At 42.1% G+C, this 144,179-nt stretch overlaps 4 protein-coding genes across 4 annotated transcripts in view; all 4 read right to left on the reverse strand.

The window, feature by feature from the left end:
- Nucleotides 1-15,988, reverse strand: part of LOC311495952 (F-actin-capping protein subunit alpha-2) — an 18,803-nt gene extending 2,815 nt beyond the window's left edge. The window contains exons 1-6 of the mRNA XM_084555635.1: nucleotides 15,899-15,988; nucleotides 5,319-5,382; nucleotides 3,777-3,828; nucleotides 2,806-2,869; nucleotides 1,636-1,842; nucleotides 887-966 (exon numbers count right to left, since the gene is read on the reverse strand). Of these exons, the coding sequence (XP_084411761.1) occupies nucleotides 887-966; nucleotides 1,636-1,842; nucleotides 2,806-2,869; nucleotides 3,777-3,828; nucleotides 5,319-5,382; nucleotides 15,899-15,937 (506 nt within the window). The 5' untranslated portion in view covers nucleotides 15,938-15,988. The remainder of the gene's footprint in view (nucleotides 1-886; nucleotides 967-1,635; nucleotides 1,843-2,805; nucleotides 2,870-3,776; nucleotides 3,829-5,318; nucleotides 5,383-15,898) is intronic.
- A 12,629-nt stretch (nucleotides 15,989-28,617) lies between these two features.
- On the reverse strand, nucleotides 28,618-92,814 carry met (MET proto-oncogene, receptor tyrosine kinase). The gene is made up of 21 exons (XM_084555830.1): nucleotides 92,316-92,814; nucleotides 89,642-90,842; nucleotides 70,268-70,471; nucleotides 64,542-64,670; nucleotides 63,815-63,991; nucleotides 63,080-63,237; nucleotides 62,413-62,530; nucleotides 62,031-62,167; nucleotides 61,521-61,685; nucleotides 61,060-61,159; nucleotides 49,254-49,463; nucleotides 46,503-46,652; nucleotides 40,905-41,058; nucleotides 39,976-40,110; nucleotides 38,560-38,820; nucleotides 36,617-36,697; nucleotides 35,030-35,211; nucleotides 34,815-34,924; nucleotides 33,688-33,853; nucleotides 33,419-33,555; nucleotides 28,618-31,618 (listed from the first exon to the last, which is right to left on the reverse strand). Exons 2-21 carry the CDS (start codon nucleotides 90,839-90,841, stop codon nucleotides 31,342-31,344), a joined length of 4,251 nt encoding a protein of 1,416 aa, XP_084411956.1. The 5' UTR covers nucleotide 90,842; nucleotides 92,316-92,814; the 3' UTR covers nucleotides 28,618-31,341.
- Nucleotides 92,815-107,338: 14,524 nt separating this feature from the next.
- On the reverse strand, nucleotides 107,339-115,428 carry cav1 (caveolin 1). The gene is made up of 3 exons (XM_084555238.1): nucleotides 114,920-115,428; nucleotides 113,871-114,038; nucleotides 107,339-107,701 (listed from the first exon to the last, which is right to left on the reverse strand). The coding sequence occupies exons 1-3, from the start codon at nucleotides 114,953-114,955 to the stop codon at nucleotides 107,360-107,362; spliced, it is 546 nt and encodes a 181-aa protein (XP_084411364.1). The 5' UTR covers nucleotides 114,956-115,428; the 3' UTR covers nucleotides 107,339-107,359.
- Nucleotides 115,429-119,568: 4,140 nt separating this feature from the next.
- cav2 (caveolin 2) lies at nucleotides 119,569-124,545 on the reverse strand. Its single transcript, XM_084555239.1, has 3 exons — nucleotides 124,251-124,545; nucleotides 123,790-123,977; nucleotides 119,569-122,557 (listed from the first exon to the last, which is right to left on the reverse strand). The coding sequence occupies exons 1-3, from the start codon at nucleotides 124,398-124,400 to the stop codon at nucleotides 122,407-122,409; spliced, it is 489 nt and encodes a 162-aa protein (XP_084411365.1). The 5' UTR covers nucleotides 124,401-124,545; the 3' UTR covers nucleotides 119,569-122,406.
- Between the last annotated feature and the right edge of the window lie 19,634 nt (nucleotides 124,546-144,179).

The raw sequence follows: 144,179 nt of genomic DNA on the forward strand, positions 1-144,179 counted from the left end.
ATATTTGCATAAGCGTATTGAATGAAAACAGGTCTCACTCAATTTTCTTATGCAGATTTTATAGAACTCTGCTAGAAACATTTGGATGAAAACTCTGCTTATGAAAATTAGCAGTGAAGTTCCTCTGGGGCGGCATGGTGAGCCAGCCCTCAACATTTTATTAACTCCGACCTGGAGTACATTTTTTTTTCTCTTTTAAATGGTGGTCAAATCTATTTATTATTAATTGTATTACACTAATGTTATATGACACCACGTCTAGTCACATGGAAAGGCTGAATCTAAGTAATCCAGAGATTATTTTATTCTGTACTGCATGTTATAGAACGATACTAAAGAAAAAAATGAAGAGGAAAAGTATGTATGTGTATGGTTCCTGAGGCCAACTATCTATGATGGCCAATTAATATCTTCTTCATTACTGAAAATGGACAGTCAACAGTAGCAGTTGCAGACAGGAGCTGTGGGATCATTACACCAAACAACCTATAAGCCCAGTAAAACCCAGCAGCAAAGAGGATTGGTGCAGTTCTTATCCAATTAGATTAACCTAATCAGAAACAGCTCAGCAATGCCTCAGTGTAACCCTCCCCAGTTAAGTGTCAATTAAAGTAAAGCCTCTGGCAACATTTTTGGCCTTCTAAGCTCATTCGGTGTTTAAAATATAGTTTCATTTAGAAACCACCACTAGAAAAACTAAAAGCTGTCTTTCTAAAAGAAAAAATATTATTTTAAGCATAAATGACAACCAGCTGTAACCTAAAACCAAATACTGTACTGCTTTGTACGTGTGCATACCTATAAAAAACGTCAATGTAAGGTGTCACAAAACTCAAAATATAAAAAGGAAGAAAAAGACATAAATTATTAAGTTGCTCATACATACCAGAAGTTTTTTGGTTGAAACTGATGGCACTCAATGCACACGATGATGGTTTGATGACCGTCGATGGTTTTCCCATAAATCTGAGGGGAGGAGAAAAAACATACAAAGTTTTCTCACAGTTCGTGGCCACTTGTCTCGTTGCGACCTTTCTATTGCTGCATGTATTCAACATTGGTAGGAGACTGTAGTTTGTGGGTAACAGATAAAAATGTTTGCTGACCTGCTATTGAAAGATTGTATACAAGATATTTAATAACTAGGTCAGAAAAAAAAAAAGGCCTTCTATTCCTTCCTGTTTTGCACTCGGAGGGTTGTTTAGAGCAGACCGTAGTCTTTCCTTTCCATGTAAAACATACCACGTTAGAAAAACAAATGGAGGTAAATACTGGTGTGTTGAGGTATCAGTCGAAAGAAAGAAATTAAAGGTCACTAAACACAAAACTTTTCTTGATTTAACATCAGAGGTATTTAGCAAGATGCATTACACAAGAGACTCTGTTCCAAGATGCATAAATGTTTATAATGCATTAATAGTTTAGAGCAATGTGTACTAGTTATTTTACACGTTTTTATCTAACAATTTTTCTATCTAATAGCGAGACTCCTATTTATTTGCTCTTAGAAAGTAGTAACAAAATATTACCTTGTTTAATGTTTATATATTATTGACTAATTCAAAGATTAAAAAGCACAGAATGCTGAGCTGCTCTTTTAACATCATTGTGCTTATGACTCAGGCTGAAACGTACGGTGCAGACTCCGTTGGGATAGTGCTCCTTGACGTAGGCCCTGACGGCCGAGTCAACAGCGCCCCTCCAGCCTTCCAGGGAACCGTCAACATCATGGGGCCGTGGATCGCTGGCCTCCTTCCTCAGATGGTCAAATTTGAAGGAGATCTTATTCTTGGGATCCAACACCCGGCCGTTTCCAAGGTCACCATGCTCTGTGATTAAGACCTAGATTATAAAGAGAAGGCAAAGGAAAACAAATGAGCAAGGATAGAAGGAAGAAGATAAAGAGCAATGGAATAAAAATTGAATAATAATAATAAGAAGACAAGAGCACGAATTAAAACCACAAACAATTACACAAATAAGAAAAGAGGCAAAAAATACAAACAATAAGAGAAGGCATGAGACAGGAGTTGTGAAACAAAGACAAATGAAAAGGGTATGGTAAACAAAAGGATAAAAAAAACAAAGAAAACGCATAGATCACCCTGAACTTTCCATCTACTGTCTTCCACCTAACACTTAGCTCAGCCTGCTGGGTGTCAGACAGGGGAATTTCAGCCCGTGATAAGGGAACAGAGGGACATGATGACATCTTTACATAAGAATCTGCAATCATTACTGAAGCCAACGCAGCCTCATTCATCCACCATAATGATCAACCTTCACAGAAACGCACAGGTAGCGAGCACAGTGGCGTTAAAATAATTATACGTTTGTGATCTTGATTCCCACACTGGGACTTATCCACACCTATTTCTCTGCTTTCATGCCAATAAACCAATATTTCTAATACATTAACAATAAAAAGCCTTTTTTTGTCTATATTATACTGTAACACTATTTTAGATGTCGCTATCCATCTTATCTTCAATTTCTGATGAATTTTAGATCAAATGTAACAGCTTAATAAGCTTGAAAAATACTTCATCTTTGCTGAATGAGCACAAAAAAGTGAGTCCCCATAAAACTGTGTTTCTATACTATTGACATAACTAACACGTGTGACTGTTCAAGCCATATGGATAAAGTTACACTATAGTTACACTATGTGTCAACAATAGGAACATACAATCATGACTGATATGGAAATGATCAGAGTCAGCCAGCAGACCATGATACCATCTAGTTCCCGTTCTCTACATTGCTGCCGTTCCCTGTGGGTCAAAGGGTGAAGTGTGGACTCACCTGTTCTTCGTAGCCCTCGATTTTCACGGGGGTAAACTGGTCCAAGTTGTACTGTGCAAATGCACTGCAGAGAGAGAGAGACAACAAATTACTTCATACACTTCAAACTTCAAAATCTACTTTGCTCTGATTTTTAAGGCTGGATTTTTATTTTTTCTCCAGACACTACACAGTACACAAATGAGCCAAAACATTGAGACCACACAGTTGAAATAAATAATGTTGATTCTCTAAGAATTAGGGTGCATATCAAAGTCTGAAATATTTCAATTAGTAATGCTGCTTTTAAAGTGGAATTCATGACGGGGAAGATATGTTTGTGTTCAAGTGTTAACTCTCACTCGTGTTGGGAGAACAACTGTCAGTGTCTAGCAGGTAACATAGTGTAGCAAACACAAAACCGTCATGAAATGATGACGCTGTTGGGATTATCAACATTTTTCTAAGATACATTATAGAATATTTTCTATTAAATTACAATGCACATATCACAACAGTGACCACTTTCAAGACTGTGAATACTGTAAGAGGGTAGCTATTATATAGAGCCTCCCTGTGAACATGGTAAACATAAGCCTATTTTAAGTGAACATGTTGTAGGTGTAAAGACTTTAAGAAACATTGACAAGCGACGGATATTATGGCCAGACAACTGGGTCAGAGCAGCTCTGAAAGGCTAGTGATGAGCTCCTGGTCAGCAGTGGTCAGCCATGGACCAGTGAAAGGATGTTATGTAATTGCTGTACCAAGTCTGATCTGTAACAGCTCCAACTTGCAGCGTACAGGACTCTGTGCCTGGGGCTGAATGTCAGAGTTGTTTTGGTGGTCACAATGTTTTGGCTATTCGGTGTATGTGTTCAACTAAAAAATGCTATATAAAGAATGACAGCGTGTCCGTTTGCTGAACCTGTGTTTCCTCATATTTTTGTCATTTTTTTCAAGACCTGAAAATAGCATGAGGGGAAACTTACTGTGCTGCACCTTCCCTGAGAAGATTGTCATTGTTGAGCAGCAATCGCACATCTGTGGAGAAAAGAGGTACAATTACTAGAGCGGAGAGGATGGAGTAGAGGGTAGATGGAATACATTAGCACCACGACATGCACACAGACGCAAAAGACAAAGCTGCCTGCAGTCAGTCTTTGCAGCATTGATGCCAGGGGAGTGGAGTAGACACGGTAAATTAGCTCAGTGGAAATGGCTATAAAATCAAACAGAGATGAAAGGGCGCAAGGTGGCAAGAGGGGACTGTGTTTTAGAGTGTATTCTAGTGTGGGTGGCTGTCAGGCTGTGATAAGCAGCAGACACACAGCCCCCCTGGCGTTCCTCTTAGGTGACAACATTTATCGGGGCAGGACAAGGCATTAACGATGCCAAAACACTTTTACAGGCACTTTTTCTCTCAAGGGGCACTACTCTGACAGCCTGGTGTCAACACTTGTGCTGCAGGGTGAGCTACAATTTGGCCAAAACATCACAGTCTCATATTGCTTTCTTAGTTGCCAGATTGCTATGATACGTGCAAAGAGAAGGTTTCCAGTTTAGCACACTGTTTTTTCGCAACTGCAAAAACTATTTTAGAGCGAGAACTGTGAAAAAGTCGCTTTGAGGTTCAGCAGTGTCACCATGCCTGGGTAGTATCAAATAAGACAAAGCATGCTGTAATGTTGGAGTAAAGGGAAGGATTTCACTTTTCCATACATTTCTCTGAAATCAGAACCTTCTTGACCAATTCGTTTTCATTCATATTTGTTTATTTTTCTGTTGCTCAGTCTACAACTTGATCCATTACATTCCTGTGTGTTAGGAAACGGCAGCAACCACTAAGACTATTTTTAAACACCCACAAGGACAAAAATAACCTGTTTAGGATATTAGGATAAGTGATAATTCCATAAGCCCACCTAGAACTGAAATGGAATGCAGCCACTGTTTACATCCATATTAACACCTGTGTTTGACAGATACGCTGTCTGTTCCCCTGAGTAACTTGCTATTGTCTGTCTGTTAACTATTCTATATGGACTGTCTCTGAAAACCGTACATTACAATACAACAGTATATCTGGGTAGATTAAGAATATGGAAACAGATCTAACAGGAGGAAAAACTCTTATCACAAATGATTAAAATCTGCCCCATGACTGCAGACATTATTAGTATTGCCAATAATATCATTTTAGCTTAAACATGATTGTCTTCTGCCGTTTCAACATAGATTGAGCCTTCCTGCAAAAAAGTTTCACCCTCAGAGCACATCATTGATGGAATAAATGTGGTGTAGACACAACAGTTAAATATGAACCACTAAAAATAAATAATAACAATATATTTTTAAAAAGCTAATTTGGTCCTGGGAAAAGGCTCTGTGTGCGTGACTGCAGGGAGATTCAAGGAGCTTTTAACGAGCTGTAACGAATATGTGCGTCTTGCATTTCTCAGCGCTGTGTTTTGAACAGTGTTAAAAACATTTATCACACACAATATGCAGAAGAAAAGGATCAGAGCGCTCACCATTGAAAACTTCATTGAATTCTCCTGGCGGAGCATGGATGACAAAGTTAGCCGCTATGCGTACCTGAAAACAAAGACAAAGGATACCTGTTGAGACCACTAGTCAATGGTCAGACACAAAAGCAGAATGAAATCTCATTAAAACACAATCTCAAAAACACTCTCAATCTGAGGCTAAAGCTCAACATTTTTTTTCTTTGAGAAATCTGTACACAGGAAGTAGTTTTTATACAATACTACATCAGGATAATGCCACTATGTAAACAGTGACTATGCACTGCAGCCAACAGAGGGTGTAATGTGACTGTGTCACTGGCTTGGAGGGCGGAGCGATGCTCTTCAATGTGTCTCTCTGTCTACAGCACATCTGATCAGTCATTTTGCCCGCTTCTTCACTTCTCTTCTGCTGCTGCACCACAACACTTCCTGTTTTCAGGTCACATGTCAAACTGACACCGAGACGACAGCCCCTCCCTTCCCCACTTGGTTTACAACCATATAAGGACATAAAAATGTGCTGAGGACTCCAGTCCACACTCTCTCTCTCACCCTACCTCTAGATCTCTCTACCTCTCTCTATCACTGGCAGGACACCGTGGCTCACCCAGGTTCCCTCTGGTCTCACAAGCTGGTACATCCGAGAAAGTGTGTGGTGTGTGTGTGTGTGTGCGTGTCCCATGGGCCCCTATTAGCAGTGTGTGTATACAAGTGCTCTGGCACTCATGCAGAGCTGCAGATTGATTCTTACTAATGAGCGTTGCTGAGAGAAAGGAAGGCACTCGGGAAGGAACATGTGCATCTGTTAGTGTGTGTGTGTGATTTCGAGATCAAAGTTTATCTGCATCAGTCTAATCCTCTGTCATGAGATTGCCATGACCTATTTATGTTGAACAATCTTAAATTCAGAACACAATAGAGGTGTGTATGTGTGTATGTGTGTATGTGTCTTTTCTAAACAGTTGACAGACAACTGTGTTTGTGACTTGAATCCCTCTGGGATGAGTAATTTGCACTGGGTCTTCCTCGTTACACAGGATAGCAGAGTTAACAGGCTTTCCATATGCAGAAAACATCTTACAGACACAACAGGTTACTATTCCAAAAACCCCATGATATTTTTAAGTCGTTAAAGGTTTGTCTTCATTGAGGTCGGAATGCTGACTTCTCATGATCTGAAACCACTCCAGCAAGATAAATTGTGATCTTGAGCAACCTGTCTGTATGTCAATAATACACCGAGGCACATGAGAACAAAATGTAGTTTTTCGTCACTTTTGGTCTTGTATTATCGCAGGCTAGGTGATCTTTTATGTCTGAAATGATCATTTGATTAATAAGCTGCTTGGCGGAAATTAATACATTTTAAACCAATTATGTAAAATCTGCTCGTTTCAGCTTTTGAAATGTCATATTTCCCTGAGGTGAAAATTGAGCATATTTTTTTAAACTGTTGACCAGACAAGGCAACAGCTTATGCTACAGAAAACTGCAATAGATACATCACAAATAAAAAGATGACTTGGAGAATTGAGTAGTTAGCAGATGCAAGATTTATCAAATGGGTGTCAAAATGCTAGTCACATAGTTTCTTTTATCTGGTATTAAAAGTGTATTACTTTCAACCCTTTTATAAGGGTGTGTAAAGACAAAACAAAGTGTCAGCACCTCAACTGGTTCAAATATCTGACACCATAATGAACTCTCTATAAGGCCTGATCTGGTTTCAGTTAAGTCTATTAATAGAGTTTAAGTTCAGCAGGAGCTCTGTAATTACAGCTGGACATTGGGTGCAAGGGGGAATATTCAGAAATAACATTACATGTTGTTTTTTAAAAACATTTTCAGTGTCTCTTAGCGTGATGCAATACTGTAATTGTATTCATAAATCCATTTTCTGAACCTGGTATCCTATTCAGGGTTGCAGGGGGTGGAGGCTTATCAGTATGCCAGTGATAACAAGCAGATCACACCCTTAATAGGTTGCCAGTCTATTACAGGATGACCTCTGAAGACAAATGCCGTCATGCCTGCAGGGAATTTAGGTTTAACTGCCTTGAGACAAGCACATCATGGAGGAAATCAGAAAAAAACTAGTCTGGGTAAAATACTGAATGTTCAATAACAGTTTGGGACAAATTTTAAGACAGTGAACACCTAGAGAATTGTCTTAAATACTGCTGGTGGCAGATATTTGTCTTAAATACGGTGTCAGATATTTGAGTCGGACTGTGTGATCTTGCACAATTAATTGTGTAGCGCCTAGAGCTGGGAGAAACCAGTTAATACTGCAAAGGAATGGACAAAGATGGTTTTGCAAACACTAAAACCTTGCTGTTTTAGGGTGCATGGAGAGGAAAAGATCTGAAACCTAGTGTGATGTGGTTTAAAATGAATCATTGAAAGAAAGAAGAGGAGGAGGATCCATTAGTGTATTATGAGTGAGGCATTGACTTTTAAAGGCTTGTTAAAAACAGGGCAATGCTTCCTCTTCCTCCAAGTACTTCAAACCAGTTCTACTAAATCACTGAGAAACCAGCCTGCACCCCTCTATTAAGTTAGTGCATTAAGGAATTATCCCTCTGTCTTAACAGTGACAGCAGATACACCACGTTTAACCATCTTTCTGAAGCCTGTACAGTGAGGGATTGTGGAAATGTTTTCTCTAGTGCTATAGTGACTGTAAGATGCTGTAGACAGCAAGATGGCACAGCAACCAGGAAAACCGCAAATCTACTGTGCAGACACAGCTAAGTAATCTGCTCCATGAACTACTTTACCAGCTTTCTACAACAAATGAGTCTAAACAGAGCCTTCACATTGACAAAACAAATGAAAATTAATGTTCAAGGTATCTAAACAACACCTGCAGACCACGCCTAACATCAGGCTTGAGATATTATGTAGTTCACAAATGGTATCAAAAATGTAAGCCCTTTCTATGAAAGTGATTATAATTACACTGAAGTGTTCCCTCAGTCTGCTGTTACACTGGGACACAGACTGCTGGGACATCAGCTCTGAGAGCTAGTTTCAGCATTAAGCATTAACTGCCACCATGTTATGAATGCATGGCTTGAGTAAAACAGCTTCCACAGGGAATTATAAGGGATATCCCGGTACCAGTGCCAGTATGGTTCTCGGGTATGATGCTGCACTTATCTGAGCTTTACAGTACTGGTACAACTCCCACCAACTACCACTTTACAGCAACATACTCCAATGAGTACCTACAATATACAACCATTCTGGTTGGCCAACTGCAGATAAAACCAAAAGAAGAAGTAGTTGGCGATGGGCAGGTCAGGGTCTTTTGGCTCTGAGAAGTATAGACAACATGGTAACATTTGTCTGTCAAAGAAAGCTTTGGCGATCCAGATAATGAAGACAACAACTGTAGCTGCTGTACGCAGATGTACTTGTATTTGGTCTAACACATAGTGGTACTGGGACATCCCTAGTTATCATTAAACAGCTCACAGTATTTGGTCCTTGAACCCAGTTAGACTAACTTTGCTTAGTGGCCTATTTAACTTAATGTCAATTAAATGCATTGAGAGTTATTATCTCAAATGTTTAAGCTAGAAGGTTATTCATATTTGATTGATCACTGTATAAACACTATGGGGGACTGACTGCCGTTTGGTCATTTCACAAAAGTAGAGAGACAGCAAGTGAGGTTAATTGTTACCTAAATATGACTCAGTCACAGTCCCTGTCCCAATCCTGATCTTGGACAAAGTCTTTCTTTTGTGTGAAATAAGTCGTTTTTTTATCTCCTACTGCTGAGTGTCTTATCTTTCTTAAGATCCTTAGAGGGTGGAGTTGGAGGAGCTGGTGTCCAGGCGTGAGGTTACCGAAGAGCTGGAACAATAATACTGACACACTCACAAAGAACTTGGGACATAGGCCCCCCCTGTAGTGTGGGATTCTCGTGTCTTTGTGCTCTCTTGGCCTAGACACCAGCTGGTCTCTTTTCTTTCAGCTTGCTCACTGTATGTTCATCCTCAACAACCCCTCCTTTCCTTGCAGCAGCCAATCCCGTTCTACACAAAAACCCTTTCTTTAATCTCAAATGACGCCCACTGAAACCACACTTATCCTAATCCTTATCACGCCAATCCAGATACATGAAAATCACGATAATCGTTTAAAAAAAAAAAGACAACACAGCACTGAATGTGCTCAGACAATATTGTGGCCCATGGGCATTTTAGGCTGCATCATCTCCCCGAGTGAATCCCGAACCCAGTATGCCTCCATGTCCTAGATGGGAGAAGAAAGCCCTGGCGCCTCCAATTTCACAGCTGAGACAGGCTTGAGTTTAGAGGAATACCAGTCTGATGTGGGTGAATACTGGGGGGTTGGGAGATGCAGGGGCGTGGGTGCAATAATTTATGAATAATAAGTCCACAGCAGGATGTCAGATAGAGGAGGACGACAATCAGGATGCCGTAGGCTAAAACAGAAATGTTTTACTGCTAATCGAAATGAGAAGGTAGCGGCTGGTCAACTCGAGATTAAATTTAAGAAATAAAGGCCGGCATTTGTGATGTTGGAGATAAATACCCTCAGAAGGGTTTCGGAGGGTATTCCAATCAGTGATATATTATCACATTCTAAAAATAATATTAGCAGTGTAGAGAGAGAGAAATAACTTCTTTCTCTATTTCATACCAACACTGCTGCAGGTTGCTAAGGGTACACATATCAAACAAGTTACGTTACAAACTTCAGCCCATTAACTACTAATCACAAGACTTCAAACTCATGACAGCATTAACAATGACAGCTTTTCAACTTTCACTTCCTTCCTTCCAGGAAGCCATCAATTTTGGTTAATCTCAGTTGAGCACTTATGTTAAATTGTAGAGACTATTTTAGGAGTAGTTTGGCAATCCAGTATTAACCAAAAGTATGTGCCATTGAGCGATTAAGTGATTCTTGCCTATTGCCTTTATTGCTGTTAACTGTTCGTCCTTTAAGTTCTTCTTAAAGTGCTTTGTCAATCACCGCACAAAGCCCCCCCAAGCAATTTGATGGGCTTGGCAGATCTTTGCCATAATCAGCTCTCAGCGGAGGGATCCTTGACTGACTTTCCATGACAAAACATTTTTAAGTTGGTCTGGTTTTCAGGCTATTAATCACCTGTCTGTTAAGAATTCAAACCCAGAGGGAAAAATAAAAGTAAAGATGAATGTATATTACTGACATGTATTGCTGTCTCTATCAAACAACGTATATAAAAGAGATGAAAGTACCGTAAACTTAGATTTCTTAAAATGGCACGCTTGACAAATGGCAGTTTCAACAATAAGTCATGAATCATCTAGCTGTTCAGTACAAAATAAAACACATTGGACAGACTCTGAATAACAATGAATAAAGTGTGAACCTGAATAGTACAGCTGTGTCACCACTGACTTCTCCTCACACTATACCAGTAAAAGTAGAGTCGTTTTACCCTAAGCAGCCAGCTATGCAACATATTTAATATCACTAGCTTGCATTACAACCTCCTGTATGTGTCCTAACCCCAACCCAAGTCATCTTATGATCTCTGTAAATATATATTACCTTGACAGTATTTAAGTTTCTATTGAACCCTACAAAGACAACTCTTAAAACTGTCTCCGTGTGGTGAGCTTTCTGCCCACCATAACAACCACAAAAGTTGAAGCTTCTGCTACTCGGGTAGAAACGCATGCATAGTTCCTTCTTCATCTCTTCATCTTTTGCTCTGCTGCAGGCACGGAAAAAGAGCGCTCCCCTTTCGCTGCACTCTTCAGTTAAAGGGCGAGTTGTCAACAAGTTTCAGCATTAGACTATGTTATTATATATGCTGTGGTTTAAGAGAGGTGCTCACAAACTCAGGGACATGTAAAGGGTTTCCTGTTAAATTCACTGTGGTACAGTGTAAAATATATTTAATATGAGGTGTCTTTATCAACCTATATACCTAGAGTGAAATAAAGATTTAGAAAAAATAATATTCAAATGAGGTGTAACAATCTATGCAATTCACCAGCTTAATCTTTACCAAAGCATTTATTTTTCAAATTCCTAGCACAAGCAGAAGCCTGCTATTTCTATCTCTTTGTCATTTTTTGTATTATGTAATCACTTTTTCTGTCCATTTCTTCCAATTAATCTTTGTACGGATACATGCAGATGGTCATGTGGCCTAAATGACATCTACACAAGTTTTATTTTACTTCATTTTTTTAAATACATGTAATTTAACCAAGGCTTTCAACTAAAGTGCCTTACTGCACAGTAACTACATGCATTATTTATAATTTACTTTAGGTGCCCAAAGTAGGAACCCAGCAACTATCCTTGACATTGTTAGCAACATAATGTGTTTGTCCATGTATCTTTCCTGACTGTACAACACTGTGAGTTATCACAGGACACATTCAAATGCTTCATTGAACTGATCATTGTTTTCCCTGAATGCCTACCACATCAGCCTGGATCACACAAGCATGCCGAGAACGGGAGAAGCCAGTTATCAGTTTCACACAGTGCTGGTGATCAACAAGAGAGAACGATGTACTGACAGTGGATTGGTTAATTAATCAATCTTTGACTACACACAAAAATGCAAGTTGTTTTTTTTTTTTTTTTACATATCAGTTGCTTCATGTCACATTATTGAATCTATTAAGAGCTAAGGGGAACTGCAAAATTTGCTTAGCTTCCTTATTTAACTATTATCACCAACAGAGGAGTGTGTGTCTTGTCTGCTCAATTTTTCCTGATATATTATCTGCCAGTTCTGCATCAAAACCACCATCTATAGTGGTATAGTAATATTTTTAGCCAAGCCGTGCCATATAGCTGTATGGCTGTAAAAAAGGAAGTAAAAAACAAACTAAATATTGCACCGTTGCCTTGGACATTTATACAGAGGAAAGGCTTCTAGATTTTTTATTTTTTTTGCCCTAGCTAGGCATGTTGTAATTATTCTTTCATGTCAGCTAGAATAGGTTCCTTTTCACGCTGACGGGAGACAAAAAAAAACAACTGATTATTCAAATGTACTTGCTAGGATCATACAGTACCAGCATACACACTAATGGGAGAGACTCTACTTCTTCTCCATGAAGCTGAAATAGCAAGTGCTGGTCATGTCAGAACTTATTTGGTAAAGGTGTTTCCACCTCCCATTTAATGTAAGAGCACTATTTTGACAGTAAGAAAATCCAAACCCATCTCAAGCTAGGATAAAAACCTTTTTTGCACCAGCAATGAAACACTTGGAATTTGCATACATGTTCAATTTATGTTTTGTTTTTGTCTCTCTGGACAAAATGCAACTGGATCCAACTCCTGAAATGAGAGAATGTCACAAAGAAAAAAATTCTCTTGTGGAGAACTTACGCTACAAATACATCATCTTACATTTAGGTCTTTTCACAAGATGCACTCCTAAATGACAGAATGATCTTCCTCTCTCTGAAACAGGAACCACAGCAAAGACTACCCAGCCTCCCTTACCAGAGTCAATTTCTTCTTTTTTTTTGTTGCAACTTCAAAAATAAATATTTACAATGCGATATCCCTACTAGACAAGGTGAGCAGCTGCCAATTGCTTATACATTTAGGCACTGGGTGGCGGATTTATCTACTTGGTGAATGAATTGTCCACTTACAAGATCACGTTTGTCTGCAACAAACAATCAAGTGGACAAATAAAATAATAATAGTGCTTGTTTTTTGGTTCTGGCACCTGCTCCGGCACGTAATCACAGACGAGGGGACAGAGAGAAAGCATATTGAGTAATGAGAGTTTCCTGTAATTCTCATGTGCGGTTTTCTTCTGTAACAAGGAAGTTGGCAGGCCGAGCCCGAATGACTCAAAAAGGCCCACAGCCGTATTTGGTGTTAGTGGCAGAGATGAGACTCTTCTCACAGTTTAATTATTTACAAATGGCATCGCCCAATTCTCAATCTAAAAGTCAGGCTGACAGCTACAGCAACAGAGAAGAAACTCCTCGATCCTTGGGGACACATTTATTTATCAAGTGCTTCCCAGAGACAAACTCTAAACTATTTACTGTGTCTGGCGCAGAGTCTCCTTGTCAAGATAAAATAGCCTAGTGTCTCCCAGCTTCTTGTTCCAAATAAAGATTAAACAGTCATCACAGTAATGTCAGATGATAGCGAGTCAGGATTCCCATAAAAGCAAGTTTCAGTGTGTGGAAAGTACCATCAGAGGAGTGCTGGGAGATTCTGGCTTGGACTGATTGTTTTGTTCAGTCTACCAGTCTCAGGAAGCCCATAATGTTGCCTGGACAGCGAAAGTTATTCAAATTAATTGTTCAGTATTAACAAGTGTAGGCAACTGTCACTGTGTCAGGCAGATTAAGACTTTCATTTCCTCCCTTTGCAGTTTTTCTCCGAGTTGCAAAAAAAAAAAAAAAAAAAAAACAGGCTAAGAGGCCAAAGCAGACGGTTGATTGCTCTGGGCTGACGCACCGCAGAGACAGCGACTGAAGTACAACATGCCATGGCGATGTTTGCAGATAATTCTATTGTTTTAACAGCACACACTGCGTGGACAGGTGCATAATGTAAGCCGCTTGGTCCCACACCAGTCATATTCAGGGAAGGAAATGAACAACTTTTCCCAGCAGTGCGTAATATTGGCTGTGTCTAGTTCTCTAACAGTCAGCCTGGCTGGACGCCAACCATCATTCTCTCAGCTCTACAAAATCAAACTGTCTGGTCAAACAGTGAAAGTGCCCTGACAATTGAGGAAACCACTGTGGTTAAGAGATGAAAAGAACTCCCATCCACTTCACAACACCAGCATCCAAAGTTGTTAACCTTTCAGCCACAGCGCCACAGGTTAATGAAAACGTTATTTATGGTGGAGTATGGCTGGTACGTCACAAAAAAAAGCGTCCACAGTCACCTAGACACCCTATAATGAAACGCTTAGTTAACAGCTGAGGCCTGTGTGTTGATGAGCATGACGCAGTCACACTCAGGAGTCGATGAGCTGCCTGATCTCTAAAAAAAAAAAAAACTCCTGACTCAGAGTGAAATAAAACAATGCCTTGTTCTAACTCCGCATGGTGTATTACATAATCAAGAGACTGGCAAATAAAGAGTTCATAACAGTTTATTCACAAGAAGGCTCATAAAGGCTTACTGTGATATTAACAAACTTGGTAGGAATTTTGACTCCGAGGATACGGACACAACACAGGCTATCGAGTACGCATGTATACATGAAGATCAACCCATTCAGAATGATAATATGCGAGTGGATAGTTTGGATTATCTTAAAATACTAAAATCAATATTGATTACGGATCATAAATGATCAGAGCTCACGAAGATGTCCAAAATCTATCTAAACAATTCTAACCAAGAGACAAATCTATATCTCTTCCTATCCTGAACAATGTCCTCCAATCAACATAAGTGCAAACAGCGGATTTTAGGAATATTTACATGATAACTGAGAGAACAGATCAATGACCAAATTGTCAATTAACTGATAAATGCCTAGATAAACAGCCAGCAGCTGTTATAACGTCAATAGGTCTCTCGCAACAGCTCCAATATGACTGACCAAACAACCAAACTTGATAAAGACGAATACATGTAATAAAATAAATGCTGCTATACAAAAAAAATGAGCAATGTATCAGGGCATATAGTGGAAGTGGAAGAGGGATTCGCGCAAACAGCTCAGTGACTGCAGCTGAACACTCCCGATGTCTGTGTGTGCGTGTTATTTAAAGGAAATGAGAAAATGAGCAGAGCTAGTCCTGCCAGACACTAGCAGGGGCGTCATGGGGTGGAAACCCTGCCTTCAGTATGAACTTTACAGTTTCTTGACTGTTTTAAAACGCGTCGGCGCCAGCTGTATACTTTTCAGTGACACTAGAATTGCGTAGGCAATGTTGCACACGAGGTAGTTTCCACATATCTTTGACCAAACGGCGCTGACACTTCCCTCATATTTCAGCTACTTATTAGATAAACAGGAGTTAGCAAGCTAGCTTGTAGGCTGCATATGATGGCTGTCATGCGGCTACGTACAAATTGTTTCACAAAGCACAATTTGACAGTCCACCACTGCCTACAGTATGTATAACGGCAGGAACATTGGTATGAAACAGCGAAAAGGGCGTGTTAGTAAGTCCAGCCATCTGTTAGCAGGCTGCGGCTATGCTAAACTAAGTAACCTAGCTAGCGATCTCTGGTGTATGAAAACTTCCGTAACACGAAAAACAGAGGCACGCGAGTAAAACGACAGGTCCACCGAGGGGAAACGGTGCGAGGGATGCGCTTAGGTGGATTTAAAACATGTACACGGTTCCTATTTTGAGTCAGGACCGTACAAGGAGCCTCCGTTTGAGATTCGCAAATGAGCGGAAGTTGAGCTAAAAATAATAAGAGCAGAAGCAGCAGCGGTTGTGCCGAGGCCTGGGTTTTCTACAAATTTCGTGACGCCGGTCGACGCCGGGGTGCACCGGGAGACGGAATCTGCACGCCGCCCAAAATTCGGTCGCTGGCGTTTCCCCGTTGGGGTTTAACCTGCAATTAAATCGGTATCTTACCTTCTCCTCGTCGGATAGCTGCTCCTCATGATCCGCCATCTTTTCTTCCGGCACCACCAGCTTGTCAGAGCCCCGTGACGTCACGACATGGGTGTATTCCCGGCTTGGCTCAGTTCAGCCCTTCAGCCCTTCAGCCCAGCGCCTCAGCCCTGCGCTTCAGGCCGCTGCTTCGGGCCAGCCTCATCGATTTCACTGATGCTCACCGAGTGTCTGCAATGCATGTGGTACCTCCGGTCACACGAGACGTTACATAATTTAATAACTTGCTCAAAATTTTTTTTTGCCAAATCACTGCAGCCCTGATTTTTCGCATCCATTTCATGTCACGCACACTGGCATAGAGCTTTGTAACGCGATTTGTTATTTGCCGTTTTGTTCCTCATTGTTTGTATCTTGCTCCGCTCTTGCCCTCTGGTGTTGTTCTCGTAGTGCTGAACGCAAAATGTTCTGGCATCAATAAATCACTTAATTCAGTCAGTGCATCGGTGCAGTGGGGCAAAGGAAGAGAAGGGTTTTAAGAATAAGCATAGTTAAGAGAGGTAGGGGAAAAAAAATAAATACACGTAAAAGTAAGTAAAATTAGGAAGCAGTAATACTGTCGGTAAAACAGAGGAAGCATTGGCAGAAATAAAGCAAGAAAAAGTAAGAGTGCATGGAAATTTCCAGTATTGACCCAACAACACGAAAGTTATTGCATGGATATGCAGCCCTTGCATAAAATGCAATTTTTTTGCAGTTTTTGCAGGTGTTTAATTAATAGCAGCTATTGTGAGATGTTCACGGTTTGAGGGGTCACAAGTCTGCATGCTAAGACTCTTGCTAGGGAACCTTTTAAACTACAGAATTAAGTCCAGAGCCACGATATTTACTTTAAGGAGGTATGCAGGAGGTATGCAGTCATTTATTTCATTGTATTGTTTGGCGTATTTGTCTTTATTGTAAAGGTCAGTGTAAAGCTTATACATGCAAAGAGCAAGGGGAGGTCAGCTGGAACTGAAATGTAGATTTGTCGTGCACCTTAACTATCAGGCTATCAGGATGCACCAGTAACATTTGACGTGTTAAGGAAAACCTTGTGTCATCTGTCGTTCCACAAGTTCGGGAAAGACCTGCGATTACCCGGAGACGCTGTCGCATGGTGTGCGGCGTGCTTCCCTCCACTAGATGGCGTGGTAAGGCTGCTTTCTGAAGCCTGCCGGTGTACCTTCGCTGCCTGGCTCGCTCTCTGTCCACGCTGCCAGCAAAGGAGATAACATGTAACTTAACACTTAATGCAAAAACATCAGAGAGATGGAGGGAGGGAGGGTGTGACAGAGAGAAAACAGAGAGAGAGAGGTTGGTCAAATATTATCACAGATGGTGAAATCATTATAGTCTTATGATGTTAGAAGTATTTGTTTGGGGAGTCTTTTTTCTTATTTTTTTATTACTGGGTCACTGAAGTCTGTATCTTTTTTATCTCCCTGGTCCACTTATACTTCTACTCAATATGAAACAGACAAACATATGACTTGTGTGGCTTTCTTTTGAGCATATTATTTTATTTTAATTTTCTGGACAATGTCCATCATTCCTGACCATAAGCAGGACAGCCTACCTCAGCTTGTCTTAAATTTGCCTATACTGTATCATTAACCAGTCAGCAAAATGGCCATATAGAATACATTTTGGATATATATTTTGAAACAAGAGTTTGCTATTTCACAGAAGCCTTTATTGTACTTATACTGTAATGTTACCAAACTGCCTGTAGCTACCCACTGTTAAAAAAAACCTAGCACTCAGCTTCACACCATTGGTGTCAGTCCCACGTTGCCAAACAGCTGGAACAGCAGCAACCAATGACTTTAAACTGCAAGCTGTGTAATGGTAAAAAGAAAAGAAAAGGGAAGAGAAAAACAAATTTTACTACTATCATTTCATAGTAGCTTACCATTGGTCAGTAAAGTGGAAAAACAGGCTGAGAAGAAATTATGTAGAGGCTTTCTGGACAAATAGTTAACGGTAATACTGTATATCATTTACAAAGAGGTTTCTCACTGTCAAATTGCAAAGAACTTGGAGATTGCATCATGCACGGTGCAAAAAGCATTGAGAGATTCAGGACATCCAGAGGAACAGTCTGTACAGCGGACACGGCTGAAAACCGATATTGAATGATCATCCAGCCCTCAGACGGCGCTGCATTTCTAACAGACAAAATACAGTAGAGGAAACTATTAAATACAGATCGCATCTGCACTCACAAATGCAGCTTAAAACTCTGCCACTCTTTAAACTCTGAGCTTGGACTCTCCTGGTCATTTTAGATGGACTGAAGCAAAGTTGAAAACTGTCGTGTGGTCTCACAGATTTGTTAATCATAGATGTCTCAACTAGTGGGCATTAGTGCACATGGCACAGGTAACTTTCACATCAGTGAAGGTTGCATTAAAGGGGAACAATTAAACAATGCCTACCCTCTTACTGTTTTGGACACATGCTGCCTTCCAGGCAACATCTGTTTTCAGGCCTTGCTTATTTAAGCAAGAATCACCAAGAAGAATCATCTCATTCTGCGTGTATTACAACAGCCTGGCTCCGTAGTAAAAGTCATGTCTCCAGTACAGTCCAGCCTGCAAACATTTGGCTTTTTCTAAAACAACAAAATACCTTAACTGTTAAGCAACCGAACACAAGGATGGGTAAACAGCAGTCCTCCATAGCAGGTCTCCTCAATTCCCAAGCAGAAGAAGCGGTGCAACATATTGGTAAATATGACCCTGTCCCAACCTTTTGGAAATTCAAAATGAGTATACTGTATATACACAGTACAAGTCCTCAGTTTCAATTGCAATGTTTTATTCAAATGAATGAATGAATCTTTGCATCCTGCTTTTATTTACAATTCACAAAGCGTCCTGGATATTTGTGAATCAGGACTGTGCATCATAAAGGTGTTTTTCCACCTAGGTTGTTATTCATGATTTATGAGGTAACTGTCAAACCTGCAAAATAACCACCAACCAACCAAACTGCTGCCTAGAGGCAAAGTTCTTACTCAGTGCCTCCTCCTTCCGAGACTGTAATTTATCCGCGTGTTGAAAAGAGTGCGTGTTCAATGTGAGGCCAATACCGCAGCTCTTTGTTTGTTCAGGTGGGGTCCCTTCATGTGTTCATGTTGTCACTGTATCGTAGTGCTATTACAGAGCAACAGTGTTGAAATGATCCACATCTTACAACACGCCTGACTCTGCCTACTCTTCACCTTCTCTTTCATCCATGACTCTACTTGGAAGGAACAACAATAATGTACCATTCGTGGATCTGTCATGACCAGTTTGACTCTTGACACATTTCCAGTCTTTTCAGTGCTTTTAGCAGTTAATGCCAAATCCTAAAAAATCCATAGCTGATTTCAAAAACAATTTTGGTGTGTTTAAATACGTATATTAGGGATTGACTATTATTATTATCCCTGAATCATCAGCACAAGTGGTTGAATAATTATGCTGCCCCAGATTTGGGGTGATGAGGCATGCGGCATCAAACCAGGGGATTATAAAAAAAAAAGAAAAAAGACTCTAATCTGCCCAGAACTAGAATGGCCTGCAGCACAGTCATGGTACTGACAGTGGAGCCACTCATCACCTCCAGGGACCAAAGGGAGCATTGAGAGCTCTGTTTCTGTGCATGTGAAAAGGAGGCCGCTGTGTGACTCACCCCCGGCCACTGATTAGTCACCTCAGATACTCGTTACACTGTTCACACTCAGACAATAATCGTCCAGAGGACTCAAAAGACGCAAAACCGGCGGGGCATTAAATATGAAGAATGACAAGCTGTTATATAAAAAGTGGCAAAACTTTTGTGCACGAGTATCATTTTGGTCACACCGTGTGAGTGATTGTGTCCGCCTCTGTTCTCCAGCCATCTGAGTATCACTCTCTTGGCAGCGCTTCAAAGTGTAAGGTGCCACAGACTATAATTTCCACACCTCTGGTGTAGTTTTTCTATGCCAGGTCAATAGCTGTTGTGTTGAAATGAGGGCAGCAGCCATGCAGCAGATGTATGAGGGTGTGTACTGTTTAGCAGGGGTTTAAACCCACAGGTTTCGACTAATGGGTAAAGTCAGGTCATGGGTACTGGGAATTGTGAAATGCTACCTTCAAACTTGATAGGGATGGGAATTAAGGCCTGTCTTGCAGTCGATGCACCACCACACCAAAATATCACAGAAATGACATCATAAATAGTCATCGTTTGTTTGCAGAGATTCATGTTCTTCAAGAGATGAAGCCTAATAACGTTGGCGTTCCTCTGACTTTTCCCTTTAGAGCAAACATGAGGTTTTAGTCTAATTGCTGTGACATTTGGCACAGACATCTGTGGGGGATAGAAGATGAATCTCAAAAAACAAAGGTAAAATGACGTATTCATCCTGACAGACATTTTAATATCTACTGGACTGAATGGCACAAATGTTTGATTATTTTGCTCATACAGACAATAAAACTTTTTTAATCTGGTGTAGATTGTGGCACTGAATGCAACTGTTGAGTGGAGTACTGTGACTTTTTTCACGAATCCTAAAAACTTAACCTCTCATCTACTTCCACTATAAAAGTTCTAAATGAGGGTAATGATTTATGATTTATGATTAAATACATCTAAAACCAGTGACATTCCCAAAGCTGGTTTTTGTGCCTAGTGCTGTTTGGCAAATGTTAGCATGCTAACACACCATGAATTTAATGGACGCCCTTACTGAAATATTAAGAAAATGGAAAATCTTGCGTCTGGCCTTCATTTAATTGGAAATGGCATTGCATTGCTTTATAAATTGACTGGATCAGTAGATGAAGCTTGCATGATTGTTACAGTGCTATAGATGTTCACAAACACATGTTGCTCTTAGTTATTAGCTGAGGTGGACGTTCTTGTCACCTGTCATGTACTGATATGAGAGGACTTCTTCTTGAACTTCTGGCTAGAAATGACCCATTGGTTCACACAAATACCATCATCGTCGACATGGTCTTCTGGGACTTTGGTGCCCCACTAAACCACAGATATGGGCTTTCAACGCCAGTTTGGCTGTGATCACACTCCCTTGGAATTCCTTGGGTACGCCAGCACGCCTAGTCCTGATTATCGTTCCTTTTCACGCCGATTACATTTTTTTGTGTGAGTAACTGTGGAGTTATTCTACTAAGAAGTCAGTAAGGAATTTGAGAATTAATTTAGGATATACATTTCCAGCATGGCCCAAGATGAAAAGACTGCTTAAGTCCTTTGTCACACACTTCCCCCAAAATAAAATCCAAATCCAAAAATGATAGTAGAAGTAGAAGTAGTAGGAGTATTTGATAAGCACCTTTTGTCATAACACTGCAAAAAAAAAAACAAAAAAAAAAACTTTAAAGATTTTATTCCATAAATACAAAAACAGGTCACAGCAGGCAGAAAATAAAATTCCTCTCCCAGGGTACACGGATAGACACACTGACCTTGGAAGATTTGATGCTGGAATGAAGATCCTCAGCCAACAAGTGCGTAGATCTGAATTTAAGATGTGTTCAGCTAAGAGTATCCTGGTCCAGATTTTGAATTATGGATTTAGACCTCGCTCACTCACCAGCGCTGCAGCTGAAGGTGAAAATGTGAGAAGGAGCTCAGGTTTCAGCTGTTGAAGCCAGACTGGCCATGATAAATTGTGTCTAGCAAGAACAGAAGTTTTTTTTTTTAAGCTGAAATGAGAAGTATATCAACTGGAAATACACGGAACGGTGGAATATTGGTTATTTAACGTGGGACACACTTTCTTTTAAATTATTGTATTATTGTATGCAATGACAATAAAAGGAATCTGAAGTCTTAAATAAATCTGAAGTGGTCTGATGACTCAAGAAGTATGTAGGATGGTCAAAATAATGCAAGCACACAAAAATAAGCTGTTGATGGATAAATAAAGAAAAAAACATAAAGCTATGATCATGTTCTTGAATGTGTGACTTTGACTGTTGCACAGATTTCAGTGATGATCAGATGTGGGTCAGAAAAAAGCGTGACAAGCATTTGAAGCCCATGCTCTCATTAGCACTGTGTAGCAGGCAAATATCCACTTGAAATCCGAACATAGTTTCCATCTTATGATCTTTCTATACCATATTTTTAATAGTTGACAGCAGGCATTGTGCTCAAAGGGCATTTGCCTTTATCCCAGTGTGAGCCTTTCCCCAAAAAGTGTGAATGATGAATCATCAGACTGTAATCCATTTCTCAGTTGCTCAAGGCTCCAGCTTTGGTGCCCTTTACACCAGGTTATGCCCCTCTGTCTCCTGTGCTTGGATAACAGCGGTTTCCAAATGGCATCCGTGTCATGAATTCAAGCGGGCCTGCAACGCGCACTTTTGATGTGTTTTATGGTCACAGAGGAGCTGATTCAACAGTAGAACGATGACTGAGGCTACTGTGGCAGTTAGAAATGATTCTATCCAATTGGTGCCACTGAGCTCTGACTTCAAACTGCCAGCTATTTTCTTGCTGATGCTGTTTATCTTGCCAGTGCCGTCCTGATTTAGAGACCGCTGGTTTGAGGTTTATGTGAGAGATGAACCTACATAAGGATGTGTTTCTACACATTTGTATAAAATATAGTCAGATGTGGCCTTGGAAAAACCCAACAGAAGACATGCTATATAAAATATAAAATATCAATGTATGTGTTCCTGATGCAAAATGAAAAATATCTGCAACAGAAAGAAGAAAGTTTCTGTGCACCCGCCCTCCTGTGAAACGTTGTACTAACCACTGCCTCTTTGCAACTCAGTAAGTCGTCCCATGCTGTTTTATGAACTTGCATATCGAGTGCAGTAGTAATACTTTTCTTTTGTGACTGATAAGTGCTCCAAGTTGGCTGCCCTTCTATGACTTACTGTTGCAGCTGCATGCATAACAAACACTTCAAAGTTAGCGTGACGCTCTTTTATGTGGCGTTGGCCTTATTTTGTCCACTGGGCCCGTGCGTGTGCAAAAGCCATGTAGCATCAACAGGGGGAGCCAACAAACCAAGAACAAGGCCATCCGCTGTGGAGTTAAAGGTTCATCCTAGTAATGAATTAACAGTAACTAAATAATGTGATGTCTGATGAGAATCCTTAAAGGACTCAGAAGAGGTATCTGTGCGTGTCTTTTATGGGATGAGGGCGTACTTTACCACCCGGTGCCATCCACCTCCCTGGTTTCTCTCAAGCCAAAACTCATTAGCAGTTTAATGAGTGTGAGTTGACTCAGCAGGTCAGAATGGCACTGACTGACTTTGGCTGCCTCATAAGATGATAAGATTGTGTGTGTGTGTGTATTTCAGTGACACCGTGTGTGTTTGATCTTTCGAGAATCAAACACACACTCTCCGTTGGCATGAAAGGGAGCTTTTAACATTGCAACACTGACTGGTATCGGCCCAAATCCGTATCAAGGGAAGTTTTCACAGCTGGTTGACTGTGATCCACTAAAGGTGCCTAAGGGAGTTAAACTGTAACTTGGTCTACTTCTAAAGACAGAACGAAAGGTAAGGCGAAGAGATGTTTAACTAGTTAAACCAGAGGCATCAGTCCAACAGTTTTAAACATAGCCTAGGTTTAATCCTCCTCATAAGAAGTGGAGAGCTACTCACAAATGAAAACGGTTTACATCCGTCTTAACAGGATAGTAATTTAAACGGAAAGCTTTTATTACAAAGTGTGTGTGCAGGGACTGAAAGAGGTGGTCAAATGAAAGAGGGTTTTTTTTGAGTTGCGGTAAAGCATCTGGTGGTCTATTTTGTGTACCTGACCCATATCAGCGCTCATAAAAACCTGCATCTGACTGAACGACACTAGTTTATTTTAAGTGTCTCTCGTTAGTGTCTCTGGGTTCCCGTCCAGCTAAATTGAATATATACAGTAACTAGTTGCTTCTCTTTTGTTTATCAAGCTCTGTTGAGGATTGTCTTTAAACAGATGTTTTATGGACATTTTGATATTTTCCTCTGTATAAACTTGTTCCCTTTGAAATCTGATCACAGCTGCTGGCCCACAATGAGCAGACTTTTAAATGCTACCTTTCAGTCCTACATGGTGTCAGTGTTTGATACTCTAAGACAAATGTTTTGGTCGTTTTAACATATCCATATTTATCCAGGCAGTCCATGTGATAGTTTTTACATATATTAAATTAATGTGACATGGCTCGGCTTCTCTGCAACTTCATACAGGAGCATTCCGCATGCTCTCAGTCTGCCTAATGCATGAAAAACTCATTGGACAACGTATCAGGATTCAGCAAGACATTGATCTTACACGAGCTGCGAAAGCAACTGCAGAGATTTTCAGGGACAAGACGTGGGATAAACCCAACTGGCCAGGTCATTTAGTTGATCATAGACCAGACTAAAGGCAGAGAGGGTCTAGGAGAGTGTCACCAGAGAAGATACAAAGCCTCTGCTAACATCTGTAAGTCAAATTACCTCAACTCTGAGCACTCTGAGCACCTACAGGGTATCAATGTCAGACACTCTAAAACAAATGTTTTGGTCATTTAAACATGTGCTTGTTTAACCACGCAGCTCTCATGTTCGTTTTTATGTTTATTAGATTAATGTGACATGGCTCAGCTTCAATTTGAGATGAGAGATTTGAGATACATCAACACTGACATTAACTGTATGTAAGAATGTAAGATGCATAACACTCAGACACTCAAAAATAACTGGACTCCCCACACAACTGTTATGGGCCCTGCCATTAATGCCCTGTTCTGTTCTGTCAGTTGTCAGATATGCAAATTTCCCTGTGTTGTCCCTAGTCTGCCGTTGGTGACTCATCGCCACACCCCTTCAATGGACAGTTGTTTGATTAGTTAGGGCCCTATTTAAAGGTCGTGCTGATGTGGCTCTGCTGCAACTGGAACAGAACTCCGACAGTTCTATGCAGTTTGGACAATACTGTTGTAGGGAATCGTGTGCTGTGACTGATGCTTATCGTTATTACCATTTACCTTCAGAAGTATTTAGTTAAAGATAACTCTTTAAGAGAACTATATAAGCTTTTGTGATCCAAGAGCTGGGCTTCACACAATGCCTATTGTTTGGATAGACACATTTAGGTTTGGGGTGTTTATTGATGTGTTTCACATTTTTCATTCATTCATTCATCTTCTGTAACCGTCTATGAAGGGTAAACAGTCGCAGGGGTGCTGGAGCCTATCCCAGCTGTCATCAGGCGAGAGGCGGGGTACATCCAGGACAGGTCTCCAGTCTATCACAGGGCTAACACAGAGAGACAGACAATTCACACTCATACTCACACCTACGGCCAATTTAGAATCACCAATGAACCTAACCAGCATGTCTTTGGACAGTGGGAGGAAGCCGGAGTACCTGGAGAGAACCCACGCAGACACAGGGAGAACATGCAAACTCCACACAGAAAGGCCCCTGTCGACCTGGAACCTTCTTGCCGTGAGGCATCAGTGCTGACCACCACGCCACTGTGTCCCCCGAGTTCGGTTTTTCTTTTAAGATTTTGTTTTTTAAGAAAGGACTCAGCCTATATGTTTAGTTTCTTTTTGTTTTACTAATTCAACACCCTTCATCCAGCCTTACGGCTGCACTTTCTGTTTGTTAAACTTAGTCAGTGAAAACAATAAACCTTAACAAAAACAATTCCATCTGGTTTAATATTTCTGCCCTCATCCCCCTAGCAGAGCTGGGTCATAACACAACTGCAGAGAAACATTCTGCCAGGTTGCCTCAACATGGTGGTGCTTGTGTTATGGTTTAGTCATGTACAGCTGCCAATAGAGCAGGCCCGCTGAAAGGTTTTTGATGTTCTCACTGCTGACTGGAAGCAGCTCACTGAATGTGTGCCCACATTCAGCCTAACACATCAAAACTCACTGGACAACGTATCAGCACTCACCAAGACACTGATCCTACTCATGCTGCAAAAGACTGAAGGCAGAGAGACCACTGAAGGTCCTGGAGAGCGTCACCAGGGAAGATACAAAGCCGCTGCTGACATCTGTGAGTCCAATCACCTAAATTCTGGCCCCTCTGTGTTGAAAGGCTGTATTTCCCACACAATTCTTTCTCTGTTGCTGTGAACCTGCTCAAATTAAAGCTCAGACTTGCCACTTAAATTCAGTATCACATGTGCTGGTCCTTGCATGCTTGCGTGTGAGTCTGCACACACGAGTCTGAGGTGGGTTGTTCTAGCTCAGTGATCCCTCTGCCTTGCATACCGATGCTGCTGAATCACCCGATGACTCCTGGCGAAAAGCTCGTGTCCATGTTGGCTTTTTACAGTGACCCTGTCCACAGTTTGCACCTGTCGCCTCTTTGAACATGCGTGTGGTCGTGATTTAAACATGTATCCCTTACGACGGGAGACAGGCAAACACACATGGATGCAAACACACAAAGTGACACAGGTAAAGAACGGCGTGGTGGGATTAAATCCTGCTCATGTTGACTTTAGGGCGGATCAGTAAGAGGGAGTGGAGAAGCTGACTTGCAAGTTGGGGATAATGTGTTTACGTTACTATGTGCTTAATACATTACAATAACTTTGGGCACTGGTTTGTTTATGTTTTGTTTAAAATGCTGCTTACTTTAGTTTTATATTCTGTCGTGTGTTTTAAAGCATATTCAAACAACTGAACCAATAAATCCACTTTGCATTGAATTCTAGATAATGTTTTTTGTTTTAGATAATAGAAAACAAAAACTGCTTTGCAAGATACTCTATCAGAGAAGACCAGTAGCAGTGGGGGCAGCAGAGTGAAGGATTTGGAGTGAAGAGGGGATGAAAGATAAGACAAGCCTGGTGTGGCGGCAGTGAGATGAATGCTTGGAGTGAGATGCAAAGACAGACATGCCTCATGCTGGTGTTAGCTGGGGATTAACACGGGTTTTTAGCGGGACGGTTTGAGCCTTAGGGCAAAGATAATGCAGCATGGTGGCTGGGATACCTGCATCAAGTCCACGTTCTCCAGGAACGGCTGCGTTTCTCTGAGCCTGCAGGGTTGAGAAAGATACATTTTTCACATTTGAAGGCAACTACAAAGAATAATTTGTATAATCCTGTTTTAAACTGAACCAGTGGAACGTGAAAAGAAACTTAAGTTGAAAGACTGCTGCATATTTTTATTTCATTTTTTTCTTTTTTTCTATCTAATGATTTGCATAAGTAAAAACAGGCTACATGTTAGGTCCTGTTGTTGTTCTGCATGATCTGTAGACGGCCAGTGATAGTTCAAAGTACTACTTATATTAATAAGAAGCCTCTCAGTTATAGTGGCACAGCTGAGACTGTGCAATGCAGGTTACAAAAACAAAACAAAATTCATAACACATCTTGGATCTTGGAAAGGTTAACTGCTTATGCAGAGAACTCTCTCTCTTTTTCAGCATTGCATTTCTTTTCCTTGACAGTACATTCCTTAATCTAATCGTGGGAGATACTGTAAAAACCACAGAGGCCTTGAACTTTGCACTCAGGTTTGGCAAATTGCTAAGTTTGTTTTTATTACTGCAATAGCTCACTGAGATGCCAACCTAAACTAAGAGCATAAAAACTAATTAAATGACGTCACCAGTATATATTTAAATAATTACGTTATTTTGTATTTATTTATTCATTGCAGGTGCTGGACCAAAACCTTTGTAAAATGTTGATTATTATATTTGATGTATTACCTTCATAATCTCAGTTTTGGGTAAGTGCATGAAGTGGAAGTCTTTAACTGGGTTAGCTTTTTATTTACTAAGACAAAACCTTTAATCTGTGTTTTTGGAGTTAACTATAACCAAGAAAGCTGAACAGTTCAGTAAACAAGGCATTTGTCATGTGGCTTAAATGGAAATCTGACCAAGTCTACTGTTGTGTACAAGACTTCTTTGGACGACAACAGCCAGAGGATCTCATCCCTAAAAGCTTTCTCCAACGACACTGTGACAGACCTTGCATTAAAACCCGTCCCGGGCAATCTGATCGCAAGCTACCAGTTCTAAGTACCGGTGTGAACACACCCAGGATGCATTTGAGTGAGCCGATCTCAGACCACATTTTAGAGGTGGTCTTGGCTGCATTTGACTACATTACTTTGTCAGTGTGAACACAGGGTTTTAGGCAATGGCAGAGTATTCTGGGTTACTGGAATCCAACTTTATAATGAGGCTGCTTGTCAGGGTTAATGAGACAATAAAAACAGTGCCAAGACTGTCAAGAGTTTAATCTTTCAAGAAAAGGAATTGGTTAAATACCTTCGTTTCTATATATTGTCGATGAGGCTCTTGTTGTGAGACCAGACAGGGTGTAACGGTAACCTGTCTTGAATGCCATGGTCATGTCTCATTTAGACAGAGGAAGAGGGAAAAGTCTAGACCACGGCACTTATAGGGGTTGAAAGGAGGGAAGGGAGCTGGAGGTGAAGGGCCAGAGGTCACCTCCAGGCAATGGGAACCATAATGGGTGAATATCCGTGAACAAAGGCCGACACAAAAGGCAGGGACTATGTACTCAAAATGTTCCACAAACACATATCATGTTGGTGCAGTTCGAGACCAAATAACCATCTGTCTTTGTCTAACTACTGATCTTTTTTTAAACAAAACTTTCAAACCTGTGCCTGAATTTAGAAGTTTTCCAAAACCTACACTCTTGTGATTACAGCATGACATTGCACTCACAATATCTTATTGTTCATTGTGAAACTGAGGCAATAGCAGCTGCACTTTAACGGCACAATGCCCAATCAAATGGAAGGCACGATGCATAGTAATCACAGTTCTCTGCAGTTGTTTTATGTTTGCCTCAAGGAAGTTTTGTTCAGCAGAAAACATACCATTGTGAACAGACGACACGCAAAATACAGGTTAACTCTGATAGTATAGCTTTATTACACTGACAAAGTCCATTTGACAATACGTAGGAACATGTACCTTCAGGATTTGGATTTTTTTTACAGACATCAAACTCATACATACACATAGAACAGACAGTGTTAAGCTCAGACGATGTGTTGGAGAATCACATGGTCAGCAGTCTCTGAGTTTTGTGAGGTGGCTCCAGTTCGTTCGACATTCTTTACTATTTTCACAATGACCTAGCGGTAATGATCAGGAGCTAAATGAGCGTCCGCACGGACCAACAAAGATCCCTATGATCCATTCTCCTATTTACAAAATGGCAGTGGTTTGTCTTGAAAGCAAACGTTTGGTTAACGGCTTTGTTTGCTGCTTGCAGCGCAGTTCACTCACCATTGGCTTTCCCAATGGATCATATCTTGAAAGAGAGAGTCTCATCATCATCAATACAAAAATATAGTACAGCAATATTCTTGTCATAGCAAACATTCATACCTGTCCATCAATGGCCCAATCACATCGGCACCATTCAGATAAAAAACAAACAAAAAACAACAACAACGAATAAAAACCCCAACATTATCTGCTACACAAAATAATGATAAAAGGGGCAATGGCCACATGGTTTGCAAATGTTCATCCCATTTGTGATAAATGAACTTTACTTGAACTACTTTGTAGATTAGGTTGTTTTGCTAGCCATGTTTTCTATCTTTCCAGGTAGCCATTGATTTCCACCCATTTCAGCACAGCATGGAAATCAGAAATTGAAACGTTCAATCCATCACATGTTCACTAGTTAACTCAATTGTTGGACAAAAATTAGAACATAACTAAACATACTACTTACTGTGATGGATTACACAGCTCAGGTTTCAAGAATATTACAGTATGAAATGATTTTACATTGTGCTGAAATGAATGAAAGTCAAGGGTGACCAGCGGATGAAGAAAATCTAAAACTGTGTCAGATGAGAATTGACAAAATCAACATCAGTATACGTTATACATGATTAGAAGTTAAAATTGCCAACATGCAGGTTTGATCACGAAACAAGTAAAATATTTCTGCACGGTCGTCATAAAGGTACAGTGATGTACAGCTGTCATCACTGATAGTCACAACACAATCCTGCTTGGAAAACAGATGTGCCTTTTGAAGTAAAACTTTTACTCAAGACTGAAACAAATGTGAGTTCAAACCCCATCTGTTTGAAAGCATTTACATCCTTCCGTTTTATCTGGCGCAGCATGTCAATCAGTTGTCTTACAAAACAAGTACAGATCTGTCAGAGCCTGGCATAGCAAGGCGAATTCTTACCAGGATACGAGTCTGGTAACACTATACTTGGATTTCATTGTGGGACGTGTTTCAACTGAACCAGAGAAAAAAATACCTCAGATGACTTGTATGACTACGTCACGGTCACTCTTCTGTCCATCACCACGTAAAGCCCACCCAAATCGATGGGCCTGGCAGATCTCTGCTGGAGCATAATCAGTTCCCAATGCAGCAAATCCAGACCAGCTTTATAGCACAAAAAAAATCTGTGTGCAGGGAAATACATCTGGCTTCCAGGCTAGATCCAACATACAGTTCACTCATCAAGAAAAAAAATCTCTAGAAATGGGCTTTTTTAGTGTGAGAGTTGTAGTTTTATACATGACAGAAAGTTAACAATTACATGACAAGAGGTGCTTTTAACTCTTTTTACTCAGAAGAATCTGCTGAGCCACGGCATGACAGTGAGACACATTTTCCGAGCACATCAAAAGCTAATTGTCCAAAGATAATTACAGAATAAAGCATCCAGTGATCTGCACACGGACAGCAGGTTCTTTACACATCTTGCTTTTCACACCCACCTGCTGACAACAACCCCAATCGTGCCTCAATTGACTCACCCGAGGCAACAAAATCTATCATAGCAGGCTGCGCCGCCTCTCACGGTGATATGTTGTTTATGGTTTTGTTGAGGTGTGAATCTTTTTGCACAACATGAATACATGGCCATTTGTTACACATTCACATTACTGACAGCATGAAGGTCCACACCACATCAATGTATTGAAGCACATGCCACCAGGGGAAGGGTGGAAATCTATCCACTCCGTGTGTGTGTGGGGGCAGCGGCCAATGAGATGTGCTCATGTGACGGCGGTTTTGTCTGCTGGAAATCTTGGAGGAGGCGTTCCTGTCCCTTGTAATTGTCTTCTAAAAGACAAACAAAGTCTGACCTCACGCTTCCCAAGGTCAATGAAAGGTCAGAAAGGTTGGCGGAAGTCGATAAGGTCAGCCCTACAGTTCATGGAGGCCGCTGCTGTTTGGTGATGCTTGAGATGGCCAAAGGCCCACAATCTATGTACACTGAGAGAACAGTCCAAGCTCCAAACCAGTCTGTGTTTTTCCTCAGCATGTAGTGTCCAGTGTTTTAACTGCTATACAGTAGTTCTTAGACAGTCCTCATCACCTCACATTTTTCTTCCTTACTCTTTCCCTCTTGCCGAGTCTCTTCCCTCTGCCTTCCATCTCCCCCTCCTTTCGTTTCTGCTCTCAGGTACAGCATTCACGCTCAATGTGAGAAAAGAGCGTGGACTGGGACGGCAGGGACGTGGAGGCGGAGGGCTCGGAAGAGGAAGAGGAAGAGGCGGTGGAGCCGAGGAGGGAGGGGTAGGGGGTCAACTTGTCGATGTTGACGTACGTGGTGTTGAGCAGGACGTAGTGCTCCCCGCTGAAGCTGGAGAAGATGGCGGAGATGCGCGACACCAGCTCGGAGAACGAGGGCCGCCGCTCCGGCTTGGGGTGCCAGCACTCGATCATCACCGTGTAGCTGAAGGAGAGGGGAGAGGAATTGGAAAACAATGTTCCTTTGTCAGAAATCAGACAAACAACATTGGGTAGCGCAGGGTAGAAATCATACAGAATAATTGCAGGTTCATGGGTTAAGTGCATCTCAATGGGATAGCTTCCTTTTTGTGAGCTTCTCTGACTGCACTGTTTCTGTAATAACTACTTTCATAGGGTTGAAATCTGGTGCTACTGTATTTCACTGTCATTGGTATAGTGCTCATAAAGCATAAAAGATGAGCAAATTTCACTTTTGAGAAGATGTAACCAGAGGGTTTTCTTGATAAAGTGTCAAGTATGATAAGTAAGTAAGACATTCAACATTAGCACCAGACTTAATTCATTATTTAATCATGAACTAATGGAACAATGTAGTTGAATTTTATATAATATTAGGTTTTGTGTTTGACATTTCTTTTCTTTTACTTTATCAAAAAGGTTTCATTTCAAAACGCTATGATAGGTATTTACAGTTAATTTCATCATCTCATCATTATCATCATTCTCTAAAAAAAAATGTGCGAGCTGTTCTTCCCTGACAGGAGTTATGTATGTGAAATGGAAAAGGTCTTACGACTGTTAATTCTGTTGACGTGTCTCTAAGATAAGGCTGACGTCCACATCAAAAATCAGAGTGGGGCCTTTTTCCCTTTCTAATCTCTTTGCAACCAAACCATTCAGCCTGTCAGAAACTGGATCTTTACTGGTGCCAGTGTTATTTTTCTTTCCCTGACATGGCTATTAAGTTCTGGAAATGAAGAGAAATGCCCTGTTACTGCGTGTTCAAGGTATGCCAGTGTCTATTGTGAACGATCGGAGCTGAAGAATTTTTGCAGACGTGTATCTCCTCCTGACGTCTCTGTTTAATTTACAGCTTGGGAATTTTGGGCCTCTGCCTCCCTCTCACCTGAACACTCCCACTCCCCTCTAATTTTCACAGGCACATGACATGCAGGGCAACGCGGGGTTTTATCTGCGCTGTATGAGATCACCCTTGGCATTGCTTCACAGTACAAATGGGTCTGGGTTTAAAGGATAAGGACGACTCAGATACTGCAGTGTTGAGTGAGGGGCTATGTGTAGTGTACAGACACTGATGTGATATTTTCATGTAAATAAATGTCTTTTGTCTCTTTCCACCACTCATTTCTTTCATAAACAGAGGTTGCTCTAGATACGGCAGTTAGTCACAGGAGGAGGTTCTAAAGGTTCTAACTAACCACAAAATTTTGCTTTGCAAACATGAAATGATCCAGAGTCAGCGAATGAATGTCAAACTCTGACAACAGAAAATACAAGAAAAAGGGTAATCTCCGCACTGCCGACGCTGCTCTGATTGATGGGTGAGCACTTAACTACAACAGCAACAAGCGCTTAGCAACAAGGAGAGCCAAATAGAAAAGAAATATCACACTTGCTGGATTTCCACTTGAACGTGTTTCGGGTAAGCCAAAAAAAAGTGTGACTTTTATTTGACCCACAGATGTGATGAGATGTGACGCTCGACTAAAGATAGAGAAGAGTTTAAGTGTGTTTGAACCTCTCGCTGGGGATGATGGATGACCTAAACTTGGAGTGCGTTTTCCTTATAACTTCCATTGCTTACATAGCTCTTTCATTTGTACAGATTTTTTTTTTTTGTGCTATGCTGTCCTGGAGTCAGACTCTAGGCCTATTTTCATGATGTTTTTAAGTGCAGCTCTGAAGCCTATATCCTTGCTGACTGAGGTGAACGACAGGTGAAAAGTATGTGTGCTGTATATATGTGTGCGTTTGCACTCACAGGGCGTCAGGGCAGAACTCTGGCTGCAGCAGCCTCCTCCCCTGCAGGAGGAACACCGTGATGTCAAAGGAGTTCACGTCAGAATATGGCGGAGCGCCACGGGTCATCAGCTCCCATAGCAACACACCAAACGACCACTGGAGAAAAAGTGATGAAATTAGCTCCTTACATCACTGTTTTCCTTTTACTAGCAACACATGTCTTTTTGTAAATGAAAGTGAGATAGTATCACAAGTTTCCATTGCAAACGGACTGAAGATTTGACTCACCACGTCTGACTTAGTGGTAAACTTGTGCGTTTGCAGACTCTCCAGGGCCATCCATTTGACGGGCAGCTTGACACCGCTCTTATTGTGGACGCTGTAATATTCTTTGTCATAAATGTCTCTAGCCAGGCCAAAGTCTGCCACCTTCACTGTGTAGCTCTCATCCAGCCTGTCATGGCAAAAAATAAATTATTTTCTAATGTATTTATGTGTTGTTATGTTCTACTTCCTTTTCATTTTATATACTTTATATTTACCCTGATCAGGCATAACATTATGACCACCTTCCTAATATTGTGTAGGTCTCCCTTGTGCCTCCAAAACAGTTGTGACTCATCAGAGAATGGACATGGGCCTTCTGAGGGTGTCCTGTGGTGTCTGGCAACAGAATGTTGTTAGTGGGGGCCTTTGGGTCCTATGGGTTGAGGGGAGGGGCCTCTGTGGATCATCCCACAGACACTTGATCAGTTCGGGATCTAGTGAATTTGGAGGACAGGTCAACACCTTGTGCTATTCTTCATGTTTTTTTTAGCTTTTGTGTCTGTGTCTGTGTCAGACTGCATCCTGCTAGGGATGGCTGCTGCCATCAAGGAGTGTCATTGCTATGGGGTGGCGGTGCCTGGTCTGGTCTAGGTAGGTGCTACATGACTAAGTAACATCCACATGAATGCCAGGTCCAGAAGTTTCCCAGCGGAACATTGAAGATCACTAAATGGTAAATGGTAAATGGCCTTGCTTTTATATAGCGCTTTTCTACCTATTGGTACTCAAAGCGCTTTACAGTCAGAGACACACCTACCCATTCACTCACACAAGCACTCACACATTCACACACCAGTGCCACGCACTGGGAGCAACTGGGGGGTTCAGTGTCTTGCTCAAGGACACTTCGGCATGTGGCACATTCCGGGGATTGAACCGCTAACCCTCTGGTTCGCGGACAACCCGCTCTACCTACTGAGCCACAGCCGCCCCACTATTGGTCACTAGATCAATAGACTAGATGGTCAATGTTATTTACTTCTCTTGTCAGTGGTCATAATGTTATGCCTGATCCATCTATATATCTCTGTATCTATATATCTTTAAAACACACTCATTCAGTGTTGAATGAATAATTGTGAGCTCACATGCAGTTCCTGGCAGCCAGGTCTCGGTGGACAAACTTCTTACTGGCCAGATACTCCATGCCTCTGGCCACCTGTAGCCCAAAACCCATCAGGTCCTTCACCGTTGGATTCTGGAAGAAGCAGTTCAAATGAGCAACTCTTCTTGACATCGCCTTAAAGCAATACAATATCTGAACAGGGAGCCTTGAATCTTCTACGCTCAAGTGTGCCCTTACATGTCCCTCGTCGCGGATGAAGTTGCGCAGGTCGCCGTGCTTCATGTAGGGCAGGACCACCAGTGGTGACCCTTCTGGTGGAAGGCAGATACCCAGCAGAGAAAGAACATTGGGATGGCTGAAGTCCTTCATAATGATTCCCTCCTTCAAGAACTGGGACACTTCTTCCAAGTCTGTGATACCTTTTAAAAAATTCAAAATTCCATTTTAAGCAACAGACAGCCAAAGATTTCCATGTGTGTGGAAAAAGTTTTAGACCAACAGTCACAGAGCGGCTGGAATGATAGCTTGGACTTTAGCTGATGATAAGTAGCAGCTCTGCTGTTTTGACACCAGTGGGAAGGTCATTCCTCAGAGCTCCCTGGGGAATAAGGACAGTGATGGAAACCTACAGTGTGATGAAAACAGCCTCCCTGAATACCCTCACCCAGACCTGACCCAAGCCAAAATCCCATTTGAAAATTGCATCCATGCTTCTGGTGCCTCGCACTTTAGCCCCACTGACTCTGCTGTAATCTGGTTAGAGACAGAAGCTCTTCAGGCGGACGATTAGCCTTCAGCTGAGGTTAGACCCCAAAGACAGAAAGAGACGATATATCATTTCAGAGCCTTGATTTGAAAGTTACGGAGGAAGATGATGTGATTTTATATTTTATTCACCAATCATTACTGAGATACAAAATGTGCCATTGACAATTATCGTTGTTATCATTTGTTAGTGTGGCACCCATAAAAGCCTTGAAAACCAAATGAAACAAAATGCCAAAACGATGCAATTCTGCCCCGCGAGTTCACTAAAATTAATAAAAAGAGATTCTAATCCCTGTGGACTAGACCCCAACAGGCCAAGCTCATCCCATCACACTGCGGCTGGTGGCTCTTTGTGACTACATAGGCCCTTCCTCTATATTGTCCCAGCATCAATCTCCCTGCTCCAACTGACAGGTTACACGATTAGGGGGGACCCTAATGCCGTCCTCACCATCAGACCCTCATTCATCACCATCATCTCAACCTGAAAAGGACTCAGGGCTCTGATGAGATGAGATCCATAATGCTATTGGGACGCTGTGATATCATACAATAAGCACGCAATATAATACAAGCAGATGTGGGATTGAATGATTGTGACTGGACGTGAATATGTTTGGACAAGAAGAGAGTGCGTTGAGTCTTTGGGTGAGTTGGGAGGGGGACTGGGAACCACTCAATTTCTACAAGCACAAAAGAGAACAAGGGAGGAGGACGAACTAACATTAATGGCGACCAAAATCCAGGTTTCACAAACCACATTCAAATCATACCAGGTTTGTGAAACATGGATATGCTACTAGGAGTACTCCAATAGAAGTAAGTGCCTGGCGAGTACCTTATCCCAGAAGTCTCAGTTTCTGTCCATCCAGAAAAAAAACACAGCCTGGGACAGGGTGAGAACTGTTTCCAAAAGAGGGTCCAAAAATGCTAATAGAGGAAATGTGTGGTGTGTAGATGAAACTGCAGTAAATCTGTGAGTTTCAACAAGAAATTATTAGCGTTGGTGTAAGGTCTGTGGCTGATGTAGTGAACATAAAGAGGCTTTTAACTTACGGTTCAGGGACTTGACGGCGCAGTGCTGCTTCTGCCCGTCTGGCTCGAGCAGAGTTCCGTGGAAAACACAGCCAAAGTGGCCTGCAGATTAGAACACGGTGTGCACAGCATTAGTCAGAATCATATCAGGGTGTACAAAAACTCATGTTTAAACCTGTCAAGGGCTTCCAAATAACACGCCTTCACTCCACACAAATGATGGTGATATCTGAGATGCAACACGTTAAGCCCGACTGACAGTGAACATGACGGAGGCCACGCTATTACAGACAATTGATCGTTTGCATTAGCTGTGGGCCCCATAAAGAAGGTATTTAGTCACAAACTTGGCTAGAAAGCAACTGTGATGCCATAACGATTCTGATTCTGATAACATCATCTGCTTCACGGCTTGATGTCCAAACAGATCCAGTAAGTAAACCACAGCATCTGAATCGTACCCATAAATGGACACAACTGAATGCCATCATCTAAATTACCCACTTAGCTTGCCCTGAGACATTGTGGGCCATATTTAGATTCAGATCTTGGCTTATTGAAACCTTCTTCTCCAAAGATTTAGGGACTGTGTTCTGCCAGTTGGCTCCGTGATCACAGGAATTACAGAAATCAGACAGAAAACTTTTCTGTCCGTATTCTTACACAGCAAAATGAAAGCCTGGAGCAGGACTCATTGTGTTGATTTCACTGGTCAAAAAAACACTGACTGCTCTGTACAACAAGTACATCTGACTCTGCATGTGTGTTTCACACCATAAACAGCAATTTCTGATTCTCTTGAGTTACCATTAGCATCCCATTAAATCTTCCCCCTCCATGTAACCCAGTATGAAGCTTTATTCATTAATACCCCACACATGCTAACAACCAGTGCCAACCCCCCTTGAATTATTGTGCATTTTATTGAATTATATCTCCTCTTTAAGGCATGGGGGCTTGCCCCAGACTGGGAGGGGGGCACGAATGAAATGAGCGCGGTGTTCTCCTATCACGTCCGTGCAGATGGCTGAGGGTGTTGGATTACGGCTCCCAACAATGGGACCCTGGGAATACTAGCTGTGAACAAATCATCCTAGGCCGCTTTGAAAAACTCCAGCCTCCAAATCCAGGCTCTTTTCTTCGGAGGGTAATTCAGCTGAGGGGGCAGAGGGCTGCTTTCTGTGAAATGGAGTGGTTTGGGGCCTTTCTCCCCTTCATATTGAATTTGATCTGTGGGTCTGAGCCACATGCTTAGACACCTCCATATGAGGCGATTCTGTTTCTGCAAGTCGGTTTCATAAAGCAGGCAATTTTTATTTTTCCCCTATTTAGAAAGTCAGGTTGCAAATGCTGAATGAGTTGAACTGCCTATATACAGAAGTATTTAAACAAACCTTGACAGAAGAGAGTCTTAAACTACTTTAAAACTAGGGGGTTCAGCATTTTTTAAACGTTGACAAGACATCATTGTCTTTACTGTGTCCTAATTTGGTCATACTCTACAACAGGAACAACAACTCACATTGGTTTTGGCTGAATATAGATCAGTCTAACACTCTTCCTGTACCTTTTGCACGTTCATTTTCCATGGCCCACTGAACACCATCACTGCTATGCATCATGGGCATCTTTTGAAAATGGTTATTCACTGGTCATCGCATTAATGACTGCAGAACTCTGCATGTACCTGTGTATGTATATTGAATGCTTTGACATAGAAGCTTGTATTGACCAGATGCTTATACCACATTTTGAACTCAATAAAAGCCTGGATTTGCTACTTCAGTTTAGTAGGTAGTTAGTTTGTTATCTGAAGCACAGAAAATGAGGAAATGCCCACTTCCTTAGGCTATTTAGCAATACAGCTATATGTAGTGTTGTAGTTTTGGCACTTCTGCTTCCTGAGAGTCCGTAGAGTAAGTTCAAAAACCTTTACCGGTAAAGACACTGCAGGTGTGACTGACCTCTGCCGATAACCTGGTTCAGGTGGAGCAGCAGCTGCTCCCTGGCGATCACCACGTGTTGCACCTCCGTCAGCAGGTCTGGGTGGAGACAGGATGGGTCAATGTGGACTGGAGCCATCAGCAGGGGTGACATCAACTCGCCTTCCATCCCCAGACCCATCCCACCTCCCAGTGCCGCCAGTCTGGGAGACAGCAGCTCCCCATTGCTCCCATAGACAGGAGGAGCTGCCCGGCATGTCTCGGGCCTGTCAGTGCCCTGATCTGGAATGGGAAAGGAGATGGAGGGGGTCAGAAGTCACCGACTGTATCAATGGGGGCCTTTCAGAGGTCAAGGCGTGTTACATGATCAGAGAGGGAAAGCTACAGAGGCAGAGAGCAACTTGACACTGTGATGGAGGCTGGGAAAACAAAGTTTCTGATTTCTTCTCTGATGCTGTTAGTGGAAGAAAAATAAGTGCAAAGAAAATTAGTGAAAAATTACCCACACTTTATCTCAAAAAGCCACAACAAAACAGTGACTATAGCAGAAAGCTCAACTCTGGACTTTCAGCTACCGATCCTACACCCCAACTCTCCCCAAGGGCAAGCATTAGTTCATTAGTAAGTCTACCTTCTCATTTAAAGCCTTTCACGTCACTTTTAAGCAGCAGGAAAATTGCTCTGCTCATAATAGTGTTGGATCATAATACAAAGAGCCTCCCTCACACCCTCAGGATCCAAGCGGAGAGAACCGAAACCACAATGAGGATTACGCCTAAGTCCTGGAAGGGTAGTGTGATGGTCAGCTTACTTGATGAGAACAGACTCAAGAAGAAATTGTGTCCGAAACAAATATAAACTATAATATAACAGGCAGACTTGCTTTAGACTCTCTTTAGCTAACTGTGCATGCAATATGAGAAAATTGTCATTTATTCTGCAGTTTTTTAGAGTGTTTTAGCTTTAATCTGCCATTAATCCATGACAGTTATTTCATTATTTTGAAATATCATGGTAGGGAACTAATTTGTTGATGCTGATTACACCAGCATGTGTGTTATTTCTACTGTGTCGCGCATATAATGCAGTTTTGGGTCAAACTGCATTACTATCCCATATGACCAATCACTGACTGTCCGTTTCAACAGCTTTAACAACAACAAGTTATCAGGGGGCAGTAACACCAGGTTAAGATAATCCACAGTGGGTGTGGGTGCTTCTGATAAACTGATTCGCTTAAAAAATAAAAAAATGCACTTTTCATCAAGGCTACAGGTGTTAGTTTAGAACATGTACAGTCAGGCATGCACTGCTAGCATAGCGCTCAGCCCCACAGGGAGGGAAGCAGACGGAGGGGAGGGAGAGGGAGGGAGGGGGAGGGAGGGGGCACGGGGATGCCAGGTGAGGTAGGGAAGGGGGCTTATCTGGTTGACGTACCCTCCAGCAGGGTTGTTCTATAGTCGACTGACTCGTGGGAGACCATTTCGTTAGTGGGGCTGACGCTCCTCGCGTTAGCCAGCCTGTCCAGATGCTGGATGTGACCCCGGCCATCATACCACACCTCAGACAGATCTGGAGACAAAGGCGGAACAAGAATAGAAATGGAAACAGATTGAGGGAGGAATAAAGTAGGAGGAGATTTTGGGTACAGAAAGGAAGGGAAGAAGAACGAGGGAAGAGAAGGGGTATAGGGAAGGGGCAAGACAGGAAAAGACAAAAGAGATGGAGAAATGAATTACTGAGAAATGCTAAGCGCTTACACCAGTGCGCCCCACACGCAACCTTACTGTAAACCCACCAGGCAAAACAAAACCCAGCAGACACGTGTGCACACAGGTTAGAAAAGACACACTGAACTTCATTTGCAAACACGGACACACACTCAAACACATACAAAAGAAAATGCACACCTTAAAGCACACACAGAAATGGGGGCACACTGAAAATTCAGTTAGCTCAATACAAATAAAACAAAAAGTATGATTGTCTTGTCATAGATATTGGATGTAACATTCATAATATATACTGTATAATATACAAAATCTATAAATGATGTATATGCCACTAATTACACGTTTGTATTTTGCTAACATCGCATATGCAGTCAATTCTTACATACTATTCTCTTTTCTTTTTGTTGGTTGTGACTTGTGCTGATACCTTCCGACAGTAAAATATTTTAAATGACCTCCCTTTGCAACTGTTCAGGCCAAACCTTTTCATAAGCCACAACCAACATACATAAGAGCAGTTACAATTACAAAGGCCTGTAAAACCACCCTCAATGTCTGACATTACAGTCAAATTATACGGTCAGAAGCAGCAGCAGGAGTGAACCAGCCTTTAAGCAAACTCTCTGCTCTTACCATCGATGTGTTTGTTCCTCCTCCACATCAGCAGCGTGCCCAGCAGAAGCAGCAGCAGGCTGACGCACACGCACCCCACGATCAGGCCCGTGTAGTCCTGCTCCTGCGCCAGCGTCACCTTGCCCAGATGCCTGATGGAGTCCGCTTGCCGCCACTGACAAAGGGGAACGAAGTAGACGATGAAAACATTGGACTACACTTCTTCCAAAGATGACCACGCTTTGTCCACATTCGTTACGCACTTTATACTTCGCTATTAGACATTGCTACAAAATAAAACTTTCTATAACAACATTAAATTATTAAAGTATTTCCTACAAGCTCGATCCCAACAGGTCATGTTGTGCAAGAACGTATTGGCTGTAAGTCAGTAAGGTGAAGCAGTGTGGTTGGAGTCAGAGCAGTGAACAGCAGTGTTACGGCTCTAAGAGCAATCAAGTGAGAGCTGAAATTAGATCATTGATTAACTGGAGGATTTGTTGGAGCACATGCCTAACAGAGCATCACCAAGTGACTGCTGGGTCAGTGGGTTGGAGGCCTCTGAGGGACCTGACTCCAAATTTTGAATGTTTATATTTAGCTGCCAATTACTTTACGTAAAATTGCAGTTCCAGTAATCAGAATCAGAATACTTTATTAATCCTTCAAGGAAATTGTCATTGTAAGTCATTGTCCTAACACCGCACAAATATTGTCCTATAATTGTCTTTATGTAGAGGATGATAAACAACGGCCACCACAGTACACGTGACACATGCAGTATGCCATGCATGGCATACGGTATATGGCACAGACACAGGCATTTAAAACCTATGGAGCTGGCATTCAGACATGTGGTATGCAATAACCACGCACACGTACACACAAACACAGTCTGTTGCCACAGTCTGGAGGCAGATTACATCAGTGATATTGCTTCTGCCATTATTAGGTTTAGTGGAAATGAGGTTTCTACTGCTGCCTGCTGCTGTAGACGGGGCTGTATGTGTGCGTGGGTGTGTGAATATGTGTTTCTGTGTAAATGAGACTGTCTGAGTACGTCTGAAGGTAGGGCATGTAAGAATGTGTGTGTGTGTGTGTGTGTGGAGGTTTGTATAGCTGAGGGATATTGGCTGACCTCCCCTAAGATAAAGCCTTCCCTCACAGGGCCGGTTCACAAGTCAACAGCGATGATCTGGATAAAGTTTGGTCTGGAGGCAACCACTGGATATTATCTCTACACGAGGACGTCTAAAGCCCATCATCTGATATTAGTTTGTATTAGTTTGGACATTTCACAACATTTCTATTATCTACTATGATATTTGGAGGGGCGTTTCTGCAAAAAAGGACGCTAAATGTAATAAAAATCAATCTTGTTTACTCGTGTTTTCCCACGAGCTTAGTGGCCTCGATAAGTGGCAGATGGAAGAAGTTTGAAACCACCAGAACTCCTTGTAGAGTTGGCTGTACAACTTCACTGAGTAACTGAGCAAGTAGGGCCTCTGTCAGGCATGTGAGCGGGGATCCAACTGTCACACTGACAGACCTTAAGAAGTCCTCCATGTCTAAGAGCTTGCCAGAAGGATGACTGCGTCCCAGTATCTCTCCGTCAGTCAGGCTTTCATTATAGAGTGGTTAGACGGGAGCCACTTTAAAAGGCATGTCAGACTGTTTGGGATTTGACGGCGCTGAGAGCAAGAAGAAAACGATTCTCTGGTCTGACGACTCAAAAGCTGACACAATTGCAATACGTCTGTTGAAACATAAGCAGTGATTATCACCAGATAGATCATCGTGATGTTGAAGCATGGTGTTGGCAGTATCAGGCTAGGGGGATGCACTGAGCAGCAGCAAGAGGAGCAGTGGTGTCAAACTCACAGAGATGGCCAAAATTAAGAACTGACTCCAAATCACAGGCTACGCGATACGCTGAGCGATTGCAGAGTCAACCATGAGACTCTGATGAGTTTGTCAATAAAGTTGGGAGGGGACGTACCTACCTGATAGCAAAAGTTCAGCTACTGCAGTGCAGTCTGGGATTTGTATTATCAATGGTGCGCACGCAAAATACATATAAAATATTATCTTGCGGGCGGATACAGGCCTTGAGTTTGACATGTGGGAGCTAGAGGGAGACTGGTCAGACTTAAGGGAAGAACAAATGCTGCAAAACACAGAGAGTTCCTAGAAGAAAACCTGCTCCAGAGTGAAGCAACCTGACACTGGAGCAGCGGTTCATCTTTCAGCACATCAGTGAATCAGAGAATACGGCCAAGACAATGCAAAGTAGCTCCAGGACATGACTGAAGCTGTTCTGGGATATCTGTGGAGATACCCGAACACGGCAGTTCACAGATGCTTCCCATCCTTTTCCAAACTTCTTTGATCCAGATGAGCAAGAAGACTCAAAGCTGTAACTGCCAAAGCAGCTTCCATAAAGCACTGAAACAAGGGTGTCAGTAAATGAGAGACTGAAATAAAATAAATATTCAAAGATATCTAAGCGCATGTGTGGACTTTGTCATCAGGGGATACTGAGTGTAGATCATCCTTTAAAATTAAATTTACAACATAATGATGTGCACAAAAAGGGAAGGGGTCTGGATACTTTCCAAAGCAACTATAGGCAAGGCTTACAATTTTCTGACTTAGCTACGTATACTTGAGTTTAATTTCCAAAAAGTAGTCAAGATAAGTCTGTTAAGGACTGTTAGGGGAATGTTTATTGACTGTTTCAGTGTTACTGATGGCAAGAAAAAAATTGCACAGCTTCTGAGTGTCTTCCAGACTGTTCTTATGCAACTGGTGTGACTGTAAATGTGTCTTTGACGTGGATCAATTCTCCCCCAGATTATGATCAAGTGAGATTCATGATTCAGCACTTTGGAATGACTTGATTGGAGAATATTTGGTGCATCTGAAGTTGACCTTACCAAACAAACAAAAAAAAAAAATGAAGACCTGAAAGAATATTTGGGGCTCATTGTGTGTGAAAATGTGTGTGGGTGTGTGTGTCTGTCGGTGTGTGTGTGGGGGTGTTCTCTGACATTACTGTTCTGTACATCGCCTTCTAGCAATTCAAAAGCTGCCTGACTTATATTCCAGTGACAGCTGGTTGCTGAGGCCATTCACTCAACACACTGTATAATAAAGGGTTTTTATAAGTTACTGTATTAGGACAGGAGGGTATTTGAAGTTCTTTTGTGAATGATCTGGAATGCTGACGGAATGTGGTGTTTTCCATAAAGGTCCCAGAGTGCTTAATAAAATGCTCAACATGGCCACTGGCAGAACAACCCTGTTTCCGCCTTCCGCTACCTCCTAATGCGAGAATTTGTCTTTAATTTCTTGTGTATAATATATGCTTGCATCTAATCAAATCTAATCATTAAAACGTCTGTCGAGTGGAGTAAGGATGTGTGTGTGGTTGGGGTGTGGTTGTGTGTGTCTATAAACAAAAGGCCGTCTTGATTAAAGTGCCCTTGTTAACCCACTGTTGCACAGGTGGGGCCTATACATGTGCGTTTATACAGGTGTCTGAATTTGCATGTAAATGGAGTATGTTACGGTGGCCTAGAGAGCACAGTGCACTGCAGCTCAAGAAAACACATGCAAATAGACAAAACACAAGCATGGTAAGAAGAGGTCTGCATCAATCACACAACACATGCAATGCAAACACACTGCAAGTAGCACAAACGACAATGGAAATGTTTCCAGGGAAACACAACGAGTGATGAACCCGGCTGGGATGTGCTTGTTATTCAAAGCTTCATGACTTTTGGAGCTGTTGATGTTTGTTACTTATCAGTGGTGTTAGAAATATGTTTTTTGTTTTGTTTTTTTTTGTTTTTCTTTTGATACCCTGACTGCATTATTCCTTATAGGCCTATTGGTTGTTAGTGGTTTGTCAATTCAAACTATCTGACAACAAACAATATTATTTTTTTATTAGATTGACAGCATTCAGTCATTTTATTCACAGTTTATTTAGAGCGTTTTGATCAAATGTTATTTCCATCGTTGTTTGTGTTCATTTGTAGTGCATTTTTGTACTGTTGTAACTATCTGGTGGTGTGAGCATTTGCATGTGTTGTCAAATCGAGCTCTCTTGGCCACTGCAGAGAGCGGTGTGTGTTAAGTGCAATAAAAAAACAAAACAGGGCTGCTAATAAATCAGCCACGAAATGTCTGATGTCTGTATAGTGACGCGTCCAAAAAGTAGAGATAGAACGAATAAAACCTGAAGTACGTGTTGTTAAACCAAAGCCAAATTCAATGAAATACACTCAAACTAATCACGACTGCTGAAAAAGCGACTGCACATACTTCGTCCATCTTTCATCACTGTGTGTGTTATGTTTTAGCTATGCTGCTTCTCTCAGAGCCAGGTGCTGTGATACGATATGATACATTTTATTGTTGAAATTCCTTCTCTGAGCCCGATAATACAAACAGTGGGGGACTTTTCATATAAATGCATTATAAGTGGCTTAGTGGATTTCTGATTTATCACAACCACTTGTCTCAGAGCAGATGTTTGACACACACAGTACCAGTTCAGTTCTGTTGATCATGATCATTCTTGGCTCAGAGGACCTGGGTTATGATCTCACCATTTATTACAAATATATTTTTATCATAAGGTAGGAAATAATTTGAGGTGTGTGGGTGGGATAGGTGTAGGCAGATCAGTGCTAAATGGTTGTTTTCAGTTGTTGTGAGAAGTTCTAAAAAATAATATACGTACAAGAATCCTGAAAACCTGCTTAACAAGTCTTTAATCATCTTTCCTTTTGGAAAAGCAATGTGTTTGCATATGGTGCTGTTCCTCAACTGAAGAGCTTAAGGAGCTAACATTCTGATGAAATCAATCAGCTTCCAGTAAACCTCTAAACAGTTTAAACACCTTGCCACACACAGCCCCTCCAGTGCTATATAAACACCACTTCAGACACACGCTGAAGCTGTTCTCTGCACATGCAAGGAGGCCCTCTATTGAGTGAAGTGAGGATGTGTGCGTGTGTGTGTGTGTGTGGTTGGGTGTGGATGTGTATTTGTGGTCACTTTCTATAAACAAAGGCTGTCTTAAAGTGTCTTTGTTGACCAACTGTTGCACAGGTGATGAGGGTGGTACCTGGGTGTACATGCGTATCCAGGTGTAGGTGCTGTACACCAGTATCTGAATTTGCACGTAAATGGTTACGTAGTGGGCGGCACAGTGGTGTGGTGGTTAGCACTGATGCCTCAAAGTTTGCATGTTCTCCCTGTGCCTGCATGGGTTCTCTCTGGGTACTCTGGCTTCCTCCCACCGTCGTTAGGTTAACTGGTGATTCTAAATAAATAGGTGTGCATGTGAGTGACAATGGTTGTCTGTCTCTCTGTGTTAGCCCTGTGATAGACTGGAGACCTGTCCAGGGTGTACCCCACCTCTTGCCCCGCAACCCTCCAGAGGACAAGCAGTTACAGAAAATGAATGAATGAATGGTTACGTAGTCTTTATGGGCAGCTATGCAAGTGTAATAATAAAAAATAATAAAACTGGTTAAATACTGCTGCTTTTGGCGCAAAACAAGGCACGTGTCTTGATGTCTGCATAGTGCAGGTGTTTCTCACCTCCACCTGCAGCTCCTTGGACGTGGCGGCCTGCAGCTCGGTGGGAACGGTGCACTCCAGAGTGTTTCCTACCAGGATCAGACTCTCACAGCTGTGGTTGGAAACAGTTAGGACCTGACACTTCATCGCCTCCCTGTCCATCCGGTCACCCTGTGGTGAAGAGGAGGGAGAAACTGGCCATGAAAAGGTGGGAGGAAAAGGGAGGCATAGAAAAAGAAGAAGGAGGGAAAAAGCAAGGAGGAAAGAATAGTAGCAGTGAGAGACAAAAGGGAGGAAAAATTGAGGAAGGGAGGCATGCACGATCAGTTGTTGGAAAAGACGTAGATGTCAGCCGGAAGGTTCGTTATTTTGATCAAAGGTACTCCCAAACAGGAAGACAAAAAATGGTTCATTTCAAGATAAGATGGCAACAAACTATGCTTTTGAGATCAAACAATACATGCCATTTTTATGTGAATCACTTACTCGGGGTCAAAAGTCTGGCTGCTCCACAAAAAACTATCATGGAAACACTTCTTTGCCCAACTAAAGTTGACGTCAGGGTACATACACCAAAATATATTTTACTTGGTTCGCTTTATTCGGGCTCTGAACTTCAATATAAAGTCATCGCAGACCATAAGAATGTGTTTTTTTGCAATTTAAAGTCCTAACACTGCAACACTGAAGTCTTCTTTAGCATTCACATTTAAGTTTTGTGGCTGTTAAACTATTTGCATAGAGCGGAGCAATATTCTGTAAACAAATTCATGTCTTACTGAGGGCACACAGGCTTGGAATTCTGGGCCAAAGAGGAAATGGTGAAATAACTGATAACTGAAGCGTCTTTCTTAGCGGCACAGTTAATCATGAGTCACAGTGATTGAAATCAGTGCCTATAAATTGAATTTCTTATTAAAATCAGCAAGACAGAGCAACGTATTCTTTTTTGTGACCCCTAGCGGGATGACAACAAAACCCCCCCTCTGAGATGTGACTGGAAGCACACGCAGCTGCTCTCCACGTGAGTGCGTGTAACTGAGTTAGCGGGTGTGTACTGTTTGACGGGAAGCTGGGAGAAAACAGCGGAGCTTAATTTGCTCTTCTGTCTCCACTTATTCCCTTGCTCTCCAAGTTTGCTCTTGTCCCCTCCCGTTCCCTTCTCGTTCCGTCTGTTTTCTCTCTGATTCCACGTCTCTTTCTCTCTCTCTCTCTCCCTCTCTCGCTCTCCCTCTCTCTCACACACACACGCACATAAACATGCTTGTTCGAGTGCAGCAGAAGGCAATAAAGAGAATGATCACATTCCGTGCGTGACAGCTTGGGATTTTCCAATTTGACACAGAGTGGAAGCTCGCACCTGTTCCTGCAGTCTCTCTCTCACACACGCACGCTTTCACTCTCACACACAGCAAGACAATTCGGTAATTCCACGAAGTTGCTTGCAATTAGGCTGCACACAAAGGCAACACAAGTCAGTGTTGTGCGTCTCCTCGCCGTAGACACGACAATACCACACACAAAGATATAAAAAGCTGGCGCGGGAATACCAGGCACTCTAAATAAACTGTCACAATGATAATTGTATCTTCTCAGTGTCCCGTAAAGTGATCAACAGCCAACAGATAAGAGCCTGGCCCCGAGCCAATAACAACAGCAATACCAGTGAAGAGCTGTCAGTCAGAGGATAAATATTCCTTTATTTGGCTGTTACTCGCAGCCATTTTGGGGACGGAGTTATCAGATGGTGCTAAATGAGCCCAGCATTTGCCCTTTACTGCAGGCCATTGCAAGGCAGGGTTATCAGATGGCGTTAAATCTGGCCTGTTTCGGTGGGATGGCTGGTAACATCCCCCTGGGTAAAAAACCGAGGGGGGTGGGGGGGTTGTCTGGGCTGAAAGGAAGAATGAAGGGGGGATAGACGTTGGGTTGGTGGTGGATTTAGCATTGGGGCCAAGGTCAAGTCTGGGAAAAGAGTGAAAGAAGGAGAAGAGGAAAAAAAATATGCCAGCATCCCTTGTGAGAAGTTCAGCACAGCTGCCACAAACCGTCGAGCTACAGTCAACAAAAAAAGAAAAGGAAAGAAAAGAGGAGAAATGCGTATTTCATTGTGTTCCTCAAACGGGCTCTGGGGACTGTGGTGGCTTGTTTGAAAAGCAGCATTAATATGTCAAGGGGTTTGACCTCAGCAGCAAGAACAATGCAAGTCAACAGAGAGCCTATACACAGAGAGGTATAGCAGTGGAAGAGGGATGGGGAGGTTGGGGCCCGAGGTGTAAACGATGGGAAACAGAGTCCACGTCCTGTTTTTCATTCAGTATTGTTTCCTTCCCATCTTGACTTGGACCATGAATGACTGCATGTGTGAATGTGCGTGGGTATTAGGAGGTGAGGTGCAGAAACAAGTGGGCGTGAACTTTATCCAGTGAACTTAAAACGTCAGATCGGCAGAGTTCAACACCACAAGCACTTTGCAGACAATGTAGTGCTAGTATGACAGTTTGACACGTTTCTGCTCTCTTTATGCTTTTGCTGTTCAATAAGCACTTCTTAAGCTTTTGAAATGTACCACAGCGCATAAATCTTACTTGACAACTGTAAACTGGACAGTTTCTGCAGTTATCTTGAGTTTTGCACCTGTTTCTGCAGGTGTCAGTCCTGTAGCACGACATTTCTTTACCCAAAAGCTACTGTTGTACCGTTGGCCCCTGGCAGAATAAAACTTAATAAAGTTAAGAAGATTCTGTTTGCTTCAACCATAAGCGCTCTCACCTTGAGCTCCACAATGCTCTTGTTGTCCTTGGAGGTAAGCTTAGGGTCCTGGAAGAGGGGGTCCTCTACGTAGATCAGGTCCCACTCATCTGTTGAGTAGCCGTCCAGGATGAACTCCACCTTGGTGACCACGGGCGGCTGCAGGGCCAGTTTGGCCAGAGAGGGTGTGGTACACTGGATGGAGGTCCGGTTTTCCCCGTACACACAGCTCTGGAGAGGACAGGTGGTGGTAAGGTAAAAAAAACTTTCACAAGTTAGAACTGCTTTGTACATTCACAAACATCAAGGCAGTCTTCTGCTGGATATGTTTGTTTGACTGTGCTGAGCAGACCATGCTGAACTGCTTTCACACATGCTCCTAGCTGTGATAATGCCCAAGAACAGCCCTGTCATCAAAATACAGGGTGTTTACAAGCCTTCTCATAAATGAATGAGCACGTTGTGACGTATGCGGGGAAGTCAGAAAACACGTGCCTAGCTCGAGGAAGCAAAACCATGAGTAGGTGCTACAGTAATAGGTCATCTATAAACGAATGCTATTTGTGCTTACATACCAGTGAGGCATCGTTTCTTTCCTGTTTACAGCTAACATAACAAGAATACCTCTGATAATGACTCCATGTGTGCGTACAAATTCTCCTCTTGTAGAAATATGTACTACACTTGGAGCACAGTCCATACAGCAGTTCCACTAGAGCTTTGTAAAGTTTAAAAAAAAAAACAAAGTAAGGAAAACACACTGTTAATGCTGCACTTGTGAGAGCCTGCTAAGGACTCCTCAAACCCAAACATTCACTGAGAAAATAAGAGCATCAAACCTAATGCAAAATAATCCCTTAAAGAAAAAAGAAATCCGGGCTCAAGTTTGACTTGTCAGGCCATTCCCAGTCTTTGAAAGTATAGGCATACAAGAACACATAATCTCATGAAGGGATATACCACATCAACACCTCAGATACTCTTGGTACTCAAGACAACTGACAGCTTCACTCAGTCAAAGTCAACTACAAGGCAGTAATCCTCAGTCTGGCTGCTTCTTTTACACTGCACATTACATGGGACAGCGCCTGTGTGCAGCCGCTGCTGTGTTTACACCTGTGGCCTAAGGGCACAACAGTTTTATCCCAGGCTGGATTCAGCCAAGATAGGCCTCCCAGCTTTTTGTGCTCAATAACACCCCGGGGTGAGACAAAGACAGCTTGGAAAATAGAAAACAGACCTTTTTTTAATTTTTTTTTATTGAATTGTGGCAGAGTTCCACGTCGTTTAAATTGAATATAGGTATTTATGGAATAGAGACGCTGAGGCTGACGTCTCCGGTGGTTGCGAGACAAAGAGCTAAACCGTATGTGGCTGGAGTAACGTATGAATAGCCTTGTGAAAGCCAAGCTTCATGTCTGTGTTTGCACACTCGCTTGAGTGTGACATTTTGGCATGTGTAGTTATTAGGGGAGCTACAACAAGAGCTGCAGGCTTACATGAGGGATATCCAACATGAAAAAAGTGTGACAGAGGTCAGCAAACATGCTAGTGTGCCGCACGTCCACATGTCAGTTGGATTCCTACACGCGTGCAGCAACAAAACATTGCTGGAAAACACACTTTGTAACGCAGCAGCACCTAAAATCAGTGTCAATGTAATCTGGAGCCGGGGCAATGTTCCCAGAAACAAGAAATAAACAGACGCAGACTGATACGAAGCAACAGTTATGTGAGCAGTTAAAGTAATGTGAGTAAAATCATCTCAGTTTCTGCCTGTCAACATGCTGTTTTATTCTTTAACACTTCACTATTTTTCATTTGCGTCCCGACACAATCATTTAGCTTCAAAATGTTTGTTGTTAAGAACAGAGGACAAGGAAGAAGAGAGGACAAGGAAGTTGTGAAAACTGCGGCTTCTTAATCACGCAACGCATATATCAGTACAAGAAGCACAGAGTCGTTAAGAACTGTGATGGCAGCATATCCTCGTACACAGGTGCACTCAGAACAAACTCTAGTTGTTTGTCTGCGTGCTGAAAGATCAATGTTTGCTCAGTGGTCACAGCCAATGATAGCCTGTGTTTATCTTCTGGGTTACAAAGGTGGATGCGTGGCTAAGTCGATAGTCCCCTGCGGACAAAAGGTGAAAAAGAGGTGATCGGGTCAATGCGACCTTTGAACAACAAACAGCATATTCACACTATTGTTTGGTAACTGGACGCTTACATTGCTGTTGTTGTCATATAGTGGAGTCATTTACAAAGCTTTAGTAGGTTTAGTCCTACTGGACATACTGGGTACAGCAGAGTCCCAAGCCATGTGCAAGCTTTACTGCCCAAGCAGTAAACAATGCTGCTCACAAGACCCTAACTTTGAATGCTGTAGCGCTTCCTCAACAATCACCCTCTCCTTTAGCTATTTTCTACTGTTATGTTGTAGACCATGTTACAGTAAGGTTGAGTTACACTGAAAACAAACAAGAACAAAAACCACACCCTGTCAAATGCAGTTGAAACACTGCTGGAGCAACGAGAATAAGCTCTTGTTTCTTATTTCTGTAGCATCTTCCTAGTTTTCTGCGAATGGTAGTGTCCTACATGAGAACACTAGTGTCTGTTAAAGTGGGAAAAAGTTTGCTTCATTCATGAGATATTTTAGTTTTTTTCCAAAGCTCACTTCAGTCTCTTATTAACCCTTTACAACTACCATGCCGCTTTTGTATTGCTATATTGGCTGAGTCACTGAGCAATGTCATCTGTGAGATGTGCATATGTGAATGACAAATGAGAAGACTAACACATACAGTTGCTTCTGTTTCCTAAACTACACAAATGCCAATAGAAAAGAAAACTTTTTATTATCTCGGGGGGAAAAAATTGCAGTTAAATCAGAATAGAGTACATAATTAGCCATGTATAAGTGATAGGGCTGCACTTATACACCGCTTTTCTGACCTCAGAGGTTCAATGCGCTTCAAAATGTTGCTCATTCACACAAATACTCACACACCAGTGGTGCAACAATAACTGGCTATTTTAAGGTAAGACAGCTGCCACTGTGACTGTGTGGTTGAAACTATTTAACAAAGAGTGTCAATGCTGTCAGATTATGGGATGAATACTTCTCCAATTTGTTGAATATGTGTTTCCGGTTATGGCACAAGGTTTTAGCTAATGTCTTCTGGTGTGTGCGGTTGATAAATAGCAAGTAAATCCTGTATTGAAAGTGTGAAGACTAAGCAGCAACAGCAAATAAACTGCAGTTCCTCTAATGGCCACTTGAGGCTTGCTCTAAAAGTGAGCCAATCACCATAAACCTCCACGTTTAACTGCCTTTACAGCAATAATAAACCAATGTTTGCATAACCTAGAGTTAGGTGGAATCAGGCGGCGCCAGGAAGGCGGAGGCCGGAGCTGCCACACTGAGCTTAGATCCGCACTTTCGGAAACCTATGGGTGAATCTCCATCAGTTCTAAACGACGAGGGGAGTTGAGGTTTAAATGAAAGGAACATTTGTGGGTGTTGGCCATAGGAAACTTTCAAGACTACTCTTTTAACCACCAGATACATACCTGTAGTTGGAGGACACATGGAGCAACATGAATGAGCGGCCAAACGTCTTCAAGAAACTCTACAGGTCTTGTTTTAGCTGTTTTTTATTTAGATATACTATGACCTGGGTGCCTGTGAGCCTTCACAAACATGTCATAATGTTCTGACTGTAACGCCAGGACCCCGTGTCCATGTATGAGCTGTGTACTGTACACGAAAAGGAAACCTGTCTATACTCTTCATCACTTTGGGTTCAGCACCAAATGCACCTCATTGATATTTTCATTAAATGTTCCCTTTTGTGAAATAAAACACACTGGGAGTTCTGAACACATTATGACTTGAGAGCAAAAAAGCAAAGTGGACCCTGGGGGTAGACCGGTTGGAAATCAATGTGTTATGGAGTCTGTAAAGATTGTTATACACTGGCTGAAATCTGACTTCCAACACTCATCCTGATATCTGACTCCCCAGAGAGTTGCTCTGACTGCAGTAGCAGCAGCTCTGTTGAAACTTCCTCACACGCTTGCCAGTATGACTCCCTAGTGAGCCATAGCAGCCCAGATGGACACACACACACAAACGCACTCTCGAAGTTACATGCGTCTGCAAATACACAAACACACTCACAACACATGTACGTGCTTATAAACTGTGTGTGTTTGTGTATGCGAGGGTAGCTCTGGGTCAGCTAACAAAAGCAATCCAATTAACCTTCCTCCTTCAAATACCAATCAGGAGCAAGTGGAATGGGCTGTAGGGCGGTAGGCCCCCCTCCCCTCAATTCTGCCTCCCATGGGTGTAGCGAGAAAGAAAAATATCCTGTGAATTAGTGGAAACCTCAGTCAGTTTCATTGTTCGGTCGATGTCTCCTCTTATTTAAGGAGAGGAGGTGAAGGGCTATAGGTTGGGAGCAGCTGTAAATACAATCGCTGGTTCACTGTGGGGTGATGAGAGAACCAGTGATCCCGAAACCTCCGCCGTCCCAGAAGGATCATTAGTGTAACTGCCTGCGAAAAAGCCAAGTCATAACGTAGCTCCCACGTACAAAAGTGCTTGTCAAATCTAGAGTGATTTATACAGCGCGGTTTTATGCCATTTCCTACCATGCTGTGTTGTGTGGTCATTTACTCTGGATGTAAAATCTCCAGTTCTGCTGTGTCAGATCTGCTAGATTTTAAAGTTCTTATTCAGATCAGATAGAATGACTACACAGACATTTTTCCTAAACCCAACTTTTCAGAATAACATCCTTTTAGGACCTGCTGATATGTGCATGGAAGAAAACTACAGGGCACATGGGATCATTATGTCGACAGTGTGTGAAGACTCAGCTGTTTTATTTTGAAAACTGATGTGTCTATGTAATGTTATTAGTTTTCTTCTGCCCTTATATCGCATCTGCTAGTAGTTATCTTTGCATATACTGCATTAACCAGAGGCAAGGGTATCTATGTACTTTTCCAGTCGAGCATTTCAGCCATTGCAATTCTTTGTGCATGATGCTTGCATGATCCTGGCAATTGAGCTTTGTCTGATTCATAATGAGTTTCCCTTTTGGTTATTTTCTGGGCTGTTTCTTGATCTTACCTTTTTGCTGACTTTTGCTTTCCTCATTTACCTTACACACAGCCCCACCATGTAAGGACACACAGTTATGGTATTAAACATTTTGACCTACCCTACTGTTTTATCTCTGAGTCATTCTCTGGCATGTGGAATTCAGAAACTTGTTTCATGTCCACCACCATGTCTTTCATTAACCCTCAGGCATCATTAGGGACATTTTTGTCCATTTGGGGAAATTTTCTTCTCTTGGAAGTCATTTTGGCTGTTAGTGCACATGGCACATTTTTTTTGGAACAAAGTCACTCTCGAAATTAAAGGTCAAAAGAACACTGTGAACAAATGTACTACCCTCTTGAGTCATTAAGAATAAAAATGTCCACGTCCAAAATATTGCTATAACTGATTAATATTTTTTTATTATTTTTTTTTGATAAGGCTCTTAAACCACTTCATGACCAAGATTATCTAAAATATTGACTTGATTGCATTATTAGTTTTTGTGTAGCATCAGATTTAAAAAGAAAAATGTTCAATTGACTCCCATTATAACTATTATTTTTTTAATCTCTCAGCCAAGCCACAATACTTTTGTGTTTCAGTTTGGAGAAAAATGGTCAAATTTGTCATTTTTAGTGTTCAACCCTATAATCATCCATTTCCCCATAGGGCTTGTTCATACAATGCTTGTTATTTCATTATTTTCTGTGTTTGTGTTATTGAGCTTAACAGGCTATTTTAAGGTCTGTGTGTGTCTGTGTGTGTGTATTCATAGTCATATATGCACTCTTTCAAGAAAATAAAAACATAGGCCCCTTCTCTTACTGCACTTCACTGAGGAGAAAACAAAAACAGCAGTTAGTGAGTTTATGCACATGGCTGGAGTCCTGTCACAAACTGTATGGAGCTTGGTTGTCTGGTCATTTCATTCCTTTGACAATCAAGGAGCAAGATGAAGATGTTCTTCATTAGAGTCTGATGTGGACTTTGTGATGGAGTCAGATCATTCTGCTTCTTCTTCTTCCTCCCCTGATTTTCCATTGTGAGTGGAGACGACACAAGGGATCTTGCAACAGAGTGGACTTCAAAAAGTGGGAGATTACCCACTATATTCAAGTTGCCAGAGGTTACGACATTATTCACTTTCCTGCATCTCTCTGGGAGTTACAGGCCACACAGAGAAGAACATCTTCATCTTGCTCCTTAGATGTCAAAGAAATGAAATGGCCAGAAAGCCAAGCTCCAAACAGTTTGTGACTCCAGCCAGGCGCTCCAGCTAGGTGCTCCAGCTCACTATTTTCTCCACAGTGAATTGCAATAAGAGAATGGGCCCATGTTTTTATTTTCTTGAAAAAGAGTGCATATATGGCTGTGACACACACAGAGACAAACACGCACCTTAAAATAGCCTGTTACGTTCAATAACACAAGCAGAAAAACTAATGAATAACTATGTATAATTTTATGCATAGGCCCAATAATGGGGAAATTGCTGATTTTAGTGTTAAACACTAAAAATGACAAATTTGACCATTGTTCTCCAAAATGAAACCCTAATATTGCAGAATGAATGCTTTTATTGTGTCATGGCTGAGAGATTAAAAAATAGGTCACAAGAGGGTAGTAAATTTTAAATCTGATGCTACACAAAAACAAACAATGCAATCAAGTTAATATTTTAGATAATCTTGGTCATATCCAAGACTTATTTGAAAAAAGTGGCCCAGACACCCAACATTTTTTTGTATTTTTTTTTCGTAAAAGACTTAAAGTTTAAGTAATCAAACTGGCATTTTAAGGGTTAAAATGCTCAAAATTATGGAATGGAATTTTTGATAGTTTTGTAAAGTGCTGAAGTGGTTTAAGACATTTAATACAGAAAAAAATCATAAAAAAAAGTTTTTATATTTTTGGACGTGGACATTTTTGTCCTTAATGACTCAAGAGGGTAGTAACTTAAAATGACGCCTGAGGATTAACAACTCTAAGTCAGTTTTGCTATCGTGGGCCACACTGTAAATCACTGATAATTTATCGTATTCCTCAAAATACACTATAATGTGTTTTTATGTTTGTGACACTGCCATATATATAGCAGATGTGTCTCCATCTTTCCTACAACTGCCTTTTGCTTTACATTGATAAATGTTCTGTAGTAACTTACACCCCATTAACCTACAAGCGCAGGCTTGTCTTTCATCAATGAGCTGCTCTACTGGAATCACTTGGAGCTCTGAATCACCTTGACGTCTGTGTCGGAAGCGAAAGCTTTCTGCATTCACTTTCACTCCCCCCCTACTCTCAGACACCCCCGGCTGTGGGGGGCATGGGAAAAGAAAGAAGCTGCATGAAGTATTCAGGTGTCAGCTGGAAGGATTTAGTCCTCTGGGATGAGATAGGAAGAGGAGCCTGACAAGAAACAAGCCAATTTGTGAATTGAGGCGACAGGTGTCTGGCTGTGTTGAGGCCTCCAGCTAAACCAAAGTATCTGTATATGTGCAGTCCAGCAAAGCAGGCGCTGGAATCATAAACTCCCCTCCCTGAGCTTTGTGTTAGGAAACAACTCCTCTCCAGCAAAGTGAGAATTCACAGAACACGTTTTTTGCTGTTTTTTGGTGTATGTGTAGCCTCCTTTGGCTGTGTGACCACGCCAGCTTTTCACGACGGATCATAAAAAAATGTCTTTGATGTTTGTGGGAAAACTGAGATAGGCTGAGACCCGGCTTTACTAAAGATCTGAGGGGGAGATATCAAGTCAACACTGGCTGTGTTTTTATGCTCTGGTTCCAGCTGAGACCACTGAACCTCGGCCGTTTTTTTTTTTTTTTGGGGGGGCGGGGGGGTTGCAGTTCTTGGCCTTTCTGTCTTTGCAACCTTCTCTGGTGTGAAGATCTCACAGCTTCTCGTCCGAACGCATTCTTCAACATCAGCTTCTTGGAGACCAAGCTGGTCACATGGCTGTCATTTAGGGATATGAATAGAGCTCCAGAGGCATGATTAACTGGCTTACATTACCCGGGGCCCAGTTTTGCTGGCAATAGAAACCTCTGGGATGTCCGTTTATGAAGGATCCTTGCGTCTATTTTTTAAGAGGTCATGACAATAAGACACTTATACTGTCCCTTCCCATGCTGAGCCTTAACTCATCCCGTTTACTGGAAGGAATTTAACAGGCGACAGCTGTGGCTCTACAGGGCATGATCCCTTCCTAAATCATTAGTAATGATAGACTTATTTTATACAAGCCTTTCACTCCATGCTCTCCCACTCCAGAAACCTTGCAGTTTGTTTCACCATTGCTCTCCGTTCTTTTATTCCAGTTTGAAATGAACAATAAACAAACAGGGCAAGGGTTCATGCCAATATACTGTCATTTTAGATCCATTCACAGAAACACAACATGTGTTATCAACTTGAAAGTGAACTAAACCCTTACTAGCTTGTGTAAACTTTCAACCCAGAGACAGATAAAAAAAATAAATTCACACGGAATAACCCTACTTCATCTATGATTACAGGTGAAATTAAAAACTCGTCTTTATCTTCCACACACTGTTGAGAATGAACTGAAACTGATGACTCTACTTGGTTTTAGGGTTCAGCTGAAGCAAAAGAAACAGACCTGTATATTTTAAAAGCGTATCCATAAATAAAATGTTATTGCTTATTCGATAAATCAGCGAGCAAGCTTTGTGAAGCTCAGCTAAAGTAAATATGTATGGTTTTGTACACACTGCTCCGCATGTAGCTTTCCAAGAGACTCTCTGCCAGGCAGAAGCTCATAACCATTCAATTTTCAATTCATTCATTCTTAGAGAGTCACTATCATTGGGTATTTCGCGTGGTCACATCTACAACCAGTTTGGAATCACCAGTTAATCTAGCAAGCATGTCTTTGGACTGTGGGGGGAAGTCAGAGCACCCAAAAAAAACCTACACAGACACAGGGAGAACATGCAAACTCCGTCAGTCCTAGCTGGCTGGTGGGTGCAAACCCGGAACCTTATTGCTGTGAGACAACAGTGCTTACCACCGCTAACCACTGTCTGGGCAGCCTTTTACAGGAAGGAATCTCTGTATCTGGAACCAAAAAGTAATAAAGCATGTTGACCTACTACAACTGAGAAATCAGGTATGACATAAACAACCTTTTACAGCCCTAACGTCTCCAGTGTGCTCAGTCTATTTTTAGATTTCAACTGTTGTTTTAACCTTTGTCCAGAGCGAGCTGACCAAACATGACACTTCATCTCATACAGATGCACACGTTCCCACCTGGAAGCTACCCTGTGCGGCAACAAGTACCTTCTGTTGTCTGTCAGAATTATTTGTCTAACTGATGAAAGGTGCATTGATAAGAACTGTCGAGGGAGGGTAGGGGGATGGTAGCTTGCCATGTGAAACAAGGATATTGAAAGCAGCAATCTTTGGATCATAAGCTCCTCAAGCTGTACCTCCTCACACCTAAGCTGACCCATCAGCCTGAACACAGGTCACTGACCAGTGAAAGGGAAACTAAAGGATTAGACACCGTGGGGAGGGTTTGTGTGTGAGAGGGAGACAGACATTACAGGGAAGTCATATTAGAGATAAAGGGCCAGTCACTAAGACCTGAGATGAAAGATTTACTCTATTGGGGTATGTGTTCTGCGTGTGTCTGTATTTACTCCACGTGTTATTATCGCCTGACTGAACATGCAGCAGTGTGTGCTTCAGGATGACAGATAACATCATTACAAAGCACTGCTTGTCCTCAAACCACCTCCCCAAGGCAAACATCGCAGAAACAGACAACAGCACACCTTCCCTTTGTGTAAAGAGGTGCTTGTTTGTTATGACTCACCAGGAAACATGTCACCTTTGCTCTGAAAGAATGCAAGCTAGAAAGCTCCACCATGTTATCACGTTTATGGAGTTATAACAGAATTATGGCAGTGGCTCTGACGGTTTCCACTGATTTTCAGTTTCACTTGAGCCAACATAAAGCGGAACTTGATAAGAGGTCAGATTACCTCCTTGCACGGAGATTCCTGCAGTAAAAGTGCTGAATTTCACTATTGATGTGGTATCATTTTAGCAGCAACTGCGATGAAACCTGAGCCGTGAGGCTGATATTCAAGTGAACTATAAGAGTGGATCAGAGGGTCAGTAAGTTCACATAAAGAAAAGCCACAGTGGGTTTCTGTGGTCAGTAATATTACTTCAGACACTGCTGAGCCTTTTCTGGCTGCAACATGAAAACTTGAAACTTGTGTCATGAAAAGACCAGAGAAAGGAATACCATTCCTTTTTCTTTCATTGTTGTGTCTGCATTATGAATTGGAGCCCTACATGTCCCCATAAAGTTTTTATATTTTCCGTTCCAAAACAGAGGGAAAAAAGGGAAGCATGACAAAACTTTCCGTTTTAGTAGGTAGGTAAAAATATTTTATAGGAATAAAATATAAATTGAATCTTTACAGAATTCAAAAAGACAATAAATTGTGTAGTACGTTCAGCCTTACAGATGACATTGTGCAGCCCTTCCATTTATGATCCTCATGTTCAAGTAAAATTGTATGTAAGCAATAGGTGCCATTTTGTCCAGGTTCTAAATGCTGGGATCAATTAATTGCTTAAAATGTCTTTGCAACTCAAACAAAGCCCTGTTGCATTTGACTTGCAAATGCAACACATCAACTGGCTCACATCAATTTCAGCGGCCCGCAGACAGTGCGTTGAAAGCCTGGTGTGTGTCAGGTCGTATAATTTAAAACACTTGCAGGCTGTCGCGGTAAGGGCCCGTCAGTCTCAGACAGCGATGATGTATTTCAAGCATGCAAGTATTGGAGCGTGTGTATCGCTTTCCTGCAATAAGTGGAATAAAGCCTGACGGAGGTGAGGAGAGCCAGAGCATCCTAAAGGCTTCTGCAACTGTACGTGAGCCAGAGGTGACAGCTGGATCCTACAGATCAGACTGTGGATTTTCCATTTCCTCTCCTCCCATGTCTGCCTGAAACCTTAACCCTTTTCCATTGTCAAGAAAGCCTATTTGTTCTAAATGCGTTTTGGAGCTGTTAGCATGTATAATGACTATACCATCCATGTGACAGCGAGGTGCTGACGTGTTTATTTTCACATTTTGCCTGTTGTGCGTCATGTGACAATGATAATAGCCAAACAGAGCCAGGAACTACATCAGGAAACAAAACTTTACTTTGCATGTTCGTATTTGCATTTCCACGGCGTCTCAATAACAGCCAAAAGAAACAACAATGGTTTTAATTACTCTGTCAGAGTGATGTTTGAACAGGTGTTGCAATGAAGACGGACAGAGATGCAAAAGGAAGATAACATACCAGGAGATAAATATTAATTGTCCCCAGAAGCATCAATGTTCTTGGATTGTTTTTATGGTTTAAACAACTGGTAAAACTGGTACTCTTTCTTGCTCTACAACAACATAAGCATCAAAAAATCCCATCACAACTACTAATACTTTTACTAGTGAAATGTACTAAATGGACATGCAAGGCATATATATACATATACTGTATACTACCTGCACTAGGTTCTAGTTGAAATGCATAGAAAATAACTTACTATACTGTATAAACTCAGACATCCACATGGGAAACATTCCTCAAGGAGAATTTAAACCTACCTCAGACTGTAATGTCAATGATGGATGCTTAGTTTTGATGTATGACACTCGTCTTGTACTCACCACGTAGAAGGTCGGAGATCCCGGACTAGTGCGGAGAACCATTTGAGGTTGGAGGCCGGATTGGAGGAAGAAGCCATGAGCAGACACTGTGCAGCCTCCGCTACAGTGAGGGGGTTGAGAACGGGTATTAGCATTAGCATCAGACAGAGACACAGTAGATTCCCAGTGGGAGGAACCTGCTGTTAGCGTTAGCAGTTTAGCCACTCGTCACCTCCCACTCATTTCCTACTGCTGTAAAACTAAAGCATCAATCTGTCTCGGTTCATCCACAGGCATCCTCAGCTAAAATCCCCCCTTATCTCCTCTTAACCGGAGAAACATGTAAGACCTCAGGTTTAGAGGAAATTAACTGAGATGACATTGACAAATAATGATATTCAAACCATACCTGCAAATAAAAATTGTGTGGAGCAATACATGGCAGATGGAGAGTTTAAATTCTGAATGAATGTGACGCTAACCTCACAAAGGAGCGTGAAGGCTGGATGCTGTTAATGATGGGGTCCTGGTTGTAGGTGAACAGCACGGGGGCAAGGAGCTCCACTGAATCCACTGTCAGCTTCACGGGCTGCTCTGAGGGAACAGCGTTTAAAGGCGTCTGGCAGGTCACCATGTAACGCGTTACGCTGATGGCGGAGTCGAGGACAGGGTCAGGGGGTGAGAGGGATGAGTAAACACACTGGATATATTGTTTTCTTTAGCATGCACAATGGTAGCCATTGTCCAAGTCCCTATTCATGCATTTCTCCAACATTAGTCCTGCAGTTAATTTCTGCTGCTTGAGCGGGAAAAGGAACAGAATGAGGAAAGAGCATTGAAAAACAAGGGGAAATTCATGAAAGAACGACCATTGACCTTTAACCAGACGCTCAGCTCAATGTCAAGTCCAACTTGAGTGTGCGACCATTTCTAATGGACAAACTATATCAGCCAGAAAGAAACAAAAGGATAAAGAAAGTAATTGAACTGACCTCTTTATATTACAGAGTTCCTTTCCTACTGTCACCGCTTGCTTGTTTCCAGCATCCAGGAAGTCTCCTCTGATGGTCAGTATGGTGCCTCCAGACTTTGGCCCAAATGTTGGAAAGATTTCGTGGATTACGGGGTCCTGGACGCAGAAACAGCCAGAAACTTTGACCACGTCTTGAAGTGAAATTTCTGCATTGCTGACTACGCATCCAACACAGACAGTCTGCTCTGAACAGCAGCTTTCCCCTCATCAAATAGGAATTTGTTGCTATCAGTGTTCCACATATGTACTATATATAGTTTATTTTTAGACATTTTCAAACTTGCAAACTACGTTAAATATTGCCCAGTGAAATGAGAAACAACGGAAAACACAATTCTTACCACAAAAGTGAAACCCGAATCCATCTTGGCTACCTTGTGGCCACTGGTGACCTTCACCGTGCGTCCTGATGGGGTGAAGTTCCCACTGAACACTGGGGAACACTGTATCTCAGTCCACCTAAACCCGAACCCCCCCAAACAACACACAGACAGGGCATTATACCCTACCACAGCCACCCAGCGTTTAGCCTAATTCAATGATTATCCAGTGCCCTTCAGGAATGCACAAATCTTCATCTGGAATTGTGTGGGCCGTGTTTTTGTTTTTTTGCCCCCTCCCCCCATTTGTAATGAGGTTGTTTGTAGCAAAAAGGGCTTTTGAATGGGACATAGCTCTAGTGAATTTGGAAAAGTGGAAAGCTTGGATTCAGCGATTTTCCCAGCAATTATTCAGTTAAGGGAGTCATGTGCTGAATGTGGCGGGCTGCAGATGATGGGGGTGCTTCTTGACATTCTTCCATCAACACAATAACCCCTATGAGACCTGCTCTGCCCTTATAGCATGCCAGCGTATGGGTCCCTTTATCTCATAAACACCCACCACTTAACCTACATGTGTCTCTCTCTGCTTTCAGTACAAGAACAAAACACACACACACATGCACACTGTTTACTTAGCAAAACCTGAATGTGTTATGTTCCCTGAACCAAACACACACGCACTCACCTGTTGATGCTGTCTTGCCTGGGCAGTTTGCAGGAAGCTCCCGCCACCTCCACAGTTACCAGTGAGACCTTGAAGCTCTCAGTCTTGTCGAAGCCGAAGTTGTGTCCGCAAATTGTCACTGTTGTAGAGCCTCGTATTGGTCCAGAGGCTGGAAAAACCTAATGCATGCACAGGGAACACTTACATTTTAAACGTCCATCTGTTTATCCTCCCATAAAGCTCAGATCTGAGATTCTCTGCTTTTTCATTCCCACTCCCAGTTTGTTAATTTATAATAGTCAATTAAATTGGGATATTACATTTCATCTTGATTTAAGCATTTAACTGATTTATTAGTTACAAACGTTTCATGCAAGTGGTGTGGAAAACAACACCAAGACCTTAACCTTCATACAAAATACACAAATCCAATGCAAACAAAAGCATTTCACAAGTTTGACAGACAAGTTATATGAGCTGGGATCACATGTTTCGGTGGCCCAGCAAACTGAGCCAGGAGGTAGCTGGAAAGTTACTCAAGTTTACTTTTAGCTTGAGGATATTTGAACAGTGTTGAAAGAGCAGTGGACTGAACAATGAAGAACTGATACATTTAAACACAGCAAGAAGAAAATGAGGTTTAATCATTCTGTTGGTTGTGTTTGCGTGGCAAAATCATGGCAGTGGATAGTGACAAATGGATAAAAAAATCTGCAGCCTTCATGCATCACTATGGCGACTAGCTGCTGTGGTTACCTGTGTGATGACGGGAGTGCAGTAGTCCTGGGTCCAGGTGGAGGAGGAGGGACACTGGTTCGCTCTGGTGCAGCGTCCATCACACCAGCCACACTCTGTCACTCTTGATGATAGCAAACAGGACGTACAGGTGGTCAGCTGACCACAGCCGGGGCCAATCAGAGGGATCTTAGTGATCTAGGAAGAATTGAATTCAAAGGTCTTAATATGACATCTTGAGCAGCTACACAGTGTTAAGCCTTTAGAAACATTATCTTTTATCTTTTATTTTTACATCAGTAGCAAAAACATCTCACTAATACAAGACATTTGTAAGTATTATTTTCTTATTATTGTTCAGAGACAGAGTTTTCATGTTCTCCCTGTGTCTGCGTGGGTTTTCTCCAGGTACTCCAGCTTCTTCCCACTGTCCAAAGACATGCTGGTTAGGTTCATTGGTGATTCTAAATTGGTCATAGGTGTGAATGTGAGTGTGAATGGTTGTCTGTCTCTCTGTGTTAGCCCTGTGATAGACTGGAGACCTGTCCAGGATGTACCCCGGCCCCAGCCCAATGACAGCTGGGATAGGCTCCAGTGACCCTCCAGAGGAGAGAATGAATGAATGTTCAGACGAAAACAGGGAGATTAAAACTTACCAAATGTGTCTAATAGCAATATGCTCCCAACATGGCACAGCTTTTTTTTCCCCTTAAATCAATTTTTGTACACAACTTGTGATTCAGCCCACCTTGTTTCCCGTGGCCATTAGCAGGGCTCCGTCTGAGTGGTCGGCATCCAACAGCGCTACACTCGCGGAGACGGGTCTGGAATCCAGGCTAATGTTGACATGAGGAGAGGCAAATCGGGAGAATAGAACCTGAAAGAAGAAGGACGCCAGTGCAGTCATTTTAACTGCGATTTCATTTGTATAACAGAAACAACACTGCTATATGTCTGTTGCTGAGAGGAAGAATAATGCTCTATCTAAGGATGACCATGAAGCAAACAGGTGACCAGACAATAACAACAATTAGAGTTAGGCTCATTTTCAAGGATCCATTGTGTGAAGCAGAGTTGTGCTGAGACAGGCTGGCTTCCTCTTAGCACTGGTGTCTAGTCCAGGGTCCAGACAAAGTGTGTCGCTAGAGACATTCTGCATTGTCTGCGTAGGAAGAGAACAGGTGTACTGGTGGCTTATTGCCTAGCATATCAATCTGAAATTATTATTTTTGTTATTAGCTGCTATTACACAAATTAATTTGGGAAATTAAATTTTTTGGGAAACACGGATACAGCTACCTCTGCCAGATGTCTCTTCAGAAAACTGCAAAGCTACCTGTTTTTAAGTCAACATGCATTGTGTGCTTTTGTGTTCAGTGTGTCTAGAAACAGAAACTAAAAATGGAGCAGGAAGTTATCCAACAAGAGCAGCTGAACTCTGTAATGGCACGTAGTGTCAAAGTCATATATGACCCCGTGACCAAGTTGATTGTTTAGTAAAATGTTTTACCTCCATGACTGTTGGAATGTGACAGTAAAATATGACATTATGAGAGCTGCTGGAAGCCACATATTTAGTTTAACAGTCTGTTTCTGTTTTTAACACAATACATTTGATGTTGTTTTTTGAAATTCTTGATGAGACTGAAGGCCTTTCAACGTATGTGTTTGTCTGCAAATGAAGATGTAATTGAGGATACTGATGTTGAGGAAGTAGCTTTTGGGACCTTCATAAAGAAGATCATTTAAAAACAGAACTAGAGCACCAGACATTTCATCCAACAGAAACTAGTACAATGATCAAAATATGTCCAGCTACAAAAGAGAAGTAAGGACTGAAGCAAGAATCTCAATCTCCAGATGTTCTGACATTGCTCCTAAGAATTCCAGCACAAACCTGTGGAGCTGTAAGATATCTCACAAATGTTCATCCTCTTGGACAACTTTACTTTTTAGCAGCAAAGTTGGTTGATCATTTGAAAGTGTTTGTCCAGTACCACTTCAGCGAGAAACCCTCAAAGAACACTGAAGGTGACACATTTGTCCTCATGTGTACAGTCCTGAATAATTTGTGTTTGAGTTGACACTCAATGCCAGGTTACCACAAAACAGTATGCTAGTTTAATAGCAACATGTCAGCTTCAGTCTTGCGGTTGCAGCCGCAAATCTGCTGCACATTCTACTGAAAGACGCCCCAATCTGTACTCTAATAGCAGTACATATTCGACATTTCCCACCTGGAGAACTTACGCACACATTTTAAATAATGCACATTTCACGGTTCATGAACAGAAGTCATATACACTTGCACTCAGACATAAACACAACTACTCATATACACGCATTGACTGAAAAACATACAACTCCCTTCACACACACACACACACACACACACACACACACACATGCAGTCAACACACCTGGAGCAGCATTTATCATTCGTGGTTTCACTGCAATTACAGGCCTTGGAGCAAACAGAACAGAACAGGGTCTCTAATGGGGTGTGTGGTTACTCCTCCAGTTACATGAAGTCCTCAAATTATACACACACCCACATGCACTCACAAATAGATGCGTGTGCATACACAGGCATATTTCTTTTTCCTATGTGGAGCTGGCACCTGGCTGCCTGCAACACAAAGACATGCAGGGATGAGAGTTGTGCGATTTACTGTCTGAGACTAAACGCCACATGATGCAGTAAAAGATTGTTTCATCTTCTTATTGTAAGTCACTGCATGTAGCAGGATCCAGTAAATACCGAAAACACTATGCGTTGTAAATTGAAATGGGATTTTGCTGGTTGGCTGATACACTGCTCGCCCTCACGTCATGTTTTCCAGCATCATTCCTCCCACTGTTTGAGCCTCATGATCAACGTTAGCTTTGTAACAGCGAGTATAATAGGTGGCTTTCCTCTGGGGACCAGGCTATACAACAGGCGTCTCTCTGGAGGTAATAGCGGTGTAAATTACAGCTTATTGTATTAAGCGGGCGGGGGAAGTTTGGCCTATAAACACGGACACTGTGTTATTCCCACAGTGGTCCAACTGAAGTCGAGGGAAACACTTCCTGAGCCAGAATGGAGTCCGTCGGGAGGGGAGGGAGGGGAGCAATGCTCTCTTCCTTTTACTGCCTCTACTCCAAGTTCCCTTTCGCCTCATCCGCTGGAAGCGACCAGGAAACTGAAATACATGAATAGTTGACAGCTTCTTTTTATCATACTAACAATGAAATAGGCTGCCATAGCAAAGACGACCACCTCTCGCAGATTCTTGTTGTTGCTTAGCTTTGGACTGGGAGAACAGGTGGCCGGGGGGTCGTCAGTTCAAAATGCACGGCTTGGCAATTCAGGTCCAGATAAACTGAATGTCATACAGCGGTCACACTCTGTAAATGCTGCAGTCTGGGGTCAAAGAAACATATGCTTAGAAGAACAGGGCAAGGCCAGGTTTACCTATAACAGCTTTGTTTGGAAATAATACTGAGGGACTCACATGTCTTCCTCAAGTACATCAGGTCAATACTGGACCAGGATATTGGTCTGTGATGATGTTTCCAGTCAGCAGTTTGGATTATAACCTTATTGTTCACCTTCATCTTCTAATCTTCCAATATTTTACCTCCTAAGGAACATCTTTCTAACTGGAACAACAGACTGATTGTGACTATGATCCTTCCTTGATTAACTTTTCAAAAGCTCAGCATTGACCTTGGGGAATAGAAACTGTGCCCAGAGCTACCAAAATAAGGCCACAGTTTTTGGTGGTGTATCCTAATCAAGGCACCTTCTCCGTTACTGGGATTTGCATGAATGAATGAGAGGATGTCACCATAAAAGAAAGGTTTCCTGTGCCCTTTTTTTAAAGTTCTTCTTGCATTTTATTAAAGTTTGTCTTCTTGTGCCGTTTGTGTATTTTTTATTTTAACCAACCTTCTTTTCAAATCTTCCCTCAAATATGTGTCTTCCTCTTTCTTTCTATTTCAGTTAACTCAAGTTTGTCCAAGCAATAGCACTGTATTCAAGACATCAACGTTTTCTTTTCTAATACTTAAATCTAAGTGGAATAGATTGGATAGAAACATTATCACTGCACTAGCAGATGTGCTCACTTCTTATAAGAAATCTGTTTCTTTTTAGAACATAATTAGTGATTAAGTGGAGAGTTCTGTTGCACAAGACAGCTGGTCTTCTCTTTAGACTTTGAGATTAAACAACAAACTTCAGCCAATTCAGCCAGCCACAAAAAACGAAAAAGAACTGACGGAGGGAATGGGGGTGGGGTGGGGTGGTGGTTGATGCTAGGGAAACACGCAGCAACAGCTGCACGGGACGCTCAGTGAGTAGAAAATGCCGTGCGAGGGTACATGTCCGTGGAGCCCACCATTCAACATTAACGTGCCGTTCGGCTTGTAACCCCCGCCCCCAACACACACACACACACACACACACACAGCCCTCTGCCACCGTCTCTGCCCTCTCTCCATCCTTCCCTGCCGTTCCGTGCAGCTGTCAGCCCCTTTTTCCACGTCTCTCTCCTTTTCTTTCCATGCATGTCTTTTCTTTCTTGTGTTTCAAAAACACGTGAGGTAATTCAGCTTTTGCTTTATGTGTTTCATTCCATTCGCCATAGTTTTTTTTAGTGATGCACCAAAGCAACATGACCCGCTGCACTTTACTCTGCAGCTGCAACCATTGCATGCATAGTTTTATTGCTGGAGTGGATGGGCAAAACAACTGACTTGAAAAGGGAAAGTAGCTGCAGTGTCACAGTCCGAGATGAAGCTACACAGACCTGTCTTAATTAATTATGTTGACTGCCAACATGCTATATTTTTCCTTGATAACAATCACTGGTATTACTCTAATGCAACCTTCGGCTGGCCAATCTGATCTGAACCGCAGGTGCATTGGCACTAACTAGTTAGAAAAATATTCCATTTGTTACGTATCAGTCTGGAGAGTTATGTAAAGTTATCTCAATAAGCACAAAATTGGCTTGTGTAAACACAAGTTGAACTAAGTTTAAAGTCTAAAGGTACATGTAACTGTTAAAGTATGTAGTACGTGTGCATTTCTGAAATTGAAAAAATTGAAAAACAAGGATACTTGTACACATCAGGCATAACATTATTACCACCTTCCTAATATTGTGTTGGTCTCCCTTGTGGCTCAAAAATAGTTCTGACTCATCAGAGAATGGACATGGGCCTTCTGAGGGTGTCCTGTCCTTGTGATTTAGGGAATTTGCTGTTTGTCATGTTTTTTTTAGTTGTTCCTAAAGCGTTTTTGTGTGTGTGCCTGTGTCAGGCTGCATCCTGCTGTGGATCCTGCTCAAGGAGTGTTATTGCAATTGGGTGCGAGTGCCTGGTCTGGTCTAGGTGGGTGGTACATGTCTAAGTACCACAAACAAATACCAGATACAAAACATTGCATTGTCTCAAGATGGTCAATGTTGCTTACATCTCCTGTAAATGGTTTTAATGTTGTGGCTGATCGGTGTATGTGACCTGTCAAACAGTCCTTCAGCGTTCAAACTAATTTAGCCTAATTGTAACCTAGTTGTCGCGACATATTCTGACCAACAAATTGCCAGATCAGTGCTTACCTGGAGGCCAAATACCTGCTAGAGGGGCCCCTATAGAGACGCCTATCTGACAGCAAAAAAAAAAAATAATTGCAATTCCTAAACTTCAGAAGTCAGGTATTAATGTCAGTGCTGCAATTCAAAATTAAGTTGTAATCAAGGCCCAAGCTCAGGGATGTATATCATGGCATAAAAGTACATAAACTTTGTCAAAGAGGGAATGAAGTGGAAACTCCCTTTAGTGTCACCAAGAAAAATAACATTCATCATAGTCAGGGTGACTGAGATTACAATTAAGTCTTGTGAACTAACATGAAAAAGGAAGAAAACATGTTGAAAATATCTGGCAACCCGTGTGCAAAGGGGTTTTAAAAGGTCTGATGCTTGCTGGAACCACCTCAAACTGTCTTTTACATGATAAACAAGAACTAGGAGACTTAAGTCTATGCCTCATTTAAATAAAACCATTCCATGATTTAAATCCCTCAAAAATAAAGAAGCAGCTAACAAGAAATCAGGAAGGTAGAAACCACTGCTGGTTTGTGCACTTGTCAGCTAAAGGGAGTGTGTTTGCTCAGACTGCAGACTGGAACATGGACTTTTTGGAGACTCACTGAGCATAGTGCAAAGGTAAGCAAATTGTGCAAACAGAAAGCTCCTGGTACTTGGTCATAGCCATCCCTCTAGCCTGCAGAAGCACCTGCAGGTGACTCTGTGTTGTGTCCCGGCAAGGCGCTTTCACTCCTCACCTTCCAACATTGTGCCACATTTACATGAACAATGAAAAAAGGAACTTGCACCTGCTGCTGTAACATTTGGGTGTCTTAGTACACCAAACTGCTAACATTTTACAGGCAAATAAAGACCTTGCCAGTGACTTCTTTACCTGTATGTGGCGTCCATCTGCAGTTCCAAGGTATGCAACAGCGCGGCCATGAACTGGCACCACAGTAATTGAAGTAACCAAGGTGTTTGTCAAGTCTTTGTGCCAGTACTCCAGCCTCTGAACAAACTGGGTCACCTGCAGGCGGTACGTGCCCTCTTTGCCTTGGTGGATTCCTTCATGGGGGTCGCAGTCGTCTGATGTACTCTGCAAAGAAACCACAGGCATCTGTGAGAGAAAAGTCCCCGTAGTGAGCTCCAAGACAAAGTGTACATTGACAATAATAGTGGAGAGAACACTTTCTGTTGTGGTTATAGGCATGATGCAGCCAAGAAATGTCAGCAAAATCTGCGTGGTCATGTTAACAGTGAGAAATAACCTGTGGGAGACATGAGTGAAACAATGAGTGCATAAGAACAAAACCTGGAGTGACCACGATAGACTGCTGAGTACCAGAGAAAATCAAGACACTGAAAGAGAGAGGGCGAGACTGGATCTCTTTGTCCAAACAGACGCTCTTGAAAACTACTTGTTATATAATATGATGTTGAACTATCTTCTTTCATATCTTACCCGATGGGGGAGGGTTAAGAGGCAAACCTCCTAAGCCACCTTTAGCTACTCTTTCATCAGGCCGAGCTCGTAATGGAGGTCTCGGCGTGATAGCGCCTCTAGGGCAACTACATGCTTTGTTGAACAGAGGTTTGAGGATGTGTTCATGGGAAACGGACTTTCATGCTGTTATCCATTCCATGAGCTGATTTTTCTCTCTCCAACTGGGAAACTCCGTTTTTTTACCCCCACCTTCCTCTTTCTGTACTTTTGTCTCCTCACATGACTTCAGAACCAAAATCTGTCTGTCCAGCACCCCTTGGTTTTCAAACTTCGCTGGGTTGTGCAGATTGTTGTGTCTGGAGCCTCTGAAGCATACAGTGAACGCACAAGGCTGTAGCCAGAGTTGGATACGGGGCATTTTCTCTATCAGTGACCCCCTCCGCCTCCCTCCCCTTTCTGCCCAGCCATGCTCTCACTGCTCCGACCCTTGATGTGTTTAGTCATGGCCTCCTGTCCTAGCCTCAGGTTTCATTAATTATTAATGGCCCAGAGGTTGGTGGGCCTCTTGTGGCTCTTAAGGTCCTTGACCTGGCCGCTTGACCAAGCATCGGCTTTCTGTTGTTTTCACAGATTCAGTGGATGATGACCTCTACGCTGGAGTCACAAGAAGGGGGAGAGAGTACAGGTAGACAAATTGTGCCAACTTGTGTACGCACTGATTCAAAGTGCCTCACAGCGTCATTAATGCATTCAGTTCTAGTATGAAACACTTCACATTGTGAATGCCTTCCTTTTCATATAAATATGTTTGTGACCTTAGTTTTGACCTTTTATTGTGCATTAAAGAGGAAAAACCGATCTGTGATTCAATTAGAACTCACAATGTCTTGTTGCCTCTACCTGGGTCATAAGGTCACTATTTGTAGTTTGTGTGGAACTTGCTGCATCATTTGTTTAGAACCGAAGTGTAGGGCAAGCTTTGAAGATGAGGAGAACAATGGTGAGGTAATAAATCAGAAAGTTTTTTTTCTTTCTTTAATGGTGACGTTACTAAGCTGAGAGGAACAGGACCTCACAAAGAGGAAAGGCGAAGAAGGCAGAAAAACCTGGCTAACTGACAAGCATGCAGCAACAAACCTTGGTTGAATTAAATCTCCTCAAGGCCGCAATGGCTGCCGTTAGAGAGACAATGGCTACGTCGAAGCCCTGGAAGACGTGGAGGAAACTGAAAGCTAGCAGAAAAATTGGATGCTTTCATGCCAAACGCACAGCTGGCAGGTGGTGAAGCCAACTGATCTGCACTGAATTACCCAATGCTAAAGAGCGGACAAATAATTCAAACTTGATAAGAGATGACAATTTGTGACTGAAACTGATTTAGATTTGGATAATGATCTGGAGACGTAGCAAAATAGACACGTAGCAAGTTTGCAAAATCTGACAGCAAAGCCAGAAGAAATGTCTCCTCTTCTTCAACCCTGAAGGTGGGCTATGTAATGCGGGATGTTTAAAGAACACCTTTCCCAGATACCTTCTTGTTGGGCTTTTCAAACAGGTTAGATACCACTGATCCCATATGAAAAACATGCAAACCTGACAGAACTCTTCTGGCTTCTCTAAAACTACAGCAGATAGAGAGGTTGTCACTGACCAGATTATGCCACGCGGCTCAAAAAACAGGCCCCGGGCTGATTATTTTCAGAGCAAACAAGCAGGACTTTGGGATGTTTGTTGAAGTGGAGCAGTACGATGGGAGGAGGAACTGAAAAGGTCCACGAGGCATTCCTCTGCCTCGGCTTAGGTATTCTGAGGATCAAGGCAATGAAATTGGACAGTGGAAAGACTGTTTTGACAAGCTTCGTTTGAAGCTCAGCTGCTGTTATCCTTGGCTATTTCTTGGCATGGAAACAGAGTTTTAGAGGCCGTCACAGCGCCAAATGCCATGGAAACAAACAGGTTCCACGAGAGGAAGATGTTTGATAAAGACCTCAAACATATGGTACACCTAACAATACAACCACCATGTAATAGTGATTTTAGAATGCTGGCAACAGTTTCTCGAGTGTATGAGGTTATAAAGTGAGTTTCTAGTTGAAAGTTGAAAGAAATCCAAAGTCAAAATGGCTTGGAATAAAGGTTGTAATCCCTACATCAGTTTTGAGGAATGCCAAAACATCTATCCACCTGTGCTTTTTGTACAAAAATGAGTCACCATCTGTCCACCATCCAGTACTTTAACTATTTGATATTAAGTCATTATTATTTTTTTAACTGATCAGTGACCTCAATTCTAGTTGGAGTTAATGTTTAAAGCAAAAACGTCATCTTTCTCTTATGTTCATCTGTTGAGAGATTTACGGTCTGAGCAAATGTTCCTGTGTTTGACATCTTTCAAGCCATTTTGCGAGCGTGTCTTTCACCCGTAAAACAGGCACCGTGGGGCACATATGTGGGATATTGTACACCTTTTGCCCTATACTTAACCAGCAACCATTGTCTCCAAAACAACGACTCTGCGATAGGGTTTCGGAGTCGTGGAGCTCTGAAAGCCTGCGGCACTGCTTGCTAAAGTCAAGAGGGGGGGAGTGAAAGGTGATCCACATGGCCTAATGTCGTTTTCATATTCTCACTGTGGCCCCCGGGTCCTATGTGAATAGATGTACTAATGCCCAAATTATAAACTATGGACTGGCTTACTGGTAAAAGAACCATTGGATGCAAACAAAGTCCGTGTAGTGCAAAAATAGGGTAAAGGCGCTCTTGCTAATGCACAAAAACACACAATGTGTTGTGGCGGCTTAGCCTCGAGTTAGCATGCAGAAACCCATGGAGTCTGTCTCATTGCTGGATGCTCAGCCGGCTGTCTCACTGGAATAACAGACCTCTGACCTGCGGATTGCTTGTGCAATGGTGCACTCCAGACTGCAGAGAGGTTTGCTTGTCGTCAGGGTGTGTGGAAATGCATTTTTTAGAGAAAGTGAAATGCAAAGGAATGTGAAGCGCACGCATGGGCCTGCGCTTGTGTGTATGTGTTGCGAGGAGGGTATTGTTGCGTTAATGTTGGGACATGCATTGCAGTCCCCCACCTGGACTCAGGACGCACGATATTCTGCAACCTGACTCTCTGTAGTTGTAACAACCGCGATGTGTGCATGTGTGTCTAAAGACACAGGTGGCTGGTAGCAACAAGCATATGCAGCCATGTGTTAATGTTCGTTTGCGTGTTGGAGTTGACCGTCAGGGTGTTAGGGACAGTTAAGGAAGTGAGAGAAGCTTGCAATAAGGCGAGGACAGACGTTGGCGCTTGCAGTGCAGCTGGCCTCGCCCTCGGGTGGACCCCCGTCCTCAGGCAGGACTGCAGCATTGCCTATAATGGGCCATGAGGTGGGCACGGTCACGGGCAGAAAATGGCCTCACACATAAACAGGTTTAACAGAAGACAAGGAGAATAATACGCAAAGATACATTTTAAGAGACATTCTAGTGTGTAACTGTCAAACAATACAAAACCAGTGGCATGCAGATTTAATTTTTCGTAACAGATGTTTGCATGTACGCTGGCAGAACATGGGGTGATTTAGTACTAGTGATACTGAGGACTATTGTTTTGAAAACACTATTTCAGATTCATTTAATTCCAAAACCACATGCCCAGAAAAAATAATGTTTCTTTAGTCAGAGTAACTTCCTGATTCTTCTGATGCTTCCCAGCATGCAAATTGTTGTCTCCACAGATAATGGATGTGTCACATAGCGTACAATGTGTGTGAATCTGGATTCATTTACTCGTTGAGCATGTATGAACGTTTTCCAAAATAGACACTGCTTTGCAAACGTCAGTCACCATGCTGTCACTCACCGTGTCTGTCCACCCGCAGAAAACTGGAGCTTTCTAAAAACACTGCTTTCCAAAAGACATCCTTCATGTAAAATTCCACAGCTGACATTTGCCAGCATCTGAGGCTCCACGTAGCAACTACTGTGAGGTCTCAGCTCAGTGGTGAAAAATACGTGACAGGAAAGTCAAAACAGACACAGTTCTCACAGTGACTGTTGCAAGCTCATCCAAAATTAGAAATCTCGTGTTCTAACCTACAAAATAATCTGGAAAGCATCTACACCTGCTCCAAACTGTGGAGTGACATACTCACTATCTAGCTTGTATCCCACCATCCACCTTCATTGCTAGTGTTTAGCAAGTTAAGTTAAATCCAAAGCCAGTGTTTGTGGATTATTAACTATGCTAAGAGTGTAACTAAGAGCGAGGATCACTGATCTTTCTAAGGATGAGTTCACTGAAGAGTTCTTACTAAAGTGCTGATCTTCTGCTGACTATGGACTCCAATTCCACATCTGCATATGGAATACCTCAGGACTCTGTTGTCGGTCTTCTACTTTTCATACTTCACATCTTCTCCCTGTTTTTGCGGTGTCTGCGTGGGTTCTCTCTGGGTACCCCGGCTTCCTTCCACCGTCCAAAGACATGGTCATTAGGTTTATTGGTGATTCTAAATTGGCTGCAGGTGTGAGCGTTAATGGTTGTCTGTGTTAGCCCTGCGATAGACTGGAGACCTGTCCAGGGTGTACCCCACCTCTCGCCTGATGACAGCTGGGATAGGCTCCAGCCCCCCCCACGATCCTTCACAGAACAAGCGGTTACAGAAGATGAATGAATGAATGAATGAATGAATGAATGGACAAAGTATCCCAATTTTAACTCCATTATCTGGCTCTCTATCAATGTCAGATTAGTCTTTAAGGAGCTTCTGATGACATGCCAAATTCTAAATGGACATCCCTGTTCACACCTAAACTTCATAATCCATTCCATGCACCCTCTTCTTAAGATCCTTCTGTCACCAGAGCCAAAAATAGCTCAACAGGCTTTCCAGTGATGGAGTAAGCTGACCATTCCACTTGGAGCAAAATGATGGTGTTTATATTGCATTGTTTCCTGTGATGTAACATTAGCTCACAATACATCACTAGGATGAAAATCGTTGAGCCTGCGATGAGAACTCTTTCCCAGCAAGAGAAAAAGTGGCAAAGATGGAGAGGCTTATTTTTCTAATATGTCAAACAAATCACTTCCTGTACAAAACTCTTCCTGAACAAACCAAAAATTCTCACGGCCCACAAGAAGAAGGATATTCTCTTGTTCAGGCCAGATACTGAAAACAAAATCGTATTGTTTCATGAAAATGTTAGAGTGTCTTAAAGCCTTTCTGCCTCTCCCCCTTTCCTCTCGCCGACCCTGAGTTTAATTTTGCATCTCATCCCCCTTCAATTCTTCTCTCCACTAACCACCTTCCTCTGTTGTTTTCTGTTTCCTTTACCTCCCTGCACATGCACACGCATACACGCACGACCCATTCTAAATAACCTGCATTGGTGTGTGTATGGTAGTGAGTTCTCCTGGCTTCTCCCACAAAGGAACAATACAGCTTCTAGCCTCCCAGCGCTACTAAATCACTTTAACTGTATGAAACCTGGCTGGGTGAATGATGATCCTGCATCCTCTGTCTCCTCCGTCTCCAATGAAAGAATAAAATATAATCCCTGAGAACACAGTTAGGGACAATTCTTCATCTTTGCTTGTCACGGCAACTTCTTTCCTTGCAAAAAGCAACATAGTTTTCTCCTCTTCTTCTTGGATATCGCGGATTTATATGATTCAAAACAAGCTGGAGAATGATGTACTGCTACGTGTGGTGACTGGGGGGTCAGAAGTCACTATTTCTGATGTCTGAGAACTTCTTTGATTCCACTTCTCCTGAAAGGCAACAGCACATTCTTTAGATGATCTTTCCAGATATGTCAGCAAATGTACATTTCTGTCACACTGACACAGTAGCTAAAGTCTGCAGATCAAAAGGAATTAGCTCCTTAATACATTCTTGCATCCACAGACAGAGATAAGATGGCAAGAGAGAAAAAATTCTGTGGCCAGTTTCTGTGGTTTTTATATGACAGATGGGTCTTTTTTCCACAGATGATTGCTATTAGGTAACATCCACGCAACTCTTATCCTAGGTGTTTCATAAAGGTTTCAGACATATGAGATACATTACACTATATAAACCCAGACTTGTCATGCTTGGTTTGCATTTTCCAGTAAAACACTCCTACTGGGCTCATTCTGTTTTCCTTGACTTTTATTTGTTTGAATACTGAGGTCACATCCATATTTGTGACACCGAGGATACCGTAATGGGGGCTCATCTGGCTGATCTCCTGTTCCATACGTCCATTGGCATTAAATTGCCCCAGCAGTATTTGTATTAAATAAGATGTTGTTTTGTTTTTGTCTTCCCTATAACAGTTTTTTTTATTTCTGTTTTATATTTGACATTAGTCAGATGGACTTTGTTCCCCCAAACTTACTGCTATAAAACTAGTTCAACCAAACTTTTTTCCCCTGCATCTTAGAAAGCTAATGAGAACAGAAAAACCTGCACCCTGTCAATGTGACACAGAGAGATGAGACTACGCAGCACAAAGACTGCTCCAGGTCTGAAGAGAACGGCAACCTAAAATTGCCCGTGAAGCCACAGAATTGCTGGAAAGTCACGCTGTTTCCTCCTGGCCTTGTCGCAAATGTTCCATAGCACAGTTCTGGTCTGAGGACCAGGAGTTGGGAACCACTGCTTTTGCAGATTGGATTTGAAATGAAGCAATGATTCTGAAGGGTCGTCACAAGTGGCAAAGATCATATGTGCCAGCAATATCTAGCCATGTTTGCATGTGTCCATGTTTTGAAGCATCCCGTTTGGAAATTTCTGCCTTCACACTGGACATAAGAACAGTTTTGTTTGTCATGCTACAGCGTTAGAAACCTTTGTGCTTGTTTGGATGCTCTTCATAAAGAAAATGTCCATGTAGAAAGTAGTTCTGAAGGTTTTTTTACTGAACTTGGGGTACAGACAGACAGACAGCCTGACATTTCTGAAGTTTTCTGAATGTGTAAGTACTTGTGATACCATGTTTTTTGGACTTTTCAGAGAGTTTACAATCGTCACAGTACTTAAGGGGTAAAAAGAAGCGAGTGTTATATGGATGATATCTGTGTGGACACCCCGCTCTAACACATTCCGCCTGCACAGTAAATAAATGAGGGAATGTCAGGGTGCAGACGAGCATCACATCATGCTTTGCTTTTTCAGCCTGAATATAACTCACTCTTTAGAGCATTAATGTCTTTCTGGGGTCACATCGATCTTCAGTTGCCATTCCTACATGTGCTCTTAATTATAGAAACAGTATGGTGATTTAATGTTGAGACCGCTTCGGGGAGTTAGCACCAATCATCCACTCGGAGGACTTTATTAGCATTATCGTTTAACAGTTCAGGTTCTTCCTGCTGAAAAGGTCTATGGCTGTTTTAAGGCGGGAGTGTGCACACGAGTTCTAAAACGACATAAACTGACATTTTTCAAACTTATTTAGCCAAATGTTTTATTTTTTTCTCTAAAATTCCAGCTTCCTAGCAGTCTGGAACAATCACATCCATCCACCGGTACAGACACTTGGCAGCATGTTCACAGTGAAGATTTCACTGTGAACAGAGGTTGCCAAAATCAGCTCCTCATGACATCTCGCTACCATTTAAAGCACAGAACATTCATGACTATAAGTGGCTCTCTCTGCCTCTCTTTTTTTCAGATTTGAGAGGTTTGCTCCTGTCTTAAAAGCAGCAGGGTACTTTCTCAAACACAAGGTAAGGGAGGGAAGTGGCAGCTGGAGAGCTGCAGCCCAGCAGCAGCCGTTGAGGAGCAGCCAGATAACCTTGGGTTGTAAACAGCACCGGCCTGGGCTTCAGCAGCAAGGCAGCTTATCAAGCGAGGGTCAACATAAGGTCTCAACACGCGGGCCTCTTCATCTCAGCACGGTCCTGGATGAGATGAGATCACTGGCAAACGTAGCGCTGGCAGAAACGCCGTGCTTCTTCTCAGAGCTCAGAGCTTAGGTCAGAGCCAGATGACTGCAATATGACTGCAGAGTGGCGCAACAGGACAAAAAGAAATGTGGAGGAGCCCTCGCGGGGAATGTCTTCTGCGTGACCATTCCTTATGTGTGTGTGTTTTTTTTATTAACAATTGCAAATGTAATATTTCAGCACCTTTGCATTGAAACGCTACAAAGAATCCAGAAATCACATGGCAATAGAGACCAAGCCTCATTGAAAACTTCTGAAAACAGACACACACACACACATATATATATATATGTGTGTGTGTGTGTGTGTCTGTTTATATATTTTTTATGGAAGCAGATCTATATGGAATCACCATAAAATATTTCACAGTATGTCATGACAGCTTGCAGGTGGCAGCCATTTGTGCACTTCAGAGTCTCAAGATTGCACAACGACGCAAACAAAAGAGGAACTGCGCCTGTCCTCAGAGAGCCGACCATGGGATCAACAATGCGACATTGTGCTACTTTTTCACACTTGTAAAACTGCTGGAAGTTGGCATGAGGTTTTGTGTGTTGTTTCTCAACCTCCCTCTCATGCACTTGTACACGGAGAATCGGGGATCTGGCTCTGAATAATTTTGCTGCATCTGCTTGTGCTCGCTTACTGAGACACCAGACCTGGCGCCGGAGTTTTCAGTGCTAGAACTGGAGAATCTCAGAAGGCTGACTTCATGATCAGGGCTTGGTTCCATGTTTTACTTTGAAAAATGTGCAAGCTAAAAGGTGTGTAATGCAAAAACAATTTTCTAGAAAACTTGAAAGAAATCAGATTTTTTTCCAAAACAATAAAAAAAGCTATTTAGTCAGGATTACAAAGCATAATTCGTTATTCCCATAAAAACAAATACAGCTAATAGATGTTTCGGGAAGGTACTTTTCTTGCTATTTTTAAGACTTCTTAACCTAAAACACTTAAAACAATCTTGGCAGAGTCCAGCTGCTGACAAAAACAGTCTTTTTACCGTAAAAGAGACTATTCATTTCCAAGAAATGCTACTCAGCCCTCTCAGGTGTGAGCTTGCCTTCTTCCTGCTCTATGATTCAAACCAGGATCACTGGCGAGCGGGACAGGATCAAAGCCGGTAGAGACAATATCCACGGTGTCCCAGGGACTGGCTAGATAACTTCTCTGTTTGTGGTGCATTGTTTGGGAGTACAGCCGGGTGATAAAAGCCATAAGTGTGCGGACAGAGAGATGGAGGGGAGGCTTTGTTCTCCATTCGCCTCCATTACTTGAGTACACAGTCAGGCACAATCCTTTGCTTGCATTGTATGAGGATTATTGGCCGAATGGCCTGAGGAGGATTAGCCCTCATCTGAGGTGAGACTTTCCTGTGGAATGACATGGTGTCCACTTCCATTTGGTTAAAAAAAAGTAGGTTACTTGATTGGTTATCTGTGTGTTCAGGAAGTCATTTGAAATAGTTGATTAAGCCCTGCACCTGACTGGAAATCCAGCAGATCAAAGGAAACAAAAAGGGTCAGTTCACCCAAATTACACACACACACACACACACACACACACACACAAAACATTTTAGCTGCAGTATTTAAAAGTTTGTCCTTTACATGTAGGCTATGGTGCATTGTCACATTCTGCATAAACTGTCACAAACAGAGGTAAATACGACATTGACTGTGTTGATGTGCGCTCTAGTTTCCATTTATGAAGCCTATCTTACAGAATACAGTATTTATTTGTTTATCTGGTTATTATTCATTCATTCATTCATTCTCTATAGCTGATTATCTTCTAGAGGGGTCGTGGGCTGGAGCCTGTACCAGCTATCATTTTACACCCTGTACAGGTCTCCAGTCTATCACACTGCTAACACAGAAAGACGAACAATCACTCACACTTACATCCAAATTTAGAATCATCACTTTACCTAACAAGCACTAGCCACTGTGCTATACTGGATGTACATCCTTAATGGCTTTCATTTCTGTATGCATGTATCTATACTCGAGTTGCCATTAGCTGTACACACGATGTGACGTGATCAATGTGGTGGCAGGTAAACTCTGAGTATGTCAATCTTGGCGGGCAGGTTTGGCTCAAGTATCCTTACATGGCAGCATTTGGGATTTGATCATTGGCTCTTCCAGTCCACATGCCAAAATGTCCTTGAGCAAATGCCTCATTTCACCTGTTTTGGATCAACTGTTTTAGTTCTCATGAAAGAGAAACTAGCTGGGTTCTGTCTGTGAGCTCACCACAAGACGTCCTAAAGCCTCAGAAATACGGAGATGAGCTAGGCTTTCATTCCTATCTTAACAGTTGCGCGGGCCTGCCAGGATCATTTGCTGCACTAGTGAACTTTGTGATTATGAGCCTTGGAGAGGGGCAGACCTTATGACAAAGTTTTAAAGATCCAAAGCCAAGGAAATAAGAGAGACGTGGGGTCGAGGTGAGGTGGCTGCTCAGGACAGCAGCAGGAGGAAAGGAGATTGCTTTTGGTCCTTCATGTACAGCGCGGGGGTTGACAGATAAGCATCCACATGTCTCATTTCAGTCAGGGGCAGGATATCACCATGTGGTGAAACAGAAGAGTAGGAGGCATGCAGCTGATTAGGAAATAGCTTGGGGGGCCTTGACTCATAAACTCAGTGGAGCAAAGCTCCTCCATATTTGACACTAAACAAGTGTATCATGAATGACTTCTGGCACTGGTGGCACGTGGCTCCGTGCTGGTAAGGAAAGCATTTAAAGAAATCAAATGAGAGATGAAACAGCCGGCAGGATGGTATTTGAGGAAAGTATCTCGTTTGCAACACAGTGTCAAAGCAGAGAGATGACATGACTCGACACAGTAATCACCAAAGCACTTTGTGTAATTGGCATACAAGACATTAAACTGACCAGCATTACATCCATCGGCCACAGCAAAGGGTGGATTTTAAACTCCAATATAAAGTTAAAGCATATGGTGTTTTACACAAATAAATAACTAATTTGTTTATTGATAAGAAAAAAAAATAGAAAAAGTTGCCAGAGACCTAGTTGGCATTGGTGACCATGTTAACCTCATAACACACAGTGCCCCACACATGGGTTAGTTGTTACAAACTTAGGCTGTGCATCTAAAACGTAAGATTCAGTTTTATTTTTATCAGTGTTTAGTTTTGAAAAAGATCACCAAAGATAACCAAGACAAAAGTTTTCTTTTGGCTGGATTTGTCCCACCAACACTGCAAACCACAACAATCTTCAATTTCCAACAAAAATAAGACCTTTAAAGAATAAGAAAACAAGAAGAGTGGTTGTTGTTTATCTGAGAGAGTGGTAGTTAGCAATAAATAGTCTAAGCAGCTGTTACCCAAATTTAACAGTATTTGGTGTTTGGTTGGCGATAATTTCCCTAACCTGCTTATTGGAAGACAGCTTGCAGGCACGGACGGCTTGCATATTTACTACTTTGCTCTTTATCTAGGGAACATAGATAAGATGTGCACACAAAAGCCTGTGCAAAAGGATTTACACACACTTTCGGCTCTCCAGCAAAACAAGAAACTGAAGTCCCGGGTTAACCATTAACGCTGCAGATTCAAAACTAAACACTGATATTGAGTGAATGTGAAATCATGTAGAAAATTGCAAGGAAATGCCTGCAGATGTGAACATGCTCGCACCCCTCCGAAACTGCTGAGGCAGACGGGCAGTGCCAAAATAAAAGATGCTGCAATCTTTGAATGGCAGTATACATCTTGAAAGAACTATCCTGCAAGGTGAACATTGGTTGAAGATTGATTGAGATTAATGATCCATTGAAGCACAAACTGTGAGTCGCCATGGATGGCATAGCTTCATGGTAAGGCCAGTTCGAGGGTACGCTTTTGTGTAACATCAGATAGACATGCTGTTGAGTTTGTTTTTTCTCTCTGATGTACCGTGCTGCTGGATGTGATGTGGGTGCTGACCAAGCCTCTCCTCTCACAGAGGGACCTGTCTGGACACGGCTGTGACTCAAAGACCCACCAGAGTGTTGTTGTCATAATTTCCCAACAGCTAGTGACATACTGAAATAGAGCTGTTTGCCTGAAAATACAAAGACAGCTTTGAGAAGATTGGACAGTTATTAATGTCATAGCTGGTTAAGTTTCTGCTGTAGGAGTAATCAATTAATCAGTCAACCCATGTTTAAGAATAGCCTACGTAATAAAGGGTATTTGCAAGTTTTCTCACAAGTTCTCTGCTGCTGATCTGTCAACATACCTTTTTGTCTAGCTCAGCTGTGTCCAGCAGGAGTATGCACACATGCACAAATGGAGACCTCGTGTGTTAAGAGACACATGAAACTTTCCAAAACAGATCTAATCCTACTTATTAAAAGCGCACGCACACCATCTTTTATCAAGGCAGGGGCTTACTGGCAATAAAAGGAGAGGGACAGGACAGGACAAGAACGTAGTATTTTCATTCTTTTGTTGATCCCCATACACCGCTGGAGACGCACCCGCCCGCTAAGTGCACCTCTGGGTTCTGCACCCGCCTTAGCGATGGCATGGACAGGCTCGGGCATGCGGCACACAATCTGCGACATCTGCGGTAACAGAGACTTTGTGAAGGACGGCGGTTTTGTGGCATGCTAATTTTCATCATGTTTATATTTATTTTCATGCCTCTTGAGGATGAATTCGCTTCTTCCGATACAGGATTAGACACAGAGAAAGACTGAGATGCAATCCTATGACGATTCAAAAATACATGTCCTGGGGTTATCCTTTCAACTGACTGAATGGATGCATACTCTGGCTGCCAGTAGTGGTAAATATTTATTTTCTAGTCTAGTCCAGTGCTACCCCAATAAACAAAGATGACAAATTTCCAGATATATGATCCAGAGTTGATTCATTATTGCTCTTATACATCTACTCTATATCTGGTGCCACATCTCTCCATCAGCCCCAGGAAATTACTTGTAGCTGATGGTAGAGTTGATGCCATGTGCATCAAAAGCCCGCTGTTCTGTACATGTGGTTCACGCATTGCAGATTTTCAGCGAACAAACACAAGCTTAGTAATGCCATGAGCAGGTTCGGGCACGTGGGACTGAAAACCACGACATCCACAACAGAACCCACTGAATCAGCAGCGTGACTGAGAGATTTGCAGCTTTAAGTCCACCCATTGTCAGACAGCTGTGGGCCTGATCACCCGAAACTCAGTGGAAAACTACAACAAATGTATGAATTATCGGGAACACTCAAACCGATGACTGACTGCTCGGTAATTGCTGTCACTAATCACAGGAGAAGCTGACGATTGGAAGCTCTGACACATGAAGCGTGTCTTAGCTGCAAGGCAACTGTGAGAAAGCCACGATTATAGTGATATAACTTTATCTTTTGCAGTTTCATCTCTTGTTTTTATCTTCTCTTTGTTTCTTCTGTTACTGTACTGGATTGTAAATATAGCAATGGCGCCAGCAGAGATTATTTTGACGTCTTAACACCAAGTCAGGTTCTTTAAAGAAAGACGAATAACATGAATTTGCCTTTCAAGGTTTAGCATTTTGCAGGTCCCTTAATGCTTGCTGTTCTAAAGACATCAGTGTTAACAAGGCATGCTTTGGCTGCAACCTAATTATGCATTAATGTACTGGATTTTACCAGATCAACTCAGCCTTCTCTCATGTAGTCCAATTCTTAATGCTACAGTACACATACAGAAGGGCATGCACAATCCTCAAGATCTTCTATTCAATGTCAAACTTAATTTGTAAAATAAGGGAGCAACCTCATGTGTATAAATACTGAGTGGACAGATGTACGAAATGGAGGCAATAAGTAAAAAAGAAAAAGAAAAAAAGCAGTATTTGCATTCTTTGTTTTAGCCGCCGGCAGCGTCTTTTACAGTGTGTATTCAGTGCTGTATGCATATGTACTATGTTTCCAACGAAGTAATATCTTACACAGCGATTAAACAATTGACTGGCAAAGCCAAACAAATCCTTGAAGTCACATAAATGGTTGTTTCATAATCAGAAACGCAACAGAACATAAAATCAATGAGTCACTGCGGACGCTTGTTTTGTGTGGTTTTTTTTTTGTTTTGTTGTGTGTTTTTTTTCAAGGCAGCGTTTAAAAGTTGTTCATTAAAACAGGCGAGCTAATTAAAATAACTGTCGGTCAAAAGCGTTTCCCAGCTGGAATTATATTACACGCGCTACAATCAATCAGGCCGAAAATTCAATTTAAAAGCAATCAGCATTTGGTGGGTTTTCTCAAATCAATGGTAATCTGATGATAATTTTGACCTCGAATGCGGCCCGTTCTTTATGTCCCTTTCTTCCTCTGTGGACTTCTGAGAAAGACTGCCAGGAGGCGTGTTGAGGACTCCGCAAGTGGCCGCCATGGCTCTGCATGCTCCATTACCCAGGAAAATGGCTTTACGTGTCTTCTTTTCAAAAAAACAATGTCAGGTCATGGCAAATTCTGGGGGTTGAATCAACAGTTTAAAGAGGTCTTTTGATTTGATTTTTTTGGTCCAATGCTCAAATGCTAATAATATATATATAATACATAAAGTAATTTGCTGATAGTATAAGACTGATTACACACTCAATAACATGTTTGGATTAACTGATTACATACTTAACAGATTCATTATCAGTTAAACTTTTTTAAGGACTAAAAAAATATGCTGTACCTACAAAACCAGCATCACGTATAAAAAAAAATCCACTTAAGCACAGTCATCAGTCGTTGCTGAGTGACTCACGGCAAAGATCAGCAATTATTTCTTCAGTTTCATGCGTTTTTCTGTAACTTTAGAAAGCCTGAAGACAGATGTGGGCCCGCAGGAACAATAAGAAAAGCAGATTTGCTCTATCTCGTAGACAGCTGAAAAGAGAGGCACTCATCATTACACCGTTTATCAAATCTTGTTGCCTAAACTGGAGTTAAGAGGCACGTCCAAGCTGACAACCAGCACTTAAAAACTTCAAGCATGCTCTCAGACTCAGGGTTCAACCTCATCCCGATCCCCGTTGGAAGATTTCCATCAGAAACACACAGTTTGGTGGAGCAGACAACAAAAATAGCCTCCTGCGTGCTTAAGTATGTATCCTCGGAGCGATTGCGACTTTTATGAATATATGGCTGTACTTATCTCTCCCAAACATCATGATAACAAGAGGGTCTACCTGCCATATGCCACTGAATACAAGTCATAAATCTATTAAGTGGCGCTATGATTAGCTCATTTTGTCCCAGGCTTTCAGCGTGAGCATCAGGTGGGCAGTTGTTCAGTTGTCTTTTGTAGTCACAGCCTGTTTCTTAGCCCGGCAGCAGCTGAGGACAGGAGGATACAAGCAAGACTGTCAGCAATAAAAGAGGAATTGGAAAACGGCTTTCCTACGATAAAAGCTCTTTTGGCAGTGGCGATTCAACACTTGACCGGATCTGCGCGTCTGCGCGCTTGGATCTCATACCATGAGATGGAAAAATTCTGAAAGAGATGATCTTTGTGCCAATTGTCTCAAAAGTCGCAAAATACTACTAAACGCAAGTTTTAAAATGTTGTACACTGCAGATATATATTGATGTATCTGAAGGGAGTCATAAAGAGTTAGAATCGGAAGGAGTCATGATAATTATACAGATGCTCCTGTACCTCCAGCGTAACTGATGTTACCCCATAATCAAATGAGTCAAGAGGAAAGAATGTCTAATAATGGAATAGTAGACTTTTACTCAGAGTGATCAAAACAGCACAGTCAAGAGGTGGAAACAGAGAATTAGTGTTTGGGGTTTCAGGAAAGAAAGGTTTATTTAGTCTTTGTCAGTTGGTACAAAACAACTCTTGTTAAATAATTTGGATTTGAGGCAGTGCGAAGCGTGCTTTGATCCTGTGCACAGTAGCGCAAGAGGATCTGTGAGTTATGAGTTTACAGCAGATGACTACTTCTGACATTTTCACATTCCGAATTTGTTCACTGTTAGGCGTTATATCAAGAGAAAATTTCACATCTGTTCACCAAAGACTCTAAGAGCCACAGGCTGTGGTTTGTTCTAAAGTCTTCAAATGTTGAACCGTTTTCAACTATTTTTCTGCCTCTTGCTTTGTGACAAAAACAGTCAAATCATTCTCAGCGCTCCTCCTGGCTCACAGTGTGCCCAAACACATGGAGTTTTAAATGTGTTCTCCAACTGTGTTATAAGCGTGATGTGGTGCTTCAAAAAAGCCGATAAAGGATCCTAGGCAAATTATCATGCTGCCTAGGATCAGTGCAAATGAAAACCCTCTTTTGTGTTGGTGATGCGCCTTTACTCTTTCCCACAGGTGCTAGAAACAGGTGGGGGTCAGGCAGAGCGGAGGAGAGGTCTCGCCAAAGTGGCTGGCTGCCACAGTGGGTCGGGGAGGATCATCTTCAGCCCAGCTGCTGATGCCCTGTTATCCCTGAGCCATTCATCACGGCTCGCTGATAGTCAGATATGCGCTGCCCCCCCCCGAACACCCAGCTCCCAGCATTCCTCACTTTCCCCTGTGAATCTCCACTGCCAATAGCTGTCAGGACCACAGAGATGTACCCAAACATCCACCCATTATGTATCAGCAAAGCAGGCTTGAATCAGTGTGTGCGTGTGCCTTTAAAATAACCACATGACGAAATGACATGACCAGACAGTATGTTTGCAAAGCTCCAACTCCAAGTGTACACACAATATGCAAAGCATGCTTTACAGTTTTGGATTAGTATCTCCCCCCAGGCACTGGTTTCCCATATTTTCTCAACAGTATGAACCTGTGTAAAACGTGGCTCATGCTGTGCAAAGGCCAGTCATTGGTTTCTGCAGTTGAGTTCACAGACAGGTGCACACTCTGCACTACAGGCAGTGGACGGGAGGGAGTCCGTCGCCCCCACATTGAACGCAGAAAAACACACACTGTTCCCATGGGTGTTTCTGAAAGGCAGCCTGTGACTTTGTGCTTTTTTAGCTACAGGATCATCCCAGCGTGGCAGGCAGCAGCAAAGTGTCACGTGCCATGCGATAGCCTACAGTATAGCCTTAAACTGGAGTTTGGAGGCTGTTTATGGATTTTCACATTATGCCAAGATGAAAGGAAAACAATGGATGCCTCGAAGGAAGACACAAGAGTAGCTGATGTTTCTAAAACACAGCAAAATTGATTGTAAAGAATGCATTTTTTGTAGCAAATATGATAAAGCATACAAAAATATAAAAAGTGTTCTGGCACTGATTTGCAGTCAAGCTGATAGCAACAATAAATGTTCTTACTGTAAGGGCTGATTTAGTGATGAAGGCTAGTTTCTGTACCTGAACAGAAACTAGCCTCCCTGGCAACACACACACGCCCAGTGTTTTGACAGGAGTCTTCCTCAGGAGTGTACTGAGAGTTTCCACAGGACTCCTGTATGTGCTTGCCCTTTGGCAACCTATCCACTGCACAATATAAGGAGGAGATCAAGGTAATCCTGTGTCTTACTGGTGATACACAGTAGTGAGTACTGACTGATGTAGAGATTAAGTAAAGATGAAGTCACAGAGGGAGAAGCTTTAGCACACATATTGACAGAACCCTTGGCAGGGTGGTCGGCCGTTAGCTTCATGTCATTATTGATCAGGTGATTCAGCTGATTTATCGGGCAATTGCTGACGGATGGAGGACGGAGGCAAGGAAGAAAAGTAGTAGAAGACTAACAACTATTTTCCAGCAGCAGCTGTGAGGGAGACTTCGTCAGCACATTAGATTTGAAATTAAAGCACAATTACAAGTTACAACATACCTCATACAATAAGGGTACGAGGCATTTTTGTGTTGTTCCGCAAGTGAAGCACGTGATGAGTTGGGCTCAGGTCAGACAACTGTCTTGGCCAGTGAAGAATATTCAGCTATGTGGTCATAAAAATCTCAGTTGCCTTGTATACTTAAGAATATCATCCTGACACTGACCAAAAATCCCAGGTCTATGTTTAAAAAAGGCAACAACTCGTACAATGTTCACCAAATATGGATACATACGCCTACGAATTAAAACTGAAGGCCAGCACTTTTACCTCACTGTCCCTCTTTCATTTCAAATTCAGTGTGCTCCAGTAAAGAGCCAGCACGGTGAAAGCACTGCATACAGCCAGTAAATGATCAATAGGCATAAAGTGAGTCTAAAATAGACATAATCAGAGTTTCAGAACTCCTCTGACATGTATAACATTTGGCGATCAGCAATGCTCTATACATGTACTTGAAAAGCTGATATCCATGTACAGCCCTAACCAGAGGGATCAGAGGTCAGAGTCAGGAGGAGGTCATGCTTCAGTGTCTTGCTCAAGGACACTCAGACAAGGACACACATGGGACCACCCAGTTACTGAGACAGTCTCTCCAGTCAAACAACCAAAGTACTTTCAGCACATAAACAGCCAAGAACTGTAACGCCAAGCCTTGTGTACACAACAGATGACTGAATCTTATTTTATGTATCTAAAGGACATCGTAAAACTGCTGCTGATGATGATGATGAAGCTCAAACCAGGTTTCTCCAGGAGAGCAGTATACATTGCACAAGTTCCAATCAAAGCAAACAGCAATTTATTCCATCTAAAAAAAAAAGAAAAAAAAAACTGAACTGAACTGAATTAGTCCAGTCAAGGCTCATGATCATAATCATCAATCACTATGACGTGGTTGGGTCAATGTATGGGTAATCTATCTCTCTCTCTATATATATTTGAATGCTTATTGAAAATGATGAAAATCTGTTTTCATATGACAGAGGGGAAAAAGCAACATTTGCATTTCCAACCAAAAAATAAAAATGCAAAGTGAGTGTTCTATAATGGCTACCCCTGCAGTCCCCAACACCTCCCAGCTCTTACCACATTGTAGCAGGACTTCTTGTCTGATCCAGTGAAGTGATACGGGTCCACTGTGTTGCACCTCTGCATGTACATCTTGAACATGTTGTTGATGTGTTTCAGGGACATGACACAAATGGCTGAGTTCGCAGTTGGCTCCGAAGAGTTTGGCTTCCCCCGGGCAAAGGCGGCAAACAACACGTCGTCACCCTCGTCCACCTTGAGCTGCTTCTGCAGCTCCACGTCATTTCCCACCTTCGTGACGTGGGCAGCCTGCAGGATATTGAACACCTTCACATCTTCTGCCGTGCGTCGCCGCCTCTTGTCGGTGCTGATGCATTCAAGGGGCATTTCCACATAGCGGCGAATCACAGGATCTGAGGAGCACATGCGGACTATGCGGGTGTGGTAGGCCGGAGAGTCTCTGCCCACCCGCTGCACAGTCAGGAAGTAGGTGAAGGGCCCACTGTGGAAGGAATAAACGTAGCGCAGATAGTAGTTTCCACGTAGAGATGGAATGAGATCCATGTATGAGAAGGTGGAGAAGAGCGTGAAGCCATTTTGGCTAGTCTTCATCTTCCGTAGAGAAATTGTGTGGGGATGTGTTGCATTGTCTGGTACGCTTCTTTTGCCTGGGATCTCTGAATTCCCAACAAAAAACGTGATGACGTTGCTCTCAACGTTGAGTACTTGAGAGCCTGAAAGACTGACTACAACATCTGAATCGCTGGGTTGACCAGTGCCTGGTCCCACCTTGTCGGCAAAGCAGTAGACCTGTTCATCCACGGTTTTTGGGCTGCTGTCATCATCGAGGACGTGACGGCGGCAAACACCATTATCTGCTGAGCCACAGCTGTGCAACGACTTGTCATAAAGATTCTCCACCACCAAGGCGATGTTGCGGTTGTCCACCCTGTCGCTGTGGCCCGTTCTTGCCAGATTCTGGCCGCAGGTCTCGTTGGCAAGTAGTGGTCCTGTGTGGTATTCTGAGAGCTTTGTAAGGTTCGGGAACATCTCGTAGATTCTGTTCACAGCGCCAACATAGACGATCCCATCCAGCGTCACCATGTTCTGGATTGGAAAGTCTGCAGTGAATGTTGGGAGATCGTAGGTGACAGAGAGGTTGAGTTTGGTCGTCTCGGATGATTTATCGCACTGCCCCTGCACGCCGGGGTACAAGGCCCACAGTAACGTGATGGCATGAAGCACACACAGATTCATCCTGTTCCAAAAATAAGAGACATGAGAAATGAGTTAGTAAAACATCCCTGCTGGAACACAGAGAACTGAATCATTCATCATAGATATCTCTGAATAGGTGGCCTCAATTGTGTGAAATTTGGAAAACAGCTGCAAACTGTGCTGATTAGGGACTACTGAGGAGAAACAAGAGGAACACTGAAATCCCTTTCAATGCTCATAAATAGAACTGTGCCAGGGAGTAAAGCCAGGATTTACTCACTTCACCACAAGCACTGAGTACTCTCACACTCAAGTGACTGGAAGCTCTATGTAAGCACAAAGCTTTAATATCAGTCTCTTATCGTGGACGCTTCTTCATCTGACATCCGCTGACCTTAGACAAACCAACAGCAAGACTTGGGCGAGCACTTTAGTGGTGCTCATCTCTGCTCCCAAGTGACCACAGCACAAGGCAAAGCGGTGAATCACCCAGAGAGTAGGCCACTCTGCAGGACGCTGTAACCACGAGCCTAAGTTTAGACAGCGAGAACCCAAGGGAGTGGAGATAAACTCAATTAAAACAAAGGAGGCGGGAGCGAGAAGGCAATGGGGACCGTCTAAGCAAAATGATAAATAACCCCGGCACCTAAATGGCAATCCACTGGGAGATGCTTTTAGTGAGGAGAGTGAGAGGGAAAGGGGGGTGGGGCGTGCAGCCACACCACAGAATTTGCAAAATGTTCATTTGCATGCTCTCTGTCTGCATGTGGTTTTGACATTATACCCAAATGTACAGCAAAACACAGCAATAACATCCAGCTCAGTAAGTGTGGGTTTTATAGTCATGCCCACAGCTATGCATGAATTCATCGGCATAATCGGACTGTCTCACTGTTGGCAGCCAAACAGACAGACCTAACAGGTGATTATAGGCAAATTCAGCAGAAAGCAGCACTAATAAATTAAGACTGATTAAGTACTGGAGCCTGAGACACCACTGTCTGAGGGTTAGAGTGGTACCACAGAAAACAGATAAATCTAAGATATATTAAGAAACAAAAAATAAAAACAATTTAAGACTATTGCAGAATATTAGACAGCAAAATGGGCAGTTTTATTTTATCAAGAGCAAGATAAGCAGCGACTTGTTTCGGAAGAAAAGTATGAGTAATAAGGGACACATTACTGCGCACCTGCACAAAAGACAAAAATGCTGCCTCCATCGTGTGGCAGTTTTTTTTTTTTTTTCCAAAGGACAAAGGAAAATTAGCTTTCAGTTTGGAAGGAAAGTGACTCATGGCGAAAGGACTCAAATGGGAACTCAAAACACAAATGGGAAGTTTGTGAAATGGTGACAGCAGCCAAAAAAGAAATTCAAAACAAGCTATGATATCCAGAGGAGGAGGTGGATTGGCTATGGAGTTTTGACATCCCCCCCATGTGCACGTATAAAAAATATAGTTTGAGTAGAATTAGAAAGTCCAGAGGCTGGTCAGATTGGAGATAAACGTACCTGTTAGTGAGCAGCAGTGCTGTAATTTCTTCTGATTCAAATCATATTCCGGTGGTCTCTCTCTCTCTCTCTCGCTTTCTCCTTCTCTCTCTCAAGAGTGGGACTTCTTGACTTTCTCAAGTCCAAAGTTATCACTGGTAACTTTTCTCTTCGTTTCTCTTCTATGCGTGGGGGAAAAACACAATTCCCAAAACACTGCCTTTTCTCCAAATGAATGATGATCTTCTTTTCAAATTGTTAGAGACAAGTCCGTGGTTCAAGCTCAAGCGCGCGGCACTCAACTCAGACTGACTGCATCCAGCAGGCAGGGACCCGCTGCTGCCGCTCTCACATCTCAGCCTCTATCGCGGCGCGTAAAGCCCCGCCTCCTTCCCTCCAAGAGAACTCTGTGACGCGTCCAGGTGGTCCACGGGCTCCTTGGTTTTTGGAGATCACACACAGACAGGTGAGAGGGCAGGCCTGGAAAAGGGAGCAAACTATTCAGTTATGAGCAACAGTTCTGAGATTCACCCGTTAAGATAATATTCATTATGAGTTCACACAACTTAAAATAGTCTGACATTCACTCTTGGCGCAAGTTTCAATCCCTGATTACCTAACATAGAAAGTGGAGTAACTTTGGTTTGGAGAGACTCATCCAGGATTCTTTAGACTAAAGTAAGGATTTAAAGCAATAAAACGTGTTTACAGCACTCTTCATTTTACCAATGTAACCCTGCCTCCTAGTAAAAAGCGTTTAAAAGTTCTGAATAAAACCAAACCAAAGACAAGAACAAGCAGGCTCTTTACAGAGGAAAGTCCTTTCTTTTCCAGCTTCCACCTGACTCTCCTCGAGCACATTTCTGACTCAGACTGCTGGTCTTCGTGTTAAAACGTCTCACTCAGCCATAAATAATGAGCTGCGTTATAAAGGCTAAACCAACTGTGTACGTGTGTGTGTGTCTCAGCAATGAATCACAGCGGGCACCACAAAAAATTCCTTTGTCCCACTTCCTGAAAGGAGGGCACTTGGAATGAAGACTGGAAGGCCTGATAACAGAGTGTGGTTGTAGAATTAATAGGTAGGGAGCTGCTGAGGAGCGGTCCTGGCTGATGTTGGGACTCACTTTCTGACAGAAGCAGTGACATGTGATGGTTTAATGAGGCAAACAGACAATGGACAAGTGTTTTGGAGAGGGTAGATGAGTGATCTGATGGAATCTGTGACATTTTCAACTTCAAACTAGACTTGCTCTGTAAAGTGCCATTAGAGAGCAATAATTTCCTCTCCTCTTCCAACAATAAGGTGACAGCTTTTAAAATGACAGTTTCAATCATTCTTTCTCCCTTTCAGCTCCTCCCTTAACTCCCTGATTTCCCAGAGGACGTTAATTCGGACATCCCACCAGAGATCCATTAACCTGTCACTGTGTGTGTCAACCTTTATTTCAACTAAAAGACTGCTGAAGAGGACTCTTTACTTACAATGGTGATAAGTTACAATAAACCTGCAACTAAACCCCATAATAAATAAAAGATAGAGTGTTGAATGGTTTAATTTAAAGAAAAACTGCTGTGGCAAATTTCTGAAATCAATGATCAGATGAGTGCTCATATCAACATCATGTCACTTAAAACCAAAGTGTTAAGACTAATATTTCATGTTTTTACTTGGGGTTATGTGGCAGACCATTTCCTGATATGAGTCAGTGGCCCAGTGAAGCCGGGGACGTTGCCAGGCAGCCAGCAGAGACTCCAGCAATAAGGCCTCGCAAACTTTAACCTTAATAAGGATCAAATCTATTCTTAGACATCAGATGAGATTGATCTGATATTGTATGGGAGGAAACAAAGGAAAAAATGTGAAGGTTCATCCTCATAAACTGGCAGTGGTTTTACAACACATTCCTTCACTCAGTGTGTCCTCCGTTTGCCTTACCTCGGGGCAATTCTGGATCAGTTGCCAAGGGGTGTGTCTGACACCGGGAGCGTGCGTCTGAGTGTGTACCCGAGGGGTGTGGCTGTGTGGCTCCTGTGGTGGTGAATGTCGTTTTGGCTGAGGCCCTTCTCTTGGGATCAGGAGCAGCAGAAGAAGGAAAAGATGGAAAGGCTCGGTCCGGCGGTGAACCTCACGCAAGCTGGCGCACAGAATGCGGAAACCTCAATGTATGACATGTTGTGCAGGAATTAGCTACATCCTACAACCACAACAGTGGCAACACAACTACTATTTTATGTTGTCTCTCTACAGGAGGTCCAAACTGCACCATAACTGAATGAGAAAGTGAAACTGTGTGTGAGAATGAGAATGGACTATATTAAAAGGTTCGTTCACCTAAACTAAGACTACCTAAACATGCTGGGATAACAAATGTCACTTTTTTTTCAATTCTATAAGCACAAAATAACTATTTTCTCCCACATGTATACCCCTGCTTGCAAAAACAATCATGTCTATCAAACCTATGAATATGACAATGCTTAAGAAGCAATGAAAGCACACTTGAAACCATTGAAAGAATAATGATGTGCCATACCAACAAATAAGTGCCATCATCAGTAATACTGGGTTGTAGTGTGTCCACATACATATGGCCATGTATTGCATCTCCAGCGTACAAATTCCAGTGTACACCTGATTCATTATGGCGCCATCTGCTGGTGCTCGACGTGAACAGGCATCGTTGGTCCCTTGAAACACAAAGGGAGTCTGCTGCCAGGCCAATTTACCAGCTATTGAATGGAAAGCAAAGAGAGTAATCTCATAGACAAACATGAGGGATTATCAAGGAGGACCAGGGCTGCACTCAGTCTTGATTTTACTGTTTCTGTCAACCATTCTTATGCACCTAAACCTACTCGAGTGGAGCTTATTTATCACCTGCGGGGTCAATACAAACCCGGGTTAACTGCTGATCGGGACAGTAAACTCTGATTGATGCTGTTGACCCAACGGAGGTCCCGGCCGCTTAATTCAGTAGATGGACTCTGTAACTCTTGCAGTTCCTTTAGCTCACAGACCGAGTGGTGATTAAGCGCGTGCTGCTTCCATCACGGTGGCGCGTGCATCTTTATTAACAGGCCTTTTTAGCGGGAGCATTGCAGTTCATGACAGATAGCGGCGCAGAGGTTCATAAGCGCTTACACAGAAACAGGAAGTCAGGGGAAGATTCTTAACTGGTGCTCTTGTCTAGTCAATGCTTCAGTGACTTTTAATCAGTGTCTGGAAGCTGCGGTGTCTGTGCACGTCTGATCAGAACACTGCAGTGGGAATTCACCAGCAGACTAGCAACCAAAAATGGTTTCTCTTCATTAATGCCTCACCTGTCTTGCACCTCTTTTTCTAAGTCTGATCTGATGTCTTCTTCTAGCGCTGTCTTTATATACTTTCACCACACTTCGATATGTTTACCAGTTCTGCTCAACATCAGTGGACAACCCTGCACCTTATTGTACACATACAGTATTTATAGAACAGCCACCCAACTTGTTTATATAGCGCTTTTCTACGTACTGGTACTCAAAGAATACTCAAAGAATACCAAGAGGTAGAAAAAGCTTGAAAAGAGCTTTACAGTCAAAGGTTCAGTGTCTTGCTTAAGGACACTTCAGCATGTGATCCATGTGCCAGGGATCGAACTACCTACTGAGCCACAGCCACCACCAATATTATGTATATTATAGTATATAATTATCAATCCAAACATCAGTAGCTCCTGTAAATATAGGTGCATGTATTTTAATCTGTAAAGTGAAAATGAAAATTAAAGCAAACTCTGTCTGCTTCAGACACCAGGAAAACAAAAACTTAATATGATTTAAGGTAATTAATTCTCCTATTCAGGATTTAGCACAATATTTTCTCTTGCTTGGGAAATGGTTGTGACATAATTAAAATTCGATTTGTTAGGACATAATCAAAAAAAGGCAGATTAGATATTGTGCCGAATCACTATTATTCCCCTAAGGATGTATGCTTTTCTTGACGACGGCCATATTGTTTACTTCCTGAATTAAACATTTGGTGACTTGCAAAATCTCCAGTCATCAGGACCACTGTGGTCCACCGGCTGGACTCCATCTTTTCACATAGAAAGTCAGATCAGCACTCTCATCTCCCATTACCTGTTTCTCAGATACAGGCACTCATAATGAAAAGGAAATCAAAAGATTACAATCTCATACATGACAGGAAATTGGGACCGCAGTAGAAGGGCAAGAAAGCTGTCTGACAATAAGTTGTCCGCTGTGTCTGTATCTGACAGCGTGTCCTGTTATGGCTCATATCTAGACCCACTAAAGGACTTCAGTGGAGGTATAAACATAATAATGAAAGGATGGCCTCGGCTTATTCTCAGGCTTCCTCAAAATCTTGACCACAGTGCACGTCGGAGACTTTTTTGATTTACAATAATTTAACATCTGTTTTTTTACCAAACTATAAATAAACATAAAATCATCTTCTCTTACGCAGATCTAACAGGTTGACTGTATTCATTGTAACAATCCACCCCATTCTTATTCTTTTTGACATGCAGTTTTTATAACATGATCAAATTAAGCCGTAAAACATAAAAGTCTGGCTTGCCCTCTCCTTCTGCTGTGTCAGTACTGTCCTGTTAAGTAGTTTATGGGAAGCCTTCAAGAGCTCTTAAACCCTCCCGTCCTGTTTGTTTATCCGTGGAGGCCCTGACTAAAATAAACTATACTCTAGAGCAAGTGAAATAGCAACACAACATCTGGGATTTATACATTCTGTGAAGCTCTTTGAGGATGTTGTTGATTTTGTGGGCAGCTTCTCTTAAGCTATTCTTTGTTCTCGGTTCTTTGAACAAACAAAGGAGTTCTGCAAAGCACGCAGTGTAAGAGTTTTGCAGGATCCAGATCGTGACGCAATACTGATGACGTCTAAACATATTGTCAGATTGTGGCATTTTCAAGTGTAAATGTATGTTTTTCCAGTTGCCAAAAGCTCTCTTCCATGGTGAAAATGGTGTGGTAATGGTGAACATGAGTAATGCTAAAGAAAACCGCGCCACCCACCTAAGCATGGTATTGTAACAAGTACATTCCAGCACTGGGTTGGTATATTGGAGCATTACAATGGTTTGGAGCGCATTTGTCAGATTGTGGGCATTTTAAAAGAACATTCAAGCAGTGACAATACTTTTTTTTTGGCCTAACAACTCATGGAGTGCCCCAAGGTTCAATATTAGGCCCAATGTAATTTTCTTTTCGATACCACGGTTATATCTCCATATAAGGCTTAATAATACTACTAATCTATCCTGTCAGGTTAAATGTTTAACAAACATAAGGGAATGTATGTTTGAAAATGTTTTCAGTTAAACGATATATATGCAAATGGTCCAGAAAGCTTTCAACCACAAAAAAATGACATTCCAAATGATTCCAACTAGCATCAAGCCTGTGGTAACAAAAAAGTAATTTATGAATCTGGCTTCAACTTTGAATATCATATCATCAAGCGTTTTCAGTCCTATTTTTACCATTTAAAACTAATTCCAAAATTCAACCAGTTTCATGTTTGAGGCAGAGGTTGTTAAAGTTGTCATCATGAGTGGACTTCTGCAGAGGTCTTCTAACAAGAAACAGAAATCAGTAGATCCTAACTAGTATGGAACACAGCTGTTAGTCTAAAACCAAAAACAGAAAACCCATTGCTCCATATTTTAGCATTACTACATTGGCTAGTAATTGGTTATAGGACTGATTTTAAGATTGCATTGATCACTGTTAAGGTCAGACTCTAGAGTGTATTTCAGAACTGCTCCTGGACTATTAACCCATCTGCAGCTTGAGGTCCTCCGACAGGAACCTATTCCTGGTTCTGGATTTAACACGACTCAAAACTCTGACTCACTAATTACCTCTTCTTTTAAATCACTGTTATTAAAAGTTTTTATCCATTAGCCAATGTGCAATTTAAATAAGTTACTATGGTTCACTGTTTACTGTCTGTAGTTCTCTGTGGGGAGAGTCTCCAAGAACAAGATTTTGTCTAAGTATTCAAGATTTAAGTCACATTTACTGTTTATTGTGTTTCTGTTTATTGTGACTTCCACAATATGCCAACGAAAACGTACAGAGGTGTGAAATACTTTTTATCCCATTCCCTCTGTGCTATATATATGCTGACAAGACACTGACAGTACTACTTGTACTACTACTACAACCACCACCACAGTACTGTGACAATGATTATTCTAACTACTTCTTCTACAACATATTACAGTACAAAATACACATAAAAATGTATGAACAGAAGAAATACAAGTGGAATCTAACGTATAGTGAATGCACTCTGTTATTGATATATACAACCTAAATATATCATGAATGAACATTATTATTCATACTGTATATGCAGAGAAAACCTTATTAGTCGAAAACAGCTGTGGGTAGACAATTAGTAGCTGTGTGATGGTTTTACAGTTACATGCAAATGAGCTTATCTTATATGTAAAAACTGCACAGACCATTGTGCATAGATTATATGGGGCATGCGTTGAGCTGAAAGTGGCTTGTGCAGTGTTTGGAGTATTTTTTTGTGCTTGTATAGGTGTGCTTTATGGGCATGTGTATTGGCTTTGGGGTGTTAGTGAGTCTTAACAGCAAGGAGACTGTAGAGAGTGCTCTGATTTCTAAATAATATGTTGCAACTAAAGTAAAAAAACTTGACTGAACAAGTGAAGATGTTGCTGATTCATCCTGTAAGGCTTATTGTATTAACATGTGTTCTATTAAACCTTACGCACATGCAGTAGTCGTGCAAAGTGACGTATCCTTTCAAAGAGTGCAGTCATTGAGTTACAGAGAACCAGGTGTGTTTGGGGCGCGGGGGGGGGGGGGGCATCTGTAAGGCGCTGGACTCCAGGCCAGGGGTGATGGATTCGTGCCAGCCTTCCTCTTGCTTGATGTCATAGCGTGCTTCATCAGCTTCAGTGTTCACTGGTGCAACAGCTGACAGACAGCGAGGCCAAAAACGACTCAGACTGTAACTCTGGAATTGTTGGATGTGGGTTTTTTTTTTTTCCTTTGTGTGTGTAAAATCTTGCTTTGATTTTAAGTTTGGTCACAATGGAGCTTCTGTAAATGTGTCAGGAACCACACCAAATTTAAGAGGCTGGAGGAAATAAGGGGAATTAAAAGCAAGAGTCCTTTTATAAAAAAAAAAACTAAAACAGAAAAAAAAACGGTGTAAGTGTGTGTTTCTGTTCAGTATAGTCATCGTAATCATAATTAGAGAGGCTTCAAACAACATTACTCAGATATTCAAATAAAGTTAAAGTGTATCTAACCATGCATATGACTCATTTGGCCTGGCGTTAGTTTCAAATGACAAAAAAAAAAAAAAATAATAAAAAATAATAATCAGGTGTAGCAAATCCATTCTAATGGAGAAACAAGAAAACTGTCAGATATGCGGCTTGTTGCGTGTGCGGTTGGGCCAAACCAGGGCAGCAGCTGCTTTACTGCGTGTTTGTTTGTTGAGAGCACACGAGGAGATGACACGCTGGAGAACACGGAGGTTAGTGTGTGGGATATGACCTGAAAACTGTCTTTGTTAAAGCCCTCAGAAATGTCTTACAGCTGCAGATGGCTGTTAACAGACCACGGTGGTCAGATATCTCCAAAGGCGGTCTTACTTACGCTCACTGAGCACTTGATCAAGAACAACTGGTCCTGTGGCAGCAGTGCAATGCATACTATCCTGCTGATACAGGTCAAGAGCTTCACTTAATGATCATTTGTCAGAATTGGGAAATATGTGGTCTCACTGACTCAGTGATTATTTGCTCATGGGAAAAAATGTATTTTTCAGTAAACCAAAAACTGTTGTGGGTCAGAGGAGACCTCACGGTTTGGAGCTCATACAAAGTTTTTTTTAGATAGTCTTACCATGCTGAGCACAAACTGATCTCATACTAACACCACATCCAGCATTGATGTGGATTAGTTAGAACAGCACTATGCTGGGTTCGGCTCCAGTCATCCAAAAACAGAAATCTGGTGCCACAGTGGGCGCTGGCTCACCAGAAACTACACAGTTTGATCTCCTGCTCTGCTGAGTCTGTAGGCAGTAGGATCAGAATTTGGCATCAACATGTCAAGTTCTGTCCACTAATCCATGGTAGCAGGCGACTGCTGATGTGATGGTGTGGGAATGTTTTCTTGGTAACAATACCATCCAGTTTTCTTTTTTTTTTTTTTTTTTTTTTTATCAGCACCATCTGAAAAATAACAATAACAAAATTACCAAGGCAAATTAAGACAAATGGCCTTGAACGATAAATCAATCTTTCTTGAATCACATTTCTTACGCTCTTTGAAATAATCGTTAATAAAAATGCAATTAAAATACCATGACTGATTAATTGGTCCCAGAAATCAGCAGAGATGAGTAAAATAAACATAGCTTAAATGTAGCAGTTTGTGCAGTCAGGAGTCTTACAGCCTACAAGCCTACAGAGCTGAAGTCCTATGGATCTGAAAGTCTTATCTTCCCAGTCACCCTCCCATCTTCAGGGAGGGTGACTATCTCTACTTGACATGTTTTGACAGCAACAAATAACACAGTATCACTAAGGACTCTCTTAGCACTTCTTTGTCTGATGTTTCTGCGGTGAGAGGAAACAGCTGCTGCACCCGCAGCCCTACAGGAGGTTACAAGCCACGATGTCACCTGGTTTCTGTCTTTCCATCGATGAACACCTCTGACGCTGACTCATCCTGACCTGAGGAGAAGACAGGAGACGACACATCATATCTACCTCATGTTCGACACATCTGCTATTTAACTGCTACATCAATCTTTACCGCAGGACGCTGTGCAGCTGACAGCTGAAGACTGTGGGGTTAATCTAATGTGGGTCTTACTGCAATTATCTGTGTAGTCTATAAAGATTCATTTCAAGTGGGTAGATAAATCAGTGTAGCACTCTCATAAATACATCAAAACTGATTTAGTTAAACAGACAAAACCTCTCACCCCTCCCAGTGTTGTGATACAACAAAGTAAAATGAAGTAATGATCTTATTATAACTTAATTTCAACTTAATTTCTATTTACTCTGCTTACCTATAAAGGTGTCTCACCCCCCACCCTCTCTTATCATCTCAGTTCTCAACTCCACCCTCCCTATCCCTCTCTTTTCTTCTTCCTTCTTCTACCTTTAATTACAGGAACGAGGGGGACAAGGAGCCAAAGCTTCCAAAAACTGCTACAGCCATGAGTCTCACTCCCTGAGTTCCACAGCGTTAGACCCCTCTCATCCCTTCATCCATTCCCCTCACATTGTGTCCTACTGAACTTCCTTGCATCAATTAGTCTTTGTTAGTGGAAAGCTATTAAAATAACCAGTATAACACAAAGCATCTTCTGTCCAGGCTGGAAATACCCGCATCAGTTTTTAAGATACATGCATGTAAAACTAAATTCTCGGTTAGTGTATTACAGAAAATTGAATGTGCCACTCGTTCAGCGCTCCTCAGGTCTCAGGGAGATCTTAATACAATAATATTTCAGACAGCGGTGTCTGTCCAACTTCACTGAACCAAGCAAGCCCCTCATGCACAAAGCTAGCACCATGAAGAAAGAAATGGTTTCTCAGTTTGGTGTGGAAGAACCTGATGGTTCCACACAGAACTCTGACCTCAACTTTAGGATGGACAGGAATGTCAACTGTGAGCCTGGCATTATCACCAGATTGTATGGTACCATGCTAATACTTCGGTGGCTGAATGGGAGCTTACTGATGCAACAATCACATGTTATTTTTGTTACTACTACTACTCTGATCTATTAGTCATAGATAGTGTGGAGTTAAACCATACTGCGCTTTAAAGAGTATGAAAACAGCATTAAACTCTACGTGACAATGAACAGGCAGTGATGGTGAGAAGGTGAGAGAGGCCTAGTAGTAGAGGCCGAATAGTAGTTTATCCTGCTCTTATAAAAAACAACCACATCTGAATTAAAAGAGCATGTGTAGCAAACTGGTGCCCACGATAAAGTAACCTACTGTACCTCCTGTTATTAAAGAGAACGCAAATGCTCAAGTCTTTTAAAGAAAGGCTGTGGATCTTTTAAATTAAATTATATCTATATTTTAACTTTGCCGGACATTTCACAAAACTTCTCATCAGCCTCATTTTTTGGACAGTGGATACCCGTTGTTCCAGGACTTTATGTTCTTTCCAGACAAAGTCTCATACATTGTAGCCTACCAGTCCACATACTTTCGTGAAGTTGCACTTCTGAATATAATCCACCAGAGGGCGCCGTTGCATTGTAAAAGCTGAGCATCGAGCAACACAGAAATGAGAAGAAAAACATCTTTCAAATGATCCTCACGAGAATAAATATATATATTTTATTTTTTTATTATTTTAAATAGGTTTGTCATTTTTGTTCTTATTCACTGGATGCCAGAGCATTTCCCAGCATGCGCTGGGCAGAGAGCAGGAATAGGTGTCCACCATAGCCAGTGGTTCAGCAAATTTAGGCATGTCACATTTTAAAGTGTCTATATGGGTCCACACCACAGAGTGCTAATGTGTTATTATTGACTCTTCTTATAGTTAAAATGTAACACTTCTCAACACTGACCAGTTAGATATCAACTTTCTCATAGTGTCAGTTGTTAACTGCTACAGGTGTTTACTCTGTATTTACTCTGTATGGTGTAAATATTGTTTTCAGTTACATGTAAAATAAACTAGGAAGAAATAAAAAGGCCATGTTAAGCTCATTTATTTAAAAAAGCATTTAACCACTCGTTAAACGCCAATTCACACCGAACTATCCAGATACTTTGTTCCAGACATCAGGAGAAATGAGAATGAGAATTACAATAAGAGCTGGAACTCCTACGGCAGGTGTTGTGTTGAATACAGAGACAAACACACACACACAAGATGTTGAATTTAAAGAGAAATAAATGACTAATACAGAGTTTTTGGACTTCATGTGAACCACCAAACAGATATCGAGCCTCAGCAGGACAGCAGCCTGCAGCGGGGCAGTAAAGTTGTACCCAGCTAACTTTACTACTACTTGCTGTCTTGTTGGTCTCTATCAACTTTACCAATATTTTACTGGGGAGGCCAGAAAGCTCTCCAATAATGCATCTACATTTCCCTGTAGGATATTTGGAACTCTTGCTTTTCATTAGTGACACCGACTGTGATGGGCCCAGTAACCTAACACGGTTTAGCTATAGGGTCAAACAGACAACCATGTTACCACCACCACCACAGTTATACAGACTTTGTCTACTCAGTCGTTGTCTCTAACTGTTAGATTAATTACTATTTCTGCCATCAGCTGTAACAACTGTAATACCCTACCATGCAATTGTACATGAATTAGCATTTACTGACTTTAGCATAGGAGTAAACTCATATGTTAGCGTTAGCTTGGTGTTCGGACATAGCGTTGTACGGGGCATGTGAGATTAACAGTCAATATTTATATCAAACAAAATATTATACACAAAGTGAATCACATTTACTCACCAAACAACGTTTTTTCACTAGTGAAAATCAGTGGCTAGTTGTCAGGTGACTGTCCATGTGCGGGTATAATAAATGGCGGGGCTAATAAATGAACACCTTAGGTGTGATATCCAGGTTCAGAGCTCATCTTAGAAGAAAATTAAGTGTGTTGCACTGACACAGAGTTAATTCACAAACACTCCATTTCAACACCAACTGTTTGTCCTCAGAGAGTTATATAAAACAGTAAACTCTACAAAGAGTAGAATTTACTCTTAAAAAATTTGCATTTGCTGTGTACAGACAAACTTACCTAACGTACACAGAGGAACCCTGAGCTAAATGATGTTTGTATCGGGTCTCTGCCATTAGCTCCCAAGGGCCGCTGTCCAGTCCTGTCATCTGCACGGAGGTAACAGAGCCTCTCTGTTCTCTCATCCTCTGGTCCTAAACTGTGACTCACTGGAAAGTTTACCTTTGGTGGAACAATGGTCAGGTTTCTCTCTGCCAGGACACCCAGCTACATCCTGCTTAGCAGTCCTCTGTTATGAAACAAATTTTTACTGCCTCACATGATTTTAAAAATAAAATCCCTCCCAAATTTTGATTTTATAGTGCAAAAACAAGATGTACAGTATATCCTCACCTGCCCTGAATGGAAGAAACTATGCCTGTGCACATAAAACAATGGAAAAATAATACTAATATACATGAAAATACATAGCTCCAGAACTTCTAAACTATAAATTAGAACCTGAGAAACAGGTTCAAAGAATGAAGAGCCTCAAAGGTATGTGGACACTTCACATTCTTGTTTAGTTTGCAATGTAATTAGATTATAATATTAATAATAAAATAATAACAAATAGTCTTTAAAGTCAAATCTGGCAGAAGGCTGAGCAAATAGTTGAGGCTTTTGCAGCGTCAGATTGATTCTTGTGATTTTGAAATGAGATGCTCAGTCTCACATGACTGTGTGTCCACATACATTTGGCCATGTGATGATTACACGCCACTAACTTATGATCTGTAAACTGAACTAAAATCCTTGTAACAGGATGAAACAACTCATCTTCTTCACAATTCTAATCTATTCTATTCACTGTATCCCTGACAGTAAGCCTGTAATAATGGAAACAATGAACCTTTGTTAAGTTGACTTCATTCTCAACATGTTCCAGTTGAACAATACAGTTTGGTTTTCCTTGGGCTGCATAATTATGCCTCTGCTTTTTGTGTAAATTAACTTGAATACTGTTAAGAGACTGGACTATAGTCTCATGAACATTGCTCAACACTTTTATTTGTTTCTCCAGTAACCATGGAAATGCTGTGCCAAGCTTGGAAAAAAAAAAAAAAAAAAGCCTATGAGCAACACTACAGGCATTAGGCCTTACTGACACACACTCAGATGCAAATACTACAGCGGGTTTGGAGGGCACCGCTGCTGGAAATTATTATTTTTTTCACTCTTGCGTGGCTTCATTCTTATGTATGTTTTTCCACAAAGCAGCTTCAGCTGCCTGGTTCCTGTACTGCACATGAATGAACCCAGTCACCACGGATCTGCTGTGAATCATCACACAATTAGATTTGCTATGACTCAATATCACAAGTAAAGAAAGAACAAAAACCCCACTGTTAAATTTTGACTTTGATGAAGAGATGCATGCTAGTGGTCACTTTATCCATTCTGCTAATGAAACTGTGCATAATAAAACATAAACAAATGCACACCGGATTATATTAAATTTTAATGTGCACAGCGTGATATTGTACAGTAAAAGCAAGAAAGGAAAAAAAAAACATTTATTATAAAAATATCACCTTCAGAGCTTTAAAACTTATTTCAAGAAACAGGTGCTAATTATATTACCATCCTTGTCAAATGACAGCAGGAAGACCGAAGGTGACAGAGTCAAAGCGAGTTTAGTTGCCCCAAACTAACCCAGTAACCCCACCCATCTCTGGATTCACCCCATCTACGAGGCGGGGGGTGTCAGTTTGATGCTTTTGAGCATCGTGTCCACAGTCAAGAAGTAGGGCAACAGAATAAAACATAAGAAGACAAAAACAGAGGGATGATGAAAATCATGTCCAGGTAACAAATAACACATTCACACATGCCACGTCACATTGTTTTGATTCCAATGCATTAACCTGTGTAAGTACCACAGTGTGTAAAAATCTCCATGTGAGCTCAGATCTGCACGGTGTAACTGGTCAGCGTGCACAAAAGAAACTGCTAGAGCTATTTTCATTAACGCTGTTCACTAACAATACTTTCCCATAGATTAGTGCACTGGAATGAGCCATAGCTTTTAAAGTCTCATTTTCACCCATACAGTACATACAGGATTTCAAAACAATGGCAGCTTGAAATCAGCCCCTCGAAGTTCTTCATATTTCTAGTTTAGAACAAAAAGCATTCAACGTGGAACTATGATGATGTTCATTTAAAAGAACTGAGCTCAGTGAAAAGTACAAGCTCCAAATTTGTCTGCAAAACAAGTTTTGCAAAAATATTAACATTCTCTGTCACACGCTCATGTTGCTCTCGGGGTGATGGCGAAAAAGGCTGCAGGGCAGAAAATGTAACGTGAGGCGAAGGTGAAGTAAGAAGATGGCGCAGAGAGTGAGTGAGCTGAGGCGCAGGTCGTTTCTGCGCTATCAGGCAGCGTGGCGGGTGCGGCGGGCGAGGCGGGCGAGGCGGACGGCGAGCTGCTGGCAAGGCGAGGCAGGTGCATGCAGGAACGAGGGCAGGTTCAGTGTGTCAGACTGCTGGGAAGCAGGGCGACGGGGGAGGGGAGGGTTGGGAGGCTGCCTTTGGTCATTTGGAGGTCATGTGGGGCAGAGGCGTCGGACCGTGCTGACGGACGTTTGTGATTCTTTCATTTTTGCGGAGTCAGACAGAATTTGGCAGTGCTTACTCTCCCTCTCTCTGTTTTGACCTTCACGACCCCGACATCCCACCATCCTCGCCCCACCCTGCGGCTCCGGGAAACAAACACAAACAAGCGCGGGAGATGACAGCGTGACATCTCCTCTTCACAATCAATGGATCAATGTGTGATGGGCCCTCCACAGAAACAGTAAGAATGGAAGGAACTGACATGATGTGACAAGTCTAACGATAAGATATGGAGCTTGAATGCCTGCACGACAAAGTTAACAGTGAGGAATCAAAAAACAAAACAAAACAAAACAAAACAAAAAAAAACTAGGGAACACAAACAAAACAACAACAAAACCCCAAACAATGACCCTTTGATTTCCTGTGCCCACCCGGTTGGCTATGCCATCAGTGGAGAGAAAAAACAGCTGGTTTTAAAAGGCGGGATCTGATGTCATGTGTCCACAAACCTTCACCTCCAAACTTCCACACCCTACTCTGGAAAAGTCTCACCTCTCCTCCAGAGGTCTATTTATTCTTTTTTTCTTGTTCTGACTTTTCCCTCCATCTGCGTTGCTCCAGCCCTCCCATCCTCCCTCCCCTTTTTTTCCGTTAATCCTCCTCCTCCTCCTCCTCCTCCTGTTTTCGGACACTACACCTCCTTGGTCAGGCTGATTCGGACGCTGCTGAAGCACTTGCCCATGGCCTCGAACAGTGGGTCGCAGAAGGTGTGCACGCAGATGGAGTAGACGCGGCTGACGCAGTGGATCTCGATCAGGTAGCTCTTGACGCACGGCACCACGGCCCAGATGTGCAGGAAGGACAGGATGGCGAAGAAGATACCCCAGATCAGCGCCAGGGGGATGCCAACCAGCGCCGTCAGCAAGCGGTAGCACCAGTACTTGGTGACGGTGAAGGTGGTAAAGCTGGCTTTCCACACGCCGTCGAAGCTGTAGGTTCCTGCAGGCTCTGCAATGACATCTTCAAAGTCGACCTGAGGAAGAAGAAAGAAGGCGAGAAGTGAGAAACGGTTTGCCAGCACACTGTTTGGTCTAGAGTTACATCATAAGTTTAAATATACTAGTGGCTAAAGGCCCAGAAAACTAATGAAGGGAATTATGGCTGTTTGAAGCGAGTGGGGCCTTATGGTCGAAAGAATAGCTAATTATCCTTTTAGGGAGCCTGCATGCATATCCTCCACAAACCGTGCCCCCCACCACTACGAGTAATATTCTATACAGGTGGGGAAACGCTGCAGTGAAATTTAGCCCAACAATAAAAAGAATGTCTCTCATCAAGTATGACTCAGCTTCCTTTCTGTTTTTGACTGATTGTGAACAATCCACCAACAAAAATGTCTGCATAACACAAACTGACCGGAAATGAAATAGCATTGACTTATATTTTAATCACCATTTTGGTCCTCCCATGTCTGTGGTAACAGAGACACGCGGAAACACTACGTTCAAATTAGACTTGTCATTACGACTCGTCAAGCGTCTTCCTCCGCAGCCAATAGTGTTTCACAAGAGTGCTGATGCGGTGCAAATGAAACCACCACACAAACTTTACAGCCTTCATATCTCAGCTCATTATTTCCACATAAATCATCCGCTTCACTCCTTGTTTAGATGTCAGTTTTGGAAAGTTGGAGGGTGGAATCCCCGACGAGATTTATATCTCTCCTTGCAGCGACTGGTACACAGTTCGACATCTGGCCCGCCCAAAAATACTGATTGCTACATGCACACATTATCTCTGGCTCTGATTACTGCCTACAGACCCTCCTGAATCGTAACTGCTTGGACAAACAACGGGAAAAAAAAAACATTCCACTTGTGTTTGATTGGCAGGTGACCTCATTGACCCCTCTACCTCCGCTGAAGGTGTACAAGGACATCATGCTTTTCCTCATTGTAAACCTCTCAGGCCTTTAATGGGAGACTCCTTGCAAGTCTCCATGACCTGACAGCTGCTGTTTAAGGAACGGAGGGAAAAATGGCAAGTCAGTGCTGACTCTCTCTCTCTCCCTCTCTCTCTCTCCCTCTCTCTCTCTCTTCCTCTTTCTCCTTCCAGGCTTCGGAGCACAGAGTCAATATTTATTTCACAGTTACTTGGAGACTGTGTCTTGTCTAACAGAGCAGCTGAGCTACTGAAGGCTAATGGCTGCAATATCAATAAGTCATGCAGATAATATCCAGTGTCACACTCACTGTGAAATGGAAAAGTGAAGTGCTTCATTCCTAAGTGGTCCACCATTTGGAAGGCACCATAGAAATAGAAATTCTCCGGTTGACATTAAGGAAAAGCATTTAATAATTTGACCATTTTTAGATCTCTGAAACAGAACTTGATATGACCTTTTATTTCTGTACTTAAGATTCTGAGAGTCTACTCAGTAGTGCCAGGTATGCGTTGTTGAACAGAGACAATTGTGAGGGATCAGTTTCACATTTTAGGACATACACTAAGCCCTTTTTCTGGCTAGAGATGTGAAGACCGATACCACGTTCATTGTGGAACTGCAGCCAGTTAGTTAGCTTAGCTTAGCATAAAGACTGCACACGCAAGAACACTGCAACACTGCACTTTTCAGCACCTCGTAATTTCTGCAATCTCTCTGCACCTGCACCAGAAATAGCACAACACATCGAATTGACACGTACAATCTGTTGGTTTTAGAGTGTTTCAGAGGTACTGCTAAACTAATTTGTCAAAGGCTTGACTTATTATTTAACTGATATGATGTGAGAGTGGTAGTGATATTTCCATCAATCTCTGAATAAGCATAGTCCATACAAATATCTCACTTCTGCTCTTCATTTGTGGCCAGTATTATTCTTTAATAACCAGGCCAGACACTCTGGTGTTTTAGAAAATATATTCCTGTAAACATAATGCTATAATGCAACAAAAATGGAATAATAAATACACACACTCAGTTGACAGCATGAAGGATTAAAGATAAGACTGAGATTTTAGCCTTTACAAAAAAAAAATCTATTCACATACATAAATTTTTATCTAAAACTATTGCTTGCATTGATGATTCATAAAAAACATATCTTAAGACCTAACGCTATGCCATTACTTATTGTGTAATAGTGTTTGCCGTGTCTTTCCAATCCTGAGGAACTTATTTTAGACCAGCTCTCTTCTAATCCGGGCCGAGTCAGTTTTCTTGCCTCGAAACAGCAGCTTGTCACAGTATAATTCTTTAACTCACAGCACCAACTGGCGACGCACATAACAGACTTATAATATAAATCTGACTGCGGCCACAAAAACCAGCGCGGCGTCCATTTAATTTTTCCACAGCTACAAATTTTAAAGTGGACCGACTCTGCGCCAGTTTCCAGAAGTTTGATTGAGGCTAAATGAGAGCCTTCTGCAGAGAGGCACAAACACAACCACAGCAGGAGGGAGGAGAGTTTTGACCTGACAAAGTGAAGCTGTTTGGTGCTTTTTTTTAAAAAAAAAAATAAAATAAAATCTTTCCAGAGTTCTAGTTTTTTAGATACTGCTATTTATGCAACATATCAATCAGCACAATTACTTATGGACTGAGTTACGATCCAGCCATATACCATTTAAATAAAATGTAATCTTTAATGTTAATAATCACTTATACAATCTGTTCTAGTGTATAGCTTTACCCTGAAATCTCAATGATCTTTCATCATCAGTGATCATTTTTGAGTAAGAATAAGGTCCTTAAGATTTAGCAAATATTGAATGACAAGTTTGGTTCAATAATTGTTGATAGCAAGTTTTTTAAAGCATCAATCATTAATTAATTAAACTTTTGTGTCCACCATCTGATCCACATTCATCCACACAACTCTCCAGTGGGAAGTTTGATATGAAACAATGGAGTCTTGGTGTCAGCATGTGACCAGTCAGCCAGGGAACTGTATTATTGAGTAAATAAGGCCATGTTCTATTTCCAGAGCTCTATCTTCAGGCTGCCGACTTATATGCTTGAATAGACAAAGGGGGTCCCTGGAGGAGAAGGTCAGATTGTGGTGCATTAATGGACTTATTTGTCGGTTTGAGGGCTCTGGTGGTCAGGGGAAGTACTTGGTTCAATGGAAGACACAGATTAGGAAGACTGACAGCAAAGACATACTATATGTGACCCAAAGCTCCTTACTTAAAGAGGTCTTGTTTGCCTTTGACTGAGCAATTGTGTCCTAATTGTAACTTTTAGGATGAACTATGAGCCAGATATCTAATCGCTGTTGTTTTTGTGTGATGCAAAACATCTTTTGCTTATTTTTGTGATATCTCCACAGAGAGTAGTTTGATTTGCATGACATTTGCACGGAAATAAATGCCACAGCACAGAGTTTCGTAAGAACAAGAACAAGGTGTCTCAACCAGCGGAGAAGTTTGCAATCTTTTAGTCGTGGAAAAAGCACAGGAATTATCAACCAAGGTTCTCATCAGCTAAAAATCGCAGAATGGACCAGTGATAGGATTTGATCCAGGAGGAGTGGTTCATTCCTCCCAGTTTGACCTTAACGACTTTGGATCTGCTGCTCAGACTTCTCACAACTACCTCTCAAAAATTTTCTCTCCACTCACTGCTAGGCTCAAACCCCTCCTCTCTGCTATATAAAGATCCACAACTTCTCCAGAGGAAAAAAAAAAAACCAACAACTCTCTTTTCAGGGCAAACTCCACATGCACGGGGGTAATGGAACCTGTTTCATGTGGCCGGGTGATTGAGGCCAGCTGCTGAAGCTACAAGAGCATACAGCGTGTGTTCTTTTGATTGCAAGGATACCGCACTTAGTTGTCTGTTGCGTCCGTGCACTCTACTTACAGTTTATCTGAACGCAGGCAGCTCACATTAACATGTCAGTGCTGAATGTGCTGGTATGTGTGGTCACGGTGGATTGCAGAATGAGGGTGGCTGGGAGGGAATCCCTGCTTGTGCTTTTCATTGAGGCACACCAAACACACGCTTCCACTTGGCAGAGCTGTTTCATCGACCTCAGAGCACCTCCGAGCGGCTGCATGCAGCGCACTGTAAAAACTAGAAGCTAGCGTTCAAACAAAAGCTTAACTTAACGTAAGCCAGAAGAGTTTACTCTGAGATCTAAGAAAGGCAGTGAGATTTTGGATTCTAGTCTGTTCTAGTCTGAACTAGTCCATTCTGTGATAGTTACACATGCAGCTAGAGGAAATATTCAGACAAGTAACAATGCAGCAATAAAATACTACGTTACAAGTCAAAGTGTTATCTGAAATATTGTGCTCATTGTGTGAGCAGAATGCTGCTTGAACTAGTATTACCAATACATGATTATCTGAGGAGCATTTTAATGTCAGGACTGACTGAAATGCAACAAATTAAAACAAAAATAATAATTTTACACTATAAAATTTACTGTGGTAACTTCTAGACTGTAGTAATATAAAGCAGCACAAAAGTACAATTACCTCATAATGGTACTTTGTAAATCTACTTAGTTACTTTCAACCACTGGTTTCAGGCTTCCCAGCTCCTTGCAGTTTTACAGTGTATGAGCATGTGATGTCAGATAATTTCACCAGCAGGCTGTCTTGATTGGAGAGGGGCGGGACAATCGTAAAACTGCTTCTATTCTGAGACTGGAAGGAGAGTCTGACTCACTGTCACAATAGGGAAGACTTAGAAGAAAGGGAGCAGAAAGAAAGAGGTCTGAAGCAAGGAACGTTGAAAGTGGAGCCTAGGTTCAGTTTCTTTCTGAACCACTTCTCCAAACCCCATTACGCTAAAGGCATCTTCTTTCTCTTACATAAAAGCAAATGTGAACTGATCACATGTGAGGCATATTTCATGTGAAGCAGTATGCCATGCGGGGAAAGTACACGTATTGGCTGCTGTGCTTCTCAGACAGTGATCAATTCCAGAGGAATGTATGATATCCAGATGAAACAGAACACGAAACGGCATTTCACATTTGATGTAGTCACATAATGTGCTGTTTTTGTTTTGTGACATTTTGCATATGAAACGTGAATCTTACATTTACCGTTTTCGAGAATTTGCCACATTTAGATTATGAGCATATTGTTGATAAGTGTATTCCTTAAACATTATTTATTTATTTAGTCTTTACAATGTGAAATGTCCTGTCAGTATATCTTCATTAACCACTTGGACAAAGGGGGAAATCTCATGACACTGGCTCATTTTAATAATCATCCAGTTTAGTTTATATCTGCCAGGGTCAATTTCCGAACAATGCCAGTAGTGTCTAGCACTAGCTTGTGATATTAAAGCAGACAGCAGCAGTGAAAAAACAGACATTTGCTTCGCTGAAGCAAGTACAGGGATGCAGGGAGGAAGGGAGGGAGAAGTAGCGGTGAGGGATACCTTCAGTCTGAGCAGCTACTTGGGTGTTTCCATTTAACAAGGCATTTCAAAGATCTGACTCCTCCTGTCTCATGCAAGGGGCTGCTTGACCCCACTCTGATGTGAAACCTGCACAGCTGGAAATGAGGGGAGGGGGCAGGCCCACACAGCTGCTGCTCCACTCTACCATACCAACGCATCAGGTGTCTTTCAAGCACCACTCCTCGCCCTCTGCTAAGTCCTTTAAACACAATAAACACTCAATATTTACTGGGCCAGACTGCTCTCTTATGGAAAGAATTCCATTTTTTCGAAGAGAAAGGCGTGTGCAACAAGGACTGTGGGAAATGTGTGTTCCAACAACAGGAAATTGGTAATGTTTCCTCTGTTAGAGCGAGGTCGGGATAGTCAACCCCACTGCTCACACAGATAGACGCACAGATATTTTTAATATCAATATGTCGCCTCGGTGAGCCTTAATACATTCTCAAAGCTTCTTCCTAATAGGGGAAAGTCACTGAGGGGTACCACTGCTGAAACAGCAGCGCGCAACAGTGCGCAGAAGAACCGCGTGCGCCTCTGATGCGCACTGCCACACGTCTGACAGCTCATAGACTTCAGCACAGTTTCCTAGAGATTATTTCACTTTACAGTGATTGTCAGCCGGCTCCACTCAGTTGCTGAAATCCTATGTAAACTCTGCAACAGGTATAAAGTTCTCAGTTGCCACAAAAAAATAGAGTAATCTAACAACAGCTACAACTTTCACCCCAAAATTGGATGTTTAGAAGTGCATAGCGCTTAAGGTTTAACTCACCTTGACAACGTCGTCGTTTATGCGCTTGGGATCCCGGTTGACCAGGTCAATCTCTTTGGTATGGACGTCTTCCATCGTCTTCTCGTTCAGACTGTCGTTGTCCATGTCCTTATTGTTCGGTTTGTATATGTTCCCTTGTTTTCGGATGAACGGCGAATGCAGGAACTCCTGACGGGGTCCGGGGGAGACAGAAAAAGAACAGAGTGAAGAGGAGCAGTGTGCATGCAGCGCGCTGACAGGGAGCGAGACTGGAGCTGCAAGTTACCAGCCTGCCCCACAAACAGGGATGGGTTTAAATGAATAGGAATTGAAGCACCACACCCTTCCAACCAGCCGCAAGGGGTCCTCACCACCCAGACATAAATCCAACATTCTGACCTGGTGTACAGGGGAATCAACATGTACCTGAGAGCAGGCAACTTTTTAAAGAAATGCGTAAAAACGCACGTTGTGAATACTTAATAGTTCTCACTCCAACATATGTTTTGAACACGCACACACACATCTATATATGTATATATATTTTTTAGGTGTATTTTTACTTGTGGCATATGTTTCCATTAAGTAAAGTTTGCCCATTGCTTTAAAAACTGAGTGCGTAAAGACCACTAGTAAGTACGACTTTGTAAAGCATTCATACGCACAACAACGATGTTGTTTCACAGCGTTAAAACATTGATGAATAATAACTGAAATCATGGTTTTAATGTTTTTGGTGATTTGCTCTCCAGCTTTTACGCACGAAAATATAAACCTTCGGGTTTGATGCGCAAAAAACAATAGTCGGTTACTCCGTTAATGAAGACTTTGGCAGGTAAAATCTCACACCGACTTGCAAATGTATACTCAATGGACCTTCACATTCCCTGAGCGTGTGTGGGAGAAGCGTTCGTAACTAGGTGCCAGAAAGGAACAGAGATATGCGGTTGGAGAGAAAATCCCAAATTCTCTGGCAAACTCAGATAATTAGGGGGAATCCTCTGCTCCTGGATGAAGAAAATAAATGTCAGCTACACCTGACATGTCAGCTAACACAACTCCAACCGTACCTCTTCTGTTTCGCCGTCCTTCGGTCCTCCTGTCATGCTGTCTTCAAATTTTAAGAGATTAGCGCGTAGAAACAGACAAGAAGACAATGTAGGAAGTCGTGTGGGAGGCGTGGATACAAACTGAGAGAATCGGAGCTCCTCTCAGGGACCAGTATAGAGAACTAATTCCTGCCCTTTTTGCCGAACGTGACTAAACTTTAATGCCAACGCGGTGAGGGAATCCTCCGGTGTTTCCTCGGTTCCCGCAGAGCATGTCTCCGCAGCCCTGAGTCACCTGTGTACACGGACAGGAGAGACACCGTGTAACCTGCTCGGCTGGACGAGAGACTGACTGACGTGATCTTAAACTGAAGGAGTGTTGTAGCTGCCGTGGGATTATTTTATTTGGGGATCGAGGCAGAGTATAATAACGTTTTTGTTCGGTGAAACGTGGGCGTTAATTGGGAATGGCAAGGTGTGGATGCATGCCACACTTTAGCCTAAGGGGAGACCTATAACCTAGTAGTTAAAATGTAAACAGGACAGGTTTTGCTATTTGACCAAGACGTTGTTTTTAATAAAAAATAACATGCTAAATAATATTTGAAAACTTTTGTGAACCTGCGTTTTTCACAGCTGACACTGCGTCTCCACAAGACTGTGCAGCTATAGCTTGCTACTCTGGTCTGTTTACATTATAAGCTCACCTTGGAGTGACACAAGTTGGCACTCTCAGCTGTTTTCACCCTGGAGATGTAATAGGAGCAGTTACTGGGTGTGTCATTAAAGTCTCATTTCTCAACATTCACTGAAATGCTAGCTACTGTCTTCTTGAAAGAGCAGGCTTATATTTTATTTTCCTTAGAGATCAGTTAAAGCCTCCACTAGAACACCAAAGAGGTTTCAGAACCCAGAGGCTGACATTGTCGCATTTAACCTTTTGCGTATCCACAGTCACCTTTACCTCTGATTTCACAAGGAAGTTTAAAGACAGGACGTGAGGGAAATGGATGGAGGGATGGGAGGGATGGAGGGGATGGATGAAAGGGGTCAAAGGGAAGTAATGAAGGGTGCGGAATGCGCAAATGGAAGATGGTAGAGGAACCCAGGGAGTGAGACTCATGGTTCCTGTAATGAAAAATGGAGGAGGAAGAAAAGAAAAGAGATGAGCAGGGAGGGTGGGGGTTGAGAACTGAGACGAACAGGGAGGGAGAGGGTTAAGACAAAACCTTCATAGGTGAACGCAGGAAATAGAGTGACACGAGGCATGAGCTTGTTACTGAACTAAAGTTCATTCATTCATCTTCTGTAACTGCTCGTTCCTGTTAAGGGTCGCGGGGTCTGCTGGAGCCTATCCCAGATGTCATTGGACGAGAGGCGGGGTACACCCTGGACAGGTAACACAGAGAGACAGACGACCATTCACACTCACTCACATGCCTACAGCCAATTTAGAATCACCAATGAACCTAACCAGCATGTCTTTGGATGGTGGGAGGAAGCTGGAGTACCTGGAGAGAACCCACGCAGACACAGGGAGAACATGCAAACTCCACACAGAAAGGCCCGGTGGATTCGAACCCGGGACCTTCTCGCTATGAGGCATCAGTGCTAACCACCTTTCCACTGTGCCGCCCTGAACTTAAGTTATAATGTGGAACATTTTGTATCACTGTTGCGTGTAGTACAGTGGTCACAAACACAAATGGTAAAATAAATACACAACACCAAGAGATATTAGGGGTATTTAAAAAGAACAATGACACAATAGAAAACATCCTCTTTAACATCAGTCTCTTAGGGTAAACTTGATTTTCTCTGGCATCACTGAGCCAGAGGTGGGAGACTTCCAAGAAGAGTGTCCTAGGTCCTTGTTTTGATTAGACTGATCCTGCTAACCAGGCCAACTACTACACTGACTGTCTCAGGCTTTTTTGATTGTGATGCATCTGGTAGTATACTCACAAGAATACATTTTACTGTTTTTTATATGCTATTACAGAATAATCGGCATTTCGTTTTATAATAATCTGTAAAGGTTTTCCACCAGCTTAAAGTGTTAATAAACAGGTTGTGGCCTAAAACAACATCAGTCAAAATGATATATATTGGAACCTGGAAGTTCTTTTAGTGGTTTTTAAAGGGTGTATGAACGGCATGCCAAGGAATTGGTGTACTTACAGTGTTTGTACTGAGCTTGTTTATTTCTCAGTTCTATTGTGACCCTACTGGCTCCAATTTGTTTGATGCAACAACTTCAACAACTGTTGCCTTTGTCTTTTATTCTTAACTGCCTTGTGGCATCAGCTTTTTATATCTGCTTTACAAGTAAAGTACGTAGGTCACAATAACCAAATGAACACCTGTCTCAGATAAAGATGATATCCTGCTGAAGCCTCAAGCAGGCGCCTACAATAACTGATATTAACCTGGAGGTATATTCTGAAACGTTCTGCTTCTGTATTGTATCGTTTTTGCTCTGTATGAACGGTGGAGTGAAGCAAAAAAGGAAAGGAAAACGTAAGATTATCATATGATTTCAAAGTTCACTGGTTAATACATGAACACTGTATACAGACATGACTTTGTTTTTCAACTCTGAGATAGAAAATCATGATAAACAGTCCAGGTACAGAACCCAGGAAGGGCAGGTGACTTCTCCGAAAGGCATCCACCAGTAAACAGAGTGAATTATGGCTTGATGATAGAGCAGGCTCTGTGGGAACTTTAATCTGATCCAATTTACGTTTATGATAAGCCATGTAAATGTCAGTCATACCACTGACAGAACAGGTTCTTAAACAGCGGATCCTGCCTCAGTGCCAATGATGAAAACTGTGTGATCGCAGAGAGTAACCATCAGTAGAATGTCCTTTTATACTTTCTAAACTGATCTCAGATGTTTTATAATAACTCAAAGGTAATATTTTGAAAGACTGGTGGCCCTACAGGTTTAATAGTTGGCTTTTATTAAGGGTTAATGGTCCATAAATTACAGACAGACTAGATCATGGATCATGTGATTTGCTCATTTGCCCACACACAGGACACACAGGTGCTACTTTTGGCACAGTTGACGCAAGACTGATCCCCTGACTGTCATTAATGGACTGTCTGTGCAAACAGAAGTAATAAAGCAATGAAGGCTGCAAAGGGGAGAACATAACAGGTGGCTGTCTTTGCAGGGTTGTATGACAAGATTAATCCTGTTGTAGTAATTGTAGGAATCAACAAGAAGCAGTTATTTATAGCATCTAACCAGCCACAGAGGTATCCATCTGTTGAGGCAGCTGTAGCGGAAGCATCAGGGGTAGTAATATAAGCAGTGCAAATACAGTCATTACTGTGGTCATAGTAATATGTCGTATCACTTGGTATATTGTAACTGATTTGCCAGCTTTGAGGAAGATCATAGGTCAAAGGTCAGGGTCTGAGCACTTCTAGGATTATTGTTATCTGAGTTATATGTGTTATTTGTAGCTTCCATGAATGTCACAGCAGAAACCTCAAGGCCATGCTGCACATCATAATCTTTAACACTCCTTGAAGGCATTTGGGACTGGAACATGCCCAAAAAAGAGTCAGTGCTTTCAGACGGTTCTTGGATTTCCATATAATTAAAACAACAACACCTAGCTGTGTTTCAGGCTGCGACGTGACTGGCTAGAGAAGCTATTTTCCAGGCGTAGCTATCAACATCAACACAAAACAGGGTCACTTATGTTGACGCACTAAAGACACAGAGAAAGAGAAACTGACTTAATGACATGCAAAAGTGTAAAGCTTAAAAAGGGGAAAGAGAGTAGACAGGTGCTCAGTACATCATGGGAAGTGCCCCAGAGGTACAGTATAAATAAGGGATGGTTCAGGGTCACCTGAGACAGCTCTCACTATCAAATCAAAAGTGAGTGAGTGTCTGCCTCCTGAACCCAAACTGGGAGCTGCTTCCACAGGAGAGGGACCCTACCTCCCATTCTATTTTCTGAAACTGTTTCAAGAAGACCTTCACAGTCAGAGCGAAGTGTTCTGGGGTGTTATAGAACAATGAGGCCTTTAAGACAAGATGGGGCCTGGCCATTGTTGTCCTTGTATGCAAGGAGAAGGATTTAAAATTGCAGGGTTCTATTCAAGGTTCATTGCAGATTTTGCAGGGAGTTAATGGAGGGAAGCTTAAAGTGGAGAAATATGATATTAGTTCATTGCTCCCATCTGTCCTTCTGCTGCAAAAGTGTGAATCAGGTAGAGGCTTTTCATAAGTCATTTAGACACCTTGAAAATAATTGCACAGGTGAAAAGATCTCTATCTAGAGATATGATTACAATTCTGACGTGTTTAGGGCCACATACAGCAACTTCTGCTTCTTCAGGACTGGACACCATTGAAGTTTATGGTAATCACAAAAAACTGTATCCACACATGGAGTGCAGACGATCACGAAAGCCTGCGAGGGAGGAAATATTATGTGCAGCAATGTGAGTGGAAAAGCTGTGCAGGCCTGCAGGTCCACCAGCGAAGCCTCAGGTCATGTTCCACCGACCCCCAGCACATCTTTGTATAGGAAAAGTGTCTCATGCAATCTCAGCAAAGTGATTTACGAGACCTTTCTGGCACTCGTATCCCAACCACACTCATCTCATCTGACAGGAAGAAGAAACCACACACAGAAGAATTACCTTGGGGAAAAATGTCTTTATTTTTATATAACGAAGAACACATTTGACTTATTAGAGTCAATGAGGTTCGTTCCAAAATGAGTACATCTACAGTTTGAATGAAGTCAGAGATGCTAGAGAAAATAAAATCCAAACTGACAGATGCCATATGATGATCTATAACCTCTGAAGAATGAGGAGCTGGACTGAATTTTTGAGGAGAGAAAAAGCTTTAGTCACACACATGTCTTCCACTATTGCACAACCCTCCCTTGAACGCTCTCAGAGAGCTGCGAAACTGAACACAACGCCGCACAGGTTAAAACAAAATGTGATGCATCGTCAGACTGCAGTTTGGGTTGGAGGTTTAGCTGGCTAGCTTGCAGTGCAACGTTTAAAGTAACAAGCAACAAGTTCAAAATGTATAACGTAACTTTCATTTTATACTCGTGGTTCCTTTTCCTCTGAAAATCTGGATGATCACCTGCTGCAAACTGTATGTATCATCTGATTTCTCTGTACTCTGCCTGCCCCTGCACCAAATCACAATCAGACAAAGTTCGCAACTAGCTTCCAATGGAGGGGGAGCAGATAGTAGTAAGAGAGGACGAATCGGGAGTCCAAACAAATGCGAGCATAAGACAGCACCATTTGCTTTTATTTGGACTTGTGGTTCATCCTTCCTTTCGACTCCTGCTTCAAAACAACAACAGCAAACACATCTAGCTCTTTTGTTGCTCCACCTTCATTAGAAGTTCGTTGCAGACTAGCTTGCAGCGTTGGCTTGATGCGGCAGGCAACTATTTGCTAAGCTTTCGGGCGTTTAAGCTTGTTATTAACCATTAAGATGCAGCAGTGAACATTAGAGATTAGTTTTAGACAATATGCATCCACGGTTTGCACGTTCTGTAATGAACAACGTGCACAGCAGAAGCAGACATCACACCAGAACACACAGTATAATCATGTACCTGACAACCAGCTCTCTAACTGCTGAACTCATTCTCGCTCTATCCCCTGCTAAACGTCAGATTACCGGCTGTAGCACTCCAAAATCCAGCCCAAGTAACTTGCAGTGTTGTAGCAAACAACGAAGCACCTCTAAACTGCACATGCGTGTACCAGAGTCTCAGCTCAACCGAGGCTTCAGCCAAACACAATACGATATGAACATCTTCGTCACACGCCTGCAGTCTTCTTATGTCAGTGTTTGCCAATCAAGAACTGGTTGTCGCAGAAACAATAAATTAGAAAGCTGCCCCCACATGATATATCTAATTTGGACATAGTTAATAATGGTTAGGCCCATGCAAAAATAAAATGCCCAACATTATTGATGCAGCACTGTGAGATCAACACAGGAGACACTAAGTAAAACTAAGCCTGCATATGTGCAACAAGCGGCATCTTAGCATTTAATATGCAAATAAAAAACTCTTTAGCAGACTATCTATTCTGTTTCAGTTCATTACATTCAACTTCTAGCTGAATGATTTCCAATATATACATAAATGTACTGTATAAAAACGCAATAGCAATATTACATCTCTTAGCATATCAGCTGCTGGTTAGTTTAAATTACAACTGATTCCACATCTCTCTCCTGGCCACAAAGTGATGGAATGACAAGAATTTCTTTGGTCACAATCAGCAAAAACAACTCAATTTTAGGTGGTGGTGCACATGAGCTCTTTGTAAAGTCTTCAGTCAGACCTGCAGAGCCTATCGCCAGTAAACAGCCACAGTGTCTTGCTTTGCAGGTCATATAAAACAAATCTGGTCCCCTCTTGCTGCACATTAAAGTACAGTGAAAATATTTTTTTCAGTTTACCTTAAAGGTATAGTTTGGTTTCTTTGAAGTGTTGTAAGAGGTACTTATCCACAGTCAGTGTACTGTATTACCTACAGTGGAAGGTGGTCAGCATTAGTGTTGAGAAGCAGAGAAGAGTACTGATATGGAAACAAAGCAATGAACTGTAATGGATGGGGTCAGCAGCTAAACATATTTTGGCCACCTAAGACAATCAATATCAGTTTAAGTGTACGCTATACTTAGAATATTATCGCCTCTTTATCTGGCTTTCAGGCAGCCTGTTCCAACAGGGAACTGAAGCTAGAACATTGCTCTATTCACAACCACCAGGCAGCAATTTAAAAATTAAAAGTCAATTTCATTGCAAAGTAACACATTGGATATGAAATCACATGTTAACATACCAAAGTCACACAGAATAACACAACAAACCAATCAAGCCAGCTGTAGACCTGGACCTGTGTCCTGCAAGGTATGATTGGCATTTTTAGAGTCCGGTGGCTTTACAGAATACAGTAGTCAATATACTGGCTTCTGTTCTGTGCCAGAAAAGCAAAGTGGCAACGAAAAGCAATGAAAATATGTAGTATACATTTGAGTTGATTTTGATTTTGCTTTGGTGGATCTGGTTTCAGGAAACTAAAATGCGTTTTGCTGTTGACTTGGCCCACAACATCAGTGGAGATACTCCGCTCTGCTTCTCCAGACTGGATAAGACAATCGATAAGTGCAACTCCACTTCAAAGAAACCAGATAAAAGACAAAAAAAACCCAAAACATTTCAATCCAGTTTGAACCCAGATGTCTTCTCTCTGTTTCAAATGACCCAGTGCATTTGGCCAGCACTGATGTGTATAAAGAATGTTTGATAAACTCAGCCCTCATGGCCACAGTTTGAACGTATTATAACCTATAGTTATTACTTATTTAATACGTTACTTTATTAGAGCTCATGTATTCCGCTAGCATCGTTCACTCTTTTTGCACTGTCTCCAGTTTGACCTACATTTCTTTTCACCTTGGGGACAGAGAGGCGTCTGTGTCAGTTTTCTGTAGTTTGAACCTGAATGGAGGACAGACACTTTCCCATGCTGTGGAAGAGCGGCATCACAAACATGTCCGTCACACTCCTCCACACCACCTGGACCGACGGTAAGAGCATCATGCAGCTCTGGATCACTGGCATCACCAACCTGGAAGAACAAGGTCAAAGGATCATCTGGGGAATTTTGCTGAAGCATGTTCTAATTTCTGATTTTCCAAAATCATGTTCATGTCCACTATATGTATTATCTCAGCGGCTTGTCCGTAAGCCAATGTATATTTGTCCAAGAAATTGCCATAAAGAAGTGTATCATACAGTATTGTTACATTCCTGTGGCTTGTTTCAGTGTTTTATATGATTGTGAAAACTGTGCGCTTCTTTGAAGAAGCACCTCTCAGTGTGACATCCCGCCCTGACATTCCAGATGTGTTGACCAGCTCTGTGCCACAGCTCAGCCCTCTATTGATGAATACTTGTGACTTGGCTCACTTCCTCCCGAGTTTGTGGCCCGAGCGAGGTGAAAGGTCATGCAAAAGTTGCTCCATGTGTATCTGAAGAATGTCCCACTCTGCTTTTAAAAATAGGCTTCTATTCCTGCTAGAATGCCATCTATCTGGCAAAGGGCACGCAGCATTTTTCCCCCTCTACCAGTGGAACTCGACATTCCTTCCAACTTTCCATAGAGCACTCTGTTCTGGGCATAAAATGTTGTTTCGCCAAGTGCTAATAAATGGACTCTTTGGCTCGTGGTTGGGGACATATGTGCGTGATTTGCTCAAAAACCCGGAAGCACCTGGTTCAACTCACACCAAGCACATATAGGCGACTGAAGCATGACATAATTATCCAAATAAAAGTGCAAAAGCAAAACGCTGACAGCATGCCTCGATGCCATACTGCATGTGACGTTAACTGTAAAAAATAACTTGTGTCAATGTTTGCCTAAAGAACCAGAAGTGTAAGGGCAGTGGACCTTTGACAAGAGTCAAATAATGTTCAAGTAATGTTCCCACAGGGATTTAAACTTTGTTTATGGTGCTCAATGCAATGTTTAATTCCTTTAAACCAGACTATAACACGTTCAAAATCTTTTGGTATCTCTTTTAATGTTATATAAACTAATATAAACTTTACATTGGAAGTCAGAATATATTTGAATTACTGTGAATTATACTATTTTTTTTATACTTTTTCAGCACTTTCATCTTTTGGGACTCCAGTATATTAAGTTAGAAGGAGCTTGACATATAATAAGCTTGTTGGATCTTTTATTGGCTCTCACTCTGTGTGGTGTGTGCTGTTAAGGGCGCAGTGTTGGATAAGTCAGACTCCAAACATCACCAACCAGAATCCTCCAGGCTCAGAGAAACGTCTCCTTACCAGATGTGAACGCAGCTGAGCACTCCGAAGACTACTCCGAGGATGAAAGCCATGGGCACGGCGAGCAGCGTGGTCAGCAGCCGGTAAAAGATGAATTTGACCAGCTCAAAGGCGGCGTGGCTTCCTATCCACACTCTGTCGAAGCTGTGCGTGGAAATGGGCTCCGCGATGACATCCTCAAAACCCACCTGTCGTGTCACACAAGTCAAAGGCCAAACAATGAGCTTCAAACACAACCACTCATACAAGCAGGCAGGAAGGTGTTCTGGGGGGTGATGGATTAACGCGCAGGCAGCGACTTCCAGGTATTCATGCAGCAGTACCAATTTGCAGTCGTGGTCAACAAAAAGGTTACAGTACGGTACTAATTTACCCAAGTAATAACTCAACTGGACAGATTGAATTCTTTCCTCTGTTGTTTCACTTTGAAAGAGTCAGCCCTCACAGGGCGCAGGCTTTACCTTCAAATGCGGGTTGATATCGTTCGGGTCCCGGTCCGGCTCCGCCGTATACACCTTCCCTTTTTTCGACAGGATGGGCTCAATCGATCTGTTGAACTCATCTTCGTCCATAATTATACTTGTGTCCGATTTCTCCTTCTCAAACCCCATGTTGTCGTGTTATAGACGGTCAGACCGCGCAGGGAGAGGAGCTGGTGACGGTGCTATGCGCTCTGCGCCGGGCTGAGCTGCACCCCGCCCCGTTCGGAAAACAGCGCAGCGTGGGGAAGAGGAGACACAACAAGCTCAAAGTCACTTCCTCAGACTTTTAAAACGCTCAGTGATGAGAGACGCTACTGTGCAGAGTGCTGGCCTCTGGTCATGATCTATCGAGGTCCTGCAGCCCTCAGGGTCCAGTGCCAGCTGAACAGCCATGTGATTAAGTGTGATTAATAACATAGAACCTGCAGGGCTCCTTATTCAACAGCTCAAACACCATTTACTTTTTCCTGAAAAGTGGTTAGCAAAGTTGATGTATTCTTTTTAGTGTTGTGGCCATCATTAGCTGTTTTGGAAAATGTAACCACCTGTACGTTTGAATTATGGTGCCGAAAACATCAGTTAACTATTTCCCCTTGGGCCTTGTGTTTTTCAAAGCCCACGCCCACATGTTTGTTTTCACAACACTTTGTAACTATAAAAGTTTGGTTATTATAGTTGCCTTAGCCTAACACATCACTCCACCTGTTGACTGGATCCACCGCACATTTTCTTTTTGGTTTTCGGTCCGCATAGATTTATTGCTCTCTGACTGTTTCATGCTCTGAACCCACCGGCCAGCCAAGATTGTTAGAATAACTGCAGGTCTTCAGATGTCTAAACAGGAACGACAACAGGAAGACATGCTCCTCAGATAGATACCAAGTGTTTCACATGGAGTTTCTGAAGAAAAAGGGGTTTGACCACTCATATACGTGTTTAATGATCATAATATCACAGTTAGGCTTGTGACCATGGGTCATTGTGCAGTATGTTTTCAGTGTGGCTGCATTCCTCTTAGTAAACATGTGATCATGGTGTCCTGTGTGAGCTTTTGTACACAGTGCAGTCCAAATATAATTATTAATAATTATGCAACCTTGGAAACTCTCCGGAAGTTTGAGGATTTAGAAATATGTAAAATGTCAACACATAAAATGACAGAGAAATATTTCAGCGCCATTTTTGCACCATTTCTAGGTCACAGATCAGACTAAAACAAATTATACTGAGTGTAAACTCTCTAGCAGAGTCTCAGGATTATCTGATGTTATCATTTGTTACTGCAAACATGCACTGTGAGTGAATACATCCCATACGGTTATTACTGAAGACAGTCTCTTGAATCTGTTTAAAATCTGTTATTGTGACATTTTCCATAAAAGTTAACATTTTTGGAATATTGTGTTTTGAGTTTTGAGAGACACCAGCAACTAACTGATGCAATCAGAATGGTGAGAAATAATGAAATCCAAAAATAAAAATGCTTCTCAAGCAAAATGAGGCAATTGCAGCAAATAAATCATAGCTTGAGCGAAATGATCAACATGTTTCTAAGGGTGTACTTACCGCAGGCAGTCCTTACCATGCCCAAGCATGTTTGACTCCCTAAGTCCAGTTTGACAAGCGTGATATCTGCATTCTGTGCTCGAGCCCAGTTCATTGTTCAGTGAACAGGCCCACTTGAGGAGGTAAGCGCGGTTCAGATGGATTCGGGCACGGTACATATCTGGTGTGATCACTAAGCACCCAAGCATAGAACTCAGCAAGTCACATGTTAAATTGAATCATGATTTTCATTGTGGCATGTGAGAACTACTTTTATCACCACAAAAAGTTCAGTTGGGATGTTGTAAGCTTATTTAGGGCCATGAGCAATCTGATCATGAGCTAAACTTTTCAAAATATAACATCAGTTATTTTTATTTGTTCATCTCAATCAACCAGACGAAGAAGAAAAGCAAACGTTTTGATTCTCATGTTTGACAAATATACAGATCAGCCACAACATTATTACCACTGACGGGAGAAGTAAATAACACTGAATAACATGATCTTGTGTCAGTTCAGGGTTCTGCTGGGAAAGTTTTGGACCTGGCCTTCATGTGGATGTTACTTAGACATGTAGCACCCACCTAGACCAGACCAGGCACCCCCACCCCATAGCAATGACACTCCTTGATGGCAGCAGCCATCCCCAGCAGGATGCAACCTGACACAGACACACAAACGGTTTAGGAACAACTAAAAAAAAACAACATGAAGAACAGCACAAGGTGTTGACCTGGCCTCCCCAAACTGATTAAGTATCTGTGGGATGATCCACAGAGGCCACTCCTCTCAACCCATAGGACCCAAAGGCCCCCACTAACAACATTCTGTCACCAGACACCACAGGACACCCTCAGAAGGCCCATGTCCATTCTCTGATGAGTCACACAAGGGACCCCTACACAATATTAGGAAGGTGGTCATAATGTTATGCCTGATCGGTGTACATAGGTAACTAGCATGATTAAGAACATTCTTTTTGTTGTTGTTGTTGTTGTTAATCATTCATAAAGGTCCGAGTTCTTTGGTTTAAGTTTAACTCGACCCATGTGGAGCACTTTGCATGTCATTTGTTGATGCGGCAGGTCCACCATCCTGCCAGTCGATGAGCAACCTGTAAACAACACAGCCTTTTGTTTAGACCCCGGGGTCTGGAAAAACTAGGCCAGGACAGTGAGAGACAGCAAAGCAGAAACACAGCAGGCAGAACAGAGGGATGCTGAGCATTCAGAGCAATCAAAGTGATCCCCTGACTCAAACAAGGTGACAATGCAACACCACAATCCTCCTGGATTAACACACAGAGGACAATTCTGACAGACAAGCATTCAGCAAGGGGAGGGGCCGGCTGGCCTGAGGGTGAGGCTGGGTGGGAGGACAGTGATGACATGGGAGTATTTGAGTGTGTGAAACAAAGAGCAGCAGAGGAAGTTATTGCCTTTGGGTTGTGTTACAGCTTTGGATGCCAGTTGTATGCTGGGATTGTGACAAGATTTCTGTGCAGCCAGCATCAGAGCCTAATAAGGATGTAGAAGTTGGTCTGCCTAAGAGCACAATTACAGAACCTACTGGCTTGGTTGCATAACATCGGGAACATAATCATTTTGATGATATTCAGATGTTTTTGCTTTAACATCTAACTACATGATTTAGAGTCATTCATAGGCTGTTTGGAAATCATTTAGTGGGTCCATCTTTCTTCATCAGACCTGCCTATTATAGTGAGCACATTTCTGCTCCTGAGAGGGTGAACTCCTTCCAGTTTGCCTACTCAGTAAACCTTCTTGTTATGCCACCCTGATAACAAAATTCATTAGAATCAAATTAGGGGATCTTATGAATCATTTTAAGTAGCTAACCCCTCTTCCCCTTTTTTTCTGTCTTTCCATGGGTACATTCTACCCCATTATCCCCCATCTCACAGTTGCATTTTTAAACATACAAAATGATCAGCATGTCTTTTAGATTAATTAAAATTTAATTTGCATCTGTCACCTTATCTAACAAAGAGCTGAAGCTGAGTGAAGTATCTTGAGGTGGCCACACAGTTTGGAGTCAATCTCTTTATCACTTCTGTTTGATGTTGATGTTCTTTATATGCTTGCTGGTAAATTGAGCGATGACTGCTGGGTTTTAGCAGGCATTCACACCTTGTCCATTGGAATGATCAGTTACAATCATATGGTATTAAAAAGCAACATGTTGGGGTGTCAGGCATTCCTCTCAAAAACAACTGTCCAACATGATGCATATTTCTAAGACAGACCTGAAAAACCAACAATCAAACCATTATCTATTACTGCTTACACTGTAGAGAGTCAAGGGTGTGCTGGAGTCTATCCCAGCTGATACTGGGCAAGAGGAGGGGTACACCCCAGACAGTCTATCACAGAGACAAAGAACCATTCATACCCACATGCCAATTTTGAATAATAATCCATTAACCTAACATGCACTGTCTTTGAATACGTGATAAATCCAGAGCATCCAGAGCAAACCTAGGCTGTCACAGGAATAATATGCAAACTCGTCAGAGAAAGGCCACAGCTGGCTGCCAGGTTCTTGCTATCAGGTGACAGTACTAACCACTGCCCCACTGTGCCTCCGAAACCCAGTAACGTTAATCATAAAATGTCCGATGAGTTTGTCATGTACAGTACACTGAGTTTAATTGTCATGGACCAAATGGTCATCTGATTTCTGTATCGTTCACCACAAAGGCCCATGGCTGCTGCCATCAAGGAGTGTCATTGCTATGGGGGGGGGGGTTCCCAGCAGAACACTGATGGTTTCACAGGATGGTCAATGGTTTTTACTTCTCCTGTCAGTGGTTTTAATGTTCAATTCAATTTTCAATGTTATGGTTGATTGGTGTGAAGTCATAACAAAGAATGATCCAGTGCAAATTACTTCTTGAACTACTTTATATTGTTCCCTCCATTATCAAAAGCACAATGTGCAGATTCTAGATTTAACACGCAGATGTTGAACGCTGCCGCAACTTCATCACAGGCACCGATGGCTGACCTTCCTCTGGCCTGCAAGCCTCCTGATCCTGCAGGTTAGTATTTAATGAACGCACCAAACAGTCACAGGACGTCCATGCCAACATTCCCTGGAGATCAACGTCCTGATGTGGAGTGGCTTGGAAAGCTTCCTCTGACTTCATGAGGAACAAATGCTTATTTGTCCAGGAGTTTCCAAAGGGAACAATAATATCGGCCGACCCACAGCACTTAGGGATTTCCTGTTACACCCAGGGACTCTCATCACAGTGCTCTGAAACACACATCACCTTGCGGACGGTGAGGTGGAAGGTGTGTGTGCTTGTACTTGTGTGAATACCGTCAGGGCTTGTGTTTGCAGTCAAGCATGTGTACATGTATGTGCATAAATCTGTATCTGAGTGCGAAACTGCAGGTGCGGGAGACAATGGGAAACACCCAAACTTTCCAATACTCTCTGTCTTGAGGCGTGTTTTTGCATTCCAAAATTGATTAAGTGTGTTTTGTTAATCTGAGATTCCATCAAACAATAGTTTCAAAGATCAGGAATAAAAAAAAAGAACCAAACATAACAGAAAAACTTCACATCCATCTTTAGATGGATTTGAAGTTACAGGCCAGTTACACTACAGCAACACATTTTTAATTGTTATCCAAACGTGTATTCCCCAGTTCTGCATTTGGAAAATAAACACAAATCACTAAAATATTTGCATCACATTAATTTCGCCAGTAATTGATCACAGATTTGACTCAGCTCTGAGTCAAAGCAGAAACGCCGTGTGCGAAAATGTATGATGAATGAGGCCCACACAGCTGAACTTATAAAGCCAAAATTTCCCCCAGCGTGAAAGATGAATATACAGCTTGTCGGGTCAGATTTCTTCAGGTACCTTTTATTTGATGGAGCTAGGGTTGTCTTGCAGAGCAGCAGAGGTTGCGACTATAGATAAAAGCAGAGCTTGTGTGATGGCCAGCGCATAAATATGTGCGTGTGCCTATATTTGAGTGAGAGCACACACACGTAGTGTATATGTGCTCTGAGGTATATTTATCTTCATCCTTGAAGTGTTTGCATGGGGTCATCTGTTAAATGTAAATTATGGCACGATTCTGTTTGTGAATGCCTGCATGTGTTCCCTGTGTATTTACTTCTGTTTCACCTCTTCTGGCTGATGACTAGCCTGCACCCCGAGGGTCACGTTAGGACTGATCCCAAGAGATCAACCAGGTCTTTGAGATGTGGTGAACCAGCCCGACGTCTGGCATACTCAACGGTTGTGTTTTGCTTCTCTCCGATGTTGTCTTCATGCTAGTGACTCATTCAAAATTCTTTCCAGTAATAATGGTTATTGCTTTCTGGCACAGAGCTGGTAGAAACTGGGTCTAACTACAGAAAGAGACCCTACGCTACACTGGTATATTTTTACATTAAGAGGAAATCAAAAACTCCTGACTCACTTGTCAGGAATCAAGTTTAAAGGGCTTGGAAATGCATGGAAGAAACAACAAGGCTGTTCTGTGCACATATCCATGGAGACAGTGGTCCATTATAACTCCACTGACACACATAGAACAATATCAGCATCACCTTTCATTTAATGTACTTGTACTACCTTGTTAACAGTAATTAAGTATATAATATATATACAGAGAGAAGCCCTGCGATGGACTGGCAACCTGTCCAGGGTGTACCCTGCCTCTCGCCCGATGAAAGCTGGGATAGGCTCCAGCAGACCCCGCGACCCTTCACAGGAATAAGCAGTTACAGAAGATGAATGAATGAATGAATATACAGAAAGAGCTGTTTGATTAACTTGTGGTCAGATATGCAGCTAGTTCACACCCTTCATGACTCCAGACAAAGTAATCTGAGGAAAAGAATGCTGGATGTCATGATACTAATGAATACCGAAAGAAAAGAACACTGAGGCCGAGAGGAGTTTATAGAAAAAAGATATACTTTGATTTCATGACGACAGGATAGGATTACTGACCTGCAGCAATAACTCTATATGCGCTGTCATTTCTTGTTTTTAAACCTCGCTTTTCGGGACACAGTGAAGTTTAGAAACCACTAATTATAACCAAAGTCCCCTTTTTTGACACTTGCAGCACATGAGCGACTGCGAATCAAATTTGTGTAATGTGTCGCAAGATGTAATACAGCACGGCTGTGTGTGCTTGTTGAAATGAGACGGAGTTGCTTAACATAATCCAGACACTGAGCATTTCACATACAGCATGGTGACAAGTATCATTAGGTGTATGCAGTTTGAGGGCAACAACCGTAACTGAACTGGAACATGTGCAACAGTTTCTGAGTTTACACTTTTCGTTTGGAAAAAACACCTTCTTCGTTTTGGTGCGGGTAAACGCATATACCTTATCAGCTATATTATCCTATCTTACAACACACTGTGAAGTACTATTGAACTGATGGTGCCGATTTATATAAGCTATACATATCTGCAGCGCACAGTATTGAAAAGCTCATGTGTTTATGTACAGTTCTGTTGTGTTCTATTAGTTGACATTGTTGCTGTGGTAGTAGCCTGTGTTCAAGCTTCAGTAACCTTGCAGAAAAGCCTCCGTAGCTTCTTTTTACAATGTGTATTCAGGTCAAGAATATAGATTTCATTGTTGCAAAGCATTACTGTCTACTGTGTTTTATGTGTGATGTCATTGACTAGTCGACATCAACCTGACTTTCACCACATAGTAGTCGACTACTACTAGTCCGAAGTCCTTCAACCCCTAGTGTTGTCTCTGCACCTCGCTTCCTGCTCAACCTTCACATGTGGTGAATGGAAGCTAGGATGAGAGGGGGAGAAGGAGGGTATTGGTTTTGGAGTGAGGTATGTCCTGACAGGCCCCGGCATACTGAGGCACTGACTGTCACATTTGTTCTAAGTGGTGGAAAAATTTCACAACATACTTAAAAACCCCTCAAACCATTTTCCAAAATAGCCCGGATCTGTCTCCATGTATAAATGATCTGTGTCACCTGTCCCGCTAAATATTCCTGTAAATGCTTGTCTGTGATTTGTATGCGGTCACTGATAGGACAGGCTTCTTTTGGCGTTTCAGCCCAAATGAAATGTTTTGCAACACAGACAAAGGGAGAGTTAGTGACACCAACCCTCACCTGAGAGCCTGCAGCTCACCTGTGTGTCTCTGTGTGTGTGTCTGTGTGTGTTGTGGCTGCTGTTGCCAGGATCTTCGATAAAAATGATACGTGGCATTTCTATAGCAACATACCTATTGCTTATTAAAGTCTGACATATGAGAGCAATGGGGTGCCATGAGTTCAAGATATGTAGGATCTGTAAAAATATTGGTAGGATGACCGACTTTGACATTGTTCAAATCTACAACATTACATTTGGAAGGATACCATCTTGAGAACAGATTGTATGAACTAAGGCATTTTATCCCCATATCAATGACCTTCCTTGATGCGACACCATTTCCTGCTGTTTTGTAGGAAGTGAGCACGAACCATCTGCTTCCATGATGAGTAAACATCAAACATCATAAAAACTGATGGGAGCAGCTTTTGGTTCCAATACGGTGCATTATGCTGAACCTGCATGCATGTGCCTGCCACACAGGAAGTGAGCTGGTTGAAATCTGGGAACATCTGCCTCATTGTGAGAGTGGTTTGTTAATCGCTGTACTGCAGGTAAATCAAAACTAATTCAAGCATTACCGTCAGCATGCCACAAGTTGACAAGTCTTTAAACACTAGGGCCTTGAACATGTGTCTCTGACTGTGTTCCAAAGCATTTTGTTGCAATGACTTCACACCTTCTCCTCAGCCAGGGACTGTGTGTGTTAGGACAATTTTCACTCTTGGACTGATATGAAAGGGTGTTTTGGCGCAAAGGCTTTCATTGCTGAGAGTTTGGCATGTTTGCTAAAGCTGTCAAGGTTGTACACCCAGGGAGGCCTGGTTTTCTGAAGCCAGCAGGTCTTATTAGTCATCGTAGCGTCATCTGTAGTTTTGTGCATTACAAAAAGAAGCATTCATAATTTAAAAATACAAATTCATTAAAATATACAATTGTTGTGCCTCATTTAAAGATGCTACTGTAGTACATTATGTATGTGTCATACACGCAGGTGTCAGTAAAAAAGTAACAGCAGTAACGTGTTTTATTAATGTGATGTAAATAGATGCATGATGCACCCTTTATCCAGGGTTCAGGCCTTTTCTACAAGAATCCATTTCCCCTCCTAAACACTGAATAAACAAACTTGTGTCCAAAGATCATATTATAAAGATAGCAGAGTATAGCAGAGTAAGACAGTGTCTTTGGCCTGTGAAGTGAAAGACAATAGGGTGGCTAAGACATTCATATTTACTTATACGAACCATCTTCCATACTGTACCTGAGGATGTCATCAAGTTTAGGTCTGGGCTTCCATCTAACTTTGCCCATGGTTACAATAAGCAGAGCTAACTGGGAATATTAAAGACTCCAAATACACTCGTTCCAGCTTCCATGAAGAAGTGACCAAATATATGTTATGTTATTTGTGAAACAGGTCACTACAACTGTGAAACAAGAGGGAGGCAGAATAATACAGAACATGGAACTGAAAGAATATCAGAAAAAGGTAATTTTACTTGATGAAGGGTTAACTTCTCTCTAAAGGCGTCCACGCTGACAAAGTACATATTGTTCATTCAGTGTATTGTGTGTGAAAGAAACAATCTACCAAACATCACTACGGAGCATTGTAGCTTTGATTCTACTGGAAACTATCGTTGCCAGGAAAACATTTAAATCACTTTTTCATCACCTTTCGGTTTTGCAGGGAGCCACTTGTGTCATCACCCTAGAGGCTCAGTGACTCCAAACGTGGAAAATATGACTTCACTGTGTGCACCTGCCACTGGCATTTCTTCTGCCTCGCTGAAAAATAAGCACCCAGAGTCCTCAGGGGAAAAAAATAATTGCTCGTGTTTTCAGTTGTATGGGTCATTATGCTTGTATTTAGTGAATCTACAAAGTCACTAATGCAAAGAGAAAATAGCAGCAACATCATTTGGGCTGTATTCCCTCTAATCGTTTCGGTAATACCCTGTCATCCCAGAGCTGATAGAGCTTTCACGCCTTGTGCCAAAGGGATGTAATTTCCTCTCACGCATGGCAGACAAAGAATTACTCTCTTAAGTGACGAGTGTTGGCTGCAGCCAGGTGGGAAACACTGATGTTTTTCCTCCCACCTTGAAAGTGATTTTGTGGCTGTGGTTCACGTGAACGTGAAGGATGACAGCATTGGAAGGTATGCAGAGCAGCTGTCGGGTCATGCACTATATCACTTCGGTACAGTGTATCAAGTGTTGACTCGGCCAGACCTGACAGACCCACTGAACAACTGGCAGCCTTTTGAGCTGTTTCAGTGAAAACAAAACAACGACATATCTATAGGTTAGAAAAAGGTTTTGCTTTAAGGACCTAAGGGGACTTTCATACCCATATTTTGCATGCATGTGTGTCTGTGTCAGGCTGCATCCTGCTGGGGATGGCTGCTGCCATCAAGGAGTGTCATTGTTATGGGGTGGAGGTCCCTGGTCTGGTCTAGGTGGGTGGTACATGTCTAAGTAACATCCACATGAATGTCAGGTCCAAAAGTTTCCCAGCAGAACATTGAACTGTCACCAGATGGTCAACGTTATTTAACTCCTGTTATTGGTTTTAATGTTGTGGCTGTTCGCCGTATTTTAATTTGTGGGAGCTAAGCTTCAGACACTTACATCACTGATACACTAGAAAATACTGGTGAAAAAAAGAGAATGGTGTGGATAAGGAAAGGTAAATTCTAACGTGCAATCATTTTACAGGTAATATTTGGCTTGAGACATTCTGTATAATCATAAAAACACTTAAAAAAGGTTTGCTGTTATTGCCAAGTCCACATCTTAATCTCAATCAACTTAATAAAAGTTGTGCAAGCTCTTATTGAATTCTTGAGGTGAACTCTAACATTTACATGGATGTGAATATAAATATTCTAGCATTTAAGTTATAAGGCCGCCCATAATCATGTTAAGTATTTTCCAGCGTTGTGAAAATGATGCAGCTAAAAAAAAAAAATCGAATTATGAATAAATGTATCATCTATCTATCTCTTATGCTGCTCTAATAGAAATGCTGCCAGGCCTGAATGTCAAACCTCATTTCTAGACAGTGAAACCTTTGTGCAAGTTGAGTCAGAGGCAAAACTGTTTGTGAAATCTCTCCATGTTGCAGCTGCACATTTTCACAATACTGTGGACATGAGCGGTGCCAACTTTCTTCGCTCTCTTTCCATACCACTTGTTATTTACCCTGCCGTTGCCAGAAGATACACCGCACATGCTCTACTGCCCTTCATCTGTACTTGTGTGCCGGAAAGGGCCCTCTTGGTGGGCTGCGTGCATGATAAGACAATGAAGCATTCGGTGGGCATGTTTACTTGACGCACCGTACGGCTTCAGGAGTTCAGCTGGCTAACGGTGAAGCAAAAATAACACAAAAGCTTGTTGTTTACCCTTTGCTCTAGTAGATGTCAACACTGAACTGCACACTTAATCACACATTTGTCAGGCTGATGATGTCAGACTGTCTGGTCAGATCGGACATGAATACTGATATTTAACTAAAGTAAATAAGAAGGTTTTGCGTATTTGTTTTTGTTGTATCCATTTTTGAAATGCTTTACAGCCTCTTATGTATTCAACTGAGATTTTATATATAAGTGCTATACAAATACATTTTGACTGGCTTACTGGCTCATGATCCCACTTGACCTGCTGTGTTCCTGTGGTCCATTTTAGCTAAGACAAATGTTGCTTTTTTGGTGATGAAAGGGAAGGTAGAGGAACCAAATACCAGAATGATTCTTGGGTGGTTTATTTGCGGTGTCTTCCACGTTTTGACAAATCTGTGTTTTAGGCACATTGGGAAATTCCTGTTCTATGAGACAGATCCTGAAGATCACGCTGACCTGTTGTTATGTCCTTGGCCACAATAGGCAGAGGCCTCATAGAAATGCAACACTTTTTTTCATGCTTTGAAACTCTTTTGTGAGCAGGTTAGGCTTAGAGAGTTAAAGGGGAACTACTGTTTTTTACAATCTGGACCTTATTTTTGGCATAACATATGATCGTTTAAAATATGATCGTTTACTCACCCATATAACTTTTGTGTAATTTGTAGTCGTTCGGGAGATATTTAAATCTGCGTATATCCATATAGTGGGAGTGACTGGGGCATCGAAACTTCACCGAAAATTTCACCAATATTTTGTTACGATACGCTAGTGCTATTCCCCGTTGAGTCCGGAGTTACCTGTTATCATCACCCGGGGTCTGTAGATTGACCTATAGACCCCGGATGATGTCTTCTGACCTGGATGAGGTCATCTCTGAGCGCCGCGAGCACCCATGATGGTCGGCTTGTTTACCTGTAATCTACAGACCCCGGGAATAGCACTAGCGTATCATAGCAAAACATTGGTAAAATTAACGAGTTTCGCGGCAGATAATGTGTTATTTAGAGGCTGCGTTTCAGTGCCCCAGTATCTCCCGAGAGACTACAAATGTCACAAAAGTTATATGGGTGAGAAAACGATCGTATTTTATACCAGAAATAAGGTCCAGGTTGTAAAAAACAGTAGTTCCCCTTTAAGGCTATGACTTTAGAGCTAAAAGTCACAACCGAAGAGTCACAGTGGCTGAGGAGAGGAGGAGCTGGAATGCACTTGCGACACTGAAGTGCCCCTCTCATTAAGTAATAAAAGTGAAATGATGCGTGAACCTTGTTTATGTTCCATATGCGCACAGTCACATCCACTTTGATATACTTAAAATCTCCTTGATATCCCATAATGCTATGTCACAGTGCAGGGTTTTCCAGGAATAAGGATTATATGGGCTCCATCGTTCAGGAGGTTCCCGCTTTGTTTAACCATAAAGCTTTACTCATGCTTCTAATGCTGACACAAATAGAGGCTGGGCCGACACGCCCAGCTCTTCCATGAGAATCAGCACATCCTCCTCAAGACAAACACACACACACACACACACACACACACACACACATCTGAACCAGCCCACGTTCTCTATCCCAAACCACAGCAGTTCTGACTGGAAGCTCTGAATAACTGCTTAAAGATGTCTGCTGTTTTTTGTTTTTTTTTTCTGTCTGTTTTTAGCCCAGTATGCTCCATCACCCTCCGTCAAGCAAAGGAATGCGAGGGCTTGGCTTCTACTTGGCAAAAACAAGATTTGTGAAACTTTGCAAATTAAAAATATAACGAACACATCAGTATCATTTTACTGACAGATGTGTTGTCATTCTGCTCGTCTGCATGCAATGTACGGTTCTTTACTTCAAATGCAACCGAGCAGGAGACAAGAAGAGCAAAGAAGTGCTTTCCGTTCAACCAAACACAATGGCTCATCACGCTCAGGGTCACAGGAGGCTGGAGCACTTTAGAGTACAGGAAGGTGTATCGCACACAGACAGACAAAGACATTCATAGCTACAGGCAAGTTGGGTGTTTCCATTTACCACTTTTCCACTTTACCTGTGTTTGGACTGTGAGAGGAAACAGAAGCACCTGGAGGAAAGCCACAGAGACACTGAATATAAACTTAAATGTGCACACACACGCTTAAAGAAACACCCATTTTCGTCTGGAGGGAATCTAATCATGTATCCAGTCCAGTGGGTTTACTTGCCCTTTCAAGAAGGATGAGGGAGACAACAAAAACACCTGGTTAAGGTTAAGGTTAAGGTTAAGACTGTGATGCTACATGGACCTGAACATCTCCCAACATCACCTATACCCTTCTACCTTTATGCATAAAGGCGAGGTGAAATATTTAGTCTGTCGTGAAATAATTCTTTACTCAATTTTAAGAAAGAATCCCATCCTACCATTGTCTTGTTATTTTCATGGTAACTTGATGGCACTGGTTTGCGGCCTAAACCTGTACCCCAGACAGAGCAATGGGAATCAATAGGAGGAATAAAGCTGCAGATTAAACTTTAAAACTGGCTGACTGAACTGGCTGACTATGCTTCTCCGTTGTCTACATAAGCCACATCACCCTCAACATAACAAACATACTGTATTACAAAGTTTGCTGTTGCCTGTAATGAAGGCTGCTGCCATGGCGATAAGGAGCGGAGTGCCTCACTGACTCAGAGATGCTGTGGGTATTTTTTTAATTTTTTTTTAATTTCACAAATTCTGACTGTACTGTCATGTGGCTAAAATATGTCATAAGCCTAACAGATGTGGATGTTTGTAATCGACGTGCTGGTAACAAATGGATCAGAGTGACTGACTAAGTCAGTATTGCTGCAGATAAACCTTTAAAAACACATTCTTTACTGACTGTGTAAGGCTCCCTGCTCTCGCCGTGCTGATGTATTCTCATTCCTGAGGTACGTCCACACCTGACACACATATGGAGGGTGTGGCGAACTGAGGAGCCACGAGCCAATAAGGCACGTCGACTGACACACACGCTCCCTGAGTCTCCCCGGTAGTTTTCCACAGAAACCTTACCCTAGGACGTGAATGATGCTTTCACACAAAATGGCCACCGCTGGACAGCTTTCAAAACAGCACAAAGCTTTCTTTTGATGCGGCAGGGGAAATCTCCGGTTTTAATGATGCTACTTTGTGGCAGGGTATCCCACCTCAAGATAGAACATGCAGCCCAGGCCACTTTCACAAATAAAGTGCTGCATTGCTTTTAGCTGTGTGCACGCACTTAGCCTCTGTTGTTGGTCCTTTTTATTTAAATGCTAGATAAATTCTCAGACATTTTCTTTGATGCACATCAAGTCAATCCGTGTGCAGGTATTTGTCTTGGTGGCATTGATCCAGAGGTGCATTTCAAAGAGCTTTTAGTATGTCCAGAGGCGAGACCTTGAAAACTGTTGACAGTTTGTGGATGTGAGGAAAAAAAAAAAAAAAAATCCTTCAAACTTTTCAAAATGAATGGATAGCTTTGAATGTGAGAAGAGTAAAACTTCTTATTCAGTTTCGCTTATGAGGTTATCTGTGCTGTGTAAGTGTGTGAGGACAGTGCTGTCATGTAATCTTGTATTCTACATGCAGTATCTGTCAGGTTTTGTATTTGTGGATGTGAATGAATGAACAGCACCGACGCTTTCTATTAAACTTTTGCAACAACATTTATTCAGTCTGTACTCTTTCCCAATCCCAGTACCAACACATGACATCCTGAGGAAAAACCCTGTGATGGTGATGTGAGCTGATGCTGCAGCAATCTGAAAATAAATTACTGGCTATGGCTCTCTATCATGTGTATTTACACAAGTTCTGTATATGGATATCTAAATGACCCTGGGAGACTGGTTGAAGGGTAATGCTGATGAGAAAGACAAGTGTCTGGTTCCCATTTAATCTAAATGGTATGTTGTGCTGGAGAATCTCCCTGTGGTGGAGAACTAGAAGGAGTGGTTGCTACGCTCCGCACTGGCGGTTGCCAGGTTGGGAAGCAACCACGGGGTCAGTGAAACAAACATCCCTTCTCTGAGTCACAGGCTGCCTCCACTCCCCTTCCTCTCACAAGTCCACGGAGTTCCCTCGCTAAAACCGTCCTGGCTCGTCTGTAATTATGCCTGGTTTCTCACTCGCTCACTCTCAGTTCCTCTCTAATCCTCTTTCCCTTCGGCCACGCCATCCAGGCCCAGACACTGCCCTCTCTGTTACCTCCGCTCTCTCTCTGCCCAGCGGCTTCCTCTGCTCGCGCACTGACGGGCACGTCTGACAAAACGGCTCCTGGGTGACATATTTAGGGGGTGGCGCCCCTCCCATTTTCTTTCCACCTTGTTCCACAAACAAGCACTCCACTCCACTTCTGGAGGAGGAAAACTCAATTCACTCACTCATTATGCACTCATCTGGCATGCACAGCCAGCTCAGCCCGGTGACCAATAGCAGCTGTTTGTTTGCTTTCTTCACCAACAGAAGGCGTGATGAGGACCAGATCAGAGCAGCATGGTGCCATGTTCAAAGACAATCCACTGCCTACTAAATATATGTAAACTTGCATTAGAGTGGACTTCTCTGAACATCTACAAGAGTCTGCTTCCTCATTATGTGAGAACCTCTATGTTCCATCAGTAGTTTCTCTCTCATCTTTGTTTCTGGCCTCCGCAGTTGGCCACGTTTCTGCAGCAAGAATGTTAATCTGTGACTAAAATGCTTTTCACAAATTCTCTTTCACACAAGCAGTGATTTAAAAAAACTGAAGCGCTATCAGAGTGGCTCCTTAACTACAATCTTAAACTTGAAGTCATTTTCAAGTTTGTCAGTAGACTGGAAACTGCCTGGTGGCTTGGTTCTGTGGGTCTCTGTGGTGCTAAAGCTTTTGTTCCTCAATACAGGGGAAGAGTAACGTTATATTTATAGAAAAAACAATCCCGTTGGCAACTGCATAAAATCGCCTCATGTTATCAAAGGTGATCTTTGAGCAAACTTAGTTGTTCTGTATATATGTCAAAACTGCAAAAGATGTTTTTGAATATCTTCACCAGGGAGTTGTTGTTATTTATAGGTTGAGATCAACTCGGGCTGTATTTGGCCCCTGAACCAAAATGAGTCTGACACCCCCTCTGTAACATACTGAATATAATAACATCTTTGTGTATGGTTTGTTCTGCATGTATACCTCAGCTTGCAGTCAAGGTCATGGGCAACTGCATAACACACAGCCTGTGTTCCACCTCACTGTCATCCAGCCTTTGTGTTAGAGGGCGGGACTCTGGCCTTTTGGGTCTCATTGTTACATGCTTGTAGCCCAGGAACATTCCTGGAAAAAAAGAGGAGTGTAAGAGAGAGCAGCGGATATCAGAACACACACTTCCTTCTTTTAGGAGCAGATGCGGGTGGGAGGATGGGATCGGCTCAGAGTTCAAAGGCTGCATACGGTGACTTCTTAGGAGGAAAATAATCAGGAGGAGGAGGAAGAGGAGAATTTGGTGTCCCGGTGTAGCCTTTGAGGGGTGTGCTAGACATCTGGAGAATGAAGCTAGAGATATGAAAAAGATAATGGATACAAACCCTTCACCTTTGTTCAGGCTGCAGGCAAATCTGATTTTGTTACTCAAATCAGCTCTTTAGGACGTACTGTAGACGGCACTCATATTTGCAAGTTATCAAACTGGATTTGCATGCCCAGACATCGTCAGCCAACCTGCATGAGTTGCTATGGTGACGACATAGGCATCAGTAACTACTTGCAGTAGACATTTTAATGTGTAATGTTGAAACATGAGAAAGTGACCCTGTTGTTGTGTGTGTCTGCATAATTCTGATTTGAGTGGATTGCATGTGTAGTGAATTGGAATTACATTTCAAACCACATACACATGAGATTAAGCATCTCCTTTATTGTCTTCTGGTTTTGTTATACGATGCAAATCTTCATTATGGTTATCATATATTTTTAGGAATGTTGTCTATCTATGTTTTACTTGCACTCCCTGCTATCTACTTTGTATCAGAAAATAGCAGGGAGTGATGATTGTGACTACTTCATCTCTTTGTCAACCTTTCAGGGGTCAGAGCGTTGCAGCAGGTAGTCGGTTGGAAACAGATATCCTGAGATGAAAAGTATTTTATCCTGTTCTTGTGGTAATCTTATAGCTGTGTCACACCAGTTTGCTGCCTCTGCATGTTTAGGGGTTCAGAAAAGAAAACAACATTCAAGTGGTTGAGTCTCATTAGAAAACTCACTGCCTAAGGACAAAATCGGCAGGTCTGTTCAGTCAAACTAAGGGAAGGGAGTGAACTATAAGTTTGGGTGTGGTAGACAGAGTGGGGTCATACACAAAGCGCACAACCGCACCAACCACAGGCTGATATTTACCTGTATTTGATGTTTGAACTGAATATGGAGAAACCTGGGTAAATCATCACAATGTCTTCTTTTTAAGATGGTTGGAAATGATGACAAAAATCCACCAGTCACTGTATGCATCTAGATAAACAGTTTGCATATAATTAGCAATGATTAGTTAAATATAGTGTGTGCATATTTGCAGTCAGCAGCCTTTGTGTAATCAAGCAGTCACAAACATCTAAAACTCACACTAGCCTTGCCTATAATTTGTACTCACTAAACATAGATTTGGATTGACACCATCATGATTTCCCACACAGCTGCTGTAAAAAACAAATTAATGTTTAAATATGCAGTAGAACTGGGATGCCTAACATACGGCCCGGGGGCCAAAACCGTCCCACCAGAAGGTCCAATCCGGCCCACGGTAAGAATTTTGCAAATTGCAAAAATTATATCAAAAACATTAACTGCAATTTTTCCCTTAAAAGTAATTGCCATTCCTAGGGTTCACATATTTTTAGTAAGAGTTGTGGACATAACACAACACTAAGATGTAGAATTAAAAAGAAATTGCACTTATTTTTGTTATGAAATTTCCATTTGTTCATAACATGTTTTGTAATAGTACAGTTAATTAAAGTGCAAAGAAGTATGAACTTGAACTTCTTTGCACTAAAAGAAAGTTAAACATTTGGAGTCATCATTATTTATAGGTCAATACACTATTGTGTTACTGGTCCGGCCGCCTTGAGATAAACTGGGCTGTATTTGGTTCCTGAACAAACTGAGTTTGACACCCCTGCAGTAGAATAACAATATACCAGAAGAATCTGCAGCCTAGAAGCAAACTGAGGTATGTGGGTTATTTCTGTTGTGAAAAACTACTTCTGCATTTTGAGGACATTTAGAGAATAACTTGCTGATGTTTATATTGAGTGTAAACAGCGCCTCTAGTGGAGAAATACAAGAAACAACCACTGACTGGAGCCATGAGCAAAGATAGTCTGTAACTTGTTCAACGAAAAACATGGATTATTTAGCTTTATCCTTTAAGGACCAGACATTAGCAGCTTATTTATACAGCAGGCTACTATTTTGACCAGAAAAGAGGACATACCTACTACACCCAATTACAAGTACAGTACATGGATAATTAAGCAATACAAAGACAAGATGAACACAAAAAGAAACTGAAAATGGCAGTTGTTGACATTCTCAACTGTGAATTCAATGAACTGTAGCAGTGAGCTGAGTGCTATACTAAGCTGTACAAACAGCACCATTTTGAATGTTATTGTGCATTCAATAAGTGTTCCAAGTAATGCTTTGGAACGTGAATTTGACAGACAAGAACCCCGATCATCACAGAGGCCAAGCAGTGTTTGACTGAAAGATTCCTCTCATCAAGGTCATTCATGGCGTTTCAGTGTTACTGGAGCAGTGACGCACTGCCACGCTGGGTAGCATCACTGACAGCAGGCTATTGTCAAATTGATAAGATAAAGCCATTTGTGCTGACATGAGTAGCACCTTCCTGAGAGTGTTTGTGGTTGTTGACATTTTGCATGTTTATGCATGTTGAGGCCATCTATCTGTGCTTTAATTTAGGTTTTCATGCTGACTCACTTTTAACTAAATCAGACAAGATCACCATGGCAACTTATGGGCTGATCAAAACCTGCCTTCAGCCTGACCACTGACCAGTCAGATCCCTGGGAATCTGTAGTTTTCCTACAAAATTCACATGAAACAACCGATGTTTTAAAGACAGAAAAACTGAGCCACACTTACATCACAAGTATACAATGCACCATTTTGCAAAGATAGTTTAACGTGATTTCTGGCTCTATCAGTATGTTTACAGTTTTATTTGATCACTGCAGCTCAGAAATATATAAGAAGATTTTATATAATGGCTTTGTTAAATAAGAAATAAATCCACACACTGTACTGATGACTGTAAATGCAACATTTCAGTCAATTATTTCTATGCTGTTGCCAGTGGCATCAACTTTTTTCAATTGTAAATCATTTGTAATAGATTGTTCATCATCCATCAAAAAGCACAAATACTTTTACTGAGAAAATATTGGGGACAAAATGCAAAAATGGAAAAATATTCCTCACCATAAGACCAAATAGTTTATATTATGTTACACATCTGCACGAAGAGCAACCATAAACCTATAATTATTCATCGGTTGATGAGTAATGTCCCAAGGACTATGGCACCACAGCAGCGCGAACAGCAGCAAGCCAGATCATTCAGCTCCTTATATAGAAAACATTCTTTATGTCTTTGTCATGCAAAAATGAACTCCAGCACATATGCTGCTCATGGACATTTTACTGCAAACTGTGCCTGATAGTGTTTATTTGGATTATTGGCTATTTTGGAGTAAATGTCTGCACTTCTTTTCTCCAATTATGTTTCATTTTCAGCTGAAGGGGTCAAGCGTAAGCGCCTCT

This window comes from Chelon labrosus, assembly GCF_963514085.1.
Source record: "Chelon labrosus genome assembly, chromosome: 11".
NCBI classification, from domain to species: Eukaryota; Metazoa; Chordata; class Actinopteri; order Mugiliformes; family Mugilidae; genus Chelon; species Chelon labrosus.

What these genes read in the sequence shown, in the direction of transcription:
- met (XM_084555830.1), bottom strand. Translation starts at nt 90,841, where the DNA reads ATGAATCTGTGTGTGCTTCATGCCATCACGTTACTGTGGGCCTTGTAC. An exon ending in TCATCCGCGACGAGGGACAT is followed by an intron (nt 34,925 to 35,029) that starts GTAAGGGCACAC and finishes TGCTTCTTCCAG; the next exon opens with AATCCAACGGTGAAGGACCT. An exon ending in CTGGCTGCCAGGAACTGCAT is followed by an intron (nt 33,854 to 34,814) that starts GTGAGCTCACAA and finishes TTGCCATGACAG; the next exon opens with GCTGGATGAGAGCTACACAG.
- cav1 (XM_084555238.1), bottom strand. Translation starts at nt 114,955, where the DNA reads ATGACAGGAGGACCGAAGGACGGCGAAACAGAAGAG. An exon ending in AGGACGGCGAAACAGAAGAG is followed by an intron (nt 114,039 to 114,919) that starts GTACGGTTGGAG and finishes GGACCCCGTCAG; the next exon opens with GAGTTCCTGCATTCGCCGTT. An exon ending in TAAACGACGACGTTGTCAAG is followed by an intron (nt 107,702 to 113,870) that starts GTGAGTTAAACC and finishes CTTCTTCCTCAG; the next exon opens with GTCGACTTTGAAGATGTCAT.
- cav2 (XM_084555239.1), bottom strand. Translation starts at nt 124,400, where the DNA reads ATGGGGTTTGAGAAGGAGAAATCGGACACAAGTATAATTATGGACGAA. An exon ending in ATATCAACCCGCATTTGAAG is followed by an intron (nt 123,978 to 124,250) that starts GTAAAGCCTGCG and finishes GTGACACGACAG; the next exon opens with GTGGGTTTTGAGGATGTCAT. An exon ending in CTCAGCTGCGTTCACATCTG is followed by an intron (nt 122,558 to 123,789) that starts GTAAGGAGACGT and finishes TTGTTCTTCCAG; the next exon opens with GTTGGTGATGCCAGTGATCC.